This window comes from Mytilus galloprovincialis, chromosome 14, assembly GCF_965363235.1.
Source record: "Mytilus galloprovincialis chromosome 14, xbMytGall1.hap1.1, whole genome shotgun sequence".
In the NCBI taxonomy this organism is placed as follows: domain Eukaryota; kingdom Metazoa; phylum Mollusca; class Bivalvia; order Mytilida; family Mytilidae; genus Mytilus; species Mytilus galloprovincialis.
In genome coordinates, this window is record NC_134851.1 from 1,383,291 (window position 1) to 1,527,469 (window position 144,179).

The window sequence follows — 144,179 nt, forward strand, 5'->3', positions numbered from 1 at the left end:
TACAACGAGACTATGCGACAAATATGAATATATTCCTGTTCATAACGGTGGGTGATGCATGAAAGACAAAGGATCCTTACCAGTTGTTATCTAGTCGGATGATGCGTTTAAGGTTTTGATTTTGTCATTAACTAAATGACTTTCCGTTTAGAATTTGCCTTGGAGTTCGGTGTTTTTATTATGTAACTTTTTACCTTTTTGACGCATCCAGTTTTGCTTCGATGCTTCAGTCTGTTGTTTGCTTGGTAGTCTCTTTCTTGTCTATTTACGATATTTCAACACAGGATAACTAATTTATTAGGTATTTTGTCTCCTCTGTTTGCAATGTGATGTATATAAAGGATAAGTGTGTTAGATGTTGAGATAGTTGTATTTGAGTTACCCTTCATATGTTATTCTTGTGTCAATTGGGTACTTCCCAATTCAATCTTCAAATGTCGATTTATGAATTATACTTTAAAAATTACTTGTTTTATATTTTTCATATACAGTCAAACCAGATTGAAGAGACCGACCGCTAAAGGGAGAACAGCAAAGTGATCTCTTAAGATAGATGGTCTTTTAATACAGTTTCAATTTATATGAAATGTACTTCAGAAGGATCTAAAATTGATGGTCTTGGTTTTTACTTAATACATGTGGTCTCTTGAGCAGGTTTGACTGTACGTATAAAATTTAGAATGTAAATGAGTAATGTGTCAACGACACAACTACCACACCAAAGAGCTGAAGACAGCAGAAGTCATCCAGCTTGCACTTAAACAAAAATATGTACTAGTTCAGTAACACTTACATCATAGGAAAATGCTAACGTTACTTAGTTGAAAACGCCAGTCTGATTTAAAACAGACATAGTGTGAAACATAAAAATTGAAAACTTGCCTTATAAGCCATGTTTATACAGTCTGTGATTGCTATCTGTTTAAATTATAGGTTAGGTCATATAGATAAAATTTAAACTTACCAATACAAAGCGTCATTGTGTAATAACAGGTCTGATTGTATATACTATTTAGAAGAGGAAGTCTTTTTGACACTTTTCTTTTCAGTTTTGCAATCAACTTGTGTTAAACTTTTTCATTTATTGTAAAATCTTACAAAATGAGGTTTAAATAGAGATAAGTATATTGCATTTTGGATGTTAAATTCGAAAGAACGAACCGTCTCGGTGTATGCTTCGAGTGCGACAGGTCGTAGGTTCATACTGCGGCCTGGTCAAGTCAAACTAAATTGTCATTTGTAGTTTCTCTGCTAAGCACGTGGAATAAATGAGTACAAGCAATGACTATTAAGATACGAATCATAATAATGTGTCCATATTCTAAACAAGTGATCTAGCACGTTATGAAGGGGGAAAATGTAACAGACAGCAGTTAGTAGAAATCTAGAAGTCAATACTAACAAAGGACAGAGGTTCCTGACGTCAGAGAGAGAGAGAGAGAGAGAGAGAGAGAGAGAGAGAGAGAGAGAGAGAAAGAGAGAGAGAGAGAGAGAGAGAGAGAGATGCAAACATGTGGTACGGTTAAACACTTTTTTGATTTCTCATCATTCCCTCTAGACCTCTTGAATATTTATCCTTATATGGACGTAGTGATGAAATTCTATTTTTAGAGTTTTAAACCAAACAACATATATAAACCGAAAAGGAAGAATTTGTCAATAAACAATGATAAACTATAAAAATTAAAGTTCTGAGTCCAATTTATGTAAACTATTCTCGTATTTGTTTACGGTCTTTCCGTTTTGAATTTTCCTCGAAATTTGGTTTTCTGTTATTTTACGCTTTATCTGGTACGTCATGGAAAATGCAAAAGTGATATTATGTCATTTGGTTCTTAACTAAATGCTTTGGAAATGAATATTGTTGTTTGTTTCGTGTCATTGTTTGTCCTTTCGGCTGATGGTCGATTTTGTGGGTAAAGTATCTTTATTAATAGATATTATGGATAAATATCCGTTGCTTTTGAATGACATACATAACAGTATACATCTACATGTCCATTTATATATTTAAAAATGTTATCAACATTTATTGCTTTTTACTGGCTTTTTTTTTTAGAGTTTTACAGATCAGAAGTTAAAAAATCAAAACAAAAATCATTCAATTTGGTTTTCCCTTTACGACAATATGTGTTTAAGTAGCGTAAACTGCCGTTTCAATTGATTTCAGCTTTATCAAAAATACATTTTTGTTTGTAAGTCGACATCTTTCTTCTTGCTTTTATTTTTGTACGCATGCCATAACAATTTGTTTAACCGTTAAGAAATATTTGTTTCACAGATAACTACCCTTTTTTGTAATGTGTTACAAATAGTCGCATCTTTTTTTATATTTGTTTGAATGAGCAGACGTATTGTAAAGGCAAGTGTATATAGTTCGAAGCGTTACTGTTTTAAGTGGGGTCTATGTTGCTTACTCTTTATTTTTCTATGTTGTGTTTTGTTTACTGTTGCTTGACTGTTAGTATTTTTCTTTTTTAACCATGGCATTGTCAGTTTATTTTCAATATGAGTTTGAATGTACCTCTTGTATCTATCGCGCCTCTTTTTAAAGCTCAATATAATTGTATGTAGTTTTCCTATAACGATAATAGCTTTACTTCTTTTTGATTTTTATCACAAAATCATTTTATTTTTTAGCGGGAAATGCTGTGCATATTCATACAGAGTAGATGGGAAATGCAGAGGTAAATTTATTAAAGTAAATTATAAAAATAACTTAACAAAAATCTGGGTTACCTCCCCTTATGTGGCAAATTTGAAAAAAACTAAAATCAAAGAAAACTAAGGTTTTTATTTTTTTGGTAAAAATACAGCCGTACATATGATAAAAGACATAATTTTCTATATCAAGACGAAAAGAATAACATATGAATTACTTACTACTCTCGAAATTTGCCCGTTTCTTTAAAGATCCAGACCGCTGTTATCTGCTTTTCAAAATCCAAGATGGAGAAAAACACCCCAACAAGTTACACACCACCAATCAGCCATCTTCATGGTAAAAAACACTCTCGTCGTAGCCACCTTAAAACAGAATGGATACTAAAATAAAACATACCACAGTGAACATTTTGTTGTGATAGTTAATTATTTTTGCTTTAGAATGCCCAACTGGAAGTTTTAGGTTAGATGATGACAATGATGAAAATTGTAAGGTATGCACATATGGCTTTTATGGAGAAAAGTGCACAGGAAGGTGTTTATGTACAGAAAATGAGAGGTTTGAATAGTTAACTATTATAGCAAAAAAAATGTCATTCGTTATTTCTCAGTTAGAAACTCCTGAAAATTTCGAAAAGGCGAAACGATGAACATATACCATGACCCAGTGTAAAAAAATTAAAGTATGACCTGACGAAACATATTGTCATTCATTAATATATTTACAGTTTGAAAAATACCACTGTCTAAAACATTAGATCCAAGATTGAATCAGGTAGTAGCTGAATATAGTTGCACTTGATATTTCCCTATAACTAGTATTTCTGACAGACGAAAAGACCAAATAACGTACGAATTTAAATAGTTCTGAGGAACCAATATTTTAGAAAGGTTTCACCAAATAAAGCTAATGTTGCCTATTCATATTTTCTTTAACTATTGTGTACTATTTGTGAAATTGACAAAAAAGACTAGACGTTCTTTGACATACCCCTGATTCATCAACGTTCTCCTCAGATACCAGTGAACATATACCCTAATCCAGTGTCAAACAAATGGCAAGCATGGCCAGATGTAAAACGAATTTAGCCAAACAACATTCATTTTCGAAATAAAAGGGGATTACGCAAATCAAATTAAAAAAAAAAACCTGAGCTACAGATCGAAAGAAATTGCAAACATGGTAATTGGTACTTCGAAAGAAGAAAACAACGTTTGGTTTTAAATATGCTATTATCTAATTGCCTTTTATTGATAAACTTCTGTGTATTGGTTTTCAGATGTGATCATGTAAGAGGATGTGTTCCAAGGGACGATGATATCAGATGTAAGACAATATATAGGTTTTGTAAACTTATGAACATAATAGCATTTGATCATTGGTATGGTAAATAACCAAAACAAAAGGTTACCTCCCCCCCCCCCCTCACACACACACGTGGTGGAGTCAGGACATATATGTGTGTTACTTTTCGATTTATAACATAAAGACAGCCATTACACTCAAAATCAACATTAGAAAAATTAAAATAGGACTGTTATGATAAGTTGTTCTCTCTATTCCGATCTGTCAGCATAATTTTTTCTGACCTAAACCTGATATTAACTGTATCACTGCACAGCAACAGTCTCATTATTTTTTACGTACGGTACAACATTATAAAAAAAAAATCGTTACTTGCAGATATATACTCCATATTTTTGTGGGCTAGCCGGTAATGGAATGTTGCACCACGGAAATAGGAGTTGATTTCTGAATAACATACCGTGGATAACTTGTTATTTGTGTGGTATCAATTTCGGAGTGGTTATTTGTCCGGCTAACCGGACGAATAGTACCAGAGCTATTTGTCCGGCCATTGCAATGCGTGTCAAGTGTTAGCCGCTGTACATTTACTAAGCAACTAACGTCACTAACGTTACCTATTGTCTACGATGCCTATTGTTTACGTAACGTTGCCTTGTGCGCAACGTCGCATAACTAGAATACAATTTGATATGAACATAACGCCTTTTATTACTAACCCTTAAGCGAAATACTAACCACAAGAAACACGATACACGATATTGCCGTGACCAATGGAGAAATTGAAAGCAATTCGTGGTGGTCATCGTAGTGCAGTTACAAGATTAATTGATAGAACGAAGGAAAGAATTTCGCAAGAAGATATTGGACATGAAGAACTTTCGACTGCCGCAGATAACCTTACAAAGAAGAGGAACCTGCTTGAATATCTAGACTCAAACATTTTAGATGGAACCGAACTAGAAGACATGGAACAAGAAATTCTTGACGCGGACGATTATGCAATGAATATGGAAGTCGCCATTCGCCGGTTCAAGGACATAGTTTCTGAAAACAAAACAACCCCATTTCAGCAAACGGTGAGTGAAACTTATGTTCCAATAGCCAATACACTAGATTCATCAAATTTTCCGTCAACAAGTATTGCAAATCATAATTTAAACCATTCAGAAAATGTATTTTCCGTAGATAATAACTCCGTTTATACGAATGCAAACCCAACAACAACAACAAACGTCTATCACAAAATACCTAAGCTTGATTTACCGAACTTTACGGGAGATATATTAACATGGCAGACATTTTGGGAATCGTTTGAGACGACCATTCATCACAATCCCTCTTTATCAAATATACAAAAGTTAAGCTATCTCAAATCTTAGGTACACAGTGAAGCCGCACAATGCATATCCGGTTTATCTCTATCAAACGCCAACTATGAACACGCATTTATATTGTTAAAGGAGAGGTATGGACAGACACAAACCATTATAAAGGCGTACATGCAGAATCTACTTGAACTTACGCATCCGTCACTTTCTCCGCACAGCATAAGAGTATTTTACGATAATATGATGGTGCATAAGGGGATTAGAGTCGCTCGGACAATCGCAAGACAAATTCGGATCACTAGTACTTTTAGTACCAATCATATTTGGAAAGATTCCCGACGAAATGAAAAAACTCATGACCAGAGAACACGGAATACGGATTTGGGATATAAGGTCCCTTAGAGAAGCAATCGACAAAGAGATGTACGTACAGGAAACTGGTAATTCCGATAAATTAGACAGTTTCACACCCACAGCGTCATTTCACAAAGCAGTTGCAACCAAAATCACTGCAAGACCTCAATATGTAATAAATCAATTCAAACCCAAAACCTGTATTTATTGCAAACAATCGCATTCGTCCGTCGAATGTACCAGTGTTGTAGACAGAGAGAGCCGCTTAGCTATCATTGAACAGAAAAAAGTATGTTACAGTTGCTTTGGAAGTCAAAAAGTTTCAGAATGCCGCTCGCGTTTTAGATGTAGAAAATGTGATAACAAGCACCATACTAGTCTTTGTGACAGTAATAAGAATCAAGAGAATGAAAGCGCAAGTACAGCAATCCTTTACCGCAAAATAACATAGTAAGTACAGTAGAGAGCGAAAATAATGCATTAACATGTTACACGTCGACATCGAACATTAAACCAAGGACAGACGTTTTATTAAAGACAGCTATTTCACCAGTTTGGGTAGATGACAGGTCAGCTACCACTAATATTCTTTTGGACATTGCCGTAATAGATTTACAAACTCAGAATGGGAAGAAAATACCAATGGAAGTATTGGTTGTCCCTACAATCGCAGCCCCGTTACACAATTGCACGTTATACAATGCTGATAAACTGCCTTACCTGGACTTACATTAGCGCACCCTGTTAGCGACATGGATAAATTCAGGATTTCATTTTTAATAGGTTCCGATTACTACTGGGATATCGTAGAAGACACAGTTATCCGAGGACCAGGCCCCACCGCAGTAGAATCAAATCTCGGATACCTACTTTCTGGACCAACAAAAGACTCAGCTGGACCCAAATCCTCATCTTTCATGTTACAACACAAGACAGAAGAAGTCGATTTGAAACGTTTTGGAAAAATCGAATCAATGGGAGAAGTATCTGACAATTCAATTAAATTTAACAAAGACTATTTTGAGACGTATCAATCAAACAGCAACACAATGAAGAACAATGATAGGATTCACACATTTAGCAGGGAACCAGAAATGATGAAAATCCACGGAGACAGAGCACCGAGTAAAACTGAAGCCAAGCTAAAGATTCAAACATGGACTTAGTATTTTCATGACAATATACTTACTGGTATCAAGTGCGCCGTAATTTATATAATGATCATAGTGAATAGACAGTTTAACAACTTCTATTTTATTACATGGACTTTAAATAGTTAATTGTCATTTCACACTTTGTATGCTAATTTCTTTTTCATAATTTTAGATTAATTTTCACTTTTCGGCGCCCCCAGTGTCAAGTATTAGCCGCTGTACATTTACTAAGTAACTAACGTCACTAACGTTACATATTGTTTTCGTTGTCGATTGTTTACGTAACGTTGCCTTGTGCGCAACGTCACATAACTTGAATACAATTTGATATGAACACAACGCCTTTCATTACTAACCCTTAAGCGAAGTACTAACCACAAGAAACACGATACACGATAATGAGCATGTCATATAATGTACGTTCGGAAGTGCATGTAGTATTATCTTCAGTAGCAATTTTAAGATCATGGCTGAAATATTTGTGATACATTTTGCAGTTTTCGGAATTTGACAATGGAACACAATATTATGAACTTCCAAGAATGATATAATCTTATGAAAGGGAAAAATTGAAATCACAATGAAAATGGGAAATAAAAGATAATTGATCGGAGAATTAGTTTTACAAAATTATTCGACTCGCTACAGCTGTGTACAGGTGGAAAAGATGTTCAAAGCAAGTGTAGTTGAGGAAGGCCTGTCTAACTGAATTAAATTTAGCTTAGTTATATTCAAACAATGAGTCTTGCAAGACAAGAAATAAAAAGAGAGATTTGGGATCCCGATTCCCTCACGTAAATAAAATAAAAACAGTGTTTCTTTACTCTTTGGTGTGTGGGGGAGGGGGTGGCATTATAGAAAAATCTCTCACCTTTCACTCAAAATATGGATAACTTAATGTCAAGGATAAAATTGAGAATGGAAATGGGGAATGTGTCAAAGAGACAACAACCCGACCAAATAAAAAACAAAAAACAACAGCAGAGGGTCACCAACAGGTCTTCAATGTAGCGAGAAATTCCCGCACCCGGAGGCGTCCTTCAGCTGGCCCCTAAACAAATATATACTAGTCCAGTGCGAACTTAATGTCAAGGAGTCTATAATTCTCTTTGACAGCTACAGACATAATAATTTTGTACATTTTTCAGCTAGACAAAATCCTTTACGTTAACTTAAAATGCACGAGTCAAACACTACCCAAGTTTGTTTTTCAAGTAAATTCTTCTCTCTTCTTGTATAAAAAATATGGGATATGTATGATTTTATTCTAATTATTCGTTATCTACATTGGACTATATACTTGTATGAAGAAAACAACAATTTCAATTACCAGTAACAAGATCAGAGATGGGGTAATTGTAATTGTAATCGTTAATCAGCTGTAATTGATTACAATTTTTCAAGTAATCAGTGTAATCATTAATCAGCCAAAAATCTGATTACATGTAATTTAATTTAATCAATTACTTCTCAAAATGCCCTGTAATCCTGATTACTTTATAATTACATTCTGATTACAATGAAAAAAAATTGTGTTTATTGTCAATATCATGAATATAGCATGTCTGAAAGAATAAAAAAAAGTTCACCTTGTATTAAATAAATATATAAATTGTAAAAATAGTTTTGTTTTCATGTTTACTTAAAATCTTAAATATATTCAAATAAATGTTCTCTCAATGATCTTTTAAAAACTTGTTTTGCATGTTTTGTGAGAACAAGTTTTTATAATGAAATTTAGGAAAAACTTTTGTATAAAGTTAAACTCACTGGATAGAAATTTTTTTTTTTAATTCCAAAAGCCCTTGGCAAAATTTCCTCAAGACTGGTAATATTCGTAGTGAGATCAATTCATTTATTTTAAGTTATAAAAGTGTATAGAGAATTAGTTGATTTTCATTGTGAAAAGTGGATCAGATATGTCAGGTCCACCTATTTCGGAGTATTTTATATTGCCTAAAGATGCATGTGGGAAAGTCAGAGCCAAATGTAAACTTTGTACTGCAGTAATATCTGGACACACAAAGACAACTTCAAACTTTTTGACACATCTCAAGGTAAGGATTTTTATTACTATATGTTTCATTTATATGATTTATTCCAGATTAATGAGGACAATGAAGACACTCAATTTGATTTTTATTGTAAAAAAAATAAATTTATATAACAAATTCATTGGATCTTTTAAATTAACCTTTCTGTTATAATTGAGACTTGACGTAACTAGACTTGCCATTCTCGGTTTTATCAAAGAAGAAATATATATTTCTTTTTATTTATCAACAGATTATTATTTTTTCAAGGGAAACAATTTTAAATGAACATGTGTATTGTGTAGACAGTAAATGGTAGTATTAGTTTAGATTTGTTTTATTTATTTTGTTTCTGTGAAATTAAAACATAAACAGATTTTAAACCACTCATTAGCCTAAGTAAAACTAATGAACATGTATTCACAATTTAAAGGTGTATATTTGATAATGGCTGGTTATATTCAATGTATAATTGTCTTTAATCCTGAATTATAATCCTTTGTTGATAATGTGATTATTGTCACCATTGAATTGACAGGTAAACCAATTAATGTCTGTTTTTATTTCAAGATCAATTGTGTGTAGCTGTCCCTCAGGGCAATATAATAAAAGGCAAATTAAATATGTGAAAATGTATCTAATTAGCAAACAAAATATGGACATGTCAAATGTAATGATTGTAAATATTTATATTTTGTTAAAGATTTTTCAACAAATATATTATAATTTTAGATTTTTTTTAATGGTAACTTTATTTTATATTCCAGAGAGCACCCTGAAATAATTATAAAGCCTGCAAAATGTCAGAAAGAAGACATCCAAGCCTCTATGCAAACTTTTAATCAACTAAAGTCCAAGTATGCTATGCAGACATTCGTCAAATAGATTTGAATGATGCAACTGTAGAATTTATTGCTGGGAATCTACTACCATTGTCTACTGTTGAAAGTCCTAAATTCAAAAAACTTTGTGAAAAACTGGATCCCAAGTTTCAAGTCCCATCTAGAAAATATCTGGCGAGTAAACTTATTGTAGACAAGTCAAATAGAATTCAAGATAATCTTAAAGATCAGTTATCAAAAGTACAAAATGTGTGTCTTACATTGGATTTATGGTCAAATAGGCAGATGTCAGCATTTCTTGGAATTACAGGACATTTTGTTTCTGACTGGGAGTTAAAGTCTGTCATGATTGCGTGCAATATATTCTTGGTGTCAACTCTTGCAACTTTTAATCTGGTTGACAAGGTTTTATGTATTGTTACTGATAATGCATCAAATATGGTGAAAACTTTTGACATGCCATTACCAGGATATTCATTTGAGACTGTTAATTCTGAAGATAGTAGTGACGATGAAGACAATGAGGACACTGATGACATCTCTGATACACAGGAACATTTTGATCACTTGTCATTTCATTTACCATGCTATGCACATACATTGCAGCTTGTTGTTAGAGATGGTATACAACAAACAAACCAACATCTTAAGAATGTAGTTTTAAAGGCATCACAAATCATTAGCCATATAAGGAAATCTATAAATGCAAGTGAAATTCTTGGAAGTGAGAAACGTGTTCAAGCACAAAATGTTACTAGATGGAATTCACAGTTGATTATGATTCGGTCGATATTAAAAATACCAGAAAGTAAACTGCAGGAAATAGATTATTCTGTAAAGCTGTCTGCATACGAGAGAAAGCTTTTAAAGGAGCTCTGTGAAATTCCTACACCATTTGAAGATGCGACACACCTTATACAACAACAGAAGCATGTTACAGCTAGTCTACCCATTCCAGTAACTGTTGGCTTAAGGAAGCAGCTCCAAAGTTTGGTGTCTTTGTATAACAACAAAATAGTAACAACCTTAATAGAGTCTATTGCAAAACGACTTTCTAAGTATGAAGAAAATGAGGCTTTGGTTATTGCAACTGCTCTTGATACACGTTTCAAACTACAGTGGTGTGATCAAAACAGAAGTGACTTTGAAAGTTTACTAAAAGATAAAGTAAGGAGTTTAGAGGACACCATTATGGATGAAGATGATGAATCTCTGTCACCTCCAAAAAAGAAAGCTAAAACAGATTTGTTTTCCTTTCTTGACTCTCCTGCTACCCCAAGAAAACGTCATCATTCTAAAATGCAATGTAAAGTAGAGGATTATTTAAGTGAACCACTTGAAGATATGGAGTGTGACCCTTTGGAATTTTGGAAAGCTAGACCGAGTACACATCCACATTTGTCAAAGCTGGCCTGGAGGTATTTTTCAATGCAGGCTTCCTCTGCTGCTGTTGAGAGACTGTTTAGTATTGGAGGGAAAATTTTCAGACCAGACAGATGTAGACTCAAATTTCAAACATTTCAGAGATTAATGATGATTAAATGTAACGGACAATAAACAGTTACAAAATGTTCATGTATATATGTTGTGAATCTTTGCGGTTTATTAAATTGATGAGTTTTGATGTTATTATTTTGTATAAACATATCAAATTAAATCCTGTCACAATAAGTGCAACAGTGATAACCATTTTTAATTTACATCTTTCAAATGGGTACATATAAAAATCATTGTAATCAGATGTAATCATGATTACTTTGCCAATGTAATCATTAATTTAATCAGACTCTTTGAGAAATGGTGTAATCGTTAATTTAATTTAATCGTACAATTGACAAAGTAATTGTAATTTAATCAATTACATTGAAAGTAATCGGACCCATCTCTGAACAAGATTAGGCCCTAACACTAAAGATTTCAAACATGTGCTACCCCCTGGTGATCCTGAAGATAATATTACACGCACACACAAATATTATAGTGACATGGCCGGACAAATAGCAACTGCCTATCAACTTTTATGTATTTTCGTGAATATTGATAAACCGCAACTGTAAATTTTTAACGATTTCACATTGTATATTGGCTTTGATTCCAATCAAGGGATCAAATATCTGATTACAAGCTTCGCTCTATAGTCGAGATTCACGTTGATAGTAAACATGCATATTTAGAGTATAAATATGGTATATCAGTATATATATGGTACAAATAAGTGATGTATATCGAAAAATTTGAGATTGATGACAATAAGGGGGAGGGACTATATGGGGCTCATACAGGATCCTGTCCTCAGGCACCTGATCATTTCTGAATCAAACATGAACTATGATCACTCGCACGCGATTCAAATGGCATTATTATCTGTCAGAATGTTTCCGTAACCTTTCAGGAAATCAAATGAAAACATAATTATGTAATAACATTGAGAATGGAAACGGGGAATGTGCCAAGAGACAAAAACCCGACCAAAGAGCAGAAAGCAGTCAAAGGCCACCAATGGGTTTCAACACAGCGGGAAAATCGAGCACCTGGTGGCGGGCTTCAGCTTGCCCCTAAACAAATTGTGTACTAGTTTAGCGACAATGGACGTTACACCAAACTCCAAAATGAATTAAAATTTAAAATCATATAAGACTTTAAAAGGCCAGAGACTTCTGACCAGGGACAGGTTCAAAACTGAATACTGGTTGATTAGTTGTATCATCAGGTTTAATTTACTAGTTCATAAATCTACATTGAAATATGGTTGTTTTCTCATAAAGGCAATACTTTATACTTTCATGTATGAAAACTTTCTATTTGCAGGTGAAGATGAGCTAAAACAAAATATCAAAAATAGTTCGTCACCAATTGATTGTGATAATACGGGCAAAGGTGATTTATATTTTTTTTATACTGATACTTGTTGCGTTGTGACTGACAAGATGACATTGTTTACATTCATTGTGTTTCGTTTTCACTCTGGATTGTATTGATATCATCTAGAATAACACCAATTTAAAATAATCATGTCTTACTCGATTTTTTAATATATTACGTTACGGCAAGAAAAGTAAGCATTCTTTGGTTTTCAGTTATATATTATTTAAATAAGGGACAGTCATCAATTCTACCCAACACTATTATGTGATAGTGATTGTTTTTGGTTTTGGTATTCGCGCTCGTTGTTGTTCGTTCTTTCTGTTATTTGCTGTCTTCTTTGTGTGATTTTTGTCTTGCGTCTTTTGTTATGCTATGCTTGTCTTGTATTTGAATAACATGCCCATTTCGTTTCTCGAAAAGTTATAATACACTAGACTAGATTCTTAATACAATTTAAAAGTTATTTTTCACGTCCTATTTCTAGGATCAAACACAGCAATGATATATGGATTCCTGGTCACTGTACCATGCTTAATTGTGATACTTGCTGTTTTCATTCTATTAATAAACGTAGTACGAATGCGAAACTATACGACTAGGGAAATATCAACAGATGTTAACCTGGAAAAGATCAAAGAGGAAACTGAACTTGGGATTTATCATACAATCGACGAAAGTGTTATGCGTCCCATAAAAGAAAATTTACATGTAAATATTGATTCAAACATAAACAAACTAGGCCTATTGAATAGCAGCAGAAAAGACTGCAGGTATGATTTTAACATAGTCATTAACTTGCAAAGCAATCACCGTTCTAGTAGAACCAGCTATTCGTCAAATGAGAAGTCAGCGCGGGAAATAGTGGATGCGGACTATTTAAATCCGTACACTACACTGAAGGACAACTGGCAGAAGGAAACACATGTGTATGGGGACAATACTAGAAAAAATACCGGGGGTGATGTACATCTCCACTCATACACTCGAACAAAACCCCACTGGAAGAAATCTGTTGATTTTGACATTGATTGTACGAACACTGACCTTGAATACACAAAGGATACAGAAAGTCGTTCAAACAGTTGGTGATAACAACCCAATCATGATGTTTTTTTTTAATTAGAATAATGATGTGATCTATGGACGTTTTTTTAATTAGAATAATGATGTGATCTATGGACGTTTTTTTTTAATTAGAATAATGATGTGATCTATGGACGTTTTTTTAATTAGAATAATGATGTGATCTATGGACGTTTTTTTAATTAGATTAATGATGTGATCTATGGACGTTTTTTTTAATTAGAATAATGATGTGATCTATGGACGTTTTTTTAATTAGTATAATGATGTGATCTGTGGACGTTTTTTTAATTAGTATAATGATGTGATCTATGGACGTTTTTTTAATTAGTATAATCATGTGATCTATGGACGTTTTTTTAATTAGGATATGATGTGATCTGTGGACGTTTTTTTAATTAGTATAATGATGTGATCTATGGACGTTTTTTTAATTAGAATAATGATGTGATCTGTGGACGTTTTTTTAATTAGTATAATGATGTGATCTATGGACGTTTTTTTAATTAGGATATGATGTGATCTATGGACGTTTTTTTAATTAGAATAATGATGTGATCTATGGACGTTTTTTTTAATTAGAATAATCATGTGATCTATGGACGTTTTTTTAATTAGTATAATGATGTGATCTATGGACGTTTTTTTTAATTAGTATAATCATGTGATCTATGGACGTTTTTTTAATTAGTATAATGATGTGATCTATGGACGGTTTTTTTAAACTTTCTTGATGTTTAGGCCAATGTATTATCTATCTTTACTTATTTTAAAGTTTTTATCATTTCAGTACTTAATACTATACATTCACTAAATAATCGATCTAACTGATGGTGGGAAAACTAATAAATATTCCAGCATACCAATTATTGGTACATAGACGCCAGTTGTATCTTCTTGAAAACTCATCATAGATACTAGGCTTATAATGTGAATGCCAAACGTGCAATTCATCAGTGACGCTCAAACAAAATCATTGGTATCGTCTCAATTTGGACACATGAACATGCTAATCCAAATAACTCACAGATATATAGCATAAAATTGAGAATGGAAATGGGGAATGTGTCAAAGAGACAACAACCCGACCACAGAGAAGACAACAGCAAAAGTATGGCAAGCCGTTCTCGTCAAAACTATGTTTAAACCCTTTTTTCGAAAAAAATACACACTGAGATTTTAAAACCTAAAATAACACACTGAGAAATCGAAATTACACACTGAGATTTAGAAAAAATATAAAACACACACTGAGAATTCAAAATTACACACTGAGATTTTAAAAAGACACACTGAGATGAAATAAATTGAAAAACACACACTGAGAATTGTTAATTACACACTGAGATTTCAAAAATACACACTGAGATTAATATGCAAATTACTAATGAATATTCATGAGATGAATAATTCAACAAATTAATATCTTGATCTCAAGAACTCTTGTCATTATAATGAAATGCGATTCCTTCAACCAACATTCGTAATAAATTTCAAGACTTAACATCGCTCATATTTATAAGTGTGTTGCCTATAATTCAGATCATTACTACCAGTAATTAAACATGTGTCCTTTTTCAAAAGTCTTCCAACTGTTTCCCTGATTTCGGTAGTTAATCTTTTATATTTTTGTTACGTTTATATGCTATAATAGACACTTGAGTAAACATTTCACTGCATTTGTTTGCAGATTGTTCCAATGTTTTCTTATAATTTTAATAAAGTGTTTCACCATTTGGTTATATTTTGTAATAAGAGTAAGTGGGTATTTTTCTTGTTCTTGTTTTTCTTAAGTTTTTTTTATTAATAATTTGGAACCAAATCGAACGACTAACGAGTTCTGTTCCCTTGTTGTTTTTAGCTTGTAATAGATTCAGATTAAGTATGTTAATAAGATATGTGCGCATAAAAAGTGCGCACAAATCTCAGTGTGTAATTTTAAATTCTCAGTGTGTAATTTTAAATTCTCAGTGTGTAATTACAAATTCTCAGTGTGTGTTTTCAGTTTATTTATTCTCAGTGTGTCTTTTTGAAATCTCAGTGTGTAATTTTCAATTCTCAGTGTGCGTTTTTCATTTTTGTAATCTCAGTGCGTCTTTATGAAATCTCAGTGTGTAGTTTTTAATTCTCAGTGTGTAATTTTCAATTCTCAGTGTGTAATTTTCAATTCTCAGTGTGAAATTGTCAATTCTCAGTGTGCGTTTTGAAGCTTTTAAATCTCAGTGTGCTTTGTTGTAATTCTCAGTGTGTTAATTTTTCGAAAAATGGTTTAAACATAGTTTTGACGAGAACGGCTTGCCATACAGAAGCACAAGGCCGTAACTACCCTTGAGGCAAGTGAGGATATTGCCTCACTAAAATTTCGACACTGATTATTTTTTTTTTATACATATATACAAATAAAATAGTCTTTTGTTGTTCTGTCTCAACCTTAATTTCTATAACTTGTCATCATTCCTTTAAACTATTCTTCCTGGATATAACTCAGCATCTCAACGGGTGATGTTTCTCAATTACATTAACCTAGTAACGATAATCATCATGGATCTCTGGTTAAAAACAGGCTCTTGCAGAAAAAGGAAAAGCGACACTGAAGGTAAAGAAGGAATAATTCTAGTAAACTAATTTGTTTGTGAACGTAGTCTGCGTATTGCATATAACTTCATTAGAACAATCCAAAAACGATAAGTAGACTGACAAATCAAGTAGTGGGCATCGCAAGGGGGCAGTCCTGTCTGTGTATTCATTTCTCCGTTTCATCAACTTTAATCTTTCTCTTTACAGATAAATAAAATATAAATAATATGAAACATGCATGGATTAGTTTTTCATGATCCATGTTTCTTTAACCTTAAAAATTGAAAGAACATCCCATATTCCAATTTGACATTATTGAGGAATCAATTATGGTATAGAACCTTTATCACAGGATTTTGTTTTTACTTATTCGGGACTACGGAATTTCATTTCTTTATATTCGGGGTTTCGGAATCAGACACCCCCAACCCCTAACCCCTAAATTTATAGATTCTGGAACTAAAATACCACCGACTATTTCCAGAAATAATTTGAAATTACGGACCTACATGTAAACGTCAAAACTCCATTTTAATTCCCCTGTACCCATATCGTATATACTTACTCTATAGATAGATCATATACATGTATCTTATCTCATTCTATCCCTAGTTTGTTTACTCTTTGTCAGTATACAAGCGAGTTTAATATTTTGTAACTGAGACTGTATGATAATGCTAGCCTTTATAGGAAAGCTTAATTCCCTTTTGCAAACAAAACTGTTACTACCGATGCTGCTACCGAATTGCTGATGGAGAAGGAATTGGAAGAAGACATTGATCATTGTGTTGATGATAATGTGCTACCTTTAGAAACACAGACTGCCCTGAAACGACTGAAATCTAGGAAAAGAGCATACATGAGTGGCGAGAGGTTGTGCGGTCTTGCCATGCTCCATGTTCATCGCGATAAGGATATCAGCAGACCAAAGTTATGATTCTAAAACAATTTGTCTGAACCCACCATAGAAATAATTGGCAAACTCTACTGAATCGATGTTTGTTCTATGTTCTGGCGGCAGATTTAAATTGATATTTGGATGATTATCTTACATACAAATTCAAATAAAGTTGTTAAAAATTTGGTATTAGTAAAAGTCTTTAAATATGAACAATTTATATAAAAACTGTCCAAATTCAAAACATTATCAAACTCTCTAAAAATGCCTAGAACGCAGGATTTTGCACCATTCATTTCATACCCTCCAAAAAAATTTAACGCCTCGCTTCGCTCGGCTCAATTATTTTGCCTCACTAAAATAAGATGCCTAGTTACGGCCTTGGAAGCATCTATGTCTTATTAAAAAAAATCTCAATTGTTTGTAAAGCCAGCATTGATAAGGTCACGGGCTACCTTTCATTTTCACTTTGGTAATTCCATTCACGGTCTGTTCAAAATTAGGGGTACAGCAAGGAATCAGAATAGATTCCAAAGATCTAAACATCGGTAAACTACTCTTACTTATTGTATGCCTCGACAGCGATAATGAGAGCATTATGTTATCTAGACTACTGCGTCCGTTCTATAAGACGTATGGCCCATATCATTTGAAAAGTAGATTTAAGCGTCCGTCCACTTAGTGGCACGACCAATACCGGGTGAATAGTGGTATTATGATAGTATAACATGAAGTTGTCATCCAAGCAACTTGAAACACCCCATTGGTGACTGGGGAATAAAAGTATTGTTACTCTAGGTCTTCTTCCGACCGACACTTACACTCTTAAAAAAAATGGGAGTGTCTGTTTGGCTACGCGAGATGAACAAGTACGCACTCACGTCAAACCAAAAAAAATCATCATAAGAACTTTATCAATGAAAATAGGAGTGCAATTCAGAAAATTGAACAAATTTAGATAAGGACACTAATATTAAACAAATTATTGGCACATTAATTCTAATATTAAACAAATTATTGGCCCATTAATTCTAATATATTAAACACATTATTGGCACATTAATTATAATTGAGAGATAAAGTAATTTTTTCTCAGCTTATTAAGCTGTTGTTATACTTATGTTGCTAAAATAAGTGTAGACATAATTTGTATTACACAATATTAGAGTATCCTATAGGGATTTACATAATTTGTATTACACAATATTAGAGGGTCAGACAGATTAACTTGAATGGTGGGATTAGAAATAAAGAATAAACAAAAATAGGTAAGACAAATAAGGACAACAGTAGGATCATAGTAGTATACAGCTGGTCAATAGGTAAGACAAATAAGGACAACAGTAGGATCATAGTAGTATACCGCTGGTCAATAGGTAAGACAAATAAGGACAACAGTAGGATCATAGTAGTATACCGCTGGTCAATAGGTAAGACAAATAAGGACAACAGTAGGATCATAGTAGTATACCGCTGGTCAATAGGTAAGACAAATAAGGACAACAGTAGGATCATAGTAGTATACAGCTGGTCAATAGGTAAGACAAATAAGGACAACAGTAGGATCATAGTAGTATACAGCTGGTCAATAGGTAAGACAAATAAGGCAATGGTAGGATCATAGTAGTATACAGCTGGTCAATAGGTAAGACAAATAAGGACAACAGTAGGATCATAGTAGTATACAGCTGGTCAATAGGTAAGACAAATAAGGACAACAGTAGGATCATAGTAGTATACAGCTGGTCAATAGGTAAGACAAATAAGGCAATGGTAGGATCATAGTAGTATACAGCTGGTCAATAGATAAGACAAATAAGGACAACAGTAGGATCATAGTAGTATACAGCTGGTCAATAGGTAAGACAAATAAGGACAACAGTAGGATCATAGTAGTATACAGCTGGTCAATAGGTAAGACAAATAAGGACAACAGTAGGATCATAGTAGTATACAGCTGGTCAATAGGTTAGACAAATAAGGACAACAGTAGGATCATAGTAGTATACAGCTGGTCAATAGGTAAGACAAATAAGGACAACAGTAGGATCATAGTAGTATACAGCTGGTCAATAGGTAAGACAAATAAGGCAATGGTAGGATCATAGTAGTATACAGCTGGTCAATAGATAAGACAAATAAGGACAACAGTAGGATCATAGTAGTATACAGCTGGTCAATAGGTAAGACAAATAAGGACAACAGTAGGATCATAGTAGTATACAGCTGGTCAATAGGTAAGACAAATAAGGACAACAGTAGGATCATAGTAGTATACAGCTGGTCAATAGGTTAGACAAATAAGGACAACAGTAGGATCATAGTAGTATACAGCTGGTCAATAGGTAAGACAAATAAGGACAACAGTTGGATCATAGTAGTATACAGCTGGTCAATAGGTAAGACAAATAAGGACAACAGTAGGATCATAGTAGTATACAGCTGGTCAATAGGTAAGACAAATAAGGACAACAGTAGGATCATAGTAGTATACAGCTGGTCAATAGGTAAGACAAATAAGGACAACAGTAGGATCATAGTAGTATAACAGCTGGTCAATAGTCAAATAAGGACAACAGTAGGATCATAGTAGTATACAGCTGGTCAATAGTCAAATAAGGACAACAGTAGGATCATAGTAGTATACAGCTGGTCAATAGGTAAGACAATAAGGACAACAGTAGGATCATAGTAGTATACAGCTGGTCAATAGGTAAGACAAATAAGGACAACAGTAGGATCATAGTAGTATACAGCTGGTCAATAGGTAAGACAAGAAAGGCAATGGTAGGATCATAGTAGTATACAGCTGGTCAATAGGTAAGACAAATAAGGACAACAGTAGGATCATAGTAGTATACAGCTGGTCAATAGGTAAGACAAATAAGGACAACAGTAGGATCATAGTAGTATACAGCTGGTCAATAGGTAAGACAAATAAGGACAACAGTAGGATCATAGTAGTATACAGCTGGTCAATAGGTAAGACAAATAAGGACAACAGTAGGATCATAGTAGGATACAGCTGGTCAATAGGTAAGACAAATAAGGACAACAGTAGGATCATAGTAGGATACAGCTGGTCAATAGGTAAGACAAATAAGGACAACAGTAGGATCATAGTAGTATACAGCTGGTCAATAGGTAAGACAAATAAGGACAACAGTAGGATCATAGTAGTATACAGCTGGTCAATAGGTAAGACAAATAAGGACAACAGTTGGATCATAGTAGTATACAGCTGGTCAATAGGTAAGACAAATAAGGCAATGGTAGGATCATAGTAGTATACAGCTGGTCAATAGGTAAGACAAATAAGGACAACAGTAGGATCATAGTAGTATACAGCTGGTCAATAGGTAAGACAAATAAGGACAACAGTAGGATCATAGTAGTATACAGCTGGTCAATAGGTAAGACAAATAAGGACAACAGTAGGATCATAGTAGTATACAGCTGGTCAATAGGTAAGACAAATAAGGACAACAGTAGGATCATAGTAGTATACAGCTGGTCAATAGGTAAGACAAATAAGGACAACAGTAGGATCATAGTAGTATACAGCTGGTCAATAGGTAAGACAAATAAGGACAACAGTAGGATCATAGTAGTATACAGCTGGTCAATAGGTAAGACAAATAAGGACAACAGTAGGATCATAGTAGTATACAGCTGGTCAATAGGTAAGACAAATAAGGACAACAGTAGGATCATAGTAGTATAACAGCTGGTCAATAGTCAAATAAGGACAACAGTAGGATCATAGTAGTATACAGCTGGTCAATAGTCAAATAAGGACAACAGTAGGATCATAGTAGTATACAGCTGGTCAATAGTCAAATAAGGACAACAGTAGGATCATAGTAGTATAACAGTAGGATCATAGTAGTATACAGCTGGTCAATAGTCAAATAAGGACAACAGTAGGATCATAGTAGTATAACAGTAGGATCATAGTAGTATACAGCTGGTCAATAGTCAAATAAGGACAACAGTAGGATCATAGTAGTATAACAGTAGGATCATAGTAGTATACAGCTGGTCAATAGGTAAGACAAATAAGGACAACAGTAGGATCATAGTAGTATACAGCTGGTCAATAGGTAAGACAAATAAGGACAACAGTAGGATCATAGAAGGATACAGCTGGTCAATAGGTAAGACATATAAGGACAACAGTAGGATCATAGTAGTATACAGCTGGTCAATAGGTAAGACAAATAAGGACAACAGTAGGATCATAGTAGGATACAGCTGGTCAATAAGTAAGACAAATAAGGACAACAGTAGGATCATAGTAGTATACAGCTGGTCAATAGGTAAGACAAATAAGGACAACAGTAGGATCATAGTAGGATACAGCTGGTCAATAGGTAAGACAAATAAGGACAACAGTAGGATCATAGTAGTATACAGCTGGTCAATAGGTAAGACAAATAAGGACAACAGTAGGATCATAGTAGTATACCGCTGGTCAATAGGTAAGACAAATAAGGACAACAGTAGGATCATAGTAGTATACAGCTGGTCAATAGGTAAGACAAATAAGGACAACAGTAGGATCATAGTAGTATACAGCTGGTCAATAGGTAAGACAAATAAGGACAACAGTAGGATCATAGTAGTATACAGCTGGTCAATAGGTAAGACAAATAAGGACAACAGTAGGATCATAGTAGTATACAGCTGGTCAATAGGTAAGACAAGAAAGGCAATGGTAGGATCATAGTAGTATACAGCTGGTCAATAGGTAAGACAAGAAAGGCAATGGTAGGATCATAGTAGTATACAGCTGGTCAATAGGTAAGACAAATAAGGCAATGGTAGGATCATAGTAGTATACAGCTGGTCAATAGGTAAGACAAATAAGGACAACAGTAGGATCATAGTAGTATACAGCTGGTCAATAGGTAAGACAAGAAAGGCAATGGTAGGATCATAGTAGTATACAGCTGGTCAATAGGTAAGACAAATAAGGCAATGGTAGGATCATAGTAGTATACAGCTGGTCAATAGGTAGGACAAATAAGGACAACAGTAGGATCATAGTAGTATACAGCTGGTCAATAGACAAATAAGGACAACAGTAGGATCATAGTAGTATACAGCTGGTCAATAGGTAAGACAAATAAGGACAACAGTAGGATCATAGTAGTATACAGCTGGTCAATAGGTAAGACAAATAAGGACAACAGTAGGATCATAGTAGTATACAGCTGGTCAATAGGTAAGACAAATAAGGACAACAGTAGGATCATAGTAGTATACAGCTGGTCAATAGGTAAGACAAATAAGGACAACAGTAGGATCATAGTAGTATACAGCTGGTCAATAGGTAAGACAAATAAGGACAACAGTAGGATCATAGTAGGATACAGCTGGTCAATAGGTAAGACAAATAAGGACAACAGTAGGATCATAGTAGTATACAGCTGGTCAATAGGTAAGACAAATAAGGACAACAGTAGGATCATAGTAGGATACAGCTGGTCAATAGGTAAGACAAATAAGGACAACAGTAGGATCATAGTAGTATACAGCTGGTCAATAGGTAAGACAAATAAGGACAACAGTAGGATCATAGTAGTATACCGCTGGTCAATAGGTAAGACAAATAAGGACAACAGTAGGATCATAGTAGTATACAGCTGGTCAATAGGTAAGACAAATAAGGACAACAGTAGGATCATAGTAGTATACAGCTGGTCAATAGGTAAGACAAATAAGGACAACAGTAGGATCATAGTAGTATACAGCTGGTCAATAGGTAAGACAAATAAGGACAACAGTAGGATCATAGTAGTATACAGCTGGTCAATAGGTAAGACAAGAAAGGCAATGGTAGGATCATAGTAGTATACAGCTGGTCAATAGGTAAGACAAGAAAGGCAATGGTAGGATCATAGTAGTATACAGCTGGTCAATAGGTAAGACAAATAAGGCAATGGTAGGATCATAGTAGTATACAGCTGGTCAATAGGTAAGACAAATAAGGACAACAGTAGGATCATAGTAGTATACAGCTGGTCAATAGGTAAGACAAGAAAGGCAATGGTAGGATCATAGTAGTATACAGCTGGTCAATAGGTAAGACAAATAAGGCAATGGTAGGATCATAGTAGTATACAGCTGGTCAATAGGTAGGACAAATAAGGACAACAGTAGGATCATAGTAGTATACAGCTGGTCAATAGACAAATAAGGACAACAGTAGGATCATAGTAGTATACAGCTGGTCAATAGGTAAGACAAATAAGGACAACAGTAGGATCATAGTAGTATACAGCTGGTCAATAGGTAAGACAAATAAGGACAACAGTAGGATCATAGTAGTATACAGCTGGTCAATAGGTAAGACAAATAAGGACAACAGTAGGATCATAGTAGTATACAGCTGGTCAATAGGTAAGACAAATAAGGACAACAGTAGGATCATAGTAGTATACAGCTGGTCAATAGGTAAGACAAATAAGGACAACAGTAGGATCATAGTAGTATACAGCTGGTCAATAGGTAAGACAAATAAGGACAACAGTAGGATCATAGTAGTATACAGCTGGTCAATAGGTAAGACAAATAAGGCAATGGTAGGATCATAGTAGTATACAGCTGGTCAATAGGTAAGACAAATAAGGACAACAGTAGGATCATAGTAGTATACAGCTGGTCAATAGGTAAGACAAATAAGGACAACAGTAGGATCATAGTAGTATACAGCTGGTCAATAGGTAAGACAAATAAGGCAATGGTAGGATCATAGTAGTATACAGCTGGTCAATAGATAAGACAAATAAGGACAACAGTAGGATCATAGTAGTATACAGCTGGTCAATAGGTAAGACAAATAAGGACAACAGTAGGATCATAGTAGTATACAGCTGGTCAATAGGTAAGACAAATAAGGACAACAGTAGGATCATAGTAGTATACAGCTGGTCAATAGGTTAGACAAATAAGGACAACAGTAGGATCATAGTAGTATACAGCTGGTCAATAGGTAAGACAAATAAGGACAACAGTAGGATCATAGTAGTATACAGCTGGTCAATAGGTAAGACAAATAAGGACAACAGTAGGATCATAGTAGTATACAGCTGGTCAATAGTCATATAATGATTTAACTGAAACAAATCCAGGTCAAAAACTGAAATTTAGGGAACGCATCAACTATTAAAAATAAACAAAATAAGGTAAGGCAAAGAAAGGCAATAGAAGAATCATAGTAGTATACCTTTGTTCAATAGTCGTATAACGATTTAACTGTAACAAATCCAGGTCGCAAACCTTAACGGAGGGAAACATGTCACGTATAAAAAATAAACAAAAATAGGTAAGGCAAAGAAAGGTAATAGAAGAATCATAGTAGTATACCTTTGTTCAATAGTCGTATAACGATTTAACTGTAACAAATCCAGGTCGCAAACCTTAACGGAGGGAAACATGTCACGTATAAAAAATAAACAAAAATAGGTAAGGCAAAGAAAGGTAATAGAAGAATCATAGTAGTATACCTTTGTTTAATAGTCGTATAACGATTTAACTGTAACAAATCCAGGTCGCAAACCTTAACGGAGGGAAACATGTCACGTATAAATAATAAACAAAAATAGGTAAGGCAAAGAAAGGTAATAGAAGAATCATAGTAGTATACCTTTGTTTAATAGTCGTATAACGATTTAACTGTAACAAATCCAGGTCGCAAACCTTAACGGAGGGAAACATGTCACGTATAAAAAATAAACAAAAATAGGTAAGGCAAAGAAAGGTAATAGAAGAATCATAGTAGTATACCTTTGTTTAATAGTCGTATAACGATTTAACTGTAACAAATCTAGGTCGCAAACCTTAACCATGTTAACGGAGGGAAACATAATAAGAAAAAAACCCTACAGAAACAGTGGAATGCTTCAAAAATAAACTTCAAAATACAAAAAAACTCCAACAGAAATGACTTTTACAGAATAATGTAGTGCTTAAATAGAAAAAACAATAGAAAAATACCAATAAAAGAGAAATATGACCTAAAATTAAAGAAGCAGTAATGACGATTACAGAATAATGGGTGTTTAAATGCGGAAAAAAATCCCATATTAGAACAAAATACCTAGAATAAAGACATATGACCTAAGATTTGATAACATAAATGGTCTAAACGTGTATTCTGTTATCTTTAATGTGATAGAAAAGTGCACAGTTTAATCTTTAAGATGACACGCTTGTCTAGAATTTATCTTAACAAAAAACACTTGAATCAATCTTGAGACAAAATTCAAATTCTTCTACTTAGAATTTTACTTATTCGCTTTAGAAATGATTTTTATTTTTATTTTATGTGCCACCAGACGTAGAATTCTGAGGGAAAAAGCAAAATTTACGGAAACATCGCATTTGTATTGGACATCCACAAGAAGTTGAATTTTAAGAATAAGCAATTATATATGCCCATTAACCTTTTTCTTTTAAAAATGAATAACATTGCTTGTGAAAAAGTAGACCGTTCGTTTTCACAATTGCAGAATAAAAAAAGGGATAAATAGAGAAGAAATCAATAATTCAAAATAGTAATGAAAAGAGAATAATTGAGTTCTAAAATATAAAGAATAGAGAATAATGACAAAAGATATATAAAAGTAAAATCACAAAAATACTGAACTCCGATGGTAATTCAAAAAGGAAAACACATCAAACAAATGGACAACTGTCATATTCCTGACTTGGTACAGGCATTTTCATATGAAGAAAATAGTGGGCTGAACCTTGTTTTATAGCGTTAAACCTCTCACTTGTATGACCGTCGCATCGAACTCCTTTATATTTACAACGATAAGTGAACAAAAGGACATAATAGGTGAAATTGTCAAAATAGGGATGCAGCAGTCATCATTCCCAGGTCATTGAAGAAAAGAGAACAAGAATGTGTCAATAGTACATGGATGCCCCACTCGCACTATAATTTTCTGTGATTAGTGGACCGTGAAATTTGGGTAAAAACTCTAATTTGGCTTTTAAATTAGAAAGATCATATCACAGGAAACATGTATACTAGGTTTCAAGTTGATTAAACTTCAACTTCACCAAAAACTTTAACCTGAAATTTGCACTATCACTTTCTATGTTCATTGAACCGTGAAATTGGGGTCAAAACACTAATTTGGCATTAAAATTAGAAAGATCATATCATAGTGCACATGTGTACTGAGTTTCAAATTGATTTGACTTCAACTTCAACCAAAACTACCTTTATAAAAACTTTAACCTGAAGCGGGACGAACGGACGGAAGGACAGACGGACGAACGGACGCTCAGACCAGAAAACATAATGCCCCTCTACTATCTTAGGAGGGGCATAAAAATAACTATCCAAATAAAAAAAAATACTGAAATGAATAAACCTCATTCAGACCATCATGTATAACCCACATTTTCCTTCACTAGTATTCGTTTACATTCTGCACTTTTTAAACAATATGTATCCCAGTATTGTCACAGGACTTGTATAAGGATTGTAGTGTAACATAGACTTTACACTGCACTTCAATGTGATTTATAGAATTGTATTTTGTATTTGTGAAAACACGCCAATTCAGTGTAATATGAGGATTTATTGTATTTATAAAACTTTATGTAAATACCACGTTATAAGTAAATATTAACTGTATGGAGCACATCAATATATAATACCACGTTATAAGTAAATATTAATTGTATGGGGGCACATCAATATATTTCTTTAATTGTGGTAAGCGTTTCCTTTCAGTATTATATTTGCTGATGATTTGCGTAGAAGGTATATTTATTGAACACATTATAGACTTTATGTATACATTAGAAGAATGCAAATATTGGAATTCTCAACTGATCTGTTCCGTTAGATACAATATTATAGATATTTACATTCATTAATTTGCATTTGTTCAATTTAAATAATTTTAGGATAATGCATTGCTATATGCTTGGAGTATCTAACAGGGGCGGAGTGGATCGTAACCTTGAATAGGCTAGCAAAGATGCTTCTCTCCGAGCATTGCACTCCTCTCCAAAAAAAATTAAAACTAACTGCCACAATACAATTAAAACATAATGTTTAAAAACATAGGTCAAATATGAAAAACAAAATATTAAAAAAAATAATTGAAAGATTTTATATTTCCTTTTTATTTTGGAATTGGAAGAGGGGAGACCGTCGCCATAGGACGTACGTGTTATTCCACTTTTTATAGGTCTCATAAGTTTACGATTTGATCATATATGTGTAACAAGTCAATGGCAATTGATCGGATCCGTAGTTGTTATATAAAATCCCGAACCTACATTTTGTAACTTCAATTATGACAGTTTATAAAGTCATTAATTTCCAATTTATTTTAAAAGTCCCTTTGTACCGAACTAAGATCGTCTTTCTTAATTATAAAAAAATGACAAAACTTTAACTAGTAGACTAGTATATAACAAATACTTTAATTACATTAACACTGAGACGATCTTGAAACTCTTTTGGTCATTCAATTAACCCAATCAATACGGGCACTTTAAAATCAATCTCCCATGAACAAACATTTCACTGCTTCAATGGATTTAGGACTTTAAATATTGAATACACGGAAAGTAAAAATTAGATTTAAATATACACTTTATAAGTCTTCCCTTTTGACACACGTAATGAGATCGCTAGTAGCAACATGCTTAGCAAAACAAATTTTAACTGATTTAAAAAGTTATTATTTAATATGAAATTGAACGGTATTAGTACAGCTTTCAACGGATTAGATCACGTGATTTAGGCTGCTAGATTTTATAAATCTTAAGATCATTTTAACGTCAGAGGAATTTTGAGATGGGAAATTATTGTCAGACCTAAAATCGTGACACAATCTCTCAGTTATTGATTCAATTGATGTTCTGATAAAGTGTCATTAAAGGATAAATCAGAACAGGTGAAATAGGTGTAAAACAGGTAAGTCTTAAAAATAAAATCATTTACGAATTTTGGGGAAACCTTTTTTTTATAACGGAGGCTGTAGGCAAGGGGAGGGGAGGCTGTGGTATTTTAAAAGTGGTAAAATCAAATTATGTTTTACCTCCCCAACTCTCTTGGAAAATTATTGAAATACTTAGTATTCGTAATACAAAAATGAAACCGAAGAAGGAAACTATCTAACTATCTGAGTATTAAACTAAAGATATATGGTTTTAGTCATTGTCAATCTAAACAAGTTTAGCTCCCCTCCTCACGTACACTTTCAAGTCAGCTCTTCCTCGGAACAGGTGCAATAGGTGTAAAACATTTAGGTTTCAAAATTGATATATAATATTCAAAACTGGTTAAATATATACACCAAAATAATTTGATCTGCAATGGAAAGCGTTTATTGTGTTGATTTGTTTAATAATAATATTCTTTTTAATCTTAAACTTCCGATCTAAGAACTCACTAATCGCTAGGTATTTGTCCTCTTTTCTGTACGTAGACCTAACTTTGTATAGCACATTTAGAGTTTGAACGGGTTAATACCGTGATATTTGTACATAATTCTCAGATATCAACTGAAGTAGCTCAGTGACAACTTTCTTTAAACTTTCAGAAAAATCTTCTACTAAATTAAGTAATTTCAATTGCTTCATCTTACATTTACGGAACAAACACGATGTTGAAGAATGGATTGTATTTATTAATCTAATGGCGGTGTGAGACGGTAAGGAGTCTAGCTACGATTATAAGTTACAAAGTATATTCAAAAACGTGTCCAGTGTGGTGCACATGGTCGTCAGACAAGTTTAAGCAGCAGAATATAGAGTAATCTATGATAAGTCAATGATATATGTTTCTTTTCTTCATTAATTGTTATTGTCTAACTCTTAAAACTAGTTATTATTAACTATTGGTACAATTAGATCTGTACTTTATGTTTTCTGTGGGTTATATAGGTATATATACACTGCTACGTTCGGTTTATGTTTTCGTTACATATTTTTACTGCTTTGTATCGATCTGAGGAGTTATAACATTTTTGATTTTTAGATTGTTTTTATATTGTATTGTACCACCACTGTCTCGTGTTATGGAGAGGTTTGGGCGATCACAAACATGTTTAACCTCGCCACATTCCGTGTAAGTGCCTGTAACAAGTCCGGATTCTGTATTTAAATGTCTGTTATAATTATTTGTTTTCCGTAAACATGATAAAGTGCATGTTTTGTTGTAAATTAAGCCGGTAGCTTCTCGTTTTGATTATTTCATATTTTTCACGTTGGTGGTTATAAAGCCTACTATAAGTTATTGTTTTGTCTCATTGTTAAAGGTTCGGTTGTCTATAACTGCTTACGTCCACGTTATTTGAAAAAAAAAAAAACTTTGATGGACAGTTGTCTCTTTGGAAATCTTCTACATCTCTTTATATTTACATTAGCAATGAGAATGGATGAAAAACATGAAGAGACTATTCATTTTACATTATTCGTATTCTGTATGTGTCCTATACTTGTTATAATTGTATAACATTAGATCTAACAAATGTACTAGTGTGGATCTAGCCGTCGATAGCAGCCGGCGTTAATATTCATGAGGCCAGCCTTCAATAATATTCATGAGCCGGCAATAATATTCATGAGATGACTTGCGTTCGAAGAAGTGTTGTTAGAAACTATGAACGATAACTATGATTAAATAACGTTCCTATTTATATGTGATATTACTTCAAACAGGCATGTCAATGGGTGTCTTCTTCGAGGTCCGCGTTTACTAAATTAACTTTTGGTCTTCTTCAAGGACTTCTAGGTCTGCGTCTTTAAATAACATTGTAAATGTAATAAAAACAATGCAAATGCTTCCATAAATATAAAACAAAGTAATGGTCTTTTAACATTCTGTGATAAGAGAAATAATGTAAACTGAAGCAATAACAAGTTGAAATAAATATAATTAAATATAGAAATTTAATGGGACATTACAACAAACAAATAAAGTAAAGAACAGTTCTTATTAAAATTTTGTGATTATTGAATTAATGTAAGCTACAATAAATAAAAAAAAATGATTGAATACTAGTATAGAAATTTAGGAATTACAGAGAATTGATGGTCATCTGGGCATTCCATAATTTGTTCGTTGTTCGTTGTCTACAAATATAGTTCAATCATGAAACTAAAACATACAATACAGACAGTATTTTCTATTTAAACAGATCAGAAAAAATAGAAACATAGTTAATTGCAGAAATAAAAACAACAGAAAAATAAAAACTGTCAAGTACTATTTCAATAACATATAATTCTTCAAAATTACGGAGACCAATCTCAGTCATTAATCTTAACATTAACAATTTATATCATTGCCTTTAAAATGGCCCATAGCACTTATACCCTAAACCCGTACGAGTTAGTCAGGAAAGGATAAGGGGGTGGGGGGGGGGGTACACTGGTATATCACAAATTCGAAATAACTATTGCCGGCTGGCCAAACGAAGAGATTCTCCACGTGGGCAATAATACCAGAGGAAGAGGTACTTATTGCCTTTAAAATGGCTCTAAGCACTTGTACCCTAGACCCGTACGAGTTTGTCAGTAGAGGGTTAAAAGGGGGGATATGGTATTCCGGTTTACAACGAATTCGAACTGAACTATTGCCGGCTGGCCAAACTAAGAGATTCTCCACATCGACCATCATACCAGAGGTAGAGGTTGGTATTGCCTATAAAATGGCCCAGAGCACTTATGCCCTAGACCCGTACGAGTTAGTCTGGAAAGGATAAGGGGGGTACCCTGGTATATCACAAATTCGAAAATGAACTATTGCCGGCTGGCCAAATAAAGAGATTCTCCACGTGGGCAATGATACCAGAGGAAGAGGTACTTATTGCCTTTAAAATGGCCCATAGCACTTATACCCTAGACCCGTACGAGTTTGTCAGTAGAGGGTTCAAAGGGGGATATGGTGTCCCGGATACAACGAATTCGAACTGAACTATTGCCGGCTGGCCAAACTAAGAGATTCTCCACATCGACCATAATACCAGAGGTAGAGGTTGGTATTGCCTCTAAAATGGTCCATAGCACTTATGCCCTAGACCCGTACGAGTTAGTCAGAAAAGGATAAGGGGGGTACCCTGGTATATCACAAATTCGAAAATGAACTATTGCCGGCTGGCCAAACGAAAAGATTCTCCACGTGGGCAATGATACCAGAGGAAGAGGTACTTATTGCCTTTAAAATGACTCATAACACTTATACCCTAGACCCGTACGAGTTTGTCAGTTGAGGGTTCAAAGGGGGGGTATGGTATCCCGGATACAATGAATTCGAACTGAACTATTGCCGGCTGGCCAAACTAAGAGATTCTCCACATCGACCATTATACCAGAGGTAGAGGTTGGTATTGCCTCTAAAATGGCCTATAGCACTTATGCCCTAGACCCGTACGAGTTAGTCAGAAAAGGATAAGGGGGGTACCCTGGTATATCACAAATTCGAAAATGAACTATTGCCGGCTTGCCAAACGAAGAGCTTCACCACGTGGGCAATGATACCAGAGAAAGAGGTACTTATTGCCTTTAAAATGGCCCATAGCACTTATACCCTAGACCCGTACGAGTTTGTCAGTAGAGGGTTCAAAGGGGGATATGGTATCCCGGATACAACGAATTCGAACTGAACTATTGCCGGCTGGCCAAACTAAGAGATTCTCCACATCGACCATTATACCAGAGGTAGAGGTTGGTATTGCCTCTAAAATGGTCCATAGCACTTATGCCCTAGACCCGTACGAGTTAGTCAGAAAAGGATAAGGGGGGTACCCTGGTATATCACAAATTCGAAAATGAACTATTGCCGGCTGGCCAAACGAAGAGATTCTCCACGTGGGCAATGATACCAGAGGAAGAGGTACTTATTGCCTTTAAAATTGCTCATAGCACTTATACCCTAGACCCGTACGAGTTTGTCAGTAGAGGGTTCAAAGGGGGGATATGGTATCCCGGATACAACGAATTCGAACTGAACTATTGCCGGCTGGCCAAACTAAGAGATTCTCCACATCGACCATTATACCAGAGGTAGAGGTTGGTATTGCCTCTAAAATGGTCCAGAGCACTTATGCCCTAGACCCGTACGAGTTAGTCAGAAAAGGATAAGGGGGGTACCCTGGTATATCACAAATTCGAAAATGAACTATTGCCGGCTGGCCAAACGAAGAGATTCTCCACGTGGGCAATGATACCAGAAGAAGAGGTACTTATTGCCTTTAAAATTGCTCATAGCACTTATACCCTAGACCCGTACGAGTTTGTCAGTAGAGGGTTCAAAGGGGGATATGGTATCCCGGATACAACGAATTCGAACTGAACTATTGCCGGCTGGCCAAACTAAGAGATTCTCCACATCGACCATTATACCAGAGGTAGAGGTTGGTATTGCCTCTAAAATGGCCCATAGCACTTATGCCCTAGACCCGTACGAGTTAGTCAGAAAAGGATAAGGGGGGTACCCTGGTATATCACAAATTCGAAAATGAATTATTGCCGGCTGGCCAAACGAAGAGATTCTCCACGTGGGCAATGATACCAGAGGAAGAGGTACTTATTGCCCTTAAAATGGCCCATAGCACTTATACCCTAGACCCGTACGAGTTTGTCAGTAGAGGGTTCAAAGGGGGGATATGGTATCCCGGATACAACGAATTCGAACTGAACTATTGCCGGCTGGCCAAACTAAGAGATTCTCCACATCGACCATTATACCAGAGGTAGAGGTTGGTATTGCCTCTAAAATGGTCCATAGCACTTATGCCCTAGACCCGTACGAGTTAGTCAGAAAAGGATAAGGGGGGTACCCTGGTATATCACAAATTCGAAAATTAACTATTGCCGGCTGGCCAAACGAAGAGATTCTCCACGTGGGCAATGATACCAGAGGAAGAGGTACTTATTGCCTTTAAAATGGCCCATAGCACTTGTACCCTAGACCCGTACGAGTTTGTCAGTAGAAGGTTAAAAGGGGGGATATGGTATTCTGGTTTACAACGAATTCGAAATGAACTATTGCCGGCTGGCAAAACTAAGAGATTCTCCACATCGACCATCATACCAGAGGTAGAGGTTGGTATGGCCTATAAAATGGCCCAGAGCACTTATGCCCTAGACCCGTACGAGTTAGTCTGGAAAGGATAAGGAGGGTACCCTGGTATATCACAAATTCTAAAATGAACTATTGCCGGCTGACCAAACTAAGGTATTCTCCATATCGACCATCATACCAGAGGTAGCAGTTGGTATTGCCTATAAAATGGCTCAGAGCACTTATGCCCTAGACCCGTACGAGTAAGTCTGGAAAGGATTAGGGGGTACCCTGGTATATCACAAATTCTAAAATGAACTATTGCCGGTTTGGCCAAACGAGGAGATTATCCACGTGGGCAATTATACCAGAGGAAGATGTACTTATTGCCTTTAAAATGGCCCATAGCATTTGTACCCTAGACCCGTACGAGTTTGTCAGTAGAAGGCTAAAAGGGGGGATATGGTATTCCGGTTTACAACGAATTCGAACTGAACTATTGCCGGCTGGCCAAACTAAGAGATTCTCCACATCGACCATCATACCAGAGGTAGAGGTTGGTATTGCCTATAAAATGGCTCATAGCACTTATGCCCTAGACCCGTACGAGTTAGCCAGGAAAGGATAAGGGGGGTACCCTTGTATATCACAAATTCGAAAATGAACTATTGCCGGCTGGCCAAACGAAGAGATTCTCCACGTGGGCAATGATACCAGAGGAAGAGGTACTTATTGCCTTTAAAATGGCCCATAGCACTTGTACCCTAGACCCGTACGAGTTTGTCAGTAGAGGGTTAAAAGGGGGGATATGGTATTCCGGTTTACAACTAATTCGAACTGAACTATTGCCGGCTGGCCAAACTAAGAGATTCTCCACATCGACCATCATACCAGAGGTACAGGTTGGTATTGCCTATAAAATGGCCGATAGCACTTATGCCCTAGACCCGTACGAGTTAGTCTGGAAAGGATAAGGGGGATACCCTGGTATATCACAAATTCTAAAATGAACTATTGCCGGCTGGCCAAACGAAGAGACTCTCCACGTAGGCAATGATACCAGAGGAAGAGGTACTTATTGCCTTTAAAATGGCCCATAGCACTTGTTCCCTAGACCCGTACGAGTTTGTCAGTAGAGGGTTAAAATGGGGGATATGGTATTCCGGTTTAAAACGAATTCGAACTGAACTATTGCCGGCTGGCCAAACTAAGAGATTCTCCACATCAACCATCATACCAGAGGTAGAGGTTTGTATTGCCTATAAAATGGCTCTGAGCACTTATGCCCTAGACCCGTACGAGTTAGTCAGGAAAGGATAAGGGGGGTACCCTGGTATATCACAAATTCGAAAATGAACTTTTGCCGGCTGGCCAAACGAAGAGATTATCCACGTGGGCAATGATTGGTATTGCCTATAAAATGGCCCAGAGCACTTATGCCCTAGACCCGTACGAGTTAGTCTGGAAAGGATAAGGGGGGTACCCTGGTATATCACAAATTCTAAAATGAACTATTGCCGGCTGACCAAACTAAGATATTCTCCACATCGACCATCATACCAGAGGTAGAGGTTGGTATTGCCTATAAAATAACTCAGAGCACTTATGCCCTAGACCCGTACGAGTAAGTCTGGAAAGGATAAGGGGGGTACCCTGGTATATCACAAATTCTAATATGAACTATTGCCGGCTGGCCAAACGAGGAGATTCTCCACTTGGGCAATGATACCAGAGAAAGATGTACTTATTGTCTTTAAAATGGCCCAGAGCATTTGTACCCTAGACCCGTACGAGTTTGTCAGTAGAGGGTTAAAAGGGGAGATATGGTATTCCGGTTTACAACGAATACGAACTGAACTATTGCCGGCTGGCCAAACTAAGAGATTCTCCACATCGACCATTATACAAGAGGTAGAGGTTGGTATTGCCTCTAAAATGGCCCATAGCACTTATGCCCTAGACCCGTACGAGTTAGTCAGAAAAGGATAAGGGGGGTACCCTGGTATATCACAAATTCGAAAATGAACTATTGCCGGCTGGCCAAACGAAGAGATTCTCCACGTGGGCAATGATACCAGAGGAAGAGGTACTTATTGCCCTTAAAATGGCCCATAGCACTTATACCCTAGACCCGTACGAGTTTGTCAGTAGAGGGTTCAAAGGGGGGATATGGTATCCCGGATACAACGAATTCGAACTGAACTATTGCCGGCTGGCCAAACTAAGAGATTCTCCACATCGACCATTATACCAGAGGTAGAGGTTAGTATTGCCTCTAAAATGGTTCAGAGCACTTATGCCCTAGACCCGTACGAGTAAGTCCCGAAAGGATAAGGGGGTACCCTGGTATATCACAAATTCTAAAATGAACTATTGCCGGCTGGCCAAACGTAGAGATTATCCACGTGGGCAATTATACCAGAGGAAGATGTACTTATTGCCTTTAAAATGGCCCATAGCATTTGTACCCTAGACCCGTACGAGTTTGTCAGTAGAAGGCTAAAAGGGGGGATATGGTATTCCGGTTTACAACGAATTCGAACTGAACTTTTGCCGGCTGGCCAAACTAAGAGATTCTCCACATCAACCATCATACCAGAGGTAGAGGTTGGTATTGCCTATAAAATGGCCCAGAGCACTTATGCCCTAGACCCGTACGAGTTAGTCAGGAAAGGATAAGGGGGGTACCCTTGTATATCACAAATTCGAAAATGAACTATTGCCGGCTGGCCAAACGAAGAGATTCTCCACGTGGGCAATGATACCAGAGGAAGAGGTACTTATTGCCCTTAAAATGGCCCATAGCACTTGTACCCTAGACCCGTACGAGTTTGTCAGTAGAGGGTTAAAAGGGAGGATATGGTATTCCGGTTTACAACGAATTCGAACTGAACTATTGCCGGCTGGCCAAACTAAGAGATTCTCCACATCGACCATCATACCAGAGGTAGAGGTTGGTATTGCCTATAAAATGGCCCAGAGCACTTATGCCCTAGACCCGTACGAGTTAGTCTGGAAAGGATTAGGGGGGTACCCTGGTATATCACAAATTCGAAAATGAACTATTGCCGGTTGGCCAAACGAAGAGATTATCCACGTGGGCAATGATACCAGAGGAAGAAGTACTTATTGCCTTTAAATGGACTATAGCACTTGTACCCTAGACCCGTACGAGTTTGTCAGTAGAAGGTTAAAAGGGGGGATATGGTATTCTGGTTTACAACGAATTCGAACTAAACTATTGCCGGCTGGCCAAACTAAGAGATTCTCCACATCGACCATCATACCAGAGGTAGAGGTTGGTATTGCCTATAAAATGGCCCAGAGCACTTATGCCCTAGACCCGTACGAGTTAGTCTGGAAAGGATAAGGAGGGTACCCTGGTATATCACAAATTCTAAAATGAACTATTGCCGGCTGACCAAACTAAGATATTCTCCACATCGACCATCATACCAGAGGTAGAGGTTGGTATTGCCTATAAAATGACTCAGAGCACTTATGCCCTAGACCCGTACGAGTAAGTCTGGAAAGGATAAGGGGGGTACCTTGGTATATCACAAATTGTAATATGAACTATTGCCGGCTGGCCAAACGAAGAGATTCTCCACGTGGGCAATGATACCAGAGAAAGATGTACTTATTGTCTTTAAAATGGCCAATAGCATTTGTACCCTAGACCCGCACGAGTTTGTCAGTAGAAGGCTAAAAGGGGGATATGGTATTCCGGTTTACAACGAATACGAACTGAACTATTGCCGGCTGGCCAAACTAAGAGATTCTCCACATCGACCATCATACCAGAGGTAGAGGTTGGTATTGCCTATAAAATGGCCCAGAGCACTTATGCCCTAGACCCGTACGAGTTAGTCTGGAAAGGATAAGGGGGGTACCCTGTTATATCACAAATTCGAAAATGAACTATTGCCGGCTGGCCAAATGAAGAGATTCTCCAAGTGGGCAATGATACCAGAGGAAGAGGTACTTATTACCATAAAAATGGCTCTGAGCACTTGCACCCTAGACCCGTACGAGTTTGTCAGTAGAGGGTTAAAAGGGGGGATATGGTATTCTGGTTTACAACGAATTCGAACTGAACTATTGCCGGCTGGACAAACTAAGAGATTCTCCACATCGACCATCATACCAGAAGTAGAGGTTGGTATTGCCTATAAAATGGCCCAGAGCACTTATGCCCTAGATCCGTACGAGTTAGTCTGGAAAGGATAAGGGGGGTCTCCTGTTATATCACAAAGTCTAAAATGAACTATTGCCGGCTGGCCAAACGAAGAGATTCTCCACGTGGGCAATGACACCAGAGGAAGAGGTACTTATTGCCTTTAAAATGGCCCATAGCACTTGTACCCTAGACCCGTACGAGTTTGTCAGTAGAGGGTTAGAAGGGGGGATATGGTATTCCGGTTTACAACGAATTCGAACTGAACTATTGCCGCCTGGCCAAACTAAGAGATTCTACACATCAACCATCATACCAGAGGTAGAGGTTGGTATTGCCTATAAAATGGCTCATAGCACTAATGCCCTAGACCCGTACGAGTTAGTCAGGAAAGTATAAGTGGGGTACCCTGGTATATCACAAATTCGAAAATGAACTATTGCCGTCTGGCCAAACGAAAAGATTCTCCACGTGGGCAATGATACCAGAGGAAGAGGTACTTATTACCTTTAAAATGGCTCATAGCACTTGTACCCTAGACTCGTACGAGTTTGTCAGTAGAAGGCTAAAAGGGGGGATATGGTATTCCGGTTTACAACGAATTCGAACTGAACTATTGCCGGCTGGCCAAACTAAGAGATTCTCCACATTGACCATCATACCAGAGGTAGAGGTTGGTATTGTCTATAAAATGGCTCAGAGCACTTATGCTCTAGACCCGTACGAATTAGTCTGGAAAGGATAAGGGGGTACCCTTGTATATCACAAATTCGAAAATGAACTATTGCCGGCTGGCCAAACGAAGAGATTCTCCACGTGGGCAATGATACCAGAGGAAGAGGTACTAATTGCCTTTAAAATGGCCCATAGCACTTGTACCCTAGACCCGTACGAGTTTGTCAGTAGAGGGTTAAAAGGGGGATATGGTATTCCGGTTTAAAACGAATTCGAACTGAACTATTGCCGGCTGGCCAAACTAAGAGATTCTCCACATCAACCATCATACTAGAGGTAGAGGTTGGTATTGCCTATAAAATGGCTCATAGCACTTATGCCCTAGACCCGTACGAGTTAGTCAGGAAAGGATAAGGGGGTACCCTGGTTTATCACAAATTCGAAAATGAACTATTGCCGGCTGGCCAAACGAAGAGATTCTCCAAATGGGCAATGATACCAGAGGAAAAGGTACTTATTGCCTTTAAAATGGCCCATAGCACTGGTACCCTAGACCCATACGAGTTTGTCAGTAGAGGGTTAAAAGGGGATATGGTATTCCGGTTTACAACGAATTCGAACTGAACTATTGTCGGCTGGCCAAAATAAGAGATTCACCACATCGACCATCATACCAGAGCTAGAGGTTGGTATGGCCTATAAATGGCCCATAGCACTTATGCCCTAGACCCGTACGAGTTAGTCTTGAAAGGATAAGGGGGGTACCCTGGTATATCACAAATTCGAAAATGAACTACAACCGGCTGGCCAAACGAAGAGATTCTCCACGTGGGCAATGATACCAGAGGAAGAAGTACTTATTGCCTTTAAAATGGCCCATAGCACTTGTACCCTAGAGCCGTACGAGTTTGTCAGTAGAGGGTTAAAAGGGGGGATATGGTATTCCGGTTTACAACGAATTCGAACTGAACTATTGCCGGCTGGCCAAACTAAGAGATTCTCCACATCAACCATCATACCAGAGGTAGAGGTTGGTATTGCCTATAAAATGGCCGATAGCACTTATGCTCTAGACCCGTACGAGTTAGTCAGGAAAGGATAAAGGGGGTACCCTGGTATATCACAAATTCGAAAATGAACTATTGCCGGCTGGCCAAACAAAGAGATTCTCCACGTGGGCAATGATACCAGAGGAAGACGTACTTATTGCCTTTAAAATGGCCCAGAGCACTTGTACCCTAGACCCGTACGAGTTAGTCAGGAAAGGATAAGGGGGTACCCTGGTTTATCACAAATTCGAAAATGAACTATTGCCGGCTGGCCAAACGAAGAGATTCTCCACGTGGGCAATGGTACCAGAGGAAGAGGTACTTATTGCCTTTAAAATGGCCCATGAAAATTATACCCTAGACCCGTACGAGTTTGTCAGTAGAGGGTTCAAAGGGGGGATATGGTATCCCGGATACAACGAATTCGAACTGAACTATTGCCGGCTGGCCAAACTAAGAGATTCTCCACGTGGGCCATTATACCAGTGGTAGAGGTAGGCATTTCCTCTAAAATGGCCTATAACAATCATGCCCTAGACCTGTGCAAATTTGTCAGCAGACGGTTTAAAGGGGGATATAGTATCCCGGTGTACAACGAAGTCAAAATGAAATTTTGCCAGCTGACCGACTAAGATAATCTAAACGTGGACCATATTAGCAGAGGTAGAGGTAGCCATTGCCTTTAAGATGGGCCATAGCACTAACCCTGATTGCGTTGTCAAACATATCAGATGTATGGAATAATGTTGCCTCGAAAATTACCCATGGTTCTTATGTCCTAGACCCGTACCTGTTGAACAGCAAAGGGAAGTACTCTTGTATATCACAAAGACCAAACTAAGAGTTTCTCCTTGTGGGCTAACAAAAAGATTAGCGTAGGTGTTTTCTCTAAAAAGGCCCATGTATCGTATACCATAGATCCGTACGTATTGGTAGGAAAAGGGTAAGGGAAGTACTCTTGTATATCAAAATATTCAAACATACTTTTACTTGCTGGTCATTTTAAAGGTAATTAGTACCTTGACCTCTGTATCATGGTCCACGAGGAGAATCTTTTAGTTTGACAAGTCGTCAATAGTTCAATTCGACTTTGAGATATATAAAGGTGCCCATCTTTCTCTTTGCTGACTAGGTCGTACGGTCTAGGGTATAGTAGTATGGGTCATTTTAGAGGCAATTCCTATTTCTTCCTCTGATATAATGACCCACGTGGAGAATTTCTTAATTTGGCCATCCGGCAATAGTTTTTTTTCGACTTCGTGATGAATCGGAGTACCACAACCCTTGTTATCCCCTCCTGACAAACTCGTACGGGTCTAGGACATAAGAACTATGGGCCATTATACAACTACTACATATACCTCTTGTGTCATGACCCATGTGGAAAATGTCTTGGTTTGGCCAGCTAGCAATAGTTCATTTCGACTTTGTGATATATAAAGGTACCAACCTTATCCTTTCCTGGCTAAGTCATACGAGTCTAGGGCATTAAAGATTTTTGTCATTTTTGAGGCAATGGATACCTCTCCCTCTGATATAATGACTCGTGTGAATAATTCTTTCTATTCAAGCTCTAATGTCAACATGTCACACATGTTACAATGAATATGGGCAGCGAGAACGTTGCGTTTGTGATTTTGCTCTTAACATACTTGGGCCGCACATGAATTACTTTAAAATAAATGAAAGTGATCACAACATTAATTATTAAAGTTCTAATAAAATAAATTACTAGTAAAATTTTAAAGTTTATATGTAAAATATTTAACAGCCCACGGTTTAAATTCATTTTAATGTCCATATGCTAATCACACGTTATCATTTTACTTTTCACGATTTATATTTAACACATGTTAGTCTATGTTTTTATTTTCGTCTTTTCCTCACTCTGAGCTGCTATATTTTCAAGTTCCAAAGAATTCAAGTTTGATGATTGGTCTAGATATCAAACCAGTTTTTGTTCGAATTATGGCTGATCGTGTAAGTCCATCTTTGCCGTAAAAAAATTTGTCACTGATCGCCAAAGTCCAATTTACTCTAGATACATAGTCCTGAATCTGAACTACATATTTCCGACGTTAATGTTCTATGTGTTTCGATCTGTGTATCGGTAATATTTCCTAAGCGAATTTATGTATTCCTGCTTCCATCTTTTTATGTAGTTTTTTAAGAATTAATGAAAGAAACTTCGATTGTCTAGCCAGTTACTGGTTCATGCGTAGTGTCTTTGGTTCCTGGTTGTAAACTACAGTCTTTAAGGCCGTTATACGGTAGCGTCTTGGTCCGTTTTCAATATAATAAATGTGACGGAGTAAGGGGTTCGTCGTCCGCGTTTGATCCGATGAAACGTATGTTAGTGGGCGATCACTGAGTAAACGTTCTACTTCAGTCATTATCGTGTTGAGTGTTTTATTGTCCATATGTGCTCGTTTAATGCAGTTTTTCGTTATTCCTCTCAATCTCTCCCACCATCCACCGAACAAAATCGTTCCATAAGGATTAAGCTTCTCGGTTACATGATGATTTTGATAAATGTTCAATTTCTTATGCTCTCGCATCATACAAATCATTTACAAATACTAAACGTGATGCATGGAAGAAGTCTAACAAAGCTCTTTGTTAATTAAAGCTCGATATAATATTGTCAACATAAAAGTATTTCTTTAACATTGCTGTCCAGTCTGTTGAATTGCAGTCAAATGTTTACGTATAACAGCATTTAGGATAAACGGAGAGAAAGTTGCTCCAAATTATACTGACTTGAATCTGTTTGCGGTTAGTTGACTATTTGGGTCATCCGGGTTACTACGCATAAGAGAATCTGGTAACATCACGATCCTCTTCATCCAGCCCATAATAAGTAAGGCTTTTCTATACCTGTCGAGACGGCGTATTTGTGCATTCTAAATCGGAGAAAAATTCCGGTTAAATCATTAAAGTTTGGCCAAAGATCCATCAAACAATCATTTAAGCTTAGATTAATAGGTGAAGGTTTGCAGCTACAGTCAAATACAATTCTGATTGGCGTGGTTGACGACTTTTTACGGAAATGATGGTGCGGTATGGAATGAACAATTGTTTTGGCTGATCGTTCATCAACTCTCTCGATAAATCTACGTTTTTCTTGTTCATTAATAATTTTTCCGTTTTTCTGTAAAAGTGTAAGTTCACGATTAAGACGCTTAATGACATTTTCTGTTCTCCGTTATTCAATACTTCTGTTGTCTAGTAAGGTGTGGTGTTCCTCCTTAAAAGGTAACTTATCAACATATCTTTATGTTTCCATATGGTAACCTCTACCATTTGATTTATATACATCTTGGAATTGTCTGTTTTCAGATTTGTTGTCACTATTATTTATACTAGCAGCTTCAACTTCCATAAATTTCTCCATTATAAAAGTTTTACTCTTCAACTTTGTGACCTTCTAATATGTTCATCATTGACGTAAGTGTGTGATCTGGATTTGCAGGTATTCAATTGATTGTGCCGGACAGAAGGTAACGGATTTCCGACTTGACGGTAGTAGGTCCTGTTCCTCATACTATTCTATCATCGACAATTGACCAGTAATAATCGAATTAGATATAATTCAATAGAGAATCTCCAACCATTGGGTCATGTGAGACCGGGTGGTCTAATTTCAAGCCAAACAAATACTTTACATTTGTTATATTACGTACATAAGTCTTCATTGGTACAGCTATTTCTGGTACAATCAAAACGTTGATAGGTAATTTGCCGTTGTCTGTGCCATCATTTGTGTCACAAAATCCTGACAAGTTTATGGTCTTCTGTCTGGTAATTGTCAAATCAAGCTCTGTAGCTTATTTTTCTGTGATGAGGGCATCTGTGCGCCCTTGTTAAATAATGTGTTTGTGTAGGTACATTGAATGCCCGAACTTACTTGCGCTACGACAGTTTTTAGTCTGTGTCTGTGAGTGAAGAACTGTACCCGTTTTCTTCGCGTTGTGTTGTGTTTACTGAATTGTGTTACTAGTAATATATTCATTAGTGTTACTCTGTTTTTCATCTTTTTAACCTCGTCTTTGCATAAACTAGTATGCTGCTTTATTTTACATTTCCTGCAACTTTTGTGTGATTTGCAATCAGCTATATTGGGGGTCAAAGACAGTTAAAACATAAACGATGCTGTTTAACAACAGAAATATTTGCTGTTTGATCAATTATCTTAGTGCAATTAACGGGAACATGTGATTCGTTACAAAAGTACACATGATTTTACGTTTATTTGTGTTGATTTATTTTGTACGTACCTTTGCATTGGTGTGAAATGCTGCTGTAGTGGTTTAAGTTTCCGTATGATCAGAGGAATTGCCTCTCTCCATAATGTTGAGTTCTTGAGATAGTATATGTAGTAGTTCATTTAATTGCCAACTATTTGATTCATGGTGTCTTGTAAGATTTATGCGTACGTCCCCGGTAACTTTTTCAATATGATAGGGACCAATAATGGGTCATAAGTATTCTCTGTCTGACCAAGGGATTCTAAACCACGTACATATGTTTCAATTTTGTCGTAAAAAATAACGTAAGCTCTTGTATGAAGGTATGTAAAATTATGCATTCATGTACGTTTGCGTGATGATGCGAACTTGTGGCATTTGTGTTTAGCGTTGATGTTTGATGTTGATAAATTTTGCTATTGGCTGTATTTTTTTTCTAAATTAAATAAATAATCATCAGAGTTAAAGATTTCTGTTTCGAAGGTTATTGGAATCAACAAGTTTTGTGCCGCTCTCCCCATTTTTCGTCGAATTTCTGGAATATTCCGGAGACGGCACTACTATGTCCTGCTAGTATCGATTTCAGCTGTAAATTCATCCTGGTCACTTGACACCAATATCGTTAAGAGGTTCACTTGACACCAATATCGTTAAGAGGTTACATCGGACAACTATATAGCTAACAATAACAAAAGTGAATAGAATGTATGTATATCTATTTTGACTCTAATGTCAACACGTGACACTTACGTAACATTACAATGATTAACAACAGCGAAAACTTGATCAATTACTCCTTAACATATTGTCTAAGTATCGGTACCCAATACGATTGTAATACGTAGGTAAGCGTAGCATTGAGTCCGAATTAAGTTAACGCTCGTGTGCGTCTGTCACTATCAGTTTGGTAAGTAAATGATTCGCAGGTAATAAATACCGAAATTTGGTATTCTCTAAAATGATTCCGCTGTGAATCCTTCCATTGCATCTCAAAAAGCTACCGTCATCTATGAAAAGTCACAATTGTCTAGTGCTAGGATATTGCCTTGTGTTTTTATCTCAGATGTTTGGTATATCGGTATCTTGGTAGTTAAATATGAACCGCTGAACGTAAGCAGTTACTCAAATCACTTTCCTGAAAATTTCAATATTTCCAATTGTCTATAACGTTACTGATATCATAGTGATCAGTATGAACTTCATTGTTTAGAAATTCCTCGTCTTCGTTTTTTTCTGTAATTGTCAATACCGTTAACTAATTCTGTCTTTTTTTAAAGGACACTATCGATGTATTGATCGACGTCAATTCCTCGTGTTAAGAGATTGGTTGGGTTGCATTCTTTTGGGCAATATCTCCATTAATGTTGATTTTGTAGATTTTGTTATTCCTCGCGCTCGATTCACAATAAATCGTTTAAACAGTTTCGATGATTTAACCAGTGCAATACTTTACAGCTATCCGACCAGAAAGCCACGTTTTTACATTAGAAGGTCGAATTTACATGAAAAGCTAGTCTAGTTCCAATAACTGCGGCCATAAGTTCTAGTTGCGGTTATGTAAGGGTTTTCACTTGCGCTAATCTGCTTTTCGCAATCACTAACGTAATTTCGGTTCCGTTGTTCAGATAGTCAGTCGCAAAGTACGTGTAGTTCAAGGTATACCGAAGATTAGATGAAACAAAGGAGAATACAAAAATCGATCAAGTAGAAGTCATTACAACACTAGGAAAACTTGTGCAAACACAAACATTGTTTTAGGACTTGAATGAACAAATTCTAAAGTTAACGGAACCGGAAGATGTGGTAAATTAGATTATTTCATTCAGATGAATTTTCGGTTAATATAATAACCTTGATTTGACACGTACGTAAGTTCATACAAATGTCCAAAATCCTGCAGTCCCGTCACATTGAATCAAATACTAAAGTACTAGAACTAAAACTATACCGTTTGTTTCAACGCAAAACATAGCAAACCTACACAACGCACTGTCGTTTGAAAACCAGTTTGCCCAAGCCATTCTCACAATCAACACGCAATAAAGTACATTTCCTGCAACTTTTAATCAGAGTAACGTACCAAAACTTACGCTTCCAACTTTCGAAGGCACGATTTCAGAATGGCAAACCTTCTGGGACTCATGTGAGTCGTCCGTACATCTTAACTAGTTACTTACAAATATACAAAAGTGTAACTGCTTGAAAGCTCAAGAAGTAGAACACGAAGCACTAGATTTAGAATTTCCTTCGCCTATAAATCAGTAAACAAGCTTACGAAGTTTTTTACGATCAAATTGGAGGTAGCGTCAAGGTCTAGAAACTTTGGGTAAGACACATGAAACATACGGCACACTACTTCTTCCCATTATTGTCAACAAATTACCCGTTGAAGTCAGAAAATATCTCGCGCGAGGACATAGAACAAAAACGTTGGTATAACGGACCTCCCTGAAAGCATATTAGACGATATCGTTATACCGGACACAGGACAAAAGAGTCGACATCCAAAATTGGTGAAATCTAAATCTTACAAGAATATTGAGACTAGACCTAGCGTTTACTGTCACAAAATACATCCACCAACTCATTGCAGTAAAACAGCCGACACATAATGCCGTATGAACAAATTTGTTATCTTTAACTACCTTGGTATACACAGACTAAACGAATGTAAATCTAAACGCACATTGTAATGAGAAACACCACACAAACTAATGTAATGCACGTTAAACCCACTATCTTCGAATTCGCCCAACGTTCAACTCGTGAATGACATTGATGATACGGAACATAATACTACTATTTTGTATTCTCAACGGACAGAATTGCAATCGAATGTACTTTTGAAAACTGCCGTGGCACAAGTAGGCTCAAATCAGTTCTTTATCGATACGGATATTCTTTTTGACGAAGGAGGGCAAACATCTTTTGAAACGCAAAACTTAACTAAATTTACAGATAGCGGGAACATAAATAATATATTAATCGGCATTTGGAGGTGCAGAGAAAAACGTGAGACACATAGAAAAGTCAACAATCTATCTGAAAACCGATGTAGGACACGTATTGTCAATCAAAGTACTGATAGTACAGATGATCGGCATGCCTATACAGAATCACATACGTAATATTGATACACAGAACGGTTATTTGCGTGGTTTAAAGATAGCGCACACGGTGACAAAGCACGATTCATTCGAAATATCGTTGCTGGTAGGCGCATATCACTACGGGGACATTGTTAACGATTATATAGTCCGTGTAAACGATCCGACCGCCGTGAAATCCAATATCGGATAAATGCTTTCGGTACTTACATACGGTAAGAAAACAAACACGTCGAAGACTAGTATGTGTAATGTTCTAGTATCACACAAAGTTAAAGAATTCAATCTGTAGAGATTTTGGAATTTAGATTCAATAGGAATAAATAGTAGGGAGGTAGACGAAGACGACAATGCATATATTTAAGTCTATCGGGACAGATTAATTGAGTTCTGAGAAAACAAATATTCCGCTATGTTACCTTGAAAACGTGATGAATTGCCTATAAATTAAGCAGTCACGAACAGAAGGACAGAAAACGTCCTTCAAAGACTTACTCAAAACTCAGATATGTTAAAGAAGTACGGGAACATTATACAAGAACAGGAACGAAGAGGATTCATAGAGAAGGTAGATGAAACAGATGAACTTAAGAAAACTATCACTACATTCCTTATCATCCTGTACAGAAGGAATCAAGCACTATGCCTATCAAAATTGTTTACGACTGCATTTGTCGACATCGCATAATTCGCAAAGTTTGAATGACTGATTTGTATGTGGACAACATTCTGTTAAGTTTACAGAACGAGGGTGGGCTGACCATAAGGAAGGGAGATCAATGATGGAGGAAACTGGATTCTATCTACGATCCTGGACGTCAAACCGTGTGGATAAACGTAAGCTAGCTAAAACGGAAAAAGTACTAATATATGCGGACAAAACACAAAAGTACTTGGTATGTTATGGAATAGCTGATTCGATGATCTGATGTACCAGAAATTAATACGGCCGCTTTGTGAAAAATTGTGCAAATCATGCTACAGGAATAAAATTTGGCATAGACTCAGCTCAGCTGTTACTCTTTTATTCAAGATAAGGAGGCATTTGAAAAAAATGTCTCCCATCCGGTAAAAATCTTAAATGGCCGACATCATACTTAAATCATCCAAATATCAGAGGCTAGTGTAAGTGTGTGAAAAGCGGTTTTTATCATGCTGATATAATAATATTTGGAACAAACCTTTGTTATGTACTACTTTTGGATATTTTATATAGATTAGAAGTCTTTTAAAACCCTACTTTCGGTAAAATCCGACATGGCGGACATTGTACTAAAATAAGCTTATTTTTAAAGGAGGGTATTGCTACTAGCATTAAATTGTTCATGAACCTTTCTTTGATGCTGCTAATGGATACAAATACATAAGACATATGTCTTTAAAAGCTTTACTTCCGGTTATAGTCAAACTGGCGGACATGAAACATCATTATTTTACTTTAATATTCAACTTAATTTCAAAATGTAAAAAAACTGGTTTTTTTGTGCTGGTCAGTTACCATTTGGTTTTGGCTTTAAGTTATCTTCTTAACCACCTATTGTATTCTATAGATAATGATTAAATACAAAGCTAACACTTCCGGTATATAAAACCAATTTGGAGTAAATTTCAAAGATGAGTCCTCAGTCCATATCTTCGAAATAGAGCTTTTATTTGGATAGATTGATGAAAATAAAGATAAAATCACTGTAATACTAAAACATCTTTAAAAGTACAGATCATTTATGGCCGCAAATATTCACAATCGGAAAACTGATTTTCCTCATTTACTAAGACAGCGGCGGTATTGGTTTTTACATCAATAATGTACAAGCTCCTGATAAGGTGAAGAGGCCTCACAAAGAGTTGTCCAAAGGGGTTCCAATGTTTCATATTTTCCCCGCCATTATAAGCGTCTGGAATAGTAAGCATAGAAACCAAATCTCAAGCTTGTAACTCATCCACACCCGTCATGGTATATTGAACGTTTTACATGATGAAAAACATTAGACCGAGTCGTTCAAATATCATCAATAAGTCTTTCCACTTTCAAAAACATGTTTTCTTGCTTCGTAAACCCCATCTGATCAGTTTGTTCGATCTTACTACAAAACCACGTATCGTTTTATCAATGACATTATCAAATCCATATCTGGTGATGTTGGCTGATCAATCATCATTCTAAATCATTAAGTCACATCTTCAAACGCCATCCATGTCAACAACGAAGAGGGGGGGCAAGGGGTTTAACTGTTATGCTGTTATGGGGCAATTTAATTCTTTGTTATCTGTTATTTTGAAAATATATTTGCTGTTAGCTGTTATTGTCTTATTCTTTGTTAGCTGTTATTGGGCTTTTAGTTTTTTTGTTATCTGTTATTGTGATAATGTATTTGCTGTTAACTGTTATTGAAAATTGGAATGTTAGCATTTTTTTTTGACAGTCAATATTCCGTATAAATTGAAGAACCTCGGCCATTGGGGTCTACCACTACTAATATGTTTGTCCCGTATTCAGAGAAGGATGCCATTAACACATACCCATCACAGAAGTGAGGTCCAGGACAATTCAAGTATATCTTATGATTATCCTTTGTAATAAATTCCATTTTTTTTATGAATGGTATTTAGAATTATCTTAATTTTTTGTATGGGAATAATGTTCCTTGATTTCCGTACGAACATATTAAATTAAAACAATTCTTAATATGACAAAAAGGAAAACATATGGCCAGGAATATCTGACAAGGATCTCAATTAAGGATTAGGTCCTAACAACCACTAAACCTTTTATATAATATGGTACATAGACTCAGCTCTGTAATTCTTTTCAAAGCAGAACCAAATGCATTGTACAATGAATGTTCCAACCATGTTCTTGGGTCCGAAGCTGCACATAACTCATTACAAACAAAGATTTATTTCGTTTCAAGCCATTGTTTCCCTACTAAACTATGTATTCTACTTACTAGTACACTTGGTATAATCAAAAACCTCAGCTGATAAAAAATTGTTCAAATAAGGCCTTTGAAAATAGTGGAATAAATGGCTTTTAGAGTGTCAAAATTCGTTCAAAGTACATTGTACTTGATAAATTGCATGCTTATAATTGGTGCTTTTGATTTTTCTACCCTATATACCACTTTGCCTCATAGTTTTATTAAGAAAAATTCACACACCTCATTAAATGGTCATTTAGAAAAAGTCAGAATATTCAAACTCTTTTAGGTCACTTTTTTGATTAGCAACAAAGGGAGCTTCAGTCAATATATATAAACAATACACCAACGTTTCATGAGAACTGCTGAAAACGTAAAATCTAAAATTTATAAAAATTGAAAGTTACCTCATGTTAATAGATATAAACAATTCACCAAAATTCCTTGCTTTGTGAAAGCATTTTTGAGATATTATCAGAAAACTGGAAAAAAAAACCACCAATTTTATTGAATAATAACCCATTACCCAGAAACTTAAAATCTAAAATTTATATATAAAAAAAAAAAAAAAAAAAAAAAAAAAAAAGGGAGCTCACGTCAATAGATATAAACAATTTCCCAAAGTTTAATGCAAATGGTTAAAGAGTTTTTGAGTTAATGTCCGACATGTTGACAACAGACGGACAACAGTATACCATAATACGTTCCGTAAACGAGCGTATAAAAAATATTATAATATATTGAGTAGTAATTTAAACACATTCTAGATACATAAATTAATACTAAAAACATAGTCATAAAAAATGGAATGCATTACAAAGGATTATATCCGTAATAAGAAATACTGATTTGTCAAAGACCGATATTATTTTAATATTTTATTTACTGTTATCTGTTTTTGTCCATTTTAATTCCTTGTTATCTGTTTTTGTTCATTTTAATTCCTTGTTATCTGTTATGAGCCAAATCAATTTGCTGTTTTGCTGTTATTGGGACCCCCCTTGCCCCCCCCCCCCCCCCAACGAAGTTCCCTTTCAAGTAAACGTGCACTTGAAAGGTCACGGATAGATTATATCTAAGGCTTTTTCCACTTCCAAATACAAGCCAAAGTTCATCTGCCCCCATGTCAAGGAATAATGACACAGCAATGACAGCAGCATCAGTATCGACTGTTCAAGTCATGAGTCAGTTAAGTCTGTGAATCACTGCATCAGACACATGTTTTTTTTTGTGTATTGATTCTATAGTATAAGCCTATTCATTTTAACATGGGGCTAAACTTGAAACACCATCATGTGGTGAATAACACAAAACATCCTGATCATTTGTTGCTACAACTAACTCTTCCTCAAAATCTATTGAGCAAGCGCCTGTGAATAAAAACTAAAAAGTTCTTTCTTAATGTCGTCATCTCTCAGAAAACTTTACCAATTTTGAGATTTGTTTCGACTCTGGATTCATCTTTGTATTCTCTTACCCCTAAGTGTATTTCTTTTTTCTTGTGGCAGCATTCAAACTACCAGTATTGTCTATATATGCATTCATCCACTGTTACAGTTTCAAGTTGTTTCATAACGAGTATTCTGATAGGGTATTATGCCCTTATCTTAAAAAGCATGAAACTATTATGATAAAGTCTTGGATGCATATGACAGTTGTAGCAACACATATTCAGGATATTCTATCTTTACCGCCGTGATGCGTTTCAAGTTAAACACAATATTAATACATATGTATTAAAAGGCTGACACTAGAATCATGGTGCATGTGTCTGATGCAGTGAAACACGAAATTAAACAAGTCGTTATTCGAACAGTTGTTACTGATGAAGTTGTCATTACTGTTTCGCTATTCCGTGACATAGGGGTAGACGAACTATGGATTGTGTTTAAGAGGAGGAAAAGCTTTGGATAAATATATATAAATGACCTTCCAAATGCACTCGCGATTAGGGATCACACATAAATATTGTGATCCATTTTCCGATTGTGATACGGTTCTCTGTTTTCTTGAAAAGGGGGAAAAAGACTGTTTGGGAGACATTGATAGCATTTGAAGATGTGACTTGAACTTAAAGAATGATAATTGATCCGCCTAAATCACCGGTGTTTACTGTAAGATAGCAAAAAATAATCATATGGGGTTAGCATGGTTAACAAAGCAAGAAATATCTATTTACGCAAAAGGGTAGGTTAATTGAGGTTATCAACTTAGTCTAGTCTTTTCCAGCATGTAAAATGTACAATATACTAAGACACGTGTTTAGGGGACGAGCCTGAAATTGGCTCGTATGCTTCCAAGTCCAGGCGCTAATGGATGACGACGGGACAAAGAGGATCACTTTTAAAAAACTCTTTCTGAGGGCTCATCATGTTGTCAGAAGCTTGCACATTGTGGATGTAAGCTCAGAAAGGTTGTCGCGGTTGTTTTTATGAGGAAAATCAAGTCTCCCGTGCCCTGCGTCGTGTGCATGTGGTGGTAACTTGGAATTTACAAGTTTTTTTTGCCAAATAGTGGTAATTTTTAAAAGGTTTAGTACTTAAGTGATTTTATTTTGATTAAATCAATCTATCCAAAGCTCTACATCGAACATATGGTGTGAGGACTCATCTTTGACATTTACGCCATATTGGTTTTTTTTTACCGGAAGTGTTAACTTTGTATTTAAATATTAACTACAGAATATGATAAGTGGTTTAGAGGATAAATTAAAGCCTAAAGTTGATGACCACCACAAAAAAAAACCCCACTTTCTTCACATTTAAAAAAAAAGATAAATATCAAAATAAAAAAATGACATATTTATGTCCTCTATTTTGAATATTACCGGAAGAAAGGATTTTTAAGACATATATCTTATACATTGTATCCCTTGGAAGCATCAAAGAAATGTTCCTGTACAATTTAATGATAGTAACAATACGTTAAAACACATTTCAATCCCCCTCCCTAAAAAATAAGCTTATTTTAGTCAATGTCCGCCATATTGGATTCTACCGAAAGTAGGGTTTTTAGAGACATTTTATCTATATAATATATCCAAAAGTATTACATAACAAAGGTTTGTACCAAATATTATTATAGCAGCATGCTGATAGATCCTTTTCACATACTGTGGATTCATTATTATTCGTGGGATACCAATTTCTCGTGGATTTCGTTGGTACAGGCAAACCACGAAATTTGATGTTCAACGAATGACAAATTTTACAAAGGCTTGTACTAGTATGCAGACTTCGGTAAAACCACGAAATTAAATATCCACGAATATGTAAGTTTCCCTGAATCCACGAAAATTGGTACCCACGAAAATAAATGAATCCACAGTACTAGTCTTCTATATTGGGCCGATTAAAGTATGATGTCCGCCATTTTTTATTTAACCGGCAGTGAGACATTTTTTTCAAATGCCTTCTTATCTGAAATAAAAGAGTAATATTTCATGAAGGTCTATGCCAATGTTCATGCTTATATCAGGATGTGCACAACTCGTCTGAAATATACTTGTGGCCGCCGGACTAAATGTGATATTCCAATACTAGACATTGTAACAAAAAGTGAGATTTTGAAAATTCTTCGAAAAAATACGATCCACTTAGAATACTTAGCCCGGTCACAATACGAACAAAGAAGCTCATACAGGATCTATGGAAAAGTGGATTGAATTGGGATAAACACGTTTCGGAAAACTCTAAGGATTACTGTAGCAAGCGACTTTGAGAAAGCGACACACAACGTATTTCCGAGATATTATTTCTCCGGTAATTCTATTTCGGAATAGTCTGGTAACAGCACTTCTGTCTTCTGTTCTCCGATCTGACTGATTTCATTTTTTCGAGATCCGGGTCACGGTATCATAAATAAAGATGATAGTTAAGGCAATATGTACTACAACAACTGTTCAGCCAGTACATTAAATATACATATTCGTATTCCAAGGCGAAGTCACTGACAGTACGACGTCGGCAATGGACAAGTACAATAAATCGGACGTTATGCTCCCGCGATAGGTTAACCAATAATGGCTAACGTGGAGAATCTCTTAGTATGGCCAGTCAACAATAGTTAATTTCCATTTTTAACCCTCTTCTGAAAAATCTTACGGGTCTAAGGCATCAGTGCTTTTATCCATTTTAAAGGTAATAACTACCTTTGTCCCTGTTATCGTGGCCCTAGTGGAGAATCTTTTAGTTTTGCTAGTCGGCAACAGTTCAATAAACCCCTTTCCCTTTGCTGACTGACTCGTACGGGTCTAGGGCATAAGTTTTATGGGTCATTTTAGAGTCAATATCAACTTCTACCTCTGGTATAATTGTCGATGTGGAGAATCTCTTAGCTTGGCCAGCCGGCAATAGTTCAGTTCGAATTTGTTGTAAACCGGTATCCCATATCCCCACTTTTAACCCTCTACTTACTTACTCACACGGGTCTAGGGTATAAGTGCTATGGGTAATTTTAAAGTCAATAAGTACCTCTTCCTCTGGTATCATTAATATTGCCTACGGGGACAATCTCTTCGTTTGGCCAGCCGGCAATAATTCATTTTGAATTTGTGATATACTTGGGTATCCTTTCCTGACTAACTCGTACGGGTCTAGGGCATAAGTGCTATCGGCCATTTTAGAGGCAGTACCAACCTCTACCTCTGGTATAATGGTCGATGTAGAATCTTTTAGTTTGGCCAGCCGGCAATAGTTCAGTTCGAATTCGTTGTTGACCGGAATACCATATCCCCCCTTTTAACCTTCTACTAACAAACTCGTACGGGTCTAAGGTACAAGTGCTATGGGCCATTTTAAAAGCAATAAGTACCTCTTACTCTGGTATCATTGCCCACGTGGAGAATCTCTTCGTTTGGCCAGCCGGCAATAGTTCATTTTCGAATTTGTGATATACCAGGGTACCCCCCTTATCCTTTCCTGACTAACTCGTACGGGTCTAGGGCATAAGTGCTTTGAGCCATTTTATAGGCAATACCAACCTCTACCTCTGGTATGATGGTCGATGTGGAGAATCTCTTAGTTTGGCCAGCCGGCAATAGTTCAGTTCCAAATCGTTGTAAACCGGAATACCATATCCCCCCTTTTAACCCTCTACTTACTTACTCGTACGGGTCTAGGGTTCAAATGCTATAGGTTATTTTAAAGTCAATAAATATCTCTTCCTCTGGTATCATTGCCTACGGGGACAATCTCTTCGTTTGGCCAGCCGGCAATAATTCATTTCGAATTTGTGATATACTTGGGTACCCCTTCCTTATCCTTTCCAGACAAACTCGTACGGGTCTAGGGTACAAGTGCTATGGGCTATTTTAAAGGCAATAAGTAGTTCTTCCTCTGGTATCATTGCCCACGTGGAGAATCTCTTCGTTTGGCCAGCCGGCAATAGTTCAGTTCGAATTTGTTGTAAACCGGTATCCCATATCCCAACTTTTAACCCTCTACTTACTTACTCGTACGGGTCTAGGGTTCAAGTGCTATAGGTTATTTTAAAGTCAATAAATACCTCTTCCTCTGGTATCATTGCCTACGGGGACAATCTCTTCGTTTGGCCAGCCGGCAATAATTCATTTCGAATTTGTGATATACTTGGGTACCCCCTCCTTATCCTTTCCAGACTAACTCGTACGGGTCTAGGGCATAAGTGCTCTGGGCCATTTTATAGGCAATACCAACCTCTACCTCTGGTATGATGGTCGATGTGGAGAATCTCTTAGTTTGGCCAGCCGGCAATAGTTCAGTTCAAATTCGTTGTAAACCGGAATACCATATCCCCCTTTTAACCCTCTACTGACAAACTCGTACGGGTCTAGGGTACAAGTGCTTAGAGCCATTTTTAAGGCTATAAGTACCTCTTCCTCTGGTATCATTGCCCACGTGGAGAATCTCTTCATTGGGCCAGCCGGCAATAGTTCATTTTCGAATTTGTGATATACCAGGGTACCCCCTTTTCCTTTCAAGACTAACTCGTACGGGTCTAGGGCATAAGTGCTATGGGCCATTTTATAGGCCATACCAACCTCTACCTCTAGTATGATGGTCGATGTGGTGAATCTCTTATTTTGGCCAGCCGACAATAGTTCAGTTCGAATTCGTTGTAAACCGGAATACCATATCCCCCCTTTTAACCCTCTACTGAAAAACTCGTATGGGTCTAGGGTACCAGTGCTATGGGCCATTTTAAAAGCAATAAGTACCTCTTCCTCTGGTATCATTGCCCACGTGGAGAATCTCTTCGTTTGGCCAGCCGGCAATAGTTCATTTTCGAATTTGTGATAAACCAGGGTACCCCCTTATCCTTTCCTGACTAACTCGTACGGGTCTAGGGCGTAAGTGCTATGAGCCATTTTATAGGCAATACCAACCTCTACTTCTGGTATGATGGTTGATGTGGAGAATCTCTTAGTTTGGCCAGCCGGCAATAGTTCAGTTCGAATTCGTTGTAAACCGGAATACCATATCCCCCCTTTTAACCCTCTACTGACAAACTCGTACGGGTCTAGGGTACAAGTGCTCAGAACCATTTTAAAGGCAATAAGTACCTCTTCCTGTGGTATCATTGCCCACGTGGAGAATCTCTTCGTTTGGCCAGCCGGCAATAGTTAATTTTCGAATTTGTGATATACCAGGGTACCCCCCTTATCCTTTTCTGACTAACTCGTACGGGTCTAGGGCATAAGTGCTATGGGCCATTTTAGAGGCAATACCAACCTCTACCTCTTTTATAATGGTCGATGTGGAGAATCTCTTAGTTTGGCCAGCCGGCAATAGTTCAGTTCGAATTCGTTGTATCCCGGATACCATATCCCCCCTTTGAACCCTCTACTGACAAACTCGTACGGGTCTAGGGTATAAGTGCTATGGGCCATTTTAAAGGCAATAAGTACCTCTTCCTCTGGTATCATTGCCCACGTGGAGAATCTCTTCGTTTGGCCAGCCGGCAATAGTTCATTTTCGAATTTGTGATATACCAGGGTACCCCCCTTATCCTTTTCTGACTAACTCGTACGGGTCTAGGGCATAAGTGCTATGGGCCATTTTAGAGGCAATACCAACCTCTACCTCTGGTATAATGGTCGATGTGGAGAATCTCTTAGTTTGGCCAGCCGGCAATAGTTCAGTTCGAATTCGTTGTATCCGGGATACCATATCCCCCCTTTGAACCCTCTACTGACAAACTCGTACGGGTCTAGGGTATAAGTGCTATGGGCCATTTTAAAGGCAATAAGTACCTCTTCCTCTGGTATCATTGCCCACGTGGAGAATCTCTTCGTTTGGCCAGCCGGCAATAGTTCATTTTCGAATTTGTGATATACCAGGGTACCCCCCTTATCCTTTTCTGACTAACTCGTACGGGTCTAGGGCATAAGTGCTATGGGCCATTTTAGAGGCAATACCAACCTCTACCTCTGGTATAATGGTCGATGTGGAGAATCTCTTAGTTTGGCCAGCCGGCAATAGTTCAGTTCGAATTCGTTGTATCCGGGATACCATATCCCCCCTTTGAACCCTCTACTGACAAACTCGTACGGGTCTAGGGTATAAGTGCTATGGGCCATTTTAAAGGCAATAAGTACCTCTTCCTCTGGTATCATTGCCCACGTGGAGAATCTCTTCGTTTGGCCAGCCGGCAATAGTTCATTTTCGAATTTGTGATATACCAGGGTACCCCCCTTATCCTTTTCTGACTAACTCGTACGGGTCTAGGGCATAAGTGCTATGGGCCATTTTAGAGGCAATACCAACCTCTACCTCTGGTATAATGGTCGAAGTGGAGAATCTCTTAGTTTGGCCAGCCGGCAATAGTTCAGTTCGAATTCGTTGTATCCGGGATACCATATCCCCCCTTTGAACCCTCTACTGACAAACTCGTACGGGTCTAGGGTATAAGTGCTATGGGCCATTTTAAAGGCAATAAGTACCTCTTCCTCTGGTATCATTGCCCACGTGGAGAATCTCTTCGTTTGGCCAGCCGGCAATAGTTCATTTTCGAATTTGTGATATACCAGGGTACCCCCCTTATCCTTTTCTGACTAACTCGTACGGGTCTAGGGCATAAGTGCTATGGGCCATTTTAGAGGCAATACCAACCTCTACCTCTGGTATAATGGTCGATGTGGAGAATCTCTTAGTTTGGCCAGCCGGCAATAGTTCAGTTCGAATTCGTTGTATCCGGGATACCATATCCCCCCTTTGAACCCTCTACTGACAAACTCGTACGGGTCTAGGGTATAAGTGCTATGGGCCATTTTAAAGGCAATAAGTACCTCTTCCTCTGGTATCATTGCCCACGTGGAGAATCTCTTCGTTTGGCCAGCCGGCAATAGTTCATTTTCGAATTTGTGATATACCAGGGTACCCCCCTTATCCTTTTCTGACTAACTCGTACGGGTCTAGGGCATAAGTGCTATGGGCCATTTTAGAGGCAATACCAACCTCTACCTCTGGTATAATGGTCGATGTGGAGAATCTCTTAGTTTGGCCAGCCGGCAATAGTTCAGTTCGAATTCGTTGTATCCGGGATACCATATCCCCCCTTTGAACCCTCTACTGACAAACTCGTACGGGTCTAGGGTATAAGTGCTATGGGCCATTTTAAAGGCAATAAGTACCTCTTCCTCTGGTATCATTGCCCACGTGGAGAATCTCTTCGTTTGGCCAGCCGGCAATAGTTCATTTTCGAATTTGTGATATACCAGGGTACCCCCCTTATCCTTTTCTGACTAACTCGTACGGGTCTAGGGCATAAGTGCTATGGGCCATTTTAGAGGCAATACCAACCTCTACCTCTGGTATAATGGTCGAAGTGGAGAATCTCTTAGTTTGGCCAGCCGGCAATAGTTCAGTTCGAATTCGTTGTATCCGGGATACCATATCCCCCCTTTGAACCCTCTACTGACAAACTCGTACGGGTCTAGGGTATAAGTGCTATGGGCCATTTTAAAGGCAATAAGTACCTCTTCCTCTGGTATCATTGCCCACGTGGAGAATCTCTTCGTTTGGCCAGCCGGCAATAGTTCATTTTCGAATTTGTGATATACCAGGGTACCCCCCTTATCCTTTTCTGACTAACTCGTACGGGTCTAGGGCATAAGTGCTATGGGCCATTTTAGAGGCAATACCAACCTCTACCTCTGGTATAATGGTCGATGTGGAGAATCTCTTAGTTTGGCCAGCCGGCAATAGTTCAGTTCGAATTCGTTGTATCCGGGATACCATATCCCCCCTTTGAACCCTCTACTGACAAACTCGTACGGGTCTAGGGTATAAGTGCTATGGGCCATTTTAAAGGCAATAAGTACCTCTTCCTCTGGTATCATTGCCCACGTGGAGAATCTCTTCGTTTGGCCAGCCGGCAATAGTTCATTTTCGAATTTGTGATATACCAGGGTACCCCCCTTATCCTTTTCTGACTAACTCGTACGGGTCTAGGGCATAAGTGCTATGGGCCATTTTAGAGGCAATACCAACCTCTACCTCTGGTATAATGGTCGAAGTGGAGAATCTCTTAGTTTGGCCAGCCGGCAATAGTTCAGTTCGAATTCGTTGTATCCGGGATACCATATCCCCCCTTTGAACCCTCTACTGACAAACTCGTACGGGTCTAGGGTATAAGTGCTATGGGCCATTTTAAAGGCAATAAGTACCTCTTCCTCTGGTATCATTGCCCACGTGGAGAATCTCTTCGTTTGGCCAGCCGGCAATAGTTCATTTTCGAATTTGTGATATACCAGGGTACCCCCCTTATCCTTTTCTGACTAACTCGTACGGGTCTAGGGCATAAGTGCTATGGGCCATTTTAGAGGCAATACCAACCTCTACCTCTGGTATAATGGTCGATGTGGAGAATCTCTTAGTTTGGCCAGCCGGCAATAGTTCAGTTCGAATTCGTTGTATCCGGGATACCATATCCCCCCTTTGAACCCTCTACTGACAAACTCGTACGGGTCTAGGGTATAAGTGCTATGGGCCATTTTAAAGGCAATAAGTACCTCTTCCTCTGGTATCATTGCCCACGTGGAGAATCTCTTCGTTTGGCCAGCCGGCAATAGTTCATTTTCGAATTTGTGATATACCAGGGTACCCCCCTTATCCTTTTCTGACTAACTCGTACGGGTCTAGGGCATAAGTGCTATGGGCCATTTTAGAGGCAATTAAATGGACTGGTAATGTTGAGATTAAAGACTCTTATTGATCTCCGTAATTTTGAAGAATTATGTCATTGAAATAGTAATTGACAGTTTCTATTTTTCTGTTTATTATATTCCTTCAATAAACTATGTTTCTTGTTTTTCTGATCTTTTTAATTGTGTGATACTATCGTATGTATTGTATATTTTAGTTTTAGAATTGGACTATATTTGTAGACAACGAACAGATTATGGAATGCCCATATGACAATTAATTCCATTTAATTACCCTATATTTAATCATCTTGTTTTAATTACTATAGTTTACATTGATTCAATAATAACAACATTTTAATGTTCATAATTGTTTTGTGTTGTGTGAGGCAATGCAATTAAACTTTTCATTTACTTTCATTTTAAATGACGCGGACCTTGCAGAAGACACCTATTGGCTTACTATTTCCTAATTACTTTATATTGCTATAAATAGCATAACCATATTGGATATTAACAGCAAAAGTTATTTTATTGTCACAATCTAATAACTACCCAAAACATTTCATCGAACGCGGTTTTGATCTCATGAATATTATTGACGGCTAGCCTCATGAATATTAACGCCGGCTAGATCCACACTAGTAACAAATGTTTACTTTACAAATGAATATTAAATACCTACCAACGCATCTGCAAAATGTTGCATATAAAACGGATTTATTACAGTGTTAAATACATACATGTACACGTAAATTGTAGGAAAATGACATTTTAAATGCACTATTTCATTTCATTACCTTTAGTCTACCCCCAGGTGTGTAATTTTTCTTAATATAAGATTTAAACATTAATCTTTACAACAGCGACAAAAAGGTTTAACATATTTAAAATGCGGTCGTTTTCTCACCCTCTATAAGATCCTCTGTATGATCGATGTCAACAAGGTCTCTACTCTTTGTAGTAAGTCTGTAACGTGTCATTTTTGTCATTACTAAATTAACGATCTACCGATTCATTTAAAATTCAAAAGTATGTGACCAACCTCGAACATTAATGTTTTTCTTCTAGGGTTCTTATCATTATTTGTTCCCTGTCGTTTGTTTTTTAACCGTACATACATGTGGGACATCTAGGCACGACATTAGGGAGCTACCATTTGATTTTTATGGAGGGGCTAGGATGAAATTTGAAAAAAATAGGCAGGACAGGAGTTTTGAGTTAATAAAAAAGGCAGGATGAGACATTTGCAAAAAAAAAAGTCAGGACGACAATTTATGTAAAAAAAAGTCAGGATAAACTTAAAAAAAAAAAGGCAGGACCGAACAGAGTGAAAAATAAAAAGGCAGGACAAAATTTTCATCCTAGCCCCCCCATAAAAATCAAATGGTAGCTCCCTTAGTTTTCTCATTTCAATATTGTTTTGTAATTGTCATTTCAAAGCTTTTTATAGCTACTATGCGGTATGGGTTTTCCTCATTGTTGAGGGCAATATGGTAACTTATAGTGACAACTTCTATGTTATTGTTTACTCTTGTAGAGAGTTGTCTCAATCCATTCATACCACACCTTTTTATTTTTATATTACCATGCTGTTAATGTTTCTAAATTCGTTCGGACACGGCACATTCTATAAAAGTAAATTGTATCTATTCAACAAAGGACTGTTCATTTCTTGGGTGCGTTTTTATTGGCATTTTCCAATTTCTATATATTGATTTTGAGAATAAAACTAGTAATAAAATCACAATAAACATTGTATATATGACAAAATAAACGTCCAATGTTTCTATAGTTTCGTAGGAACATAACATGCCTTTATTATACACCAGCTATTATATTGTTAAAAATTACAACACAAATACGCGTACACGTTTATAACAATCATTAATATAAACAAGGAATTTATTAAGAAGATGTGGTACGAGTGGTTAAGGCCATCTTGTGTAGAAAAATATTCTCTCTGTGGTTTTTTTTATGAATATAATCCTAGTGATGTTACCATGATAACGTGTCTGCTGAATAATCTTTATTAACCAAGATCGTTTAAACATGGCGAAAAGGTGATGTTTGAGGTTAAAGTCAATGGGACAGGTCAGCAACCAAACAACAACAAAAACGAGAAAAAAACAAAACAACTAGAAGCTAAAATACAGTATTCCACACGTTTTTAAAAAAGTTTAGAAGCGAAATAAATAAGCCGTAAAAGCGACAACTAATAAAGTTTGAGCATGAAAAAAGGTGATCGTCGATGCAGACATGAGCCCAACAGCAAAAGAATGTCATTTGTCTAGTCGTCAAATATGGCCATTTTCAATACCTTTAGTTGTAAATGTTAAGCTCTAAATCCCCACATCCCCAGACAAGACGGAAACATGATATAACAGATTAATCCAATTTTTGTTTTATATTTAATGTTTAATCTTAAACAAAATGGCTCTTCCAAAAATGTAATTACTACATGGTATTTAATTAATTGAAGAACAGCAATGTTAACTGTCTCAGTATATAGTCTCAGGGTCTACTTGCATGTACATGTAGACTAATTAAAAGCTTTTAATTACTTGACAGTGATATAGATCTATACAATGTCCTTCACTTTTTATTTGTTATAGATACCTATCCAAACAATGTAGTTAGTTTGACCTAATGTGGTATTGATATCTGATAATATAAGGGCAATCAATGTCTTATGAAGTAACCCACTCAATTGTTCAAATGGGTAACTATAACGAAATTAAAGGAGAACCATTTCAAATCGATACTTTTATTGGAAAATAAATAATGGCGTTATTTCATTACATAAAAAAGACCAATTTAGAAACAAACAATCGACAATTTATTTGACGGTTTTTAATTTAAAATTATAAATCAATATGGATCTGAATATGAAAAAAATTTAACAAACTTCAAAGGTGTGTTAACACTGGGAAAATGGATAAGTGAAGATATGTTATAAAATGAGACAGCAAGCGAAAAACAAAAGAAATTAAAACTGACACCTAAATCAGGAGCCTGTAATTCAGTGGTTGTCGTTTGTTTATGTGTTACATATTTGTTTTCGTTCATTTTTTATATATAAATAAGGCCGTTAGTTTTCTCGTTTGAATTGTTTTACATTGTCTTATCGGGGCCTTTTATAGCTGACAATACAGTATAAATTTTCTCATTGTTGAAGGCCGTACGGTGACCTATAGTTGTTGCCCCCTCTTTTTGGGAAACAAATGGTGGATTATATAAGGCATCACCGGAGCGGGCCCTGTCTTAGAAAGTCAGTGGGCCCCCTCTTATGAAAATTTCTGAATCCGCCACTGTTCACTGTACCCAATACCATAGAGTCTACCAATACGATTCCTTGTTTTTTTTTAATAGTTAAGAGTCGGTTCATGTACCTCGTGATTTTCACTGACAACGAAACTAAATAACGTCATAACAGACATTACCTTATACTGAAGTTTATGATGCATGTACATGCACTTTAATTAACTACGACATTAAACTCATTGATCTTAAAACAATAAAGATATCGCTAAAACACAGACAACATTATATCAATGTTAGACAATGGGATTATCGGTTTCTGTCCGTACCGGTACAGATCAACTTCTGTTTGGCTTTAATTAAAAGTTTTACCCTTTAATGACGACGGCCCGCCAGGTTTTAATGTTTTTAATTATAAAACTAACACCATGACGTCTTACGACCAACCTTTTGATCAATATGTATGTATTACTTTAAATACTGGACTTAAGCATTAAAAGCAATAATATATTATAATCTTACATTTGATTTCATAATATTAGCTTTCATTTAAAGGACCTTGTGACATCATGCCGTCGTTTATTACAGTTATAAGTTTAGTTTATTGAATAAATGCACATTCTTACCCATATGGGTTGAAGGTATACATAAATCAACATAATAATTTTACAATATATCATACAAAAAAAAAACCAACAAACGAACAAAACATTATATACATATATGTATCTATCATGCAGTTGTTGAGTCCACCCTCTTCAGTGACCATGACTTTTTTTTTAACAAATGGAGCAGCATTCTGAATAATTGACAGACACGAAAGACATAAAACCAATTAATCCAAATTATCCATATTATCTATATCGGAATAGATATTTCTAACTTTCTGCAAAAATTCAAATCTCAAATCTTTATTTTTTGTACATGTAAATATGAAATGTTCTGCGTCATCTATTTTATGTAGACAACAATGTTGACATAAACTTTCTTCATTTTTTATATTTTTGTATCTACCCCTTTCAAGTTCCAAAATATGGTCACTTACCCTTAATTTAGTAAATTTTTATAAGGGAACATCTCTTTGAAAAACGAAATAAAACATGCTTCGTAACATTAATTGACGTTTATAATGACCACATATTACCGTTTGTACAGGAGTACAGAAACATTTACATACAAGTATTACCTTTTATAAAAGCTTGCCTGACCTTGGTATTAAAGTAAACTAACCGATGACCACAGGAAAGTAGTGCGAATGGAAATGTGCAATTTTGTCTGATAAACCAAAGCTTATAGACTTCTTTCGTTTGGTGATATTTAATCCCATTATGTGTTTCATTGACATGTCACATGTTGGTTAATATAATTATCTGCATCTCTTTCTGCTTTCAGTTTAACAATGAGTGGGATGTATTACAAACGTGAGGTGATGCCACCACCACCAGTCACCTATGGATACCGGAAAATCGCTTCAAGACAAGAGGAACATGACATTACTAACAGACTCATCAGATCCACTTATGAACGCAAAATATGGTCTGAAGAATCCAAGCAAGTGTCAAACTATCAGTATTTAATAGAAAACGGAAACAGACGGCGTCCTCCTTCATCGTGTACAAGAACGCCGACGCCTTCAAATACTAAACGATACGATTCGAAACGCCTGTCAGAACGGGATATGATCCGAATGCTTCGAAGACTGCTTAAACCGACAGAGAGTATGTATAACGCTCAGATAACTGCAAAGAAGGAGGAGGAACAAGAATTAAAGGAGGGACGAATTTGTCGATCAAAAACTCCGAGTGAAGCCGAAGAGAAGATACTTCGAAGGGTGCAACGTCCAACAACCGCTTCTCGCGCCAAAAAAATAAACGACTGTCATCTTTGTTATGAACATGAAAACAAAAAAGAAAATTCGCCTCCCGATGCATTTGATTATGAATATGGGACTGATGGTCGAATTCTAAAACATGATGATGTAAATGAACTCGTGAGACGTGTACGCACGCCGACATATTCTTCTGTCGACAAACGGAGATGTGGCGATGAACGAAAATGTCCGAAAACTCCCCAGCACATAGACGAAGTAAAAATTCGAGCACAATTACCTTTAGTAAGTGGACTTTCTCGGACAAAGAATGTGGAGGATATTGTTAATAGATTATATCCCAAACCTAAATATAGAATTGTCCCATCAGCTACTCCGTATACAACTTATACTTCGGAACCTTTAGAATGATAACGAGGCTGATTTATTTATAGATATTAATTCATTAGAATATCCTACCAAACGTGCTCATAGACATGGTGCAATGTGTTACTTTTTTTTGCTTTTTTGCATAATGGTAATTTTAACGTTGTTAAACACTGGACTGTAATGCATTTAATTTTAAGACTTTGAAATGTTAAATGTTTATGTTTATTTCAGGCTTATCATAAACGGTTAACTCAGAAAGTATATAGCCTGTAAAAAGTCATTGTAATAAAAATTAATAGTAGAATATTTTTTTGGGATACTCATTTTGGCTTTTTGTCGTTGATTGTTTTGAACGATCTAACTACCGCTTAAGTTGTGGTCTTTAAATAATGTTGTTTAGTTGTGACTTTTGGTTGCTGTCTCATTGACGTATTCCAGACTATTTGTTTATTTAATTTCATAGAATTATTATTTTTGCAATGACATTTAACATATTCATTATATGTCGTATTTAATTATAGGCAGTTGCTATTTGTCCGGCTAGCATTAAAATGACATGCGCATTGTAGTGGCCGGACAAATAGCCCTAGCACTGTTCGTCCGGCTAGCCGTTAATTATAGAATAAGTAGTTATTGTCGGAAAAACTTTCTATTAATGACAATATGTATGCGATGAAAAATAATGAATGCAAATTAAACTACAGAAATTTTTGCGTGCATGTATTATTGGATTTTTTTCTGGATAAAACATATATATCGACAGTTATATATACTGTTTCCAAAATGAACACAAAAGCGGTATTAATTGTTGCAATTTCAGAAAAAGTAGTACACAAGACCAACATATAATTTGGGGGTCTATTGTGGTTTACAGGCTAAAGAAGAATAGTAAAGATAATTTAGAAAAATTCCTATCACTAAAAAAGTAATTGAGTGCTAAGATATAAAGAATAGAGAATAATAGGCGAAAAAAAAGGAGAAAATCAGTAAACTGCCTAGAAAATCAAAGATTGACAAAAGTAGATCCCCATACAGACCCTCTGCTATAATATTTATTATCTCTCCTTGCTTAAATGACCCATTGAGATTTTCTCATCTCTTTTAAATTTTAAAAAACTTCGCCATAATTATCATTGGGTATCAAGTTTAGAAATGTTTCTGATGACTCTTTCTACTAACCGAGATCGCTTACATGCCTAGAAATAGAACATGGGGCAAAATACAAGTCATGTCTATTATTTTGAAAACCGTTATGAGCGGAGGAATCTGATGGAGCAACAAAAGTTTAGTATACATGTTGAGCTCAACGAATGGTCCGTTCACAGCAATACTGTCGTACGACTTATTGTATGAGTTGCTGCCCTTAAATGACAAAGTTTACTTTTATTTTTCATGTTTGCCTATTATCTTGAAAATGTCTTTTGTTTTACCCATTTTGTTCCACTATTAGCTTGATAAACAGCGGTCTACTATCACAAGCCAAGATCCCAAAAGGTGAAAATAAAAGAAGCAGACAAAGTTCAACCCACCACATTATAGGTGAAATGTCTGATTAAGTAAGGAAACCACCGTCACACGTGAAAGTGCTAGATCTAGTTTAGTAATTCCAGTCACATGTAAAATTGAAACATTATAAGTTGCAACTCTATTTAGTAACCACCGACACTTGTCAAAGTAAAAATATTTGACTCTATCAATCAGTAACATGGGGCCTGTCCAAAGTCAAAGCTAAAGTTCCAGACCATCTTAAGCAGCCGCCACCACATCTGAAAGTGAAATGCCAGACCCAGTTCAGTAACCACCATCACACGTGAAGTGCTGGACCAGGTTTAGTAGCCCCTGATAGATGTGAAACTGTAAGTGCATAACCCACGCAGGCCAGAGTATCTGCCGTTACACGTTTAACTTCCTGGCCTAGTAAAGTCTGCGATTGCAGAAAGTGCCAGACCTAGTGCAGTAACACATGTACATACCACATGTAAAAGCGAAACTGCCTGACTTAGTCCAGTATTCGCCACATTTAAAAGCAAAACTGCCTGACTTAGTCCAGTATTCATCACACGTCAAAGCAAAACTGCCTGACTTAGTCCAGTATTCGCCGCCACATGTCAATGTGAAACTTCCTGAATTAGTCCAGTATTCTCCACATGTCAAAGCGAAACTGCCTGTCTTCGTCAAGTATTCACCACATGTCAAAGCGAAACTGCCTGCCTTAGTCCAGTATTTACCACATGTCAAAGTGAAACTGCCTCACTTAGTCCAGTATTCACCACATGTCAAAGCGGAACTGCCTGAATTTAGTCCAGTATTTGCCACATGTCAAAGCGAAACTGCCCGACTTAGTACAGTATTCGCCACATCTTACTGTAAAAGTGCCTGACTTAGTCCAGTATTCGCCACATCTTAAAGTAAAAGTGCCTGACTTAGTCCATTATTCGCCACATCTTAGTGTAAAAGAGGGACGAAATATACCAAAGGGACAGTCAAACTCATAAACTTAAAACAAACTGACAACGCCATGGCTAAAAATGAAAAAGACAAACAAACAACAGCACACACTACACAACATAGAAAACTAAAGAATAAACAACACGAACGTGCCTGACTTAGTCCAGTATTCGCCACATGTCAAAGCGAAACTGCTTGACTTAGTCTAGTATTCGCCACATGTCAAAGCGAAACTGCTTGACTTAGTCTAGTATTCGCCACATGTCAAAGCGAAACTGCCTGACTTAGTTCAGTATTCGCCACATGTAAAAGCAAAACTGCCTGACTTAGTCCACTATTCGCCACATCTTGCAGTAAAAGTGTGTGAATTAGTCCAGTGTTCGCCACATCTCAAAGTAAAAGTGCTTGACTTAGTCTAGTATTCGCCACATGTTAAAGTAAAAGTTTCTGACCATTTCAAATAATCGTCACCACATGTTAAACTATCTCACCAATTCCAGTAATCGCCACATGTAAAAGTGACGCAAATAAAAGTAAGTGATATAAAACAAAGAAGATGTAGTACGATTGACAATGAGACAGCTCTCCACAAGAGACCAAAATGACACAGTAATTAACAATTATAGGTCACCGTATGGCTTTCAACAATAAGCAAAGCCCATACCAGTTAGCTATAAAAGGCCCCGAAATGACAATGTCAAACAAGTTAGAGATTAAGCTAGCTATAAAACCAGCAGCGAATATCATTGAAAAAAATTTGCATTATGAATGTGGTGGGTTAAACAATTTTGAGAGAGCACAGACAGAAATCAGTTCAGAAATCTTTTTCTGCTCCTTACTTAATTTTGTCAGTCATCTAGGTAACTGATAGAGTCTCATTTGCAATTACAAAATCTTCACGGACTTTATTGTCGATACAGTGATTTTTTTCTTTAAAAAAAAAAAAGCCACATTCTTATTTCGTTTTTTCAATTAACTTTATTACCTAATAAGTATGTACTATTCATACCAATAATTTCAATTCTAAGAAAAATATAATGAAAATATAAACTATATGAAAAAGTTGTTATAAAAATATAAATATATGGAAAATTTGTTATGAAAATATAAACTATATGAAAAAAATTGTTATGAACATTACAAGTATATTATAATTATATTGTTTTACCAGAAGGCTCTAGCGAATAATTTATTTAACAAGCTGTCCTCGTGTTTATTTTAACTATAATTGTACAATGACAACTTTTAAACCTTGAGGTTCTGGATGAGGTTTACGGCGGGTTCCACATGTGGCACAGGATCTGCTAACCCTTCCGGAGAACATAAGATCACTCCCAGTTTTTGGTGGGGTTCGTATTGCTTAGTCTTTAGTTTTCTATGTTGTGTCTTGTGTGCTGTTGTTTTTCTGTTTTTCTCTTTGTCTTTTTATTTTTTTTGGCCATGGCGTTGTCAGTTTATTATCTATCTGTGAATTTGAATGTCCCTCTGGTATCTTTCGCCCATCTTTTACAGAATTGAGAATAGTAAGCAAAAATAGAGAATAACGGGATGTTTAAATTAAAAGAAAGACAATACAAATTAAAAGATAAAGGTACAGGATAGAGAATAAAATGTAAAAAAAAAAGAAATTAAGACAAATAAAAATGACACTAAAAATTAAGTATGGTGAAATAAAGACCCCCTGTCCCTCCAGACTCTGAAACATGTTTAACATTAAATACATAATATTTTAATAAACTTGACATTTAAGCCCCGAATCAGTATTCCTACATGGTATATCATACTATTTATATTTAACATTTCACCAATATAATTCTGACCGTGTATAGAGACGTCGTTACAACAATAATGTGGAAATTTATGATTACTGCTGCATTTCTGCTGGTACTCCAAGCAGGTATGTCAATATATATAGTTTAGACTTTTCAGAAGTCAAATGATATCATACCCAACTATATCAGTCCTATTCAGGACCGATAACTCTGTCGATAGATATTATAGGGTATACAATATTGTTGAAATCAGAGCAATCGTATTATACGACGTCTCTGTTTAAATGTATACAATAACATTTTTTTACACGAGCTAAACTTTATACCGATTCACTGAATGCATGGATTTAGCTTAAAATATTGAATTAAAATAATAATAATAATAAAATCTCGTTGACACAAAAAAAAAAAAAACAGAAACATCGGTATCCTTACATAATTTTCGAAGTTTTGGTAAAGTCTTTTATTTTAAAGAATATAACAACAAGAAAATATTAAGAATAATAATTTACTTTTTTTTTATCAATAATATCTGATTAAAACTATCTAAAAATATCACATTCATGAGCTATCACATAGCCCGGATATAAAGTCGGTTCCTAACCAAAACCGGTGATAAAACCAAATCTTACATTATAAAAATCGCAATTTTTATTGAAATTATTTAAAAATTTTTACATTTTTCTTCCGGATTCATAATATTTTTGTGCTTTAAACGGAATTTTAGGTCCTTTGTGCTCTTATCAAACTTCTTTGGGGTCCTTAGTGCTTCTTTGTGCTCCTTTGTGCACAAAGGAGGTCCTTTGCGGTATTTTTAGAGACCCTTGAATTTCCTATAAAATAATAAAAAAAATCCATTTAAATTAAATTAAAATTTGAATCATAATATTTCTTTAAAATAATTATGAAAACATAGATATTTGAATATCTTTTATATGTTCTTAAAGTTTATTATGATACATACGTCTTCTGATTTGACACGGGAAATTAAAAGAAGTATTTATTTGTACATTTATTAAAACTTTTGTATATCACAAAATTTAAACTCTGGTAATACATGTGTACACACTGACAGGATGTTTAATGTCACCTGGTTGCTTTAGGTTTACACGTCTACCTGACAATATATTGTTACGTAACATTATAACCCAAGTCAGAGTTCACCTGTTCTGTAAGGTAAACGGACAGAAAGTCACAGGACATAAAGTCACAAATTTGATAGGACAAAAAGTCACAAATAATTTTTTGACAATTGTTTGAATGTATAAGAGAAATATCTTGAATTACTTACTTTTTAATTCTTAATTCCATATTAAACGAAGTCAATGAAAAACCCCGAAACTTTCCCTTTTTAAATCGATGTTTGACCGAATTTGCCCTAAAATTAAACTGTTTTAAGTAGTATTCCCCGCCAGATAGATGTTTCAATATACTTAATCGATTTGCAAAGTTTGTTTTTTATTTACGGAATTTCTTTATTTGTTGTACAAGTAGACATGGGTATCGGTAATTTAGCATTGAGTCAACGGAGAAATGACGAGAAAAAGTGCATGTTTTACAACTCTAAAATTGCCGACTTTAATCAAAAATTAAATTGTTAGGACCAACATTGTTTGATAGAAATATGTTTGAATATCAAGGATTGATTTACAAAAGTTAGAAAACGGGTTAGGTTTATGAGAAAATTGAACTTTATTGAAGCATCTATGAATTTTATATGGGGAAATATAATGCAAAATGGCGGCTAGTATACGTCACAGAAGTCACGTGATGTTTAACTTAGTTGGATATGGTACAGATTCATGAACTTAATTATTATAAAACTATAAAATAAGATGTAATATGATGGTCAATGAGAAATCAATCTACATCTAACGGAGTTCAAATAAAGTGGGTTCAAGTAATCGTGCGTATCCCATTGTACGGCCTTTAACATTGAGCAAAACTCATATTGTATAGGTGCGTATCCCATTGTACGGCCTTTGACATTGAGCAAAACTCATATTGTATAGGTGCTTATCCCATTGTACGGCCTTTAACATTGAGCAGAACTCATTGTTTAGGTGCGTATCCCATTGTACGGCCTTTAACATAGAGCAAAACTCATATTGTATAAGTGCGTATCCCATTGTACGGCCTTTAACATTGAGCAAAACTCATATTGTATAGTCGGCAGTAAAACGTCTGACATTACAAAGTGTTAAACAATTCACACGGATATTCAAAAGGTCTAACAAAACAAAAAGGAAACGCAGAAAATGAAAACAACAAGACAACCATACCCGGAATTAATCAAAGTCACGTACTTTCGAGGTGTTGATTACGAGATCACAAGATCTTAGTTATGTCAATAAGCTACACAGTATTTGATGCGCATCTCAACAGTATGCAGGGGTGGAAAGTAAAATCACAAAAATACTGAACTCAGAGGAAAATCCAATCGAAAAGTCCATAATCACATGGCAAAATCAAATGACAAAACACATCAAAAACGAATGGACAAGAACTGTCATATTCCTGACTTGGTACAGGCATTTTCAAATGTAGAAAATGGTGGATTGAACCTGGTTGAACACTAGTGAAAGTCTAGTTACAATTAACGTTTTATTATTCTAGTCAAAGCATCATGACCTTATTACATACCCTTTAGAAACGTTCTCACACTTCTACCATTATTATATAAAGTGTTGTCATTGTTATAACAATAATTAAATATCTTCCCATTACTCTTATACTTGATCGAAGCCTACAGGCCGAGGTCATGATACCGTCTATGGATAAAATCATGACGGTACTGCAATGACGTTAAATGATCTATCAAATATCAAATTTTATTAAATTGAAATTTAAGGTGGTATGGGTGTCTTCCTCCATCTTGGATTGTAAAAAACAGAGAACCAAAGGTCCAGATTTTCTATCAAGTTAGCAAAATTTGATGCAGGAATGCAGATATTTAATGTGAATTTTCATTTAAAAGAATGAATTTATAAGAATATAACTTATAAATATTGATATTTTTGCAAATGATGATTTTTTTTGGTTGTTCTTAAAAATAAATCAAATTGGCATTTTAAGGGGAGGTAACTCTAAAACAGTGCATTTTCTGAAGGATTCTACATGGAATTTTCCTATTTTGTATTTTAGCCGGAAAAAACGTACGGTGACCCTATCTTTTCTTTTGATATTCTCAAAGCATTGTCTGAAAGCCATCTTTTCCTTAAGTATTTTACAATTCTATCATTTTGTTAGTTTCTATAAATCATAAAATTGTGTTTTTTCCTGTATAATCCATACAAAATGTGTCATTTTGTCACGTCCTGTAGCTTGATAAAATGCGCGGCGACCTATCATTTTTATAACATTTTTCAACATATATCAACAGATACTACGTTTTGGCAAAGTATGAACAAATTCTATCATTTTTATTTTAGACTCCCATACCACCTTAATTAGGAATATGACACTTTGTGGTTTTTTTTCTTCCTTCTTTTTGCATTTGTGTATTTCCTTATTTTCTTATATCAATTTTAATGCTAATATTCATCACTTGTAGACAACTGTGTATCACTAGAGTGTAGTGACTGTGTTGATAGTATGAAGCATAGGTGTTTTGCGAGTCCTTGTCTCGGAGTCGAGTGCCCAAGTGGCCAAACATGCTGGTTTGTATATGTTTACATACTTTTAATGTTCTAGTTCACAATTAAACAGATATCAGGCAGAAAAGCCACATTTACTGGACGGATTACTCTGACTCAGAGCCGACCCATCTTTACTCTAACTGAATTATGTCAATGCCAACCCTAGCTGGGATTGAACTCATGACCCAGCACACACGAGGCAAGTAAGCTGGATGTATGTATTGACCTTGACTACATGTTCAGCGATGGCTTACACAATTTTAGAAATTTTATTCACCATTAGATGATTGGTATAATTTAAAGTTAATAAAATAGTGAAAATTAGTTATGATATGAAAGATCATTTACTTTAAAGATTTTTAAATAAAACATTTACAAAATATAGATAAATTCCACAAGCTACTGTGGTCCAAAAAGGAACACAGATATCAGAGCAATCTTGAACTAGTTGTCTTACTAATCTAAATCTGCAATACTGTAAACCAACTTATTTTCGCGAGAGATATATTTTTGCGACTTTCGCGAGGAGAAAAACAACGCAAATATAAATCTTTATTTATCTTTTTCAAGTCGCGAATCTTAAAAGCCGCGAAATGGACTAGAATTGGTATTTCGCGAAATACAGTATCCGCGAAAATAAGTTGGTTTACAGTAATCTTAACAATAACCTTTAAAATCTTTACAATTTTACAGAAAAACATTTTTTAGCAAGTAAGACAGAAAATACAAAATGCTTTTTTTGTTATGAAATATCTTCATAATATTTTATCAAAATTTTTTAATGATAACTCTATATACAAAGTGGAGTTGGCAGAATCTGAAAGTTAGATAATGTTTTTTTATTAAACAACTCTCTCAGTAAAAGATGTAGAGTAAAAAAGTATGAGAATGTAATGTAAAGTTAAAAAAAAGAAAATAAGTACTGTGTGTATATACAGAAATGATTGTGTGCATTTATTATTGGGATTTTGTCATTTTTCTGCTAAGATGTGAGTTTAATTTTATACGACATTGAGTAAAATCCTATTTAATTCGTATAAAACATTTCAAAATGTGATTTTAAATTATTGCGATTATAACCCTGTCACATTTTTTTGCAATAATAAAAACATTGAACAAATTTCTGAATTTACATTATATTATATTTCAATGATTTTAATTGTTTTCTTTTCAGCACAGACTACTGTGGGGGATGTAATCACCGCTGTGTATAATGCTGTTTGTTAGTTATCAAGCTAAAATTGCACTTTGGAAATAAATAAAAAGTTGTGGAATACATGTATATTATATTTTTTTGTTTTGTTTTTTTTTTTTTACATCAAATGCACTTATTTTCAACAAGCTGAAAAAATTTAAATAAACACTCCTGTACATGTTAATACACAAATGATAAAAAAAATCTTCTTACCAAGTTTTAAAAATTACAGAAGCAAATTTAAAATTATTTAGACAGAAGTCTGATATAGGCAACCATGGCATTTATCAAGGATTTAGTATAACAATCAGTCTAGCCTTGAATCTAATGTTAATGGTAACCGCAAAATTCTTAGATACAAATAGAAAGGAGAAGATGAATAACTTCTATTGATAATTGGTTTCTTTTCTTACTTATTCTGACATACGACTTGGACTTCTTTTAAACTTGGTTTTACTGCCTGTATACTGTGCGTTTGTTTATTTTACATTGACTAGAGGTATAGAGGGAAGGTTAAGATCCCACAAAACACAACCCCGCCACATTTTGGCACCATTCCAAGTCAGAAGGCTCTGGTCTTTGTTAGTCTAGTATGTTTTTTTATCTGAACCAGTTCACATTTTAATTAAGGGGCCTGCTGAGGCCCAGCTCAGGGTGCAGGATTTTCTCGCTGCATTGAAGACCCATTTGTGGCCTTCAGCTGTTGTTTGCTCTTTGGTCAGATTATTGTCTCTTTGACATATTCCCCATTTCCTTTCTCAATTTTATTATTACGAATTAGTGAAACTGTCAATGGAACCTGGAGAAGTTGCGGTACCTAAATGTTAATGGTGAATCATTTGGGTGAAACACTATATAATAATGACAATATGTCAGGGTACATTTTAATTAATAATTAAAAGGAAATAAACATTTTTGAAACTGATAACAACCTAACAAATAATTTATAGTACTTGTACATACCGGGTAGCATTATAAAATATGTGATGTATTACAGTATAATATTGTTTTTTTCACAAACAAGTGTACATGCAATAACTATAACAGACTGAGTACTAGTGTTGTCAAAACTTTCAAAATGTCGTTGTTGTCAAAACTTTTAAAATGTCTTTTAAACCTGAGTGGAAACTGATCTGAGTGTTAGATATATTTTCATTAAATGTAAAATAGCAGAAATTAAATCTGTTATATGAATTAAGACAATTTTTGGAGAGGAATGATTGCAATCCATGTGTAAGACTTTTCATCAGCATGAAGAAAGTATGTGTGTTATCTAATAACGTTTTTATCCCAAGTTTGTTGGTCAATTTTAATTGCTTCCATTTAAGCCATAGCAGGGGAGATAAACCTTTTTTTAAAAGCAAGAAAACAAGATATTTGACATAGATTTATTTTTTTATAATCTGGAATCATGTTACAAGAACTATCTTCCTATATTATATTTTAAAATTAGATCAATCAGTTTTCTTTTTATGCACACAGAAAAGGGTTTAAATTTATAATCTTAAAATCTGACAATTTTGCCCAAAATAGCCCAAAATTATAGCTTGCAAAACAGTTGGTTTACCCTTACTTTTAATAATATTTTTTAGATAGAATGAGAGAAACTGCATTTTTTTTTAAAAGTATTACAATGTTTTATCAAAAGTAATAATCTTATATACTTGGATAAAACCACATACATACTGTGGAGTCACTATTATTCATCAGATTTCAATTTTTATGGATTTCTTGGATACAGAGGAACAACAAATTAAAAATATTCAACTTTACCAAAACCACAAAATTAAATATCCATGAATATGTAAGTTTTCTTTAAACTACGAAAATTGGTACCAACCAAAATAAATACAATTTGTGACTGTTACATTGTTTAACTAAAAAGTGTCTATGGCATAACAAAATTGATTTTAAATCTAAATGCAACTATATATGTAGCATATAATCAAGTTTCTACAATTTGAAGTTTGACCATTCTTGTTATAATGATAGCAGCACAAAAATAATACTTAAAGAAATAAAATAAAAGTTACAGTGGAGTCCCTGGTGTCCGTGCGGCCCGTGATATCGTGCATTAGCTGATTTTGTCATATCAACACAGTAACATAAACAAAATCATTCTTGTTATTGTTTTAGCCTTCCGAAGGGATAAAAAAGAATAAAATTGATAAGTTCAAGAGATAATTAATAACTGCAATCCAGTGATTTGCCATATTTGGCCAATTTCCATAAAAAAAAATACATCATCAGATAAGATTTGTTTTATTTAGTTCAAACTTATATCAGATTGAAATAATTTTTGCTCTGCATCCTTGGCAGTGTATTTGGTTCAAACTGACAGCTATATTTCGTAGTATAAAATCTTTCCTTTATTTAAAAAAAGCTATTTTTGGAAGGCATGCACGAAAACACCGGACATAGGAGGAACTCTCAGAACAGGGGTTTCCCTTATTTTGGACACACATTACAAAAAATCTAGAGGATGAAACCATACAAACAGAAGATTTTATGAAATAAAAGTATGTTATGAATGTATTCACACAATATTATCCAATTATTGGTTTTATCAGTTGCATGAAGTGAAGTCACAAGTTTTAGGTGCGCGGATACACCGGACTGCACCATAGTTGTATTCACTGATATTCACTTCCAAAAATTTGTACAAAATATAAATTATATTCAAGTATGTGGATTTGAAACTTAAAACTCAGCAATTCTTCAATTATTTTTTTTCATTCATTTAATAGGGGACCTTCTGTTTTAAATATATATTCAACAGTGTTTGGTATTTTTGTCATTTTAATTTTTGCTGAAGTAATCAAGTCTGAATTAGATCAATGACATTCGAAAAATAACAAATAAAAAATAAACAGACAAACAAACAATAAATAACTCAATCTTACATATTGCACATTAATGAAAATATTGATCATAGGTTGTAAATAACTAAAATTACCATCAACAAAAAAACTCTGTTAAAAAAGACAACAAGGATAACAAAAATGTCCATGTTTCTTTTAATGCAAAGAACTATGACAATACATTTAGCAAAATAAAAACTTGTATCTTGATGTTTGATGGAAATAATTAAATGCAGCTATTACTGAAAACACAATAATTAATCTATCATTCATGCCAAATTGATAAAAAATTATGATAATACGGTAATTTCAGAAATTATTGCATGTATTTATTATTGCGCTTTTGTTATTTTTGACTAAAATGTGGTTTAAATTTTTGTGATATTGATAAAATTCCTGTGTAAATTCATATAAAAAAATTTCAAAATGTGAGTTCAAATTATTGCAATTACCATGATTACAACCCTGTCATATTTTTTTGTAATAATAAAAACATCGCAATAATTTCTGAATTTACAGTATGAAATGCACAAAACATGTCTGAATTTACCCTTTATATTGATACCTGAAAAGTGATATCCCTAACTAACCAATTATCATTATTGGTTACTGTATAAAAATCATTCTCTTTGTAAATATTTGTTGTAAAAAATGTTTCAAGGTAATTTATTACTTTTTTAATGCATTACCCTAGAGGTGCCGCTGTCGAAATTCCAACATAATTTCCATTTCTTCAGGTTTATTTCATGAGATCCATGGAAAATGAGACACAACCCATGTTTATAATTATGTTTAGAAAATAACAACTCAGTTATTTAGAATAGCCCCAAGTCCATTGGATCAATAATAAAAGCTTAAAACAAATGCTGACATGCATGATCAAATAACAATTTAGAATAAAAATAAACTGTTGACACAGAGATATGTCTCGCCTTATTGTATTTTTCATAATGCAAATGTTGAAATTAAAACTGCTATACACCTTAACATGTAAGTAATGCAACAATTCAAAGTCAATCAACCATGACTGAAGGTACAGTGCTTAACAATCTCCATGGAAATGAGATATGCCAATGTTAATACACCTGCATACCAAATATCATTGAACTACCACACGTGATTCACCATAAACTAGACCCAATCACAAACTGATACAATTGTTGACGCTACTGTCACAAACACCAGAAACAGCATACCTATCTCTCACTTTTTGACTCTGTCAAGACAATATAAAATTTCCATTTATTATTCAGATTTGGTTTTCCTATCCTTCATTTTTTTCACTATCATCCCTGGAACTAACGCCACAACTGCTATAGCACCTAATTTTATTAATGTCCCTGAGGTAAAAATATCATCTGTAGATTTGATCTCTGATAACATCCCACCAGTTTGTACACATATAAAGTTAAATGGCATCAACCCTACAATAAAAAGTAAACATATTTGAAATATGGAAAACATTCCACCAGTAAACATATAAACCTACGCATATAAAGTTAAATGGCATCAAATCTACAAGTAAAGCCAACATATTGGGTAAGCAATACATTTTCAATCTACAATGAAATGACATGTGACTGTTGCAAACATTCTTATCTACATTGACATGACAATTGATGTATGAGAGGCCTAAAAAAAGGCGGGGGTGTATCTGCAAGGAAGAATGCGAAATAAAATTGCCATTTCATGATGAAAGAACAATTTAAAAATGTCTTGCAGGTTGAACTTTTTACCGATTTCTCGAAAACACAGTGAATAACGAACATTTTTCACGGCTGCACGTGAAATAAAAATGGCAGAACATGTTGCACGAAAATAACCCTTTACCACCCTCATGTATGCATAGCCAAAGAAACTTACAAATTGATGTGTTGACTGACACTGGTAAACCTTATTGTCCCCTTTGCCTATGCTAACAACTGGAATATAATAAATTGTCTTAGATGCATATTTTTTTTTATTAGTTATAGGTTTTGAGGCTCTGTTATTTGATTTTCTAATTCGATTGTTTTTCATGTCATTTCAGGGCTTTTCAATGCATGCTGTTGTCTGTTCTTTGGTTAGGTTGTTGTCTCTTTGACACATTCCCCATTTCCATTCTCAATTTTATGTGTTGAATAAATTTTGTTTCTTATTGAAGGCTGTACAGTACCTATAGTTGTTTCTTATTGAAGGCTGTACAGTACCTATAGTTGCTGATTTCTTATTGAAGGCTGTACAGTACCTATAGTTGCTGGTTTCTTATTGAAGGCTGTACAGTTCCTATAGTTGCTGGTTTCTTATTGAAGGCTGTACAGTACCTATAGTTGCTGGTTTCTTATTGAAGGCTGTACAGTACCTATAGTTGTTTCTTATTGAAGGCTGTACAGTACCTATAGTTGCTGGTTTCTTATTGAAGGCTGTCAGGCATGGGGTAATCGTAATCAGTAATCGTAATCAGCTGTAATCGATTACATTTTGCAGTGTAATCCTATGTAATCAGTAATCATGCCATTTCTGATTACAAGTAATCGTAATGTAATTGATTACATTGCAAAAAACAGGTGTAATCATGATTACTTTTAGATTAATTTAAGATTACATTCATATGATTACCAGTGGCGGATCCAGAAATTTTCATAAGTGGGGGCCCACTGACTGACCTAAGAGGGGGCCCGCTCCAGTCATGCTTCAGTGATTCCCTATATAAGCAACCAAATTTTTTCTCAAAAAGGGGGGGCCCGGGCTCCATGCCCCCCCCTAAATCCGCCTCTGATTACTTGCTTATTACAAATTTTGTATATATATGAAAATAGCTTTTGATAGACAAGATGAAAATAAGAAAATGCAAAGCTTGAATGAAAAATCATGAAACTAGTATTCACAGTGATGGGACCTTGTTTAATGTGATAAATTGTATCATCTATATAACAAATTTGTATAACCAAGTGTTTTATTTTGTTAACTGTTTACTGAAGGAAATTGCCTCTCCAATACTTTGTTGTGAGATTGAGCTCTTATGGTACAAGAATATGCCTTGATTGCATTTTCCCCCCCTTGATTGAAAACTTCTGATATTAACTCCAATTTCATATAAGTTTACCCAATATTTTTACATAACTACTTTGAAATTCTAATGCAGAAAACATTTAGTTCCAATTTGACTTTGATGGTCGACATAAATATATGAGCCTGCCCACTTAATTCAAAATGGAAGTTAAAACCAGATTTCATTTATTGACAAATTTAATAAATTTTGTTTCCCATAAATTTGTGTATAATATGTGCTTTCTAATTTTTATTCTTAATTAACTTTGAGCCTAACGTCTCATCAGTGTAAACAAGTACATGTACAGTGTATACATATCGCATAATATTACAAACAATGTACATAGTAAACAATAGGTGACGTCAGAAGTTTCATCAATGCAAAATATCTTTTATTACAATAAACTGTTTCTTAATTTAAAGAGAAATGTATGTACTTTCCTAAGTTACAAAGTTGTTTTGTGTTTTCACCTGGCAATAATGCTATTAATTATTAATTAGATCAAGTATTAAAAATTTTCAAACAAATAATGACAATCAACCACTTTTAACCTTATTTGATATTGTTATTAAGACAATACAAATTTTAATACCCAAGCTCACCTATTGTTTGTTAAAAAAAATGGAAGTAGTGAATAACACCTGTAAAAACATTGTAGAAAAAAATAAAGTTATATCTTTTACATAGAGAAAAGACACTTGTCTTTAGCTATTTTATCAAATTACACATTTTGTACTGGACTTGTCTATAAATTCTTTTGAATAAGATGAATTAATTAAGGCTTTTAAAAAAATCACCAAAATTAGCTTTTAGTGAGGATAAAAAGTTATAAAAAAAAATTTGATATTGCAATATACAATGTAATCATAAGTAATCTAAAGTAATCATGATTACTTTGAAGAAATGTAATCGATTACATATAAAATAGGGTGTAATTGTAATGTAATCGATTACATTTTATTAGCAAAGTAATTGTAATTTAATCGATTACATTTTAAAGTAATCGACCCCATCCCTGAAGGCTGTACAGTACCTATAGTTGCTGGTTTCTTTGTTTGGTCTCTGGTGGAGAGTTGTCTTATTAACAATCATACCTCATCTTTTTTTAATATAAAGTCTGATGCACTAGAATTAATGCAATTGGTTTTATAGATGAAAAATACTGTTCAGTAAAATACTTATTGACTTCAGAGAATGATTCCACTGTAGTGCCCCCTACTCTAAGTTAATAAACAGAAAATGTGCTTGGATCTTTTAAAACACTCACCTATTAATACTGACAGGAAGAACAAATGAATCGGTACATTCACTATAGGTGATGCCATATTTAGAAACCAATTCGGTGTCATTGGAAAAAATCGTAAAAACAACAAGAAAAACAATAAACTGTCTTTGTTTACTTCTACCTAGAACAAAAATTTATAACAAAATAAATTGACATAAAAATAGAAAAAACATTATAATTAGTTCATAGGTGTTAATTTTACAACCTCTGTATCCCTTCACTTGTGGACATCTATTTTAGCACCATTTCATAGGCTTCTCTTTGTTATTACACATATATTTCAGTTTGCATTTTATTTATAAAATCACAGACGAATAAATTTACTACTTTTTATTTTATTTAAAGTCGGCATGTCACAAAACAATAACATAAGCTTTTTAAGCTTTTATATAAACCAACAAAATGAAAATAGTAAAACTATAAAAGAAAATCAATTTTTTTAATCATTAATTATTCAGTAAATATGGATAAAAGAAATAAAAAATATATAAATAGACTTGGGGAGGTAGTTCAGTGGTTGTAATTGTTTCGTCTCTGTCATATTTTTCCTTTTTTTAATTTGTTTTTTGTCATAGTTTAGGTAGTTAGTTTTTTGGTTTGAATTGTTTCACATTTTTCATAGCAGGGCTTTTAAAGCAGATTATATTGGATGGGTTTTTCTCCTGGTTGAAGGCCATAATTATTTGCCTATAATTGCTTACACCAACTTCATTTTGAATGAATTGAATGAATTTTTATTTGCAAAAGCATATATAACATGCTATGGCAATACATAATATATACATAATGTGACAGAAAACTGGTAACAGAGAACAATACAATAATAACATACATTTGAACTCTGCTGGATAGTTGTCTCATTTGCAATCATACCACACAAAGTTACAATGAAATATTGTGTATTATTTCTACTTAAACGATGATAGTCTGTCAGAAGGGGACGATAAATGGCTGACCCGTGTTAAGAGAGAGCCATATCTCTTGCACGTTAAAGACACTCTTGTAGATTTCGAAAAAGAGTAGGCTAATGCCGCTACAAGGCAGCACTTGCACCCACAAAGTGGAAAGGGATTAATATAAGTTGCAAAACTTGTTTCCCAATCCACTATAAATAAATATGTTTAAACTAATTATAGTTGACAAAAGACAACTATCATGTATACAAACCTTTCCTTGTAGAAAACGAACTTTATCTGGAAAGAATCTTTCAATGTGCTGCTTGCCAAAATATTTTGACAAAAGAAAGCAACATGAGGCTCCAGTGGCTGACAGAACACACACCAGAGGAAAGGACGTCCATACACCAAATAATGCTCCCCCTAATAAATTCTGTAACAAAAGGAAAAATTTCAGATCGAATATTTCAGGTAACAGTGTTGATACACAAAAAAGTTATTCATGGGGAAATTCTGCAATCAATAAATTAAGAGATCCTTGTGGTGTATTTTTTTTGAAAGATGTGTCTTTTAATACTTTTTTTAATGTAGTTTACTGAATTGCTCTGTCTGTCCTACATAGCATGGCATGCATAGTTTGTTTGGCAAACTCTGATTTCAGTTTTGTAGGAAATTAGGCATTCATCAAGATAACTCCTTATAAGGTTTTCAAACTAGAACGTCTAATTATGGAGAATATTAGTAGATTAAAGATATATACTTAATGGTATAACTTATTGTGAAGAATAGGTAGCACAGACATTAACCAACATGATGAAAGATTTAAGTTAAACAACCACACATGGTGTATAAATACATGGATAGTCAACCTTCCCATGGATTGAAACAAGTGCCTGTGTAAACATGGTAAACAACGTTTAAATTTCACATTTTGAACAAATATTCAATAATTTAATATGTAGAGACAACAACATCTGGGTTACCGCAAGGTGATAGTTTTATTGAGTCGACATGTTTCGCCGCTAATGCGGCGTCATCAGGACAATATTACAGAGTTTACATGTTCATAAAGTGTATAAAATGCGGTTGTATTAATTATGACGTAAAAGAATAAAAGTGAAAGTGAAAATGTAAAATAGTGTTCATAATGTAGCAAGAATAAAAGTTAAGTTTCTGGTGGTAATATTGTAGAAATGATGGAAGTGGCTCATAAAATGTCAGTTCATTTCCAAATTGGACAACACCCCATTGGCCATCCCGTACCAATTCAACTGGCTTCGCTCCGAGGGAGGTACTGCTTCCATTGAATTAGTAAAAGGTGAAGTGTATGATCGCCGCAATTCTGGGAATGGTAAATCTTGGTAGATGTGTTCGAGGTATTGTAGGTGGTTCTGGCTGCGGATGAATTTAATGTTCAATTTCCGTAAGGTTCTAAAGTGGGCTAAGTTTTTCTCTTGGATGGTTATCGTAGTAGGAGCCGATGCAGTTGTATTATCCTTCATATCTTCGTCGCGGGTTTTCTTTTCTTCGAGGTATGGGCGGTTTCTTCAGTAAGGTTGGTGGTAGAATGGAACTGGTCGGTAGACATGAGGCTAACGGTTGTAACTACAACGCAGGACGGCTAAGGTGGATCGTGTGCGGATGCAGGGGTTCACAGAAAAATAAATAATATGTGACGAGTGAACCAACACCTTCTAACGGAAAAGCTGGTAGAGTAACCAAGATGGATACCGAAGTATGCTGCGGTTGTCTTAAAACCTCATGGAAATATAATATGTAGAGACAACAACATCTGGGTTACCGCAAGGTGATAGTTTTATTGAGTCGACATGTTTCGCCGCTAATGCGGCGTCATCAGGACAATATTACAGAGTTTACATGTTCATAAAGTGTATAAAATGCGGTTGTATTAATTATGACGTAAAAGAATAAAAGTGAAAGTGAAAATGTAAAATAGTGTTCATAATGTAGCAAGAATAAAATATTCAATAAATTTAATTGCCAATTAAAAATTTAAACATTGCATAGGATAAAGTTCTACTGCAGCATTTAGTGTGGTACAATATTTCTATATTCAAGACAATTAAATTTTGCAGTTTTCATTGCCAATGTATACATCATGTACATCATGTACATGTTTAACCTCACCACAATTTTGCGACTGTCCCAAGTCAGGAGCCTCTGGCCTTTGTTAGTCTTGTATATTTTTTATTTTAGTTTCTTGTTTATAATTTGGAGTTTAGTATAATGTCCATTATCACTGAACTAATATACATATTTGTGGAGGAGCCAGCTAAAGGACGCCTCCAGGTGCGGGAGTTTCTCGCTACATTGAAGACCCATTGGTGGCCTTCAGCTGTTGTCTTCTCTATGGTCAGGTTGTTGTCGCTTAGACACATTCTCCATTTCCATTCTCAATTTTACGTATATATACTTACCAGGAACACAGAGCCAGGGATAGCAAATGTTTGTTTATATATGTAGGCACTACAGAACAACAGGAGAACATAGAGTAAATGTTCTGTTTTATACAGCTGAAGTGTGGATGCTAACGATGTCAACTCTTCTAAATTGGACGGAAAATTTAATCTGGAAAAAATCAATTATATATGCATTGCAATTTAGTTTAGTTACTATTAAGGTGTTATTTAATTCCTGTGTTTTCCATTAGTCCTTGTACAGATCCCAGGTTAGCTGCATTGCCTTCTACACATGCCCCACAAAGCCATGATCGACGAAAATGGAAAATGGTGGAATCATTATACAGTGAAACCTGACTAAACCGAATCCTGCATAAACCAAAAACCTGTATAAACCAAACATGTTCTTAAGCACGGTCATATCAAATTGTATGCTTTGTGAAACTGATAAAACTGATTATCTGCCAAAACCGAACAAAATCTTAAGTCCTGAAGAGGTTCGGTTTAAACAGGTTTCACTGTATATACATTTTTCATGTCTTTTATAAGATACTTTATCAAATGTACATACATGTATGCATGATATGGTAAAAGTTTTGCTCATTGTTTAATACGATATATACTGTACAATTCCCTTTTGTTGCTAAAATATACATCATTTAGACTCTGGTGGCATCTTAGCTATCCAGGGCACCTGATATCACCCCCAGTTTTGGGTGGGGTTGGTGTTACTTTTTCTTTAGTTTTATATGTTGTGTCATGTGTACTATTGTTTGTCTGTTTGTCTTTTTCATTTTTTACCATGGCGTTGTCAGTTTATTTTTTGATTTATGAGTTTGACTCACATGTCCCTCTGGTATCTTTCATCCCTCTTTTATGTTCTTTTAGTTGGTCAAGCATACCAAACCAGACTTTTTGTTATGTTCTCCTTTCAGTTCAGAACAAACATATCTTTCCTTTTTTTACATATTTTTTCGCCCTTCAATTCAGAACTAACATAAACTAACCTGGCATTTTCATCTTTTACCCCCTTTAGTTCAGGAACATTTGTTGACAGAATGTATAAATAAGCTGTAAATAGTCCCAGGACTGTTGGTATCCATATAACTGAGCCCATACTGCATACTACACTATAAATAATGGATATGAAAAGCAGAAAACATTCAACATGTTTAAATTTGGACTGACACTGTAAACAAAATTTTGTAGTTTTGGGTAAGGGCAGATATTTTAACTTGCAACAGGTTAACATTAGACAAAGAGCAAGAACTCCAATAGGGAGTCGACTGATGATTTCAGCTAAATGTACATGTATGTGAGTTGATTTATTTGTAATTCTGTTTTGTTATTCAATAACAATATTACAAACATTGTTAATAGAAATTAAGAAAATCTGTTGGTTAAAAAAAAAACCACCAGATGATTTAAATACATTAAGATAATTGAATTGTTTTATGAATTGATTTTTCATTATTTTTATACATTTTTTAAGCTACTAACAATATTGAGTTTATCTCACTGAAGATTCATACTTACATGTACCATGCTTAGGCATCTTTTGAAGATAAAAGGCATTAAATGGGGAATGTGTCCATAAGACACAGATCAATGAACTAATTAATGAGATCGGGTAAAATACCAAAAATGTCTCTGAACTTATGGTTAAACCTGCTAAATAATTTAATACCTAATATTTCGTAAAACAAAATGCAGATGACAAAGGCTTTGAAACTTTCAAAGGTTGACAAAGTTCATTCAGAATTTGTTATTGTCTGAATCAATTGTGAACGTAAAATTGTTTACAGTTGGTCGCTTATTTCAAACACATCTTGGAGTCTGACGATATGACAATATTATGAACTCGGCCCATGTATTCTCGGCCTATTTTGATAAAATTATTATTTTTAAAAAGCTGTCTTCTCCTGTTTTTTTTTTTCAATTGATTATTCTATCATTTTGTTGAACATCTAATCACATGTTTTTTCTCTGAGATAAGATTATATATCAATACAAAATGTTTCATTTTGTCACAACCTGTAGCTTGAGAAATGCGCGGTGACCAATCATTTTTATTATATTTTTGAACATAATTATATCAATGTAGAATAAATGTAGATCCATACTACGTTTTGGCAAAGAATGAAGGTCAAATTCTATCATTTGCAATTTAGACCTATATTAGCACCTTAAATTATTAGTTTAATATATTTGCCTTTTTCAAGGGATCTGTACTATAGTTAAAACCTTCCGCACTTCTATATGAGGTTCAATACTAGTGTTTTCATATTGCATGTATTGTTTTTGGCCGTTTATGTCTGAAAAGAGTTATTTAGGTTGTTTGTTGAATATCTGATTTTCATGATTTCCATGTCATGTTAAATATCAAATATCATGTTTTCAATATATTTCCTGGTAATATTTATCTTTTTCGTCAAGCAATATGTGCACTTTGGTATGTCAATTAGCATTGTCCCTTGGTGCCTCTTGCAGTTGTGTCACTTGAAATAGTACTGACTCCTCTGTACCATGTGTACCAGGCACGGGGATGACATGTAGTATACGTACTGGTCAGTTATTTGCAACTTCTTACAATATCTTGCCATATCATTAATGTCTCGATACACATTTTATGCACCCACCATGCCATATAGCACCGTCCCTTGGTGCCTCCTGCAGTTCAGATAAATATATTCAGCCTACTCACAGAATTCTGTTTGTTACTTCCTAGAGGTGTACCTGATAATTCAGTAATGATGAATAAGTTATTAACGGTAAAAATTCTTGCCAAATGACGTTAACGGTACTTTTTGGAGTATTATAACGATAAAATGTACACTTTCTTTAAGACGATAAAAACATCGACTGATTTTGACGAATCACGTTAATCTTTTTCAAAAAATGACGGTTACGATAATTATTTGAGACCTTAAACGAATAACGATAAGGATATTTTGACGAATCACGGTAAAATTTTAACCAATTTGACGCTAATGGTAGCCGAAAACGACTGTTTGACGCCTGACGTTAAAGGGCATTAAGTACTACCCTCCATTTATATGGAGTTACAGGACAAACACATGTGCAAGTGGATTCAATCGTGCCTAGCTAAACGTACCCAACAAGTCATTGTTGAGGGAGAATCTTCAGAAAAAGTTCCTGTGGTCAGCGGAGTCCCCCAAGGGACTGTACTTGGACCGTTACTATTCCTACTATTCATCAACGACTTACCTGACAAGATAACATCCAACACACGACTATTTGCAGACGATTGTATAGTATACAGAACGATAACATCTCCTCAGCTGCTGATCTTAATATACTACAAGAAGATCTCTACAAACTTGCAGAATGGGAAAAAATCTGGGGCATACACTTTAACCCACAGAAGTACAGTGTACAATCTACCACCAGATCACGTTCAACACTAATACACTCATATATACGCTAAAGAGACAAGTGCTAGAAAAATAAAAAAAGTTCCAAATACCTTGGAGTTGACTTTGAATAAGACCTGTCCGGATAAAACACGTCAATAGAGTAACCAAAAAAAAAAGAAAGCGAACAGCATGCTAGGATTCCTAAAACACAACAAAGAACATCAAACAGCGAAACCAAGACAAACGCATATGTTGCAATGGTCAGATCCAACCTAGACTACTGCGCAACAGTATGGAATCCATACCAAAAAGAGTAACTGAAAAATGTTGAAATGGTCCAGCGTCGTACAGTCCGTTATGCCACCAACCGCTTTAGGATCACCAGTAGTGTGGGCAGCATGTTAGAAGAACTAGACTGGGAATCATTGGAAAACAGAAGGGTTAAATTACAGCTAACATTACTCTACAAAGTGGTTCAGTAATGATTTTGTGGATATACCATGCGACGCTTACTTAACACCAATGTTATAGACAAGTACATCACATACCAAAAGTTTCCGGCAATATTCAACCAAGACTAATGGCAGTGACCGTTTGGAACTCACTATACCAGCAACTATAGCTTAGGCTCTCTCCTTGGTATCATTCAAGAGGGAGCTTTCAACATTTTCTATCTAATCTCAGCTATAAAAGACCCCGAAATGACAATGTAAAACAACGAGAAAACTATCATGTTCCTTATGACTATGATCTTTCTAATTTAAATGTCAAATGAAAGTTTTGACCCGAATTTCACGGTCCACTAAACATGGAAAATGATAGTGCGAGTGGGGCATCCGTGTACTATGGACATATTCTTGATTATTTGTGTTTTAAATGTTAAAATTATTTTAGTGTTTTTTACAATATCCATTGCATGAATGTTAGTTTCAGTGGCGGATCCAGAACTTTTCCTAAGGGGGGCCCGCTGACTGACCTAAGGGGGGCCCCGCTCCAGTCATGCTTCAACCAAATTCCCCCCCCAGCCCCCCCCCCCTGGATCCGCCTATGAGTTTATTTGCATTTTATGTTTGCTTGATATACTTTTTTTTTGCTTATTAACTGCATCTGTGCTCAGCTTGGTACCATTATTTATTCTTTGCATGCCATGATGGTGTGTTTTATGTGTTTTATATCTTGTATGTTTGATTCGAGCGTCACTAATGAGTCTTTTGTAGACGAAACGCGCGTCTGGCGTATATACTAAATTTAGTCCTGGTATCTATGATGAGTTTATTTATCATATATAAGACCATAAGATAAGCCATGTAGATGTATGTCGGATAAAGGCTCTACAGAGCATATGTTGTATTGTTATACGTATACATATACGTAATCATCCGTTCACCTTATCTACAAGAATTAGATAATTTTATTGGTAGTATTGATGTGTGCATGAAATGTAGTATCCATAGTAACATCACACTAGACACTAACTTTATATTAGACCCTAGTAGCTTTATTTGTGCTTGTGGTTGTAAATGTAAATGCATGGATTTCTGCTACACTGTAGAATACATCACAAGGAAGCTTTGCTTTGCTATACATGGACTACGATCCCGTATTATTAAAAACCTTCCGCCAAGCAAGCGTAAGGGTCTTTGACAGTAACCAACACTCATCTCGCGAGGCGTACGTAGTATGTCTTTTTAGGTACATATATATATATATATATATATAAACATTATTCGTCATTGTGCGAAGTGCTCCTTTGAAGGAGGGATTTTCTCAAACAGAACAGAACAGAACATAGCGACTTTAAATAATCGTTTATGCTTATGTATGCCTTATGCTCTAACAAGAGTAGACGATTTTTTTAGAAAGTGTTGCGAGTTGTAAAAAGAGTATGACTCTTTCGTGTGGGGCGATTCGGCATTGGGGCGAGTTGTCATAGATTATTTGAACACATTTAACTGATTACGCTCCCCTAGACAATAACATATCCTACATAAACTTTCTTCACGAGGTTTCTAATTACAAGACCTCTGGATTTTCATGATTTTAAGTATGTCTTCTTGAAATTGTGTTATTACTGAAAACAGCCATCTTCTTATTGATGTACATGTTGTAGCTAACTATACACCTGATCACTAATCCCGGCTTACCCGGCCGCTTGAACTTTTGACGCATACAACAATCACTTTTCCATTGTGGCATCAGATATTTTGTTTTATGACGTCAAAATTTTACGGGAACCTGTGTGATTTTCAGTAATGGCGGACAAATAGCGATAAGGTGTATTTGTGTCCTCCCAAAAATTATCTTAAAAATCTTTTGCCAGTTTTGGCCTTCAAAGCCAAATGCTCCATCTGTTTATTATCTTCTCTATCTAAGCTGAAACTAATATAATAACAGTATTAATCCCAGCATTAAGATATAAAGAAGTCCCTTATCAGAGGGGTCCTCGGTTGGTCAAAGTTGCCCCTACTTTGACCTGGAGTCAGTGGAGATCAAGGACGTATATTAGTTGTACGTCCTTGTGGAGATCAATCTACTGATATCTTCTGTCTGTTTTCGCTTAGTGTCTTGTACTTCAGCTTCCTCCACCATAATAATAAGACTTCCGGGTGTCCTAGCACTCCCTTTGTTTTGGGGGTGGTGATTGTCCTTGTAAATATTGTTGTAAATACGTTAGTGAAACATCTCAATTAATCCCAAAAGGGAGTGTACACGGTTCCACTGTACCTTCGCAGCTTTTGAGGGGTGCTTCTAATAACGAAGGAATCTACCAGTACATACATAGAGGCGGCTTTAGGGGGGCCCCCAAGTTGGCCGTTTCCCCTTTTCTGAGAAAAATTGATTATATATAGGTAATCACTGAATCATGACTGGAGCAAGTCCCCTCTTACACAGTCAGTAGGCCCCCACATATGACAAATTCTGGATCCGCAAAGTTCTGGTAATTACATGTACCCCTTTGTTAACGATACCACGATTTCCCGAAGATTACAAGAACTAATTAATATCCAAAGGACAAATTAATTTGTCCCAAAATCATAGATGTCATACTATTTACAATAATATTAAAGTATATAATTTTAAGATAGTCGTGTTTACTCCTTAATAGTGCAATTTAACTTCAGGAAATCAATAAGCATGTCTTGTAAGCATGGTAAGTTATATGCAAATTACTTATTGAAAACAATATGGACAATAACACAAAAATGCTTTCTGAGCAGTTTTCATGAAATTTTGGTAAATTGTAAACATGGTATATATCCGTTGTTATTTGCTCGCTTTTGATTTTACTATATTTTCTATTTTAAGTTTCTGAGTTATGGAATTTTATTCATAAAAAAGGGTGATTTTCCAGTTTTCTGACAATCATGACAATATCTTTAAACAGTCAGGGGACTTACTTAAATGAGTGATTTTCTAAATCACTGATTCAAGTAACATTATTTCCATAAAGGTTGGAAGAAAGAGTTGTCTTTCTTTAAAAATCACCTATTTAAGTAGTACAAAATAATCACTAGAAGAAGTGATTTAAGTTTACTGTAGCTTTAAATATAGAATACTAATGATCCAGGGACTAATTATGTTTCTAAACTTATCAGAGCCAACATCTGTGTTGTCAAGGATGACTAGGTCATTTCAGGTGATGACCTTGTACTGAATCTAGGATAATGACATAAAAATCACTTGTTTAAGTATCATACCTCAATTTTCTTCACAAAAATCACTTCTTTAAGTATCATTATTTTAATAACCCCCACTAATTTCAACACCCCCCGGAACTGTGAAATTTTTATCGGGAACAGTAGAATTTTATTACATAATCTGAAAGATGAAACCTTGAACTTTACAGGAAAAATACTCCCACTGCTGGGAAAAATCTGTTAAGAAAGTATCAGTTCATTATGTAAAGCCATTATTATAGCATTTTTTCAACTAAAAAAGAATTTGTAGCTAAATGATAGCATCAAAGGCATAAACCTTGATACTAAAAGATACAAAAAAAACATTTTTTTTCAATTTTACTAATGAAAAGATATTTTTTAAACCTATGTGTTTAAAATTTTGGTAAAACTACAAAATCACCATTTGTGACAAAACTTTGAATTTGCTACTCAAATAAGTGATTTAAAAATCACTTATTTCAGTAAATCCCCTGACTGTTAAAGGGCTTTGGGCAGTTTTCATTAAACTTTGGTGACTGATTTATATCTATTAAGATAACTTCCCTTTAGTTTTTCATAAATTTCTGATATGACATTGAGAAGTTATGGAACTCTATTCTTAGAAAATGGGACAAGCATATCATGCGCTCACAGCACAGCTGTTTTTACAATATATCACATCAATCCCTATCAACCCGAGACACCAATATAATTCCAAGAGTTCTGCTCAAGGATGATATTAATTGGTTGAGAGTTGATATCGTGTGTGATATTTGAAAAAGCCATTTCATATATAAACATGATAAACTTTTGATGACTTTATCATGTTTATTATATATCATGTATATATATACCTCACATAGAATTTTTTTGTGCGACATGACGGTATACAGATTAGGGGTTTGATAAAATATCGTTAACAGTGACTGAAATCGATGATGTGACATCATACAGATTATACATGGAGGTGTGATAAATAGAGGATAGTACATGGCAAAATCCATATCATATGCTGTATCATCCCGAGATACCAATATCAGCCAGAGGGCCTTTAGGCCCGAGGGATGATATTGGTCAAGGGTGATACGGCATGTGATACGGATTTTGCCATGTTTTATACCCTTTATCATATATTTCAACTGGAGAGTACTTATAAACTGCTTTCTGATCCCTAGCACCTGGGTTACCTTAAGTTCTACTTTTGTCTTGTTTTAAAAGCTTTAAAAGAACTGCTCAATTACTCATCTGACATTGTCTGAAGCACCTGGGTTACCTTACAATTTGCGTGCTGTTGTTTTAAAAATATTTTGTTAATTGTATTTTTGTGTGTGTTTTGTATGATGTTTCATTGAGTTCTTTTTATAGTTGCATTTCATGTGTCAGAAACATGAAAATTCGACTTTTGTGAAGTCACATCCCAAACAATGACGTCATTCAACATGTTCAATGAATTGCGCCACGCCCAAATAACCGTTCATTAAGAACCCATTTTTAGGGAAAAAAATTCTGAAGAAGCTTGCATAAACTAAAACGAAGTTAATGTGAAAAAAAAAAAATTAAAAAAATATTAGTAGGGGTGTGATAAAGGGTAAGATAAAGGGTGCGCATCAAAGTTGCGCAATATGGATTAAACAGCAGGCTATTTATCAAATATTCAAAACTACTGTCACATAATTGTATTTTCTACTAAATGTATGATAAAGCCTTTATAACGTTGACTGATATCAATATCATCACAGATAGCTGATACAGCACAATTGCCATTGACTGTATTACACATGCAATTTATCGGTATTTACTACCAATAATATAAGAATTGAGTTTTATTACATGTATCTTTTTATCTTTTTAATGTATATATATATCTGAGCTAGTGCCCCTTCATTGCCCTTTAAACTCCAACCATAAAATAATATTTTGAGAAATACATTAAGTTCTACATTTATATATATATCATGTATATGAAAAATGATTTTTATGTTAAACAATGAAAACAATAATTTTATGTTAAAAGTTGTGATATTACATGTACATGTATTATCTGATTGAATTTTTTTCTTCATCTTTGTAGGAAACTTTTCATGTAAAGAACAATGGATAAAGTGTTGATTTCATCTTGTAACAGCTACTGTAGATACATGCATTTCAGGAAACTGTTGAAGCCTTTGAGACAGAATAAATACTTCCTGTCTTCCTTGACTTGTCAGAAAAATATTTACACGTCTTCCCAGTCTTGTAAAAATAGTTTGCTAAATGGAGAATGGACTTCAAAACTGTTAAATTGTCGTGAAAGAAACAATTCATTTTGTGTTCAAATGTGCAATTTTCATGGGAGCAATAACTACAGTTCAAGAAGGAAAATGAATAAAACATCTTTAAATGAAGATGAAAGAGTTCTTGAAAATTGGAATTGGAACATTAACTCTGATCCTGGTCTTGGGACTTTATATGATGAAATGAAAAAAGAATTGTCAACTATTGATGGTAAAACTGAGAAGAAGGAGTCACAAAAAAAAGATAACAATATTTCAGGTGAAAAATTTATCATTCATATGTAAACATGTACATGATGTATATAATAGAAAAACAAAGTATATGCCAGGGTTTTTGTCAATGAATTAAATTAGTGTATTCACAGCAAAAAACAACTTAAAGCACTTTAATTTGCTGCTTGTCATCTCAAAGTCATAGTGTGGTCTTCAACATGGAGCAAAGGAAAAAAAACCTCACTCACTTTCAAGTTTAAGTGGCCCCTAGGACTGGTTTGCTTGTTGAGCAGCAGAATTCTGCCTTTTCAATAAGACACACTACATACATTGTATATAATCAACCATCAACTGATTCACTATGAAATAAGAAAATGTGGAATAATTGTCAATGTGACAACAAGAGACCAAAATCACCAAATGACCCAAAATTTAACAACTATACATTGTAGGTCACCATAGGGCCTTCAACAATGAGAAAAGCCCATACTGCATAGTTAACTTATATAAATCACTGGAGCAGAGCTCTGATGATAACATTTTTGTCTAAAGTTGACATGGTTGTACTATTGAAAGAAATCGTATCATATGACATGTATGATATTCTTTATTTTTTAGTAACTCTGACAGATGAGAGGATAGAAGAATTGACCAAGTCCTTCAATCAGACCAGTATAGTGGCTGTAGAAGTGGAAGATTTATCTCTAGAGGAAGTGGACGATGTCCAGCCAGAGTGGGTTCCTCCTGTTCAATTGAAAAGTATGTACTGTAAAAAGGGTAAATCTGGCATGCCTGGAATCTTGTCAAATTATAAATTGTTTCAGGACTTAGTTGAAGGTGTTAATTAGTCCATTCATTTATTTTAATTTACTTATAATGTAAACACAAAGTTGTGTTCTTATTAGTACAAATTATGTTCGAGACATGCTGACAACATGCACAAGTTTAGTCTTCAACACGGAGCCTTGGCTCACACCCACCAGCAAGCTTATTAAATTTATTACATATGAAAATGTAATGTACAGACTCCACCGGGAGGAAACGAGAACAGCCAAACATTTTAAAGGTATTTTCATACGTTTGAACAATAAAAATACTGTATTTGTCCTATGCCATGTATGAGAATCAAAATATTTCCTTCATGTCATACTCTATGCTCATTTTAACATGGGTAGGCATTAAATTTGTCCATATTTTACACCTCGCTAATGCTGATATATAGAGCATGACATGAAGGAAATATTCCTTGCTAATGCTCAGTGTAAAATTTAATGGAGCCTGCTAGATATTTTCTTCATATCCTGATTTTAATCTGACATTAAGACAGGTAAGATGAGGTAACGAAAGGTAATAGTCAGTTACAATTGAACATCTGTTTAACTTTTTGCAAAATTTATTTCGTTCTGAAGCTTATACAAAAAGCCACAATTGTCCAGTGAATACTTTTCATATCAAACATCAGCACTCAGAGATCCTTTTTCTTTGATTTTTTATAGCTTCAAAGTTCAATGTCTTGCATAAAATACATTAAATTGAGAATGGAAATGTGGAATGTGTCAAAGAGACAACAACCTGACCAAATAGTAAAAAGCAACCGTAGGCCACCAATGGGTCTTCAACAGAGTGAGAAAATCCCTCACCTGAAAGTGTGCTTCAGCTGGCTCCTAAAAAAAATGTGTACTAGTTCAGTGATAATGGAGGCCATACTAAATTCCAAACTAAAATTAAAGATGATGTTTTGTTCATTACAGGAGGAAGACAAGGAGTGTTTGATCTAGAGGAGATAGTAACAGTGCTGAGGGCAGGGAATGCCAGAGACATTTGTGTGATTAAAATGCCTGACATGTTACAGATGTCTGATTATATGGTGATAGCCACCGGAATATCATTTAGACATTGTAGGTCAATGACAAAAGATATCCAATTCATTGTAAGTTGTTGCCATAGTGATATCATTTAGACATTGTAGGTCAATGACAAAAGATATCAAATTCATTGTAGTTGTTGCCAAAGGAATATCCGTCAGACATTGTAGGTCAATGACATAAGCTATCCAATTTGTTGTAAGTTGTTGCCATAGTGATATCATTAAGACATTGTCTATCAATGACAAAAGATATCCAATTCATTGTAAGTTGTTGCCATAAAGGGATATCATTTAGACATTGTCGGTCAATGACAAAAGATATCCAATTCATTGTAAGTTGTTGCCATAGAAATATCCTTCAGACATTGTAGGTCAATGACAAATGGTATCCAATTCATTGTAAGTTGTTGCTATAGTGATATCGTTTAGACATTGTAAGTTGTTGCCATAGTGATATCATTTAGACATTGTAGGTCAATGACAAATGGTATCCAATTCATTGTAAGTTGTTGCCATAGAAATATCCTTCAGACATTGTAGGTCAATGACATAAGATGTCCAATTCATTGTAAGTTGTTGCCGTAGTGATATCATTTAGACATTGTAGGTCAATGACAAACTATATCCAATTTATTGTAAGTTGTAGCCGTAGGAATATCGTTTAGACATTGTAAGTTGTAGTTATAGGGATATCGTTTAAACATTGTTGGTGAATAACAAAAGATATCCATCTCATTGTAAGTTGTTGCCATAGTGATATCATTTAGACATTGTCTGTCAATGACAAAAGATATCCAATTCATTGTAAGTTGTTGCCATAGTGATATCATTTAGACATTGTAGGTCAATGACAAAAGATAACAAATTCATTGTAAGTTGTTGCCATAGGGATATCATTTAGACATTGTAGGTCAATGACAAAAGATATCCAATTCATTGTAAGTTGTTGCCATAGTGATATCATTTAGACATTGTAGGTCAATGACAAAAGATATCCAATTCATTGTAAGTTGTTGCCATAGGGATATCATTTAGACATTGTAGGTCAATGACAAAAGATATCCAATTCATTGTAAGTTGTTGCCATAGTGATATCATTTAGACATTGTAGGTCAATGACAAAAGATATCCAATTCATTGTAAGTTGTTGCCATAGTGATATCATTTAGACATTGTCAGTCAATGACAAAAGATATCCAATTCATTGTAAGTTGTTGCCATAGGAATATCATTTAGACATTGTAAGTCAATGACAAATGGTATCCAATTTATTGTAAGTTATAGCTATATGGGATATCATTCAGACATTGTAGGTCAATGACAAAAGATATCAAATTCATTGTAAGTTGTCTCTTTCCAATATACTAGTAGTTAACTTTTTGATTAAAATGCATGTTTCTACTAACATGACTAATCTAATGATGGACTTCGTATCTACGTGTCAAAGACAGTTTTAGCAGATTGTCTTTACAGTGGACAATAATTGCTAAACGTGTAAAACTACAGGTCACTGTTTAGCCTTCAATGATAAATAAAGCTTAAATTGTTTAGTCAATTATTTGTTAAGAGACTTCAAAAGATAATGATGGGATATTTAAACTCAATATTACAAACTGACGAAGCCATGACCAAAAAATGAAAAAAACAACCATACACCATATTCAACCATCACCATAATCTCAAGCAGAACTAAGGAAAACAACTAGTGTAAATTCAGAAACTATTATGAGGTTTTTATTATTGCGAAAAATGTGACAGAGTTTTAAATGCAAGAATTTGATTAAGCATTTTAAAATATTTAATATGAATTAAACAGAATTTTCTCAAAATTGTAAGGATTAAAATCACATTTAATATTAAAAAAAGAAGATACGGTATGATTGCCAATGAGACAACTCTCCACTAGAGACCAAAATAACACAGCAATTCTTAAACATAATTCTAAAATGTTTTGTGACGAGTGAACCAACACCTTCTAACGGAAAAGCTGGTAGAGTAACCAAGATGGATACCGAAGTATGCTGCGGTTGTCTTAAAACCTCATGGAAATATAATATGTAGAGACAACAACATCTGGGTTACCGCAAGGTGATAGTTTTATTGAGTCGACATGTTTCGCCGCTAATGCGGCATCATCAGGACAATATTACAGAGTTTACATGTTCATAAAGTGTATATAATGCGGTTGTATTAATTATGACGTAAAAGAATAAAAGTAAAAGTGAAAATGTAAAATAGTGTTCATAAATGGTGTAAAATCTTCAGTGAGGTTGGTGGTAGAATGGAACTGGTCGGTAGACATGAGGCTGACGGTTGTAACTACAACGCAGGACGGCTAAGGTGGATCGTGTGCGGATGCAGGGGTTCACAGAAAAATAAATAATTTGTGACGAGTGAACCAACACCTTCTAAAATAATATTATATTATATTTCCATGAGGTTTTAAGACAACCGCAGCATACTTCGGTATCCATCTTGGTTACTCTACCAGCTTTTCCGTTAGAAGGTGTTGGTTCACTCGTCACAAATTATTTATTTTTCTGTGAACCCCTGCATCGGCACACGATCCACCTTAGCCGTCCTGCGTTGTAGTTACAACCGTCAGCCTCATGTCTACCGACCAGTTCCATTCTACCACCAACCTCACTGAAGAAACAGCCCATACCTCGAAGAAAAGAAAAACCAGCGACGAAGATATGGAAGATAATACAACCGCACCCGCAACCGCACCCGCTCCTACTACGATAACCATCCAAGAGAAAAACTTAGCCCACTTTAGAACCTTATGGAAATTGAACATTAAATTCATCCGCAGCATACCTAAGTACACAAAGTCAAAGTAATTCGGAATACCAGGCATTTTACTTAAAGAAAAAGGGAAGGAACCAGAACCAGGATGAACCACATAAACCACAAACCTAATTTACAAAGAAAAGCCTGATCCACGGACATTTTATTATCAAAGTTAATTTTTATGAACATATCTACCAAGATTTACAATTCCCAAAATTGCGGCAATCATACACTTCACCCTTTACTACCTCAATGGAAGCAGTACCTCCCTCGGAGCGAAGCCAGTTGAATTGGTACGGGATGGCCAATGGAGTGTTGTCCTATTTGGAAATGAACTGACATTTTATAAACCACTATGAGGACCTCTACACAGACGTGCAAGAATAGCAGCTAACCACATCGTTAATAACTTTATTGACTAACTTTCACTTTTAACTATACTAGATTCTTATTTTAATTTCACTTTCACTTTCTATTTATATATGAACCTCAATCACAGTGACTACGGAACATACCAGTCAAGATAAACATTTGTTTTTATTTCTATTTTTAACTTTTATTCTTGCTACATTTATGAACACTATTTTACATTTTCACTTTCACTTTTATTCTTTTACGTCATAATTAATACAACCGCATTATATACACTTTATGAACATGTAAACTCTGTAATATTGTCCTGATGATGCCGCAAAAATTCTAAAATGATAAAATCATAATAATAAATTTTAGCAATAATTTCTGAATTTACAGTACTCCAAATAATTATAGAACTGAAACTTGTTTGATATCTGCATATTTTTCAAATACATTTAACTTTATCCTTTGTTTTTCTATTTTTTAGCACAAGAGGAAAAAATCTAATAAAGATTCTATGTTGAAAGTTGAAGGTCTTGATTCAGAAAACTGGCTGGCTTTTGATTTAGGTATGTATTAGACTGATTATGCTGATATTCCATTTTCTTGTCTGTCAGTTTAATGTTCTTACATACAATACGCACATGTATAAAATTAAAAATTTATGGTAATACCACCCGCAAGGCTAGTATGCTTGGATGATTCTATTTACTTCAAAATTTACACATTTATAAGATTGGTGGATGCATACTTACTTTTGTTGTTCCAGAGTTGTGGGACATTTAACAGTCACATTTGACCCAATATTTATCAGTCAGGGATATAACTCTATAGGGTTATTACAGGAAAATAACATACATTTGTTATTGTGGACTAAAAAATCAAAGAACTGTGATAACATGTGTATGTTACATGTTTCAAAGGGACAATATACATCATTAGCTTAGTTAAAATGTATAAAAGTTCTATTGATATTACTTTTTTCTATATGTATACTTAACTATTTAAATAACAGTTCATAGTTTGCCAATTTTGCATAGTACACCTATATGTTATTACAGAAAAAATATGCCTGTAATAACTAAAGGGTGTTATCACAGCTTCTCTATATCACTTCAAAGCATTTGCTCAGACATACATCATGCTCAATTACAATTTAGTTTAATTTATTGTAAGAAATAATGACCAGAGCATGAAATGAGGTTCTGCGCAAGTTTCTCAGTAATTCTCAAGTGTCTTATGTAATAAGTTACATTCCTTTAATAACTGAGCCTTGTTATCACAGCTAAGTTTATCCCTTAATAGCCTCGACTCATTGAATTACCATGGTCCATCAAAAGTGTATTAATTTAATTAAAAAATTAGTTATCAAGACTATGCATTTAGTTTCTGTGCAAAGTCTCAAGAGTTCCCTAGCTAGAGCCCCCTAAAATGAAATAACTTTACAAATAACAAGCATATGTTATTACAGATTTAGAAAATTTAAGGTGAAAGTATCTGTAATAACACAGGCAATTTATTTCCTGGAATAACCCTATAGAGTTATATCTCTGACTGTTTATATACCTTAAAGATGTTATTTGGTGAAGAAAAAAAATAAGACTTCAAAATTAATACTTTAAGTTGAAAGTGCATTTGTTAAGGAACAAAATATGCTAAAAAATATTGATAGGTTATGGAGCCTCTTTTCAAGATATTTGAGTTATTAAAAATGGTGGGAAAAGGAATTCTCTGACTTTTACCTTATATTTGCATTCATATTATTCGGGTAGCAAATTGAATAAAAAAAACATTAACAGTCTGCTTAAATTTTGGTTAATGACCTTATATCAGCTATTGAAGTCTTATATAAAAAGAAAAATGGGTGTTATTGAGTAAAATATTTAACCCTGTATCGTAGGAAAAAACCCAAGGATTCCAAACATATACCACAAATTCCTAAACCTCACTGTGTGTTATATAGTCACCTAAGTACATACTTAAGATACTCATATACATGTTTTCTACAGAACCATTTTACCATACATAAATAAGTTCCTTCTAAACATTTTTATTATTATTCAACAATTGTAAAAGATTTTGTAAAATGTTCGCAGCAGTAGTATTATTTTTGAGGTACACTATTTATGTATCAAACTAAAAACCATCGGATCTCATGAATTTTTGACACCTGTTGCATACTGTGGATTCATTTATTTTCGAGGGTTCCAATTTTTGTGGATTAAGGAAAACTTACATGTTCGTGGATATTTATTTTCGTGGTTTAGCCGAAGTCTGCATACAAGCTTATAGAAAACTTGATATTCGTTGAACATTTAATTTCGTGGTTCACCTGTACCCACAAAATCTACGAAAATTGGTATCTAACAAATAAAAAGGAATCCACATTACTCTTTCAATTATTCTTGGAAAAGTTTTCTTCAAACTTTAAACTGTTGTTTCAGTTAGTGGAAAAACATTTGAATTATCTCCCTTTCAATTTATTTTTTTGTACAATTTGCCTAGAAAGAGTTATGGCTTTTAAAGTTAAACATTATCATTGAGTGGTATTGAAATAAAGATTATCATTGTTCCCGCTCAATTTGCCTTTAGAATTAGATGCATTCTGGGTAATATTTTAAAAAGGATACTAAAACAACATGGAGACTGGCTTACAACAATGACATGAGATTGTTTTCACTTTGATGTACAAACTGTAAACTTACTTATGGTCTTTTATATTCTGCGAAGGCAAACTGTTAATCTTTGTATTCAGATTCAGAGTTAACTTTTATGAATTGACTTTTAGTATTTACTTATTCAGGAATAGAATACCGAGTTAGCTGTATTTGGAAAAATGTATCAGAATTTTGATCCTCAATGATCTTCATCTTTATACTTTATTTAGCTTTTTTCTATATTTATTTTCATATGCAGGGGCATCAAGCCATTTTTAAAAGGGGGGGTTCTAAACCAAGGATAAATAGGGAAGTCCATTTATATGTCCCCATTCAAATGCATTGATCTAAAAAAAAAAAAGGGGGGGTCCAACCCCTGGAACCCCCCTCTGGATCTGCAACTGATGTGTCATTGATAAGTCTTTTGTAGATAACTCACATGTTTTGTGTACAAAATTTTTGTCCTTGTATCTATGATGAGTTTATTCACAAATATAATTGTTTTATAGGTAACATAATTCTGCATCTGTTTACCCCAGAGACGAGAGAATTGTATGATTTAGAGAGTTTATGGACGGTGGGAGAGAAATATGATGACAAATGTCAGGAGATAGAAGATGAATTTGGTCTACAACAAACTGACCTCGATTGGCTCAAGCAACTGGACGTAGAAATGACACATGACAGAAAAACTTCTTAATACAACATACAGACCAGATTGGCTCAAGCTACTCAGATCTAGAATTGACACCAGACAGAAAATCTTCTTAATCATGTTAATATACCAAACAGACTTGGATTTGAAAAATTCTATATCCTCAAGAAAATCTTAATATAAATTTGAAAAAACTGAGCCTTTTTGTTGATTTTATTCATTAATCTGACATCAAGCATTTTTGTAAACATGATTTTTTGTCTTGCTTGACAGAGTCAAAAAGCGAGACAAAGGTATGCTGTTTCAGGCGGCAGCGTTGTCAACAGTGTATTAGTTTGTGATTAGGCCTAGTTTATCGTGAACCACTAGTGGTAGGTCAAATATATTTGGTATGCCGTTTTATTAGTATTGGCACATCTCATTACTATGGAGATTATTTGGCCCCGACCAATCAGTCATGGTTTATTGACTTTTAAATTTTTGCTAAGTTTTCATGTATTAGTTCGTGATTAGGTCTGTTTATGGGTAACCACTAGTGGTAGGTCAATGATATTTGGTATGCAGTTTAAGTTTCTTGTGTACAATTGGGAGTTTAGTATGGCGTTCATTATCACTGAACTAGTATATTTGTTTAGGGGCCAGCTGAAGGACGCCTCCGGGTGTGGGAATTTCTCGCTGCAGACCTGTTGGCGACCTTCTGCTGTTGTCTGTTCTATGGTCGGGTTGTTGTCTATTTCACATATTCCCCACTTCCATTCTCAATTTTTGTTGTATTAGCAATATTGGCACATATCATTTCCAGGGAGATTATTTGACCCTGCCCCCTCAGTTATGGTTTATTGACTTTGAAATTTTGCTTAGTTTACATTTATTAGTTTGTGTTTAGGTTTATTTAAAGGGAATCACTAAGCATGTATGATAAGTCAATGGCATTTAGTATGTATTGTGATCTCTGTGATAAGTTTATCAAACAAAAATGTAGTTAAAACAGGGAAAATGTATTACAATTAACAAGATAAAAGCAAGCTGACAGATTAACTCATTATCAGCGCTGAATAATAATGTGTTTCGATTGTCCATTACCGGAGGAAAATAAGGTTGGACAAGTTAAAAAGAGGAAAGCTTTTTAATATTCTTAATTTTTCTCTTATCATTAGTACATAGATATAGGAAGATGTGGTGTGAGTGCCAATGAGACAACTCTCCATCCAAATAACAATTTAAAAAAAGTAAACCATTATAGGTCAATGTACGGCCTTCAACACGGAGCCTTGGCTCACACCGAACAACAAGCTATAAAGGTCCCCAAAATTACTAGTGTAAAACCAAGGCCGTAACTACCCTTGAGGCAAGTGAGGCAATTGCCTCACTAAAATTTCGACACTGATTATTTTTTTTATACATATATATAAATATAATAGTCATTTGTTTTTCTGTCACAACCTCAATTGCTATAACTTGTCATCATTCCTTTTAAACTATTCTTTCTGGATATAACTCAGCATCTCAACGGGTGATGTTTCTCGATTACACTTTAACCTAGTAACGATAATCATCATGGATCTTTAGTTAAAAACAGGCTCTTGCAGAAAAAGGAAAAGCGACACTGAAGGTAAAGAAGGAATAATTCTAGTAAACTAGTTTTTTTTTTGTGAACAGAGTCTGAGTATTGCATATAACTTCATTAGAACACTCCAAAAACGATAAGAAGACTGACAAATCAAGTACTGGTCTTCGGAAGGGGGCAGTCCTGTCTGCGTATTCGTTTCTCCGTTTCACCAACTTTTGACAAATCAAGTACTGGGCATCGCAAGGGGGCAGTCCTATCTGCGTATTCATTTCACGAACTATAATCTTTCTCTTTACAGATAAATAAAATATAAATAATATGAAACACGAATGCATGGATTAGTTTTTACCCATGTTTCTTTAACCTTAAAAATTGAAAAAAATATCCCATATTCCAACTTGATATTATTGAGGAATGGTAGAACCTTTAACACAGGATTTTGTCTTTACATATTCGGGACTACGGAATTTCGTTTCTTTATATTCGGGGTTTCGGAATCGGACACATCCAACCCCTAACCCCTAAATTTATAGATTCTGGAACTAAAATACCACCAACTATTTCCAGAAATAATTTGAAATTACGGAACTACATGTAAACGTCAAAAACTCCATTCCAATTCCCCTGTACCCATATCATATAAACTTACTCTATAAATAGAATCATATACATGTATGTTATCTCATTCTATCCCTAGTTTGTCTACTCTTTGTCAGCATAAAAGCGAGTTTAATAATTTGTAACTGCGACTGTATGATGGTGCTTACAGGAAAGCTTAATTCCCTTTTGCAAACAAAAGCTGCTACCGAATTGCTGATGGAGAAGGAATTGGAAGAAGACATTGATCATTGTATTGATGATAATGTGCTACCTTTAGAAACACAGACTGCCCTGAAACGACTGAAAACTTGGAAAAGAGCATACATGAGTGGCGAGAGATTGTCCATGTTCATCGCGATAAGGATATCAGCAGACCAAATCATGATTCTGAAACGATTTGACTGAACCGGCCATAGAAAAATGTGGCAAACTCTACTGAATCGATGTTTGTTTTATGTTCTGGCAGCAGACTCAAATCAGTGATATTTGGATGATTATCTTACATATAAATTTAAATAAAGTTGTTAAAAATTTGGTGTTAGTAAAAGTCTTAAAATATGAAAAACTTATATAAAAAGTGTACAAATTCAAAACATTATCAAACTCTCTAAAAAATGCCTAGAATGCAGGATTTTGCACCATTCATTTCATACCCTCCAAAAAAAATTTTCGCCTCGCTTTGCTCGGCTCAATTATTTTGCCTCACTAAAATAAGATGCCTAGTTACGGCCTTGAAAACCATTCAAACGGGAAAACCAACGTCTAATCTATATAAAAAAACGAGAGTGCAATAGGATAACTATATTTGGTATGTGTGTACCTTGCTAGCTAGGTCCTCATGCCAGTCGGACTGTTTTCATCTCACCTCGACCTCGTTTTATGGATCAGTGAATAAGATTGAGTTTTTGTGGTCAAGTCCATATATCAGAAAATTTGATAGTATCTATTTATAATTTATTGGCGGTACAACTAGTTTAGTTGCTATACGCGTTACAAAAGGAGTAGCAAGCATCAATACTAGAAAAGCTTTAAAATACGATACTGTTATCTCCAATTCATTGCATCTAAAAGAAAACAATGCTGAAAATTACAATCGGGCACACATGTCTTCAATAGCTGCACTCTAACATGTCACACTTACAGAACATCAATCGTACAATTAATGTCCCGTAAGGGGCGTTACCATTTTAAAATAAAACAATTTTACAAAAAAACTTATATTTGTTTTTCAAATTAAATTAAATGCTTGATTTTACATGAGAAAGGTTAATATATCAAATGGATTTTAACTACTTCTACATGACTGTACTAAATACTACAATCAATATTAATAAAATTTATATTTTATTAATGAGAAAATATGCCCACAAAAACCCTGACTATAAAGGGAATGTTATATCACCCATTAAGATCACAGATCTCCAGCTTCTCTTCATCACTAGGAACACGTGACGACTATTACATAACTTATGCATGTACATGAGTGACGACTATTGCATAACTTATGCACATACATGAGTGACAACTGTTACATAACTTATGCACATACATGAGTGACAACTGTTACATAACTTATGCACATACATGAGTGACAACTGTTACATAACCTATGCACATGTTTCAGTTACTATTACATAACTTATGCACATGTTTTAGATGGTCCTAGATAAAGTTGTCATTTTTAAACATATGAACGTAAAAAAAAGTAATTTTTCATTTTTTTAATTGTGTGTTTGTCCCGGTATTGTGTTAAACTCCGCCACAGTCGATGTGTGTCTGTCCTAGTATTATGTTAAAACCCGCAACAGTCAGTGTGTGTCTGTCCCAGTATTGTGTTAAACTCGGTATCGGGATCGTTCGCCCTGATTACATGTTCGCCCTAGGTTCGTTCGCACTGAGTTTGTTCGCCCTGGTAATTCGTTCGCCCTGGGTTCGTTCGCCCTATTTTCATTTATGATATGTATATGTTAAAATTGAGAATGGGAATGGGGAACAGTGGCGGATCCAGGGGGGGGGGGGGTTCCGGGGGTGCGCACCCCCCCTTTATTTTTGCCGATCAATGCATTTGTATCGGGACATATGTTTTGCACCCCCCCTGCACCCCCCTTTGCCCTGGGTTAGCACACCCCCTTTCGAAAATTCCTGCATCCGCCCCTGGGGAATGTGTCAAAGAGACAACAACCCGACCAAATAAAAAACAACAGCAGAGGGTCACCAACAGGTCTTCAATGTAGCGAGAAATTCCCGCACCCGGAGGCGTCCTTCAGCTGGCCCCTAAACAAATATATACTAGTCCAGTGATAATGAACGCCATACTAATTTCCAAATTGTACACAAGAAACTAAAATTAAAATAATACAAGACTAACAAAGGCCAGAGGCTCCTGACTTGGGACAGGCGCAAAAATGCGGCGGGGTTAAACATGTTTGTGAGATCTCAACCCTCCCCCTATACCTCTAACCAATGTAGTAAAGTAAACGCGTAACAATACGCACATTAAAATTCAGTTCAAGAGAAATCCGAGTCTGATGTCAGAAGATGTAACCAAAGAAAATAAACAAAATGACAATAATACATAAATAACAAGACTACTAGCAGTTAACTGACATGCCAGCTCCAGACTTCAATTAAACTGACTGAAAGATTATGATTTCATCATATGAACATCAGGCACAATCCTTCCCGTTAGGGGTTTAGTATCATACCATCATAACATATATGAGAAGAACATAACCCGTGTCATGCCAACAACTGTTTTTAGAATAAATGTGTTTAGTTCCGATGCAAAGACCTTATCAGTGACTCAATATTAACGCCAAAATATGCAATCTTTAATGACTTGACAACAGTATCGTAATTATATCCCTTCTTAATAAGTCTATTCAAAGGTTTTGTAAGTTTCTGAGGTGAATACTGACACCTTTGTGCTTTATAAAGAATATTACCATAAAAAATTGGATGTGAAATACCTGAACGTATTAAAGGTCTGCATGTTGAGCTATATTTACGAATGATGTCTTTATACCGATGATAAAATTTAGTAAATGTTTTGACTAGTTTGTGATATCGAAAACCCTGGTGTAATAATTTTTCAGTAATACATAAATTTCTCTCGTTAAAATCGAAATCATTGTTACATACACGAGCGAATCGTACAAGTTGAGATATATAAACACCGTAAGATGGTGACAAGGGAACGTCACCATCTAAAAACGGATAATTAACGATAGGAAATGAAAAATCATCCCTTTTATCATAAATTTTAGTATTCAGCTTTCCATTAGTGATATAGATATCAAGATCGAGAAAAGGGCAGTGGTCATTGTTAGTATTAGCTTTATTTAAAGTAAGTTCAACAGGATAAATTTCATTAATATACATACTGAAGTCGTCATTATTGAGAGCCAAAATATCATCCAAATATCTAAAAGTATTATTAAATTTGTTTATCAGATGTTGTTTCGATGGGTCTTTGCTTATTTTTGTCATAAATTGTAACTCATAACAATACAAAAACAGGTCCGCAATAAGTGGTGCACAGTTAGTCCCCATTGGAATTCCGATAATCTGACGATATACGGAATCTCCAAAGCGAACAAAAATGTTATCTAGTAAAAATTCAAGGGCATATATAGTATCAAAGCATTATTAATAAAAGAAATATATATTTATATATATTAAAATTTATGTATATCTATTAACAGTTAAATACAGCATATTAATTAAATAAAATTCTTGGCTGCATTGTTACACTTTATTTTATAATTACTTTTAATTACTGTTGATTGAATTTTTATTGCTGATTAGGTATGATTTGAAATCTTTGATATCACTGATTGCTATATGAATTGCCTTTGATGGATTAATAATGAAAATAACATTTTTCTCAAATAAAATAGTCAGCTTGGATGGGTAAAAACACTGATGTACAAATTGTTAGGCATGAACTTATAACCTAGTAGCAGCTAGCTGTAGACAACATAATACATCGTAAATATTCGGCAAAATTGTAGACCAACTTCAACATATTTAATTAAATACACACAACACAACACTATACTAAAAAATAAAAATCGTAAATATTCGGCGAAATTGTAGGCTGACTTCACCATATTCAATTAAATACACACAACACAACACTATAATAAAAAATAAAAATCAGGGCGAACAGGTATCAGGGCGAACGGTCTCAGGGCGAAACGGAACTAGGGCGAACTGTAATTAGGGTCGGTGTGTGTCTCCTATTATTGTATTAAACCACGCCACATTCGGCGTGTGTCTGTCCCAGTATTGTTTTAAACCCCGCCACAGTCAGTGTGTGTCTGTTCCAGTATTGTTTTAAACAACTTCACAGTCGGTGTGTGTCTGTCCCAGTATTGTTTTAAACCCCACCCCTATCGGTGTGTGTCTGTCCCAGTATTGTTTTTAATCCCACCACAGTAGGTGTGTGTCTGTCCCAGTATTGTTTTAAACCCCGCCACAGTCGGTGTTTGTCTGTCCCAGTATTGTGATAAACCCCGCTACAGTAGGTGTGTGTCTGTTCCAGTATTGTGATAAACCCCGCTACAGTAGGTGTGTGTCTGTTCTAGTATTGTTTTAAACCTCTCCACAGTCGGTTGATGTCTATCCCAGTATTGTTTTAAACCCCACCCAAATCGGTCTGTGTCTGTCCCAGTATTGTTTTGAATCGTACCACAGAAGGTGTGTGTCTATCCCAGTATTGTTTTAAACCCCGCCACAGTCGGTGTTTGTCTGTCCCAGTATTGGTTTAAACCCCGCCACAGTCAGTGTGTGTCTGTTCCAGTATTGTTTTAAACCACGCCACAGTCAGTGGGTGTCTGTCCCAGTATTGTTTTAAACCCCACCCCAATCGGTGTGTGTCTGTCCCAGTATCGTTTTTAATCCCACCACAGTAGGTGTGTGTCTGTCCCAGTATTGTTTTAAACCCCGCCACAGTCGGTGTTTGTCTGTCCCAGTATTGTGATAAACCCCGCTACAGTAGGTGTGTGTCTGTTCCAGTATTGTGATAAACCCCGCTACAGTAGGTGTGTGTCTGTTCTAGTATTGTTTCAAACCTCTCCACAGTCGGTTGATGTCTATCCCAGTATTGTTTTAAACCCCACCCAAATCGGTCTGTGTCTGTCCCAGTATTGTTTTGAATCCTACCACAGTAGGTGTGTGTCTATCCCAGAATTGTTTTAAACCCCGCCACAGTCGGTGTTTGTCTGTCCCAGTATTGTTTTAAACCCCGCCACAATCGGTGTGTGCCTGTCCCAGTATTGTTTTAAACTCCCCTACAGTAGGTGTGTGTCTGTTCCAGTATTGTTTTAAATCCCGCCACAGTAGGTATGTGCCTGTTCCAAGTTATAAGGTAAGGTGCATATAATTCAGTGGTTGTCGTTTGTTGGTGTTTTTTCGTGTCTGTGTGTCTGTTCTAGTATTGTTTCAAACCTCTCCACAGTCGGTTGATGTCTATCCCAGTATTGTTTTAAACCCCACCTAAATCGGTCTGTGTCTGTCCCAGTATTGTTTTGAATCCTACCACAGTAGGTGTGTGTCTGTCCCAGTATTGTTTTAAACTCCCCTACAGTAGGTGTTTGTCTGTCCAAGTATTGTTTTAAACCCCGCCACAATCGGTGTGTGCCTGTCCCAGTATTGTTTTAAACCCCGCCACAGTCAGTGTTTGTCTATCCCAGTATTGTTTTAAACCCCGCCACAGTCGGTGTTTGTCTGTCCCAGTATTGTTTTAAACCCCACCCCAATCGGTGTGTGTCTGTCCCAGTATTGATTTAAACCCCGCCACAATCTGTCTGTGTCTATCCCAGGGCTGCGTTCAATATCGTAGCAGCTACTTAGTGCTACATAGATTTTGACTATTGAACGTGTAGCTATAGACTAGTTGTTACATAGATATTGATAGCAGCTACATAGCGGCTACGTAGCTGCTACGATATTGAACTCAACCCAGTATTGTTTTAACCCCGCCACAGTAGGTATGTGTCTGTCCCATTATTGTTTTTAACCCCGCCACAGTAGGTATGTGTCTGTCCTAGTATTGTGTTTAATCCCGCCACAGTTGGTGTGTGTCTGTCCCGGTATTGTTTTAAACTCCGCCAGTCGGTGTTTGTCTGTCCAAGTATTGTTTTAAACCCCACCCCAATCGATGTTTGTCTGTCCTAGTATTGTTTTTATCACGCCACAGTCAGTTTTTGTCTGTCCTAGTATTGTTTTTACCCACGCCACGGTCGGTGTGTGTCTGTCCCCAGTATTGTGTTAAACCCCGCCACAGTAGGTGTGTGTCTGTCCCAGTATTGTTTTAAACCCCGCAACAGTCGATGTGTGTCTTTCCCATTATTGTGTTAAACCCCTCCACAGTCGGTATGTGTCTGTCCTAGTATTGTGTTAAACTCAGCCACAGTCGGTGTGTGTCTGTCCCAGAATTGTTTTAAACCCCGCCACAGTAGGTGTTTGTCTGTTCTAGTATTGTGTTAAACCCCGCCACAGTAGGTGTTTGTCTGTCCCAGCATTGTTTTAAACCCCGGCAGAGTCGATGTGTGTCTGTCCTAGTATTGTAACCCCGGCAAAGTCGATGTGTGTCTGTCCTAGTACTGTTTTAAACCCTGCCACAGTAGGTGTACGTCTGTCCCAGTATTGTGTTAAACCCCGCCACAGTCGGTGTGTGTCTTTCCAAGTATTGTGTTAAACCCCGCCACAGTAGGTGTTTGTCTGTCCAAGTATTGTGTTAAACCCCGCCATAATAGGTGTTTGGCTGTCCCAATATTGTTTTAAACCCCGCCACAGTAGATGTGTGTCTGTCCCAGTATTGTGTTGAACCCCGCCACAGCAGATGTGTGTTTGTCCTAGTATTGTGTTAAAACCCGCCACAGTCGGTGTGTGTCGCCCAGTATTGTTTAAAACCCCGCCACATTCGGTGTGTTTCTGTCCCAGTATTGTTTTGACCACGCCACAGTCGGTGTGTGTCTGTCCAAGTATTGTTTAAAACCCCGCCACTGTAGTTGTATGTCTGTCCCAGTATTGTTTTAAACCCAACCACAGTAGGTGTGTGTGTGTCCCAGTAGTGTTTTAAACCCCGCCACAGTAGGTGTGTGTCTGTCCCAGTATTGTTTTAAACCCCGCCACAGTAGGTGTGTGTATGTGACAGTATTGTTTAAAACCCCGCCACAGTAGGTGTGTCTATGTCCCAGTAATGTTTTATACCCCACTGCAGTAGGTGTGTGTCTGTCCCAGTATTGTTTAAAGCACCGCCACAGTAGGTGTGTGTCTGTCCCAGTATTGTTTTAAACCTCGCCACAGTAGGTGTGTATCTGTGACAGCATGTTTAAAACCCGTGTGTCTGTCCCAGTATTGTTTTAAACCCCGCCACAGTAGGTGTGTGTCTGTCCCAGTATTGTTTTAAACTCCCCTACAGTAGGTGTGTGTCTGTCCCAGTATTGTTTTAAACCCCGCCACAGTAGGTATGTGCCTGTTCCAAGTTATAAGGTAAGGTGCATATAATTCAGTGGTTGTCGTTTGTTGGTGTTTTTTCGTTCGTTGTTTTGCACATTAATCAGGCCGTCAATTTTCTCTTTTGAAGTCGGGATAGGTTTTGTTCAATGTTGAAGGCCGTACGCTGACTTATTGTTTTAAACTACTATGGCGGCATTTGTTCCCTTGTAGCGGGTTGTCTATTGGTCATTCTTACCACATCTTCTTATTGTATATATGCAAGACAGATTTTTTTAACAAGTTTTGAAGTAAAACAAAAATTGCCTCGAGCATCACTTAGGAGACATTTATTGTCGGCTGCAGTAAAATTTGTACCGTCACTTTAAGTTCTTACTAATTGATACGGTAAACAAACTGCTATATAACCAGTGTAATTTTTCTGATCAATTGGTTGGTTCAAATTTCTTGAAATTTTTATATTTTTGTCAACGGGTCAAAGTAAATACTTTGTCAAAAATCTACGAAAATTAAACGAGCCAAATTAATTTTCGTGAAAGTGTTGGGTACCACCTTAATTTCATGTTTTAGCTATTAAAATGGTCATTTTCACTAACAAAAATGTTTCACTCTGTCATACTTTTGTATGCTTGTCCCAAGTCAGAAGCCTTTACTTCTATGGATTTCGTTGCTTGCTGGTTACCATTATCGTTTTTCGATGACTGTTTTAAAGCATAAATCATGCATGCCAGTTTATTTTCCCTATTGAATTATTTCACATTTCGTCATGCCGGGACCTGCAATAACTTATAATTTGCTGATTGTTTGAAGTTTGGTTCATTGTTGAAGTTCATACTGGGCATACATTTCTTTAATCCTTATCCTTTTGCCTGCAGTGTATTGTTGGTACCAGTATTCAAACCACTTTTTAATTTTTCGGTCACAATTATTCAGTTTTTAAATTACTTTTCCGTTTCGTTATAAATCCTTAGCCAATAACAGAAACATATTTTGTATACTGCTTGATCATCACACATGCGCTTACGATTGAAAGGACACGAGAAATCGGTATGCCCAAAAAATGTGTCCTTGTGCGTCAAAACTCATTTTGAGTCTATGCGTCTATACGTTAACGAACCATTATGCGTTTGGTGCCACATGTGTACCAAGAGACATTTTATATAGATACAGGGCGAGAACCACGCTATCTGTACGTTAACGAACCATTATGCGTTTGGTGCCACGTGTTTACCAAGAGACATTTTATATAGATACAGGGCGTGTATCATGCTACCTGTTCTTTAACGAACCATTATGCGTTTGGTGCCACGTGTTTACCAAGAGACATTTTATATAGATACAGGGCGTGAATCATGCTATCTGTTCGTTAACGAACCATTATGCGTTTGGTGCCACGTGTGTACCAAGAGACATTTTATATAGATATAGGGCGTGAATCATGCTATCTGTTCGTTAACGAACCATTATGCGTTTGGTGCCACGTGTTTACCAAGAGACATTTTATATAGATACAGGGCGAGAACCACGCTATCTGTACGTTAACGAACCATTATGCGTTTGGTGCCACGTGTTTACCAAGAGACATTTTATAGAGATACAGGGCGTGTATCATGCTACCTGTTCTTTAACGAACCATTATGCGTTTGGTGCCACGTGTTTACCAAGAGACATTTTATATAGATACAGGGCGTGAATCATGCTATCTGTTCGTTAACGAACCATTATGCGTTGGATGCCACATGTGTACCAAGAGACATTATATATATATATAGATACTGGGTGAGAATCATGATGTCTGTTCTTTAACGAACCATTATGCGTTTGGTGCCACGTGTGTACCAAGAGACATTTTATATAGATACAGGGCGTGAATCATGCTATTTGTTCGTTAACGAACCATTATGCGTTGGATGCCACATGTGTACCGAGATACATATTGTATAGATACAGGACGATAACCACGCTATCTGTTCGTTAACGAACTATTGTGTGTCGGGTACGTGCCACATGTGTACCAAGAAGACATATCATATAGATACAGGGCAAGCATCATGCTATCTGTGCGTTAACGAACCATTAAGCGGTGCATGGATGCCACATGTGGTCCATGATCTGCCTATACTTTCGTTTTTTTTTTATTTGTGGGCTCGATTTTCTTTCGGTGGGATTTAGTATTACACTACGATGTTACATTTGCGCTAGAGCTACAACACTATAATGTAACTTTTCTTTATCAATTTTTCACTTGAAAATCCTCTCGTACCCACTCCAGCCAGCAGTTACACATCATTAGTATATATGAATATAATATATTCACGTCTGCATTATAAATTAATAGATACAAAATAATGTTAATGCATAATTATACGTTGACTGAATAAATATAGACACAAAATCAGCATCAGTCTATTTGTCAAATATAATTCTAGTTCTACAAGCGCACTCGTTGGTTAAAAAAGAAATCACCACTTTTAGATGATAAATATTTCTCTATTCTTGAATTTTTTCACTATTTTTTAACCATTTTTAAAGTTAATTTGTTGCCCTCTATTCTGCAAAGTTTGCCTATAATTATTCTCTTTTATCTATTCTGTAAATCCAATCCAAACGGTCAAAGTTGATGGGGTGATTGGAACTTTTTTGGTGGTATTTTCATGTCTCTTTCCATCGACATGGTCCAGTGATAACATCCGGGGGGTATTTTCGTGTCTCTTCTCGTCGACATGGTCCAGTGATAACATCCGCGGTATTTTCGTGTCTCTTTTCATCGACATGGTCCAGTGATAACATCCGGGGTATTTTCGTGTCTCTTTTCATCGACATGGTCCAGTGATAACATCCGGGGGTATTTTCGTGTCTCTTTTCATCGACATGGTCCAGTGATAACATCCGGGGTATTTTCGTGTCTCTTTTCGTCGACATGGTCCAGTGATAACATCCGGGGGTATTTTCGTGTCTCTTTTCATCGACATGGTCCAGTGATAACATCCGGGGTATGTTCGTGTCTCTTTTCATCGACATGGTCCAGTGATAACATCCGGGGGGTATTTTCTTGTCTCTTTTCATCGACATGGTCCAGTGATAACATCCGGGGTATTTTCGTGTCTCTTTTCATCGACATGGTCCAGTGATAACATCCGGGGTATTTTCGTGTCTCTTTTCATCGACATGGTCCAGTGATAACATCCGGGGTATTTTCGTGTATCTTTTCATCGACATGGTCCAGTGATAACATACTAACTTATTGATGAAAAGATTACATATTTATTACTTGTAACATATAAATAGCTAAATCTGGTATTAATATATTATACTTTGAATAATCGTGTTTCTACAGTATACCAGGTAACAGGTGTTTTCGCATGCTTGAAGGAGAGTAAAACATGTACAGGTATAGTGTACGTTAACCTGTGTTATGACTAGCTCGGTAAGTACCTTTAAATCATCAGCTTATATACATTTTGTATTTTTTTTTGGGGGGGGGGGATTTTTCTTTTTGATTTTCTGAGATTCGCAAAGAGGATTTTTAACGATCTTTTCATTTTCTAAGTTTATTATGGAGGATTTTTCACAACCTTTTGTGTTTTTCTGAGGGTGGCGAGGAAGATTTTTGATGACGGAGGACAATCTCTTTCTTAGGGCGGCAAGAAAGATTTTTGACGACGAAAGACTACCTTTTGATTTTCGAAGGGTGGCATTGAGGATTTTTGATGACGGAAGACCACCTTTTGATTTTCTGAGGGTGGCAAGGAAGATTTGTATGTCGCCCACTGCAATTCAGCAATTTGACTTTGCTATTATAAATACAAATTCTTATTTAAACACACCTATTTAATGATTGCAATTTATGAATCAGAACTGTTATCAATGGTATAGATTATTTTTGTAGTTCTAATTATATAGCCTAAATATGCTTTTCCAAATTTCAAAAAAAAAAAAACAAAAAAAACACCTGTAACAGATTTCACCGTTTTCAAATGATCGTCAGCCAAGATATCTTATAAGGATAAGTTTTATTTTCCAAATTATATAATTGATATCTCATACAGTATTTTACATGCCATTCATATAATAAACGTTGACTATTCAAATAAAGTCATACAGGAATTATAGGTTAAGTAAACACGTATTTAAGAGTTGCTACTCCGGAGATGTGGCAAACTTATTTTTTTTCTCTCATTTGATTTTATAATATTTTGCTGGAAATGTATAAATATAAATGATTGTTTAGCTGCAACATGCACCAAGGGACGATGCTCTAGGATTGTGAGTTTAAAAGCTCTAACAATCCTCCTCGTATCTGATGCAGAAAACAATAGTTCATGTGTATTCACAGCAAATAAAATATACTGCAGTAATCGGTATTGAGAATAGTGTAGGTTTCCCTACTGCAACAGGCACCAAGGGGTGGTACTCAAGGAGATGTGTTATTTACACAGTCCTCCTCGTGTCTGAAGCAGACAAGAAAGCCACATAATTAACAATTATTCGAAATAAATTTACATGCAGCAGTGAGAATTGACTTATCTTCTGTGTTCATAATCCATATCAGTTTATCTCTTGCGTTAAGAGTTAAAAAGTTGGGGCAACTTTTAGTTATCTCTTGAAATAGATGATTGCGGTCATCATTAAATTTAACGCATTGGAATTTTTTTTCATATTAGCTTTGAAGCTATTAATTTTTAGTAATGGTAAAGATATATGATTGATGTCTGGGATCATTTCAAGAATTGACATCATAGAGCCATACCAAGATGTTTTTTTTTTAATGAGAAAGATTCTATGATATGTTACAAAAGTGTCTTTAAGAAGAGAAAATTTGGAATCAAGATTTTCCAAGCGATACCAGTAATTTAACATGGAGTTAATCATATCATAATATAATTGAAATCGCCCTAGCTCAGATAAAATTTCAAAATTCGTGGATTTTTTATGAACACCTAAAACAAGTTTACAAAATTTGATATGTGGTCGCTCACATTTTTAACTGGAATAGATTTTATCAAATGGTAAAGTTCCATTTCTGAATCTTTCTGATAATGGATTAAAAGTTCCCCATATTTCAGACCTATATATGAGTATTGGTTTTATAGTATGATCAAATACATGTAAGCTGGTACTTATGCTTGGATTAAGTGATAACAAATTCTTGCACAATTTATAATAAGCCTTCAATGACTTTTTATACAGTTCATTCTGAGCATATGAAAATGACCCTGATGCACTATTTAAAGTAAACCAAGATAATTATTAACACACATTATAAATACTTCAGAGTTTCTGCTATCTTGTATGAACCTTGACGTAGAATTTTGTTTATCAGGTCAAGATCTATCTGGCCTGAAATTTTCAGATGAATAACCTGTTGTTAGGTTTCTGCCCCTGCATTGGTAATTTTAAGAAAATTTTGCCGTTTTTGGTTATTATCTTGAATATTATTGTAGATAGAGATAAACTGATAAACTGTAAAAAGCAATAATGTTCAGTAAAGTAAGATCTACAAATAACTCAACATGACCAAAATAGTCAGTTGACCGCTTCAGGAGTTATTGCCCTTTATAGTCAATTTTTAACCATTTTTTCGGAAATTATTGTAATCTTTTACATAAATCTTCTCCTTTGAAGCTACTTGAACAAATTTAACCAAACTTGTCCACAATTATCATTAGGGTAAATAGTATTATAATTGTATCCGATTACCATGCCGGCAAAGCAAGATGGCAGGCTAAAAATAGAACAGAAGGGTCTCATCTCTGAAACCAAAGCATTTCGAGCAAATCTTATTAGGATAAAATTGTTCGTTTGGTCAAGATCTATCTGCTCTAAAATTTTCAGACCATTCAGGCATCCTGTTGTTGGGTTGCTGCCCCTGATTTGGTAATTATAAGATTTTTTTTTCTCAAAATATTTTTTAACTGTAACTACTGAGCCAAGTTCATTATAAATAGAGATAATTGTAAGCAGCAAGAATGTTCAGTAAAGTAAGATCTACAAAGACATCACCAACAACAAACACAATTTTTGTCATGAATCCATCTGTGTCCTTTGTTTGATATGCACATAAACCAAGGTGAGCGACACAGGCTCTTTAGAGCCTCTAGTTTTGTTCCATCATCAGACATGCAACCTTTCTGCACTACATATTAATATTTATTTCTCATATTAAACCTTTTCGTACTCGCCATAGCAATAACACAACACTCGCCCTTACAATTACATAATATTATTATGAATAAGATATATTTGTGTCAGGGTTTCTTATTTAAATAATGTCTGTAATATTTCTTCGGTCTATGAAGAAATAAATTTAAAAATGCGTTTCACAACTAATAACTCGCTGAACGGGTTATTCAAATGAGAGCACACATTTTGGAAGCTATTTCAAATAGACAGAAAGAATATAACAGTCAATCCTTATAATTTAATTCTAAATTCCATTTCGTAAATCTTAAATCATGAAAACACACCGATGACGTAACGGTCACACGACAAAATCATGTCTAAGTGCGGATATATAAAAAAAAATCAACCAACGAGAAGACGTGTTACAATAGTTACATCAGAAATTAAATTACTATTTCAATGCACAGACTTGAATGAGTAACACATACATACTAAATTAACCAAATAAGCTGCAGCCTTTATGTCAAATCATAATCAGACAAATGGCAAAACATATCGACCCAGTGGTTGTAAATAAGGAGTGAATTCAAACAAGTAAGAGGAACAAACCAGGTCCCTAATTTATAAAACAGTTTTTTGACTTAAGGACAGGGTTTCAGTACTCTTTGTTATTTGTGCATTAAAAGTTTGATCTAAGGACATGGTAACAGTACTCTTTGTTATTTATGATTCAACGTTTTCGTTAAGGACATACCGGGTACAAGTACTCTTTGTAACTTGTACATTCAACATTAAAGCTAAGGATAGGGTACCAGTTCTCTTTGTTATTTGTACATTCAACATTTAAGCTAAGGATAGGGTACCAGTTCTCTTTGTTATTTGTACATTCAACATTTAAGCTAAGGATAGGGTACTAGTGCTCTTTGTTATTTGTACATTCAACATTTAAGGTAAGGATAGGGTACAATACTCTTTGTTATTTGTACCTTCAACATTTAAGCTAAGGATAGGGTACAGTACTCTTTGTTATTTGTACATTCAACGTTTAAGTTCAGAATAGGGTACGAGTGCTCTTTGTTATTTGTACATTCAACGTTTCAGCTAAGGATAGAGTACAGTACTATTTGTTATTTGTACATTCAACGTTTAAGCTAAGGATAGGGTACAGTTCTCTTTGTTATTTGTACATTCAACATTAAAGCTAAGGATAGGATACAATACTCTTTTTTATTTGTACATTCAACGTTTAAGCTAAGGATAGGATACAATACTCTTTTTTATTTGTACATTCAACGTTTAAGCTAAGGATAGGGTACAGTACTCTTTTTTATTTGTACATTCAACATTTAAGCTAAGGATAGGGTACGAGTGCTCTTTGTAATTTGTACATTCAACGTTTAAGCTAAGGATAGGGTACAGTACTCTTTGTTATTTGTACATTCAAAGTTTAAGTTCAGAATAGGGTACAGTACTCTTTGTTATTTGTACATTCAACGTTTAAGCTAAGAATAGGGTACAGTACTCTTTGTTATTTGTACATTCAACGTTTAAGCTAAGGATAGGGTACAGTACTCTTTGTAATTTGTGCATTAAACGTTTAAGCTAAGGATAGGGTACAGTACTCTTTGTTATTTGTACATTTAACGTTTAAGCTAAGGATAGGGTACAATATTCTTTGTTATTTGTACATTCAACGTTTAAGCTAAGGATAGGGTACAGTACTCTTTGTTTTTTGTACATTCAACGTTTAAAACTAAGGATAGGGTACAGTAATCTTTGTTTTTTGTACATTCGACGTTTAAGCTAAGGATAGGGTACAGTACTCTTTGTTATTTGTACATTCAACGTTTAAGCTAGGGATAGGGTACAGTACTCTTTGTTATTTGTACATTCAACGTTTAAGCTAGGGATAGGGTACAGTACTCTTTGTTATTTGTACATTCAACGTTTAAGCTAGGGATAGGGTACAGTACTCTTTGTTATTTGTACATTCAACGTTTAAGCTAAGGATAGGGTACAGTACTTTTTGTTATTTGTACATTCAACGTTTAAGCTAAGGATAGGGTACAGTACTCTTTGTTATTTGTACATTCAACGTTTAAGCTAGGGATAGGGTACAGTACTCTTTGTTATTTGTACATTCAACGTTTAAGCTAAGGATAGGGTACAGTACTCTTTGTTATTTGTACATTCAACGTTAAAGCTAAGGAAAGGGTACAGTACTCTTTGTTATTTGTACATTCAACGTTTAAGCTAAGAATAGGGTACAGTACTCTTTGTTATTTGTACATTCAACGTTTAAGCTAAGGATAGGGTACAGTACTCTTTGTAATTTGTACATTCAACGTTTAAGCTAAGGATAGGGTACAGTACTCTTTGTTATTTGTACATTCAACGTTTAAGCTAAGGATAGGGTACAGTACTCTTTGTTATTTGTACATTCAACGTTTAAGCTAAGGATAGGGTACCAGTGCTCTTTGTTATTTGACATTCAACGTTTAAGCTAAGGATAGGGTACAGTACTCTTTGTTATTTGTACATTCAACGTTTAAGCTAAGCATAGGGTACAGTACTCTTTGTTATTTGTACATTCAACGTTTAAGCTAAGAATAGGGTACCAGTACTCTTTGTTATTTGTACATTCAACATTTAAACTAAGGATAGGGTACCAGTTCTCTTTGTTATTTGTACATTCAACGTTAAAGCTAAGGATAGGGTACCAGTACTCTTTGTTATTTGGATATTCAACGTTTAAACTAAGGATAGGGTACAGTAATCTTTGTTATGTGTACATTCAGCATTTAAGCTAAGGATAGGGTACAGTACTTTTTGTTATTTGTACATTCAACATTTAAACTAAGGATAGGGTACAGTAATCTTTGTTATTTGTACATTTAACGTTTAAGCTAAGGATAGGGTACAGTACTCTTTGTTATTTGTACATTCAACGTTTAAACTAAGGATAGGGTACAGTAATCTTTGTTATTTGTACATTCAACGTTTAAGCTAAGGATAAGATACAGTACTCTTTGTTATTTGTACATTCAACGTTTAAGCTAAGGATAGGGTACAGTAATCTTTGTTATGTGTACATTCAGCATTTAAGCTAAGGATAGGGTACAGTACTCTTTGTTATTTGTACATTCAACGTTTAAACTAAGGATAGGGTACAGTCATCTTTGTTATGTGTACATTCAGCATTTAAGCTAAGGATAGGGTACAGTACTCTTTGTTATTTGTACATTCAACGTTTAAACTAAGGATATGGTACAGTAATCTTTGTTATGTGTACATTCAGCATTTAAGCTAAGGATAGGGTACAGTACTCTTTGTTTTTTGTACATTCAACGTTGAAGCTAAGGATAGGGTACAGTACTCTTTGTTTTTTGTACATTCAACGTTTAAGCTAAGGATAGGGTACAGTAATCTTTGTTATGTGTACATTCAGCATTTAAGCTAAGGATAGGGTACAGTAATCTTTGTTATTTGTACATTTAACGTTTAAGCTAAGGATAGGGTACAGTAATCTTTGTTATGTGTACATTCAGCATTTAAGCTAAGGATAGGGTACAGTACTCTTTGTTATTTGTACATTCAACGTTTAAACTAAGGATAGGGTACAGTAATCTTTGTTATGTGTACATTCAGCATTTAAGCTAAGGATAGGGTACAGTACTCTTTGTTATTTGTACATTGAACGTTTAAACTAAGGATATGGTACAGTAATCTTTGTTATGTGTACATTCAGCATTTAAGCTAAGGATAGGGTACAGTACTCTTTGTTTTTTTGTACATTCAACGTTGAAGCTAAGGATAGGGTACAGTACTCTTTGTTTTTTGTACATTCAACGTTTAAGCTAAGGATAGGGTACAGTAATCTTTGTTATGTGTACATTCAGCATTTAAGCTAAGGATAGGGTACAGTACTCTTTGTTATTTGTACATTCAACGTTTAAAATAAGGATAGGGTACAGTAATCTTTGTTATGTGTACATTCAGCATTTAAGCTAAGGATAGGGTACCAGTTCTCTTTGTTATTTGTACATTCAACGTTTAAACTAAGGATAGGGTACAGTACTCTTTGTTATTTGTACATTCAACGTTTAAACTAAGGATAGGGTACCAGTTCCCTTTGTTATTTGTACATTCAACGTTTAAGCTAAGGATAGGGTACAGTAATCTTTGTTATTTGTACATTCAACGTTTAAACTAAGGATAGGGTACCAGTAATCTTTGTTATTTGTACATTCAACGTTTAAACTAAGGATAGGGTACCAGTACTCTTTGTTATTTGTACATTTAACGTTTAAGCTAAGGATAGGGTACAGTACTATTTGTTATTTGTACATTCAACGTTTAAACTAAGGATAGGGTACAGTACTCTTTGTTACTTGTACATTCAGCGTTTAAGCTAAGGATAGGGTACAGTACTCTTTGTTATTTGTACATTCAGCGTTTAAGCTAAGGATAAGGTACAGTACTCTTTGTTATTTGTACATTCAACATTTAAGCTAAGGATAGGGTACAGTACTCTTTGTTATTTGTACATTCAGCGTTTAAGCTAAGGATAGGGTACAGTACTCTTTGTTATTTGTACATTCAGCGTTTAAGCTAAGAATAGGGTACAGTACTCTTTGTTATTTGTACATTCAACGTTAAAGCTAAGGATAGGGTACCAGTTCTCTTTGTTATTTGTACATTCAACGTTTAAGCTAAGAATAGGGTACAGTACTCTTTGTTATTTGTACATTCAGCGTTTAAGCTAAGGATATGGTACAGTACTCTTTGTTATTTGTACATTCAACGTTTAAGCTAAGGATAGGGTACCAGTTCTCTTTGTTATTTGTACATTCAACGTTTAAGCTAAGGATAGGGTACTAGTACTCTTTGTTATTTGTACATTCAGCATTTAAGCTAAGGCTAGGATACAGTACTCTTTGTTATTTGTACATTCAACATTTAAGCTAAGGATAGGGTACTAGTGCTCTTTGTTATTTGTACATTCAACGTTTAAGCTAAGGATAGGGTACATTACTCTTTATTATTTGTACATTCAGCATTTAAGCTAAGGATAGAGTACAGTACTCTTTGTTATTTGTACATTCAACGTTTAAGCTAAGGATAGGGTACAGTACTCTTTGTTATTTGTACATTCAGCGTTTAAGCTAAGGATAGGGTACAGTACTCTTTGTTATTTGTACATTCAGCGTTTAAGCTAAGGATAAGGTACAGTACTCTTTGTTATTTGTACATTCAACGTTTAAACTAAGGATAGGGTACAGTAATCTTTGTTATGTGTACATTCAGCATTTAAGCTAAGGATAGGGTACAGTACTCTTTGTTATTTGTACATTGAACGTTTAAACTAAGGATATGGTACAGTAATCTTTGTTATGTGTACATTCAGCATTTAAGCTAAGGATAGGGTACAGTACTCTTTGTTTTTTTGTACATTCAACGTTGAAGCTAAGGATAGGGTACAGTACTCTTTGTTTTTTGTACATTCAACGTTTAAGCTAAGGATAGGGTACAGTAATCTTTGTTATGTGTACATTCAGCATTTAAGCTAAGGATAGGGTACAGTACTCTTTGTTATTTGTACATTCAACGTTTAAAATAAGGATAGGGTACAGTAATCTTTGTTATGTGTACATTCAGCATTTAAGCTAAGGATATGGTACCAGTTCTCTTTGTTATTTGTACATTCAACGTTTAAACTAAGGATAGGGTACAGTACTCTTTGTTATTTGTACATTCAACGTTTAAACTAAGGATAGGGTACCAGTTCCCTTTGTTATTTGTACATTCAACGTTTAAGCTAAGGATAGGGTACAGTAATCTTTGTTATTTGTACATTCAACGTTTAAACTAAGGATAGGGTACCAGTAATCTTTGTTATTTGTACATTCAACGTTTAAACTAAGGATAGGGTACCAGTACTCTTTGTTATTTGTACATTTAACGTTTAAGCTAAGGATAGGGTACAGTACTATTTGTTATTTGTACATTCAACGTTTAAACTAAGGATAGGGTACAGTACTCTTTGTTACTTGTACATTCAGCGTTTAAGCTAAGGATAGGGTACAGTACTCTTTGTTATTTGTACATTCAGCGTTTAAGCTAAGGATAAGGTACAGTACTCTTTGTTATTTGTACATTCAACATTTAAGCTAAGGATAGGGTACAGTACTCTTTGTTATTTGTACATTCAGCGTTTAAGCTAAGGATAGGGTACAGTACTCTTTGTTATTTGTACATTCAGCGTTTAAGCTAAGAATAGGGTACAGTACTCTTTGTTATTTGTACATTCAACGTTTAAGCTAAGGATAGGTACCAGTTCTCTTTGTTATTTGTACATTCAACGTTTAAGCTAAGAATAGGGTACAGTACTCTTTGTTATTTGTACATTCAGCGTTTAAGCTAAGGATATGGTACAGTACTCTTTGTTATTTGTGCATTCAACATTTAAGCTAAGGATAGGGTACTATTGCTCTTTGTTATTTGTACATTCAACGTTTAAGCTAAGGATAGGGTACAGTACTCTTTGTTATTTGTACATTCAACGTTTAAGCTAAGGATAGGGTACAGTACTCTTTGTTATTTGTACATTCAACATTAAAGCTAAGGATAGGGTACAGTACTCTTTGTTATTTGTACATTCAACGTTTAAGCTAAGGATAGGGTACAGTACTCTTTGTTATTTGTACATTCAACATTAAAGCTAAGGCTAGGGTACAGTACTCTTTGTTATTTGTACATTCAACATTAAAGCTAAGGCTAGGGTACCAGTTCTCTTTGTTATTTGTTCATTCAACATTTAAGCTAAGGATAGGGTACCAGTTCTCTTTGTTATTTGTACATTCAATATTTAAGCTAAGGATAGGGTACTAGTGCTCTTTTTTATTTGTACATTCGACGTTTAAGCTAAGGATAGGGTACCAGTTCTCTTTGTTATTTGTACATTCAACGTTTAAGCTCAGGATAGGGTACTAGTGCTCTTTATTATTTGTACATTCAACATTAAAGCTAAGGATAGGGTACCAGTTCTCTTTTTTATTTGTACATTCAACGTTTAAGCTAAGGAAAGGGTACCAGTTCTCTTTGTTATTTGTACATTCAACGTTTAAGCTAAGGATAGGGTACCAGTTCTCTTTGTTATTTGTTCATTCAACATTTAAGCTAAGGATAGGGTACCAGTTCTTTTTGTTATTTGTTCATTCAACATTTAAGCTAAGGATAGGGTACTAGTGCTCTTTTTTATTTGTACATTCAACGTTTAAGCTAAGGATAGGGTACAGTACTCTTTGTTATTTGTACATTCAACATTTAAGCTAAGGATAGGGTACCAGTTGTCTTTGTTATTTGTACATTCAACGTTTAAGCTAAGGATAGGGTACCAGTTCTCTTTGTTATTTGTTCATTCAACATTTAAGCTAAGGATAGGGTACTAGTGCTCTTTGTTATTTGTACCTTCAACATTTAAGCTAAGGATAGGGTACAGTACTCTTTGTTATTTGTACCTTCAACATTTAAGCTAAGGATAGGGTACAGTACTCTTTGTAACTTGTACATTCAACGTTTAAGCTAAGGATAGGGTACAGTACTCTTTGTTATTTGTACATTCAACGTTTAAGCTAAGGATAGGGTACAGTTCTCTTTGTTATTTGTTCATTCAACATTTAAGCTAAGGATAGGGTACCAGTTCTTTTTGTTATTTGTTCATTCAACATTTAAGCTAAGGATAGGGTACTAGTGCTCTTTTTTATTTGTACATTCAACGTTTAAGCTAAGGATAGGGTACAGTACTCTTTGTTATTTGTACATTCAACATTTAAGCTAAGGATAGGGTACCAGTTCTCTTTGTTATTTGTACCTTCAACATTTAAGCTAAGGATAGGGTACCAGTTGTCTTTGTTATTTGTACATTCAACGTTTAAGCTAAGGATAGGGTACCAGTTCTCTTTGTTATTTGTTCATTCAACATTTAAGCTAAGGATAGGGTACAGTACTCTTTGTTATTTGTACCTTCAACATTTAAGCTAAGGATAAGGTACTAGTGCTCTTTGTTATTTGTACCTTCAACATTTAAGCTAAGGATAGAGTACAGTACTCTTTGTTATTTGTACCTTCAACATTTAAGCTAAGGATAGGGTACTAGTGCTCTTTGTTATTTGTACCTTCAACATTTAAGCTAAGGATAGGGTACAGTACTCTTTGTTATTTGTACCTTCAACACTTAAGCTAAGGATAGGGTACAGTACTCTTTGTAACTTGTACTTTCAACGTTTAAGCTAAGGATAGGGTACCAGTTCTCTTTGTTATTTGTACATTCAACATTTAAGCTAAGGATAGGGTAGAGTACTCTTTGTTATTTGTACATTCAACGTTTAAGCTAAGGATAGGGTACTAGTGCTCTTTTTTTTTTGTACATTCAACATTTAAGCTAAGGATAGGGTACCAGTTCTCTTTGTTATTTGTTCATTCAACATTTAAGCTAAGGATAGGGTACAAGTACTCTTTGTAACTTGTACATTCAACATTTAAGCTAAGAATAGGGTACAGTACTCTTTGTAACTTGTACATTCAACATTAAAGCTAAGGCTAGGATACAGTACTCTTTGTTATTTCTGCATTCAACGTTTAAGCTAAGGATAGGGTACCAGTTCTTTTTGTTATTTGTTCATTCAACATTTAAGCTAATAATAGGGTACCAGTTCTCTTTGTTATTTGTTCATTCAACATTTAAGCTAAGAATAGGGTACAGTACTCTTTGTTATTTGTACATTCAACATTTAAGCTAAGGATAGGGTACAGTACTCTTTGTTATTTGTACATTCAACATTTAAGCTAAGGATAGGGTACAGTACTCTTTGTTATTTGTACATTCAGCGTTTAAGCTAAGGATAGGGTACAGTACTCTTTGTTATTTGTACATTCAACGTTTAAGCTAAGAATAGGGTACAGTACTCTTTTTTATTTGTACATTCAACATTTAAGCTAAGGATAGGGTACTAGTGCTCTTTGTTATTTGTACATTCAACGTTTAAGCTAAGGATAGGGTACAGTACTCTTTGTTATTTGTACATTCAACGTTTAAGCTAAGAATAGGGTACCAGTTCTCTTTGTTATTTGTTCATTCAACATTAAATCTAAGAATAGGGTACAGTACTCTTTGTTATTTGTACATTCAACATTTAAGCTAAGGATAGGGTACAGTACTCTTTGTTATTTGTACATTCAACATTTAAGCTAAGGATAGGGTACTAGTGCTCTTTGTTATTTGTACATTCAACATTTAAGCTAAGGATAGGGTACCAGTTCTCTTTGTTATTTGTGCATTCAACGTTTAAGCTAAGGATAGGGTACAGTACTCTTTGTTATTTGTACATTCAACATTTAAGCTAAGGATAGGGTACCAGTTCTCTTTGTTATTTGTGCATTCAACGTTTAAGCTAAGGATAAGGTACAGTACTCTTTGTTATTTGTACATTCAACGTTTAAGCTAAGGATAGGGTACAGTACTCTTTGTTATTTGTACATTCAACATTTAAGCTAAGGATAGGGTACAGTACTCTTTGTTATTTGTACATTCAACATTTAAGCTAAGGATAGGGTACAGTACTCTTTGTAACTTGTACATTCAACATTTAAGCTAAGGATATGGTACAGTACTCTTTGTTATTTGTACATTCAACATTTAAGCTAAGGATATGGTACCAGTTGTCTTTGTTATTTGTTCATTCAACATTTAAGCTAAGGATAGGGTACCAGTTCTCTTTGTTATTTGTACATTCAATATTTAAGCTAAGGATAGGGTACTAGTGCTCTTTGTTATTTGTACATTCAACGTTTAAGCTAAGGATAGGGTACCAGTTCTCTTTGTTATTTGTACATTCAACATTTAAGCTAAGGATAGGGTACTAGTGCTCTTTGTTATTTGTGCATTCAACGTTTAAGCTAAGGATAGGGTACCAGTTCTCTTTGTTATTTGTACATTCAACGTTTAAGCTAAGGATAGGGTACATTACTCTTTATTATTTGTACATTCAACGTTTAAGCTAAGGCTAGGGTACAGTACTCTTTGTTATTTGTGCATTCAACATTTAAGCTAAGGATAGGGTACTATTGCTCTTTGTTATTTGTACATTCAACGTTTAAGCTAAGGATAGGGTACAGTACTCTTTGTTATTTGTACATTCAACGTTTAAGCTAAGGATAGGGTACAGTACTCTTTGTTATTTGTACATTCAACATTAAAGCTAAGGATAGGGTACAGTACTCTTTGTTATTTGTACATTCAACGTTTAAGCTAAGGATAGGGTACAGTACTCTTTGTTATTTGTACATTCAACATTAAAGCTAAGGCTAGGGTACAGTACTCTTTGTTATTTGTACATTCAACATTAAAGCTAAGGCTAGGGTACCAGTTCTCTTTGTTATTTGTTCATTCAACATTTAAGCTAAGGATAGGGTACCAGTTCTCTTTGTTATTTGTACATTCAATATTTAAGCTAAGGATAGGGTACTAGTGCTCTTTTTTATTTGTACATTCGACGTTTAAGCTAAGGATAGGGTACCAGTTCTCTTTGTTATTTGTACATTCAACGTTTAAGCTCAGGATAGGGTACTAGTGCTCTTTATTATTTGTACATTCAACATTAAAGCTAAGGATAGGGTACCAGTTCTCTTTTTTATTTGTACATTCAACGTTTAAGCTAAGGAAAGGGTACCAGTTCTCTTTGTTATTTGTACATTCAACGTTTAAGCTAAGGATAGGGTACCAGTTCTCTTTGTTATTTGTTCATTCAACATTTAAGCTAAGGATAGGGTACCAGTTCTTTTTGTTATTTGTTCATTCAACATTTAAGCTAAGGATAGGGTACTAGTGCTCTTTTTTATTTGTACATTCAACGTTTAAGCTAAGGATAGGGTACAGTACTCTTTGTTATTTGTACATTCAACATTTAAGCTAAGGATAGGGTACCAGTTGTCTTTGTTATTTGTACATTCAACGTTTAAGCTAAGGATAGGGTACCAGTTCTCTTTGTTATTTGTTCATTCAACATTTAAGCTAAGGATAGGGTACTAGTGCTCTTTGTTATTTGTACCTTCAACATTTAAGCTAAGGATAGGGTACAGTACTCTTTGTTATTTGTACCTTCAACATTTAAGCTAAGGATAGGGTACAGTACTCTTTGTAACTTGTACATTCAACGTTTAAGCTAAGGATAGGGTACAGTACTCTTTGTTATTTGTACATTCAACATTTAAGCTAAGGATAGGGTACCAGTTGTCTTTGTTATTTGTACATTCAACGTTTAAGCTAAGGATAGGGTACCAGTTCTCTTTGTTATTTGTTCATTCAACATTTAAGCTAAGGATAGGGTACTAGTGCTCTTTGTTATTTGTACCTTCAACATTTAAGCTAAGGATAGGGTACAGTACTCTTTGTTATTTGTACCTTCAACATTTAAGCTAAGGATAGGGTACAGTACTCTTTGTAACTTGTACATTCAACGTTTAAGCTAAGGATAGGGTACAGTACTCTTTGTTATTTGTACATTCAACGTTTAAGCTAAGGATAGGGTACAGTACTCTTTTTTATTTGTACATTCAACGTTTAAGCTAAGGATAGGGTACAGTACTCTTTGTTATTTGTACATTCAACATTTAAGCTAAGGATAGGGTACCAGTTCTCTTTGTTATTTGTACCTTCAACATTTAAGCTAAGGATAGGGTACCAGTTGTCTTTGTTATTTGTACATTCAACGTTTAAGCTAAGGATAGGGTACCAGTTCTCTTTGTTATTTGTTCATTCAACATTTAAGCTAAGGATAGGGTACTAGTGCTCTTTGTTATTTGTACCTTCAACATTTAAGCTAAGGATAGGGTACAGTACTCTTTGTTATTTGTACCTTCAACATTTAAGCTAAGGATAGGGTACTAGTGCTCTTTGTTATTTGTACCTTCAACATTTAAGCTAAGGATAGGGTACAGTACTCTTTGTTATTTGTACCTTCAACATTTAAGCTAAGGATAGGGTACAGTACTCTTTGTAACTTGTACTTTCAACGTTTAAGCTAAGGATAGGGTACCAGTTCTCTTTGTTATTTGTACATTCAACATTTAAGCTAAGGATAGGGTAGAGTACTCTTTGTTATTTGTACATTCAACGTTTAAGCTAAGGATAGGGTACTAGTGCTCTTTTTTTTTTGTACATTCAACATTTAAGCTAAGGATAGGGTACTAGTGCTCTTTTTTTTTTGTACATTCAACGTTTAAGCTAAGGATAGGGTACCAGTTCTCTTTGTTATTTGTACATTCAACGTTTAAGCTAAGGATAGGGTACAGTACTTTTTGTTATTTGTTCATTCAACATTTAAGCTAAGGATAGGGTACAAGTACTCTTTGTAACTTGTACATTCAACATTAAAGCTAAGGCTAGGATACAGTACTCTTTGTTATTTCTGCATTCAACGTTTAAGCTAAGGATAGGGTACCAGTTCTTTTTGTTATTTGTTCATTCAACATTTAAGCTAATAATAGGGTACCAGTTCTCTTTGTTATTTGTTCATTCAACATTTAAGCTAAGAATAGGGTACAGTACTCTTTGTTATTTGTACATTCAACATTTAAGCTAAGGATAGGGTACAGTACTCTTTGTTATTTGTACATTCAACATTTAAGCTAAGGATAGGGTACAGTACTCTTTGTTATTTGTACATTCAACATTAAAGCTAAGGATAGGGTACAGTACTCTTTGTTATTTGTACATTCAACATTTAAGCTAAGGATAGGGTACAGTACTCTTTGTTATTTGTACATTCAACATTAAAGCTAAGGATAGGGTACAGTACTCTTTGTTATTTGTACATTCAACGTTTAAGCTAAGGATAGGGTACCAGTTCTCTTTGTTATTTGTACCTTCAACATTTAAGCTAAGTATAGGGTACCAGTTCTCTTTGTTATTTGTTCATTCAACATTTAAGCTAATAATAGGGTACCAGTTCTCTTTGTTATTTGTACATTTAACGTTTAAGCTAATAATAGGGTACAGTACTCTTTGTTATTTGTACATTCAACATTTAAGCTAAGAATAGGGTACCAGTTCTTTTTGTTATTTGTTCATTCAACATTTAAGCTAAGGATAGGGTACTAGTGCTCTTTTTTATTTGTACATTCAACATTTAAGCTAATAATAGGGTACCAGTTCTCTTTGTTATTTGTTCATTCAACATTTAAGCTAAGAATAGGGTACAGTACTCTTTGTTATTTGTACATTCAACATTTAAGCTAAGGATAGGGTACAGTACTCTTTGTTATTTGTACATTCAACATTAAAGCTAAGGATAGGGTACAGTACTCTTTGTTATTTGTACATTCAACATTTAAGCTAAGGATAGGGTACAGTACTCTTTGTTATTTGTACCTTCAACATTTAAGCTAAGGCTAGGGTACAGTTCTCTTTGTTATTTGTACATTCAACGTTTAAGCTAAGGATAGGGTACTAGTGCTCTTTTTTATTTGTACATTCAACGTTTAAGCTAAGGATAGGGTACCAGTTCACTTTGTTATTTGTTCATTCAACATTTAAGCTAAGGATAGGGTACTAGTTCTCTTTGTTATTTGTACATTCAACGTTTAAGCCAGGGATAGGGTACAGTACTCTTTGTTATTTGTACATTCAACGTTTAAGCTAAGGATAGGGTACATGTACTCTTTGTAACTTTTACATTCAACATTAAAGCTAAGGCTAGGATACAGTACTCTTTGTTATTTCTACATTCAACGTTTAAGCTAAGGATAGGGTACAGTACTCTTTGTTATTTGTACATTCAACGTTTAAGCTAAGGATAGGGTACAGTTCTCGTTGTTATTTGTACATTCAACGTTTAAGCTAAGGATTGGGTAGATTACTCTTTGTTATTTGTACATTCAACGTTTAAGCTAAGGATAGGGTACCAGTTCTCTTTGTTATTTGTACCTTCAATGTTTAAGCTAAGGATAGGGTACAGTACTCTTTGTTTTTTGTACATTCAACGTTTAAGCTAAGGATAGGGTACCAGTTCTCTTTGTTATTTGTTCATTCAACGTTTAAGCTAAGGATAGGGTACTAGTGCTCTTTTTTATTTGTTCATTCAACATTGAAGCTAAGAATAGGGTACCAGTTCTCTTTGTTATTTGTACATTCAACGTTTAAGCTAAGAATAGGGTACCAGTTCTCTTTGTTATTTGTACATTTAACGTTTAAGCTAAGGATAGGGTACAGTACTCTTTGTTATTTGTGCATTCAACGTTTAAGCTAAGAATAGGGTACCAGTTCTCTTTGTTATTTGTACATTTAACGTTTAAGCTAAGGATAGGGTACAGTACTCTTTGTTATTTGTGCATTCAACGTTTAAGCTAAGGATAGGGTACAGTACTCTTTGTTATTTGTACATTCAACATTTAAGCTAATAATAGGGTACAGTACTCTTTGTTATTTGTACATTCAACGCTTAAGCTAATAATAGGGTACAGTACTCTTAGTTATTTGTACATTCAACATTTAAGCTAAGGATAGGGTACAGTACTCTTTGTTATTTGTACATTCAACGTTTAAGCTAAGGATAGGGTACATTACTCTTTATTATTTGTACATTCAACGTTTAAGCTAAGGAAAGGGTACAGTACTTTTTGTTTTTTGTACATTCAACGTTTAAGCTAAGGATAGGGTACATTACTCTTTATTATTTGTACATTCAACGTTTAAGCTAAGGATAGGGTACCAGTTCTCTTTGTTATTTGTACATTCAACGTTTAAGCTAAGGATAGGGTACCAGTACTCTTTATTATTTGTACATTCAACGTTTAAGCTAAGGATAGGGTACCAGTAATCTTTGTTATTTGTACATTCAACGTTTAAGCTAAGGATAGGGTACCAGTACTCTTTGTTATTTGTACATTCAAATTAGTTCATTGTTTGTTGTATGTATGTACTAGTTTAAACTCTCATGTTTTACCTATATCATGTGTATGTGACAATAAAGAATAATAATTCATAATCGATGAAAATACGTAAACATCGTCCATGCAAAGGTTATACTAAACTGTGTCATAAATTTGAAAATTTAACAGATTTAGATACATCTAATGAAGCAGAATATGTAAAACACAGCTTTTACAAATCGTACGATATTATATATAAGGCCAAATAAAATAACATGTGTGTTTCCTATTACATTTTTGTAAATACCTGTAGGCTGGGATTTTTTTTTATTTTACATTTTTTTTACTTTAAGAGTGCTTATTGAAAACTGAACAAAAAACTTAAAGGTTGGCTTTTTCTAAGCTGAAATAGGGTAAGTACAAAAATAGGAAACACATATTTAGTTATTTGTCCTGAATGAATTAGTTTTAGTAAGACAGGATATAATATTGGAATATCCAGTTTTTGATAAATATAGCACTTCGTGTATATATATAGACATAAAACTTAAAAAGGTATGTAACTATTTATTCGAGTTGTTAATGCGTATCTTCTTTTGATGCTTTCTGTGAATCATATTTTCATATTGTGGATGTTTTGAAAAGTTTTGAACATTTTTTTATCCGAGTCTAGACCAGTGTTAGTTCAAGCAGTTCGCCAGAAGTAAAGCCACACCAATAAACAATTATAGTATAATAATGATATAAACAAAATGAAAACATTTTACATTTTGGGGGAGGGTGGTGGTGTTTGTTTGTGTGTTTGTTTTTGTTTGTTTTTTTTTTGGGGGGGGGGGGGGGGTGATAAAGACTCTAGAGCACCTCGGTTGTATCCGCTGCTGACGATTCAAGACAACAAATACAGACGTTTTATTGTATTCCTTATACGTTATAAGTTGCAAAACTTTTGTCTGGCCCAATTGTTATTATTATTTGAACAAATAAAGTGAGGTGTAGCTCCTTTTCTGTATTAATTTCGATCTATCTATAGAAACAACATGCATGACCTCAAACTATTGGTCACCTTATGGTTCATACGTGACCATGCGTCGGCGTATAGCGACCGCGCATTCCGTGTTAAATTATAGCGACCGTACATTCCACGTCGGAATAAGGCGATTTTGCATTAACGTCGAAATAGGGCGACCGTGATCGTGCATTTCAACATCAAGCATACAATTTGTGATGCGAAAACCAACATGAATTACGGACGGACGCGCACAGAAATGATCAATTAATAGTTGTTTGCGTCACGTCCAGTGGCAAGTATTTTATGCATATTCAGGAAGAGTAGAAATGAGTAGATGGAAAAGAAGGGCGGATACAATTATTATTTAGGGACTCCTAGTTGAATACCTACAATGATCCTTCGTGTTTCTTATTCAACAGGCGCATTTAAATTTGTTGAACATAAACACATACAAATTATGTAAATAAAGATAAAAGCGTTCAACGTTACAATTTGGTGTCCTTGAAACTGGTATTATACATGTGTATGGGTACGCCTACAGGTTCTTGTTCCTAAAATATCTACAGACGTTCGAACCTTCTGGTTATGTCTGGTACAATATGTCACGTGTACTCAGATGTCACAAATCATGGGTTGTAAAATAGGAAGTTTTGTGTCTAATAAATACCACCAGGTGATGGAATTATCGTTTTGTCGAAACACAATTCAAATTTGCAATATTAAACACATTTTAATAGAAATGTCTTTAACAGCTATTCGCAATTTGTAATGCTGATTATTTCGTTTTAACTAATATGTGTTAGATAATTAGATATTACTACTATTTAAACTCTTTCGTATTAAAAAAAGACCATCCATTTCAAGTAATTAATTGTTGATCTCATAACGTCCAGTGGTGAATATTTCATTTGTGGTTGCCAATGAGACAACTCTCTACCATAGACAAATGACATTAAATAAGCAACTAAAGGTCACCGTACGGCCTTCAACGAGTTAAACAGGTAACTTTATGGTCACTGCTTGTCACACAATGCGCTAAACCGGTAACTTTATTTACTCTCATTGACACACAATGCGCTAAACCGGTATCTTTATGGTCACTTCTTGTCACACAATGCGCTAAACCGGTAACTTTATGGTCACTGCTTGTCACACAATGCGCTAAACCGGTAACTTTATTTACTCTCATTGACACACAATGCGCTAAACCGGTAACTTTATAGTCACTTCTTGTCACACAATGCGCTAAACCGGTAACTTTATTTACTCTCATTGACACAAAATGCGCTAAACCGGTAACTTTATGGTCACTTCTTGTCACACAATGCGCTAAACCGGTAACTTTATTTACTCTCATTGACACACAATGCGCTAAACCGGTAACTTTATGGACTCTTATTGTCACACAATGCGCTAAACCGGTAACTTTATTTACTCTCATTGACACACAATGCGCTAAACCGGTAACTTTATTTACTCTCATTGCCACACAATGCGCTAAACCGGTAACTTTATGGTCACTTCTTGTCACACAATGCGCTAAACCGGTAACTTTATTTACTTTCATTGACACAAAATGCGCTAAACCGGTAACTTTATGGTCACTTCTTGTCACACAATGCGCTAAACCGGTAACTTTATTTACTCTCATTGACACACAATGCGCTAAACCGGTAACTTTATGGACTCTTATTGTCACACAATGCGCTAAACCGGTAACTTTATTTACTCTCATTGACACACAATGCGCTAAACCGGTAACTTTATTTACTCTCATTGCCACACAATGCGCTAAACCGGTAACTTTATGGACTCTCATTGACACACAATGCGCTAAACCGGTAACTTTATTGACTCTTATTATCACAAAATGCGCTAAACCGGGAACTTTATTGACTCTTATTATCACAAAATGCGCTAAACCGGGAACTTTATTGACTATTATTGTCACACAATGTGCTAAACCGGGAACTTTATGGACTCTTATTATCACACAATGCGCTAAACCGGGAACTTTATTGACTCTTATCTCATAACATGCGCTAAACCGGGAACTTTAATGACTATTATTGTCACACAATGTGCTAAACCGGGAACTTTATGGACTCTCATTGACACACAATGCGCTTAACCGGTAACTTTATTTACTCTCATTGTCACACAATGCGCTAAACCGGTAATTTTATGGACACTTATTGTCTCACAATGAGCTAAACCGGGAACTTTATTGGCTCTTATTATCACAAAATGCGCTAAACCGGGAATTTTATTGACTATTATTGTCACACAATTGGCTAAAACGGGAACTTTATTGACTCTTATTATCACACTATGCACTAAACCGGGAACTTTATTGACTATTATTGTCACACAATGCGCTAAACCGGGAACTTTATTGACTATTATTATCACACAATGCGCTAAACCGGGAGCTGTATGGACGCTTATTGTCACACATGGCAGTGAAACGCACACGTTTGTGCTGTCTAGTTACAACGTATAGAACTAATAAACAATTTATTTGTTATGTTAACGTGTCACACTTAACTCGTGCTCGCTCATTTTGTAAATGTTGAGGTGACTCATATGGCACTGATCCGCTCACTTAATGTTTACTTTTGACTCATACTCTCTCATTTTGTAAATGTCGATGTGACTCATATGCCACTGATCCGCTCACTTAATGTTTACTTTTAACATGAGGCACTTTTTGACCTGATTTTCCTTGTGTAAACTTGTAACATATTGCACAAGGTCATGTATGACATTGATGTCAATGGACTGTGGACATTATATGTGTACTGATTGATATTATTGTCTTAGAAACAAAAAATGTTTTATTAGTTGTTATTTGAACTTGCTGTATTTTGTGTCTTTTGTATTTTTGTAAGTAGCCTTTATTAATCTTTTTTCAATCTTTTCAACAGACTTTTGTAGTTTTTTCTTATATCGTAATGTTACACAATTGTTTCAGGTCAAGGAAGGGTAGACCGTTCAAATATATATAACCTGCCACATGTTTGATGTACCGGTCTCAATTCTAGACCCTGTAGTTCAGAGCCGGTCTCAAGTCTACAGCCTGTAGTTCAGTGGTTGTCGGTGCAGGGTTTGATGTGCCGGTCTCAAGTTTAGAGCCTATAGTTCAGTGGTTGTCGGTGCATGGTTCGTGTCTGTTAGCCGGTCTCAAGTCTAGAGCCTATAGTTCAGTGGTTGTCAGTGCATGGTTCGTGTCTATGAGCCGGTCGCAAGTCTAGAGCCTATAGTTCAGTGGTTGTCGGTGCATGGTTCGTGTCTCTGAGCCGGTCTCAAGTCTAGTGCCTATAGTTCAGTTGTTGTCGGTGCATGGTTCGTGCTGGTGAGCCGGTCTCAAGTCTAGAGCATGTAGTTCAGTTGTTGTCGGTGCATGGTTCGTGTCTGTGAGCCGTTCTCAAGTTAAAAGCCTATAGTTCATTTGTTGTCGGTGCATGGTTCGTGTCTGTGAGCCGGTCTCAAGTCTATAGCCTGTAGTTCAGTTGTTGTCGGTGCATGGTTCGTGTCTTTGAGCCGGTCTTAAGTCTAGAGCCTATAGTTCAGTTGTTGTCAGTGCATGGTTCGTGTCTGTGAGCCGGTCTCAAGTCTAAAGCCTTTAGTTCAGTGGTTGCCGGTCTCAAGTCTAGAGCCTGTAGTTCAGTGGTTGCCGGTCACAAGTCTAGAGCCTGTAGTTCAGTGGTTATCGGCTCAAGTCTAGAGCCTGTAGTTCAGTAGTTGTCGGTGAAGGGTTCGTGTCTGTGAGATTTATTTTGCGTTCTTGATTAGGCCGAAAGTGTTCTTGTTTTTATTGTTTACATGTAGGGGAATTGAAAAGTCGATTGTACGGCATCGGGATTTCTCATTGTTGAAGGACATACGATGGGCTATAATTTTTTTTATTGGCACTTAATTTGTCTCATTGGCAATCATACTACAGCTCCTTATTTTGATACATATTCTTTATTTATGTTTTACATCTGAGACGACAAGTATTTTTTTAAACAATCTAATAATGTAAAACGGTTAATGAACTAAAACCAAGGACGTTTTTGACAAATATGTTATCGCGAGGTAAGGGTCATACCAACTTTTATTTATTTGATGCACTTGTAAGAACATTTGTCATGCGTCGAAATGTCCCATTGACAATTTGTACAATATCATAATAACTTTAAGTAGATTATACATATCAATGTTAATAAAATCAGTCTAGCGCGCTCAGGGGTCAACATTATAAATCCGAAATACCATTTATATAACAATATTTTAAAAGATGAAGAAAAATAGGAGCAACATCTAAAAATAGACGTCAAGCTTGATAACTTAACCGTGTTAACGTAAACACACAGCCAGGTTCATTCCACGTACATTTCTGATTTTAAAAAATGCCTGTACCAAGCCAGGAATATGACAGTTGTTGTCCATTCGTTTGATTTGTTTTATCATTTGATAAGGGACTTTCCGTTTTGAGTTTAGTATTTTTGGGATTTTACTTTTTTTTTAACAGTAGTCTGAACTAAGTGTAACTGTCTTAAAAGTGGGAGGTCCTACCCAGCAAGGATTTCCCCATCATACTCTGAGGAAAAATCTGTACCGATTTTAGAAAATGACAGTTAACTGTAGTCGTTGTTATGGTTCATAAAGCCGAGTGTTGGAATTTGTCAAATTTTGTATAATTTTACTTATAACCATAAAAAATTATAAAATAGAAAAAAGAAACTGTGATTTTGGTATTTCTGTAAATACATATTTCTTTATTGATTGCTACTTGAACGTCCACTGTTGAAGGCCTTAGGGGCACATGTTAAAGGAGCACCAGCTTCGATATATATATATATAAAACATCTAAGTGAAATAATGAAACAAGAGGGAAAAAAGGGGGGGGGGGGGTCGGTGTGGTCCTTATCCCGAATCCCGAAAAAAAAGAGTTCCCGGATCCCGAAAGGATAAACCCTGAGTCTCGATCCCAGTGTCCCGATAAAGCCCCCCCCCCCCCCCCCCCCCCCTTATGAAATAATGTCAACATTGAAAGTGAAACAAAGGTTAATCATCTGATTGACTGATTCGATCAACAAAAACATTCTTATTCAGTTAAAATCGATGATTAACATATATCTTTAATCTATAATATGTAATTAAACAGACCCAAAAATTTAATTGCAAGAGTTCGAATCCTATTTATATCATTATATATGTATATCGCTTATACATATGACGATCGGGGGTCTTCAGCGGTCAAATCGATAGTTAATTAAAATAATTAAATATCGTTCAGTTTTAAGTCCTAATATGACTGCAAAAGTTGTACATTCATCAAAGCTATATGCGTACATTTAGATATCTTATATGAATTTATGGAATTTTGCTATTCGAATTATCATATTATAGGTTGTCTGACATGAAGATATCTTTGCAATATATATCCTCTTGCCTTTGTTAGTCTTAATTTTATTTTTAGGTTTCTTTATATATTCGGAGTTTAGTATGACGTCCATTTTCTCTGAACTAGTACATATTTTTGTTTAGGGCAAACTGAAGCACACCCCCAGGTGCGGGATTTTATCGCTGCAATGATGACCCATTGGTGGCCTTCGGCTGTTTTCTACTCTTTGGTCGGGTTGCTGTCTATTTGACACATTCCCCGTTTCCATTCTCAATTTTATACAAGATGTTTAATAACCGGGTATTGTTTTTATTAAACTACATGTCGTCATGTTTGAACTAGCGTAAAAAGGGAAAAGCCTGATCAATAACAACATTTTATGAATGGATTTTATATATAACATATGTCGTTTTAAAAGTACTTTATTACTTTGTAACAGTAAGATGGTTTTATTTCACTAACACAAAATGAAACAGATGATTTAAAGCATGACCGAACATTGAACTAATAATGTAGTGCAGTTAATTTACAAATGTTACAGAGAATTTGCAGCAAAATAAACATCAGTGGACCACCCACGGACCACCTTTTAATAGTGTTATCTCCAACAGTCTTTTTAAAAATCGTGTTGACCCTTCCGCAGTACCTGCGACCACGCCCAATTGTGATGGGGTTAGTGGTGATCCTTCTGGAGTACCCGCGACCACGCCCAATTGTGATGGGGTTAGTGTTGGTCCTTCCGCAGTACCTGCGACCACGCCCAATTGTGATGGGGTTAGTGTTGGTCCTTCCGCAGTACCTGCGACCACGCCCAATTGTGATGGGGTTAGTGTTGATCAGTTTTTTTTTAATCATATTTATATTATTAATAACGACTAATATAGTATTAGTTTGTACGTTTCATTGTGATATGTATTCATACGTGTTTTTGTGCTGTATAAATAGTGTTGTCATTTTAACGACATTTTGAAACATCGCCATATAATAGGGGTTTTGTCTGCCATAAAATTAGACTCAACCCACCTTTTAATGATCTTAAATGTCCTGTACCAAGTCAGGAATATGACAGTTGTAATCAAATAGTTCATTCCTATGTATGTTGGCGTTTGTTTTTGTTACACTTCTCAGTGTTTCTGATGTTCCTTTGTTTTCCTCTTTTAGTTAATGTGTTTCCCGCGGTCTTAATCCTTAATCCGGTTTTGTTTTCTCTCAATCGATTTATGACTTTTGAACAGCGGTATACTACTGTTGCCTTTATTTTTCTCGTTTTCGTGTTTTTGCCAAGGCATCGGAACGTTTGTGGCTTGAAACTGTTTTCTACTTATCTAAAGTGCTTTACTTGACCTTGTATTTACAATTGATATGTTTCCCCTTTTAAACCCTTGACGTCGGTGAACAGACAATTTAAAAAAAAAATTATTTAAACATATGTCGTGGTTAATTTTTTCCTATAATCCGAAAATCGTTATAATAATCTTTTAAAGTACAAGCATGTTAATTGAAAGGAAAAAAAAAAATAAAAATCGTTGTATGTGACTTATGTATTCTGGGTAATATCTTTTAAAGCGTACAACAATATAAGATGAAATTCAACCAATGACCTTCAATAAGGGGTACGAACAATTGCAATACAAGGCATTTGAAACGGTAAATTACATTACAAATGTGTCTGACGAAAAAACACAACACATGAACATGTTGTTGAAAGCAACAAAAGTGACGTTGTAAAAATGCATTATGCAATGCAGTGGTTCACAATATTTGCTGTTACTGAAGTTGAAATGCATAAATTTCAGTTTTTTTTAAAATTATTTGTAAGAAGTATGTTACCTATAACGTACCCACATACAAATTAGGTACACATTAAATAACATGAATAACAACCAATGTCCAAAATGTGGCGGTATCGCTCTTTTGTAAACGAAACGTGTGTCTGGTGTTGAAAAAAAACTGGCATCTATTACATTCATGTTTAATTACAGTTACTGGGACGATGCCAATACTGATGGGATTTTTATTTCCCGAGGGTATCATCAGCCCAGTCGTCAGCACTTCTGTGTTGACATGAATTATCATTGATATGTTTTTAATTAGAAATAAACTGTTTATAGCAAAGCTTTGAATTTTTGAATTACTTAGATTTTCTACATCAGGATTATATCACCTATGGCAAAACATTTAGGAATTGTTGGTTAGATACTTTTTAACCTTTGTCTTTATTCGAGCGTCACTGATTAGTCTTTTTTCGAGCGTCACTAATCAGTCTTTATTCGGGCGTCACCGATCAGTCTTTATTCGAGCGTCACTGATCAGTCTTTTTTCGAGCGTCACTAATCAGTCTTTATTCGGGCGTCACCGATCAGTCTTTATTCGAGTGTCACTGACCAGTCTTTATTCGAGCGTCACTGATCAGTCTTTATTCGAGCGTCACTGATCAGTCTTTTTTCGAGCGTCACTGATCAGACTTTTTCAGACGAAAAGAGTGTCTGACGCAAATTCAAAATATTCAATCCTGGTATCTATGATGAGTTTATGTGGATGCAGTTGTCTTTGATTTACAGACAATAATAGACTCACGACAGTAGATATATATGTATTTATCATTCTAAAGCTTAAGAGATATAAACGAGAACCATGCATTTTTCAAGTTTATATCTCAAAACCATCACCTATTATGGTATAGCTTCTGAATAAAATTGGTAATGAAAATGGGGAATGTGAAAAGTGAAATAACAAAAATTCTGAACTCCGAGGAGAAAGTCCATAAGCAAATGGCAAAATCAAATAATAAATGACAAATACTATAGTATTAATGAATGGGTGTTTTTATAATGGCCCTGTTATATGTCCAAGGTCTGTAATAATGATCGAGGAAGTTTGTAATGGCTCGAGGCAATGCCGAGGGCCATTACAGACATCCGAGGCCATTATTACTGACCAAGGACATATAACAGGGCCATTATAAAAACACCCATTTCTTAATACATTTATTAACCAACTGAAAAAAGGTGTATGTGTTGCTGCCAACTTGATGTACCCTCTTACTCTTTTAAGGACTGTTTAGTTTGAAAAAAAAATTAATTTGTACTTCACCATGATCAAGCTTTAAATATATAATACCAAATATTCAAGATATTACGTTGAAAGAAGTTATGTGTTGAAAAACAGGATGAACAGTGATCCCTTTATATGTTTCGTTAATGTTTGTTGCTTGTTACTAAATCAAATAAAATACAAAAAGGTATACTCTTTACAGCTTAATTTTACTAACTTTATTAAAAACCCTAACTGGGCTTCATACAGACAAGCTGGGCATTAATACAGGGCCATTACAGAAAAACAGGGCCATTACAGAAATAACAGGGCCATTACAGAAAAACAGGGCCATTACAGAAAAACAGGGCCATTACAGAAAAAAACAGGGCCATTACAGAAAAACAGGGCCATTGCAAAAAATATGTTATTTTTAATAACCAGTCATTTTTGACAATAATGTACTTAGTTAGTTAATAATAGTAGACAACAACCCGACCAAAGAGCAGAACACAGCCGAGGGCCACCAATGGGTCTTCAACATAGCGGAAAAAAACCCAGGCCCTTTAAAATGTAACAAAAGTGTGTATTTGTTTAGTAATAATGGACGTCATGCTAAAATCCGAAATATATAAATGAACTAAAATTAAAAGTCATACAGGGCTAACAATGTCCAGAGGCTCCTGATTTGGGACAGGCGCAACAATATGGCAGGGTTAAATAATTTTTATGAGAACGCAACCCTCCCCCTATACCTCTAGTAAATGTAGAAAAACAAACACTCATGCAGTAATGAACACTATATCATTTATAATAAGATAAAGTACAGTGAACTTTTTCGAATGATATATTCATGTCATTGTACATGTAAACTGATTCATGTGAATGCATGTTTAAAGAAATGTTGTTATGCATGGCGATTTCGTAGATAAAAAATTAAATAAATTATTCTAAAAATAGCAATGAGTATAATGCCAATCCTATTAAAATACGTTATTTTCTCACTAACAGATTTTATTCAAATTTCATTTAAAACGACTGAATTGCTTAATTGAGCATACTATTTCAAAATTCACTTTTATTTTCACCTTTTATTAAACATAGGTGTATATTCTCAACTTTGTAATTAATGCATGAATCATTCCGAGACATGCACGTTCAGGCAAACAAGATTTATATTTTTTGTATGTTTAACAGATGTATAAGGTGAATGACATTTTATAGATCAATTACACTGCATTATACAAAATCAATTTGACTAATAAGACGTGGATATAACGAAGAATGATTAAAAGGTATGGTTGATATTTTTATCGCTATCGACTTTTTCCCAAGCTTAGGGACGACATCAAAAGTTCAATGAAGGATAAAAACTTAATTCAAATAGTTTTTTCACTGACCCCCCTACCCCCTATTAACTTAATTTGGGGAAAAGTGATTGACCCATATGGATATATGTAAAAATCAATGTCAGATAACCAAATCTTGCAGCAGTTCAACCCCCCCCCACCCCCAAACTATTTGAATTAAGTTTTTTTTTATCTTACATTGATCTTTTGATGTCGTCCCTTAGTGTTGAGCTTGACTGTAATGGGAAAAGATTTCAACATTAACTTTGTCTGACTTAAATAGAGAATGCTTTGCTTATGTTAAATTCGAACCACGATTTATTAAATATGTGAAATCAAAAGTTTTCTTCAGGCTGATTTTGTTTGTTGCTGATTTTTTTCGGGTCAGGTTGTTTGAAGAATTGA

The 144,179-nt window shown here is 35.2% G+C and overlaps 3 protein-coding genes and 2 long non-coding RNA genes across 7 annotated transcripts; 4 read left to right on the forward strand and 1 right to left on the reverse strand.

The window, feature by feature from the left end:
• The first annotated feature begins 3,955 nt into the window (after positions 1–3,955).
• On the forward strand, positions 3,956–13,945 carry LOC143059186 (uncharacterized). The gene is made up of 3 exons (XR_012973420.1): positions 3,956–3,991; positions 12,493–12,561; positions 13,034–13,945. It is a non-coding gene; the product is annotated as an uncharacterized LOC143059186 (long non-coding RNA).
• Positions 13,946–27,827: 13,882 nt separating this feature from the next.
• Positions 27,828–65,620, forward strand: LOC143059732 (uncharacterized). Of its 2 annotated transcripts, none has more exons than XM_076233276.1 (2): positions 27,828–28,061; positions 64,105–65,620. In XM_076233276.1, exon 2 carries the CDS (start codon positions 64,112–64,114, stop codon positions 64,949–64,951), a length of 840 nt encoding a protein of 279 aa, XP_076089391.1. In that variant the 5' UTR covers positions 27,828–28,061; positions 64,105–64,111; the 3' UTR covers positions 64,952–65,620. The 2 variants fall into 2 exon arrangements, with proteins under 2 accessions (XP_076089391.1, XP_076089392.1); XM_076233277.1 differs by lacking the exon at positions 27,828–28,061 and adding an exon at positions 28,699–28,800.
• A 3,521-nt stretch (positions 65,621–69,141) lies between these two features.
• LOC143059861 (uncharacterized) lies at positions 69,142–74,045 on the forward strand. Its single transcript, XR_012973638.1, has 3 exons — positions 69,142–69,254; positions 72,683–72,788; positions 73,942–74,045. It is a non-coding gene; the product is annotated as an uncharacterized LOC143059861 (long non-coding RNA).
• Positions 74,046–74,832: 787 nt separating this feature from the next.
• Positions 74,833–86,254, reverse strand: LOC143059860 (transmembrane protein 41A-A-like). The gene is made up of 6 exons (XM_076233429.1): positions 86,143–86,254; positions 85,463–85,580; positions 84,474–84,624; positions 82,307–82,468; positions 81,122–81,260; positions 74,833–78,247 (listed from the first exon to the last, which is right to left on the reverse strand). The coding sequence occupies exons 2-6, from the start codon at positions 85,570–85,572 to the stop codon at positions 78,069–78,071; spliced, it is 741 nt and encodes a 246-aa protein (XP_076089544.1). The 5' UTR covers positions 85,573–85,580; positions 86,143–86,254; the 3' UTR covers positions 74,833–78,068.
• Positions 86,255–89,764: 3,510 nt separating this feature from the next.
• LOC143059779 (uncharacterized) lies at positions 89,765–102,504 on the forward strand. Of its 2 annotated transcripts, none has more exons than XM_076233341.1 (6): positions 89,765–89,876; positions 93,563–94,023; positions 94,596–94,736; positions 95,729–95,907; positions 99,482–99,563; positions 102,161–102,504. In XM_076233341.1, exons 2-6 carry the CDS (start codon positions 93,585–93,587, stop codon positions 102,349–102,351), a joined length of 1,032 nt encoding a protein of 343 aa, XP_076089456.1. In that variant the 5' UTR covers positions 89,765–89,876; positions 93,563–93,584; the 3' UTR covers positions 102,352–102,504. The 2 variants fall into 2 exon arrangements, with proteins under 2 accessions (XP_076089456.1, XP_076089457.1); XM_076233342.1 differs by lacking the exon at positions 89,765–89,876 and adding an exon at positions 90,962–90,983.
• Positions 102,505–144,179: the final 41,675 nt, after the last annotated feature.

What these genes read in the sequence shown, in the direction of transcription:
- LOC143059860 (XM_076233429.1), bottom strand. Translation starts at nt 85,572, where the DNA reads ATGGGCTCAGTTATATGGATACCAACAGTCCTGGGACTATTTACAGCT. An exon ending in GTAAAAGATGAAAATGCCAG is followed by an intron (nt 84,625 to 85,462) that starts GTTAGTTTATGT and finishes GATTTTTTCCAG; the next exon opens with ATTAAATTTTCCGTCCAATT. An exon ending in CTTCCTGTCAGTATTAATAG is followed by an intron (nt 78,248 to 81,121) that starts GTGAGTGTTTTA and finishes TTTTTATTGTAG; the next exon opens with GGTTGATGCCATTTAACTTT.
- LOC143059732 (XM_076233276.1), top strand. Translation starts at nt 64,112, where the DNA reads ATGAGTGGGATGTATTACAAACGTGAGGTGATGCCACCACCACCAGTC.
- LOC143059779 (XM_076233341.1), top strand. Translation starts at nt 93,585, where the DNA reads ATGGATAAAGTGTTGATTTCATCTTGTAACAGCTACTGTAGATACATG. An exon ending in AAAAGATAACAATATTTCAG is followed by an intron (nt 94,024 to 94,595) that starts GTGAAAAATTTA and finishes TTTATTTTTTAG; the next exon opens with TAACTCTGACAGATGAGAGG. An exon ending in CTGGCTGGCTTTTGATTTAG is followed by an intron (nt 99,564 to 102,160) that starts GTATGTATTAGA and finishes ATTGTTTTATAG; the next exon opens with GTAACATAATTCTGCATCTG.